We start from the raw sequence: 144,179 nt of genomic DNA on the forward strand, positions 1-144,179 counted from the left end.
TTTTGTATACGGTATTGCATCATGTATTTTAATTCTTCAGTGTAAATATACCATATTATATAAAATAAAATAAATCTTTTTCACTTATGTTTCTCTCTAACACTGAGCTGTAATCTGATTAATGTTACACTTTACCATTTGGCTCACCTTATTAAGCATGAAATAACACATAACAACTAAGTAGTAAGTATATTCTCTGACCAACACTTATACAAAATGAGGTATTGTCATTGAATGGGGCCTCTAGGTTTTAGACAGCTGATAGAAACCTGAAAATTATTTTGAAAATGGAAAAGGTTTTTTTGAAGTGAAAATGTTGAATTAAGAGGGTAAATTGTTTAGGAAAAAGCTTGAAGGTGAACAAAGATTCATCTACATTGGAAAATGACACAAGAATGAGATCAATATAACAAAAAGAAAAAAGAAGAGGCTTTGAATTGTTCAGAATTAGCTTGGAAGACTGGGTGACTCACTAGATATGCAGTAGATTAAGATTGAAAATGATGAACGTTTTGAGCCACAGTGACTTTAAGCATTATAATAATACCAATAGAACAAATTATTTAGTCAATATTTATTTGTTGCAGTACCCATTTAAATGCTACTCAAATCTATCCCACTGGTGGCAGAGCATTACTTGCTACTAGCCCCGATGTTCTGGGGTTCCAAATAAAATACACACACACACACACACACACACACACACACACACACACACACACAGCATAAACTGATAAATCTCTCCTGACACGCTGATACTGCCAATAGCCTGCATATTGCCTCGTGAAATTATGACAACTGACAAACAAGAATAGTTTTTTGGCTCATTCCCAGCCAGATTTTTCTGTACCCTGCAGCTAAAACATCAGGTGTCTTCAGTGATAATGTTTTACCATCTAACTCTGGCAAGCAACCATCAGAAGTGGCAACAGCTTTATTGTTTGCAGACCTCAGAAACATCCCTTGCAAACAACTCTTAAAGAGGTAGCCTACCCTCGATACAGGAAGTTTTATTCAAAATCTTCATGGCCCCTTTAATCATCCATGTGTAATGCCGTTGTTCAAATTTTTTAATTTCTATTTTACTGTCCTTCCAGATTTTCAAAATGTGGAATACATTCAAGGATTATCATTCTGTAATGGAATTTTTACATGAAATGAACAATATCCCTGTAGGTACACTATTTTTCTCTGCTCTAAGCAAGCACCAGTTGATCTTGTAAAGGTAAAGGCACAATTAAAAAGAAATAGCTAAGTTTAAAAAATATCTCAAAGAATTTCTCTCATCCGTAGTGTGGTTTTTTTTTTCAATGTCAGATCAAATATTTTTGTTGGACAACATATCAGTATATTTCACCCCTGTAGGGACAATCTCTTATACACTGTGTAAAAGCAACACCTGTCAATAAAAAGTTGAAAAGTTGATAATCTATAGGAAAGGCAGGAAGTAGAAGGTGGGATGTGTGCATGTGTGAGAGAGAGAGAGAAAAAGAGAGAGAGAGAGAGAGAGAGAGAGAGAGAGAGAGAGAGAGAGAGAGAGAAAGAGCAGCGGAGGAGTTGCTAGGGCCACAGATCAGGACTAGGAAGGATAGGCATATGACAGAACTTAGAATAGAATAAGTGGCTAATAAGTTATAAGCTAGTTGGTAACAAGCCCAGCTATAAGGCCTAGGCATTCATAATAAATAATATATCTTAGTGTTGCTGTGTTATTATTCAGAGGCTGGTGGTCCCAAAGAAAGTCTCATAACATGCCCTGCCCCCCCCAATTTTACTACTTACATTCAATATTCAACAAAGAAACAAATAAATAAGATCTAAATGTTAAGACCTTGTACGTAAGATTCTATCTGCAATTACTTCTTATTTTACTATGCATGTAAATATATATAGATCACAGATAAATAGTTCAATGAGTTATGATGTGTCATCAAGGCTTTGGACATTGCCACATTTCAGAATATTTTTCGGTGACTCTTTCCAACCACTACTCATAGTCATACAGAACTACCATTTTAATTTTTATACTTGAAGTACTCTTATAATTTATATTACTATAATAATAAAGTGAGTGCCTTTTGTGTTCATTAAATTATTTTATTGTAGGTGATTTTGAAGATGTTCTTAAATGTTATTGTATATGACACTGCTATGGCTTTTAAATTTATTGAATATTTATTGTGCAAATATATAGGTATCATACAATTTATATGAACACCTTTTAATAGGCATTTATTAATGCCTATTAATCATTTCTGACTTATTTTAGTATAATAATTAATTCATTTGTAAATATATATATTTATACCATTTTATATGCTCTCTTTAAGTAGCTTAAGTTGTATGAGTAATTTAAAAATGGGGGAGGGAATGAACCAATTATATTATTATAAATTCTTACCAACAGTGAATGAGTGCTCCAGATGGCTTATGCTGATTTCAATATGTTCATTCTTTTTAAATGCATCCTATCCAATTGGCATGAGATGATACCATTTCCTGTTATACATAATTGGTATTATTTTATCTAGTGAGTCCTGTATTATGCTTTCTAGGTCTTCAGGTTCTAAAACATTATTTCCTTGTCCTTGAGAAGTGCCACCAATGTCAATTATCAGTTTTCAATCATCTTTAGAGTGTGTGCTAATAACCAGGGAAAGATGCAGAGCAAGTGCAAGGTTGTTTGCAGCACTACAATGAAAAACTCTGAAAAATATCCTCATTCCTTAGGTAAAACAGTATAATGAAAGCCCACTAAATCTGTAGGATACGATAGACATGATTGAACCAAACCTCTAACAGAAAATCACCCCATCAAGAATGTTGTTGATCACCAATTCAGCATAAGCATGGCTGGAAGAAATGTCTCCAGATCCCTTGTAATTATGGCTGAAGTAATCTTCTTCAGTTTAATAGTATATTTCCACAAGATGGAAATTCCTTTATTACAATGAAGGGAATAAAATATGATTGATTCTCAGTTGATTTACCTCATTATATTCATACAAACTAAAAAGTTTCCATGGTTGTACTTTGCCTCTTCTTAGTAGAGATAGCGCTGAGGGACAGAAGTAAGAATAAATTCCCAATAGCTAAGCTACAGGTGGCAAATTGGATTATCCATTTTAGGTAGAAAAGGATTGAGAGTACCTTCATAGGTAAAAGTGACTGCTCTGGCTTTCTGGTCAAGGGCATAGAAAGGTAATTATTTAAGACTCAGACACAAGTTATTACGGAGCAGTGGTATATCAACCCACTGACAAGACAATGAATATGCACTATAACAATGTTTATTATGAAGCATCTGTCACAGAAAATGCATCAGGCAACAAAGTACACACAACTGACATAGAACATCTCTGTCACCAGCTTCTGCAAAGAAAGAATGGGCAGATGAGCAGTACTGGGGACATAATGTAGGCCAGAACGTAATAGGTATTGGTGATAGAAGCAAAGTCTCTACTTAACATAACTGATATGTATATCAATATAGTTAAAAGTCTATCTCTGAGTAAATTAGACCAAATCTAAGCAATTAGTTCAGATCTGTCACAGGAGGAATCTAATCAGCTCTTTACAGAAAAGTTAACTATGTGTATGTACCTTTTTCTTAAAAGATACAGAAAATCATTTTGGATTTTGATAATAATTTGCCTTTTTGCCTAAAATATGATGATATCCTCAAAAGTAATTATCTATGCAAATGATGTAGCTATGTATTCTCTTGAAAGGTGGCATCAGTGCAATGCATCAAAGTCCAATTCAAAGTGAACATCAGAAATTAATCACTCCTGTGCCCCAACCTCTCTTGGTCCCTGGCTTCTGGTTATCCTCAATGGAGAAACTGATACCTGGTTACACAAAGACTCAATAAAGTTTCAGTCATGATTAACACTGAATTTTGAGCTCTTCTTGGGTAGGACTTCGTAGGTATAAAGAAAAGTCAGTATCTTAGCAAAGCTGATTGAACATGATCTTTCAGTAGAAGTAAAGCTGCCACTCCACATTGAAAGAAGAAAATGATATATTAAGTCCTTAACTGGTCCAGTGATTTGTGTTGGTGACAAAGAAAGAACAAATGCTATGGGCACAGTCTAAGCAAAACATCATCAGTGGCATCTCAAATCCCTTAAGGATACAGCAAAGCCACTTAAATCAGATTAATATCTAGCCACAGGGAAGGAGATTGAACATGTAGCATACAGAGAAAGGATGACAGATATGTCGTTGAAAACAGCTGAAGCTCTGGGTGCAGTGGTATGTGTCTGTTTATATTTTAAGTATATTTTCCCCAGGATAAGTAGCTGTTGCGGCCCGCTCTGCCCCAAACTCGGGGGCCAAAATGTCGGAGACTGCTCTGTCAGTGTTGGAACCTGCACTGTCAAAAGCCTTGTTAGAGCCCTCACTGCCCCAAGCTGCTCCAGTCAGTGGGTCAGGGTTCAGCAAGAGGTTTTCATTGGTACCAGCTTCTTATTGACATAAAAGTGAGATTAATATTGTTATTCTCATAGCCATTGTGCCTGTAGAACACATTTAGGAATACAAGGCTTAGACCCAGTCCTTCTTTAACCTTTTTTAACTGACTTGAGATGGTTAGCCTGTGAGTTAAGGGCCTATAGCAAATTCATAGCTTTGAGTTTATTGTTAGGGTGTTTTCTATATTTTCTTTAGAAATAGCTGAGAGGAGTTAACAGTCCAGATTACTTTACATGAATAGTTGGTTTTCAAAACATCAGAAGTCCACAGAATTGACGTTACAAACATTTCTGTATTAATGTTCATTTTGATTAGAGACCTATCTGCTCCTGACAGCTTCCTGTCTTGGATTCAAAGAAGAAATTGAGCATCTTTGGAGTCACTCCAGTTGTGGTGAGATAGCCACTAGGCAAGAATTGCCTCTTTCCATCTACAGACAAATTACTGTCCAGAAAAGGACACACTTGCAGAATAGTCAACTGATTATATCTGCCAAGACAGAGTAATCAGCCCTTAACAATTCTGCATCACTAGGTCTGTCAGATGATCCTGGGCCAAAAGGCTGAAGATCGGATGGTCCAATGTTTTATGGTATAGGGACTGTCCAGGTGTTCAGCACTCTCTATAAATTGGTGAAGTTTTAGAAGCTATGCTTTGTGCTTCCCATAATTTCAGTTAACTCAGTCATTCTGGATTCCTGATGGGGTTGAAAACTTTTAGTCTCATAGCCAATCCTGGCTATTTTCTTTGTGAGAAAAGATTTGAGAGGATGGTTTTCAGCTAACATTCATTCTAAAGCCAAGAAAAAAGCCAGGTTCAGAACTAAGTGTTTTAGTCAGGAGAGATGACAGAGGTTCTGGTTAGTCAACAAAATGACAGACTGGGTATTAGGTCTATCTTGTACCTTACTGACACAAATTGGTATAGTTATGCTCTAATTTATTTTGAGAGAAAAGTTTTATTTTAACAGGAAGGGTGATATGTAGGAGGAGCTAAGGCGGGAGGAGTATGGAGAGGAAGAGGAGGAGTAAGAAGAAGAGGAGGAGAAGGAGGGGAGGAGCTAGGTGATGAGAGAGAGAAAGAGAGAGAGGTGGGGGAACATGGAGGCGGATGTTCACTTGTCTCTGCTAGTCAAAGACAGTTTGTATATCTAGGTTAGGTATTGGGTTACACTTCTGATTGATATTGAGCATTACCAAACTTATAAAGCCTTTGATTAATATTAAAAAATTGTATGAAAGCAAAAAGCAGAAGGGGGCATGGAATAGAGGTTTTCTAGGAAGGGGAAATGGGGAAAGGGGATGGCATCTGAAATGTAAATAAAATATCCAATAAAAAATCCAAATAAAATAAAATATGAACACACATTTGTTTTTTAGGCTGTAGCCGTATGTATTCAATTTTAGATTTAGATGTTCAGTGTTTATTGCTTACACCTTTCTGGGTAGATAACTTTAATTTAGATGTAAGATATTCAGTCTTTCACTTTTAAGTATGATGGTAAACTTACACATAAGATTTATTTATCTGAGTGTTGTGGTTTGTAGGGTTGTGGGTGTAGCATCTGCTCCACCATAGGGCTCAGATGATTGGGAAGGCAGGATGCAGGCAGTTGACTGAGCTTGCCCACCACTCTGTCTTGAGACTGTGATCACATACTCATGTTGAGGCCCTTGAGTCATTGGTCTTACTTAACTAATGGCCACAAATTTATGGGGGCTGCGGCTAGTGACAGGGGCCTGGTTCTAGGGAACAGGCAAAGCTCCTAATATCCTTTTAGGATCTCTGGGGCTTTTAGCCTTAGCTCAACCAGGGACCACACTACCTTTCATGGTCACACAGCTGTTCATCCTTATACACTAGCTTACACTCAAGAAGTTAAAGCAGATGGATCATGGAATTCAAGACCAAACTGTGCTAAGTAAGTATTTAAAAAAATCCAACAGAATGATTTATGGATATTTCTTAAATATTATTTATCCTTCTATGCCTAGGTTGTTGATAGCTCACAGTAGGAAAGAATATTGATTTATTACAAAGTAACTTTTATAAATAATCACTTGCTTTTTCTAAAGTTTCTAACAACATGATAAATATCTATTTTAATGTATTCAAATATGTTTTCTGATTGATGAGCTTTTCAAAAGAAAGAATAATATACAATGGCTTGTTTTTACTATAAAGACTTGTGAGTATCTAGAATTATTGTAAGAACTGACCTAGGTAGCAGTGATTAAGAACACTTTCAGATTATTCTCTCTGATGATTCACAAGTACTCTCCTCGTACAGGTAACAACTTCTGCTCTGTCAATTACCCACTCATATTTTAACTCTCTCACCAATGTATCAGAAACATTTATTCAATTTTAGATACAATAATAATTATTATTTATGTTACAAACTTTTAAGGGTCAGTATGAGAAGTTTTACGTTTTCATCTCTATTTGAATGGTTTTATAATTTTTAAATATTTATGTAATGGACAATATACATCTAAAAGAAGAAAATGTAGACCTCTTTGTTCTAGGCAGAAAGACATAGCCACACACAAAACAGGAGATTCCAAGAAAAAGACAAAGTGTGAAAATGAAGTAATTGCTTTTCTGCACCTTAGATACAGTAATGAACATCAAGAACAGATCAGATATGAAGAAGGCAGGAGACTGTCATAACAATCAAGCAAGCAAAACCAACAACAAAATACAAACACATACTCACAGCTGTACTCATACGCACATACACTCACATACCTGCACACACACCTGTCAAATCTAACTGAGATGAGAGCATTAGTTGGTGGAGATGCAGGAAAACACTCTTTGTTTAGATAATCATTCACCAAAATTGTCTATGCCTTTGTGCATTGAATCCCTAGAGTAACCCTTTTCTGTCATGAGCATATCTTGGCATATACATTCTAAACTTAAAGATAACCATTAGCTATCATTTTTCATGACTACTGTGTTTTAATTTGTAAATTAAAATTTTATTTGTAATTAGGAGCTATGTGTCATGAAACACATACGGAGGTCAGAGGACAACTTGTGGAAGTTGCTTCTCTCCTTCTACTATGTGGGTTCTGGTGGCTCAACTTGGGTCATCAGTCTTGATAGTAGGGACTTTTACCTGCTGAGGTCTTCAGCTTTACTGAGCAGTATTCATTAATTTAAACGTTAACTCCAGTGATGACAACCTGCAACAGTGAGAGAACAACAGTGTCCCTCTATTCTAAGTGGTGCTACGAGGAGTTCTCAGTTTGTCTAGGCATTGCTCACAACAGTGTTGCAGCAAATCCCAGAACATAGTCACATGTAGATTTGCCCATGAGCAGAGTCTGAGAAATAATCTTAAATTCTTCACAGAGGAGATGAACACTTCTGATGTCAAGTCTCTTGGAATGGGCAGTTTTTATGCCAGGGGATATTTTCTGAAAAAATACTGATTCCGGGGAACCCATTGCAACATGATTTTTTTCTCAGTTTTCAATAAAACCTGTATCTATATCTGTGGGTCCCCTCTTCCAGAGGGCGTCCCCATGATCTCTGGCCCAGCCTGGTGCGGGAATCCGGGCCAAGGGGACAGAGTGCAAGCAGGGAGGGGAGATCACTTTCCTCTTGCTGCTGCCTCTGCTCGTGACTCCACTGAAGAAGCCGGCTAGCTGGCAAGGAGGCAGCTTGGTGTTCCAGGCAGGTTCAGGGAGAACAGAACTCTTCCCAAGTGTTACAGCTCTTTCGACAGAAACTCTCTGACACCGGGATCATTCTCGCATACCTTTACTTTTCCTGAATACAGTTTCTCTTACATATAGTTTCAGGGCAAGGGGTTAGGGTCTGTCAGCAGATAACGCCTATGGGGTTGATCTGAGAGCTTGGAGATACCTCATCTACATGTGAGAGAGCCTGAGCCTTTCTTCCTTGTGACTGGTGGACATAGATAGACCTCTCTGTGGGAGGGGCTGTGGAGGGCTGAAACTAAATGAAAAGAATCAAGACCCAGGAGCAGAGCTGAACACCTGCCATCCAATAAGGGTCCGCGGTTTGAGGCCTAAGCTCGACCAGGTACCCAGCTGCTTCTCACAGCCAACCGCCCTACATACACATATATCTAGTAGTATTGTCATGCTAGCTAAATCGATAGCTTTAATAGACTCATTCTAGAAGTAGAAAACTATATTCGTTCTTTTTTTTTTTAAAAAAACATAAAATAGATTAAAGGGTCAAGAATAGTTCCAAGACAAATATATTTGACTTTGTATCAGGTAGATCTGATATAACTAAAATTATACAACACATTATCATTTTCATATTTCACAATAGCACCTTAAATAAAATAATCTACTAGAAGTCATTTGGGATTGGGAAGAGTAATTAGTTTCAGTTTCTCTGCAGGGGATTTGAAATAAAGTGACAATAAGATTGCTAGATATGATGAGGCAGGGACATATTAACTAATAAAATAGACATCTCTATTCTGTGCCGTTTCAGTGTGATACAGAGAGGATGGAGCTCTTGAGGTGAGAACATTGGTCACAAATCAATAAAACCAATTATTTTTTGCTGTTAGCTTAAGCAATAGTGAGACTTTCACATCACATAATTGGGTTTTTCAGTTAAAACATAGTCAAATTTGAGGTGAAATTTTGAGATAGTTTAAGCTAATAGTATTTTTGCATCATAATGAGATATTTATTATTCACTGGAGTTTGTAAAACATAAAATATTTCCCAGGTGTTCTTACTTTATCCATAATAGCCATAATAAAAGCATCATAAAAAAGAGACAAATAAGTGTTATTTTGAAAGGAATTAAAAAAAATCCCTTCATTTAGTAGTACCTGTGGTGTTATGTTTTGCTACCATTAGTGATCCATAGTACTGTGCATAGAATTATGAATTATTCTATTGTACATGGTCCTTGTTTTACTATAATGGAAAATTTAAGGCAACAACAGGTTTTTTTTTTTTTCAGAGTGAATGGAAGGATTTGTTTTGCTTTCCATTTTTGGTATTCTGCTACTAAAATCTGTTTCGAAGAAAACTTTTACCTAACCCAAAGTTTCTTGTGTGTGGCTATTATTTACATCATTGAATATGAGAAGCCTTTATCAGCATCTTGATAGTTAAAAGGCAATAGAAATGTAAGATTGCTTCTTTGGATTTGTGGAGAGAAAGTAAATTTCAGAAATGACTTTATTCTCCAAATAGAAGTATCTTCTCTAAACTCACAGGTTTACCAAATTTAGTCACCAGAAACATTCACTTATCTTAATAAACAGAAAAGTGAAGTGACAGCTAGTTTTGTTTCCCAGGAAGGATAAGTTCTGTCTAACAAAATTAATGGCATTTACCTCACCATCTAGGTCAGAGTTTTGAAATGTTCAAGAGATGACATGTGTTCCAAAGTGATGTTCTCTCTCTCTATCTTTCTCTCTCTGTGTGTGTATACACATGTGTGTATGCACATGCACATGTACTGTGGCATGTATGTAGAGGTTGAAGGACAACTTGATATCCTCAACTTCTACCTTCAACTTCTTGTTTGAGACAATCTCATGACTTATTTTCCAAGATAGCTTCCCCCATCCCAGCTTTCAGGCATTCTCTTCTCTGTCTCTCATTTCTGCATAGGTATGCTTGAATTACAGATAAACCTTACTATGTTTGGCTGGTTTTGGTTTCTGGGAATTCTAACTCAAATCCTCATGCTTGCCTGGCAAGTACTTTACCATAAATCCACACTCACACCCTGATTAGCTTTTAGCTTTTTTTTTTTTTTTTCTAAGAGAAATTGAGCTGTATGTTATAGAATCAGAAAAAATAGTTCTACAGGGGAATATAACTTGTTTAGTATTTGTGTGTGGGGGGGGGGGGGGAGAAGAGGACAATGTGTATTTGAAGGGCATTTTAGGAGTGTTAATTATAGCCTGAGAAATACCTATAAGACTGATATCATCATAAGCTATCTGGATTCTTGGATGAAATGTCTAAAACATTCCCTCACTTTTGAATGTAGGGCTTGTAGTATTGGTTAGAAAATTTTAATTCTTGTGTAGAACTCTTGAATATGTTTGGGAGTTGGAGACATATAAGAGATAAAGAGGAAAAATTTAAAAAGTAAAAAAGGATCAAATAAGATACTATAGGCTCATCATACTTGAAAGTGATCCTCTGGGCAACATCCAAAAGAAAATTGTCTTCCAGAGTATCAGTGGAGAGTTGATACTGTAATCAATATTAAAAATACTTTTTAAGTTGTCAATCCTCCAGTACTTCATTTCTAAATAGAATATTATTTGTACATTTATTATTTAATATTTTGTGATGCTCTGGTTGCTATGAACCTCCTGTATAGCCAAAGATGGTTTTGTATTTATAATATACGCACACCCCAAGGACAGGAACATGACCCAGTTCAGTTCACACGATTCTGGTCATGGAGCCTATGATGCCATTAATGCCAGTGAAACACTTTTCCAACTAAGATATTTGCTTTCCTAGCTTCTCAAAGTACACTTTTCTTTTCTCTTTTTAAAATTGGATATTTTATTTATTTACATTTCAGATGCCATCTCCTTTTCCAATTTCCCCTCCCTAGAAAAGCCTATTCCATCGCCCGTCCTCCTTTCCTCCTTTCTGCTTTTATACCATTTTAATTACATGAAAGTATTAAGGTCAGTTCTAGTTGAAGAACCCGCAAATAGTCAAGGAACAAGCAAGACAATAAACATAAATAGTCAAAGAACAAGCAAAGCAATAAACAAAGTTCCATGAACACTCCTGCAATCACTGTTTCTAAGGGTTTATCAGGATGACCAAAATATCTGAGCCTACTTCCCTGTCCTAGCCCAAAGTCATTTTTATGTCTAAAGCCCACTTCTTTGTTATAGCCTAAAATTTAGATTCCTGCCTGAAATTATTCTTTGTTCTAGCCAAATGTCAGCTTCCTGCCTGAAGCCGACTTCCTTGTTTTTGGCCAATATTATATTACTGTCAAGCAGCCCATTTCCTTTTCCTTGGCCAATGTCAGATTCTTGCCAAGCAACCCAAAGAGTTCTCTGTGTCTCCCCATTTTTTTATTTCAATACAAGACTGAACCTGTCTATTCCGGGCCTCTTCCGTGTCCCCTTTGCCCACGAAAGGGACACATGAGGCATTGTTCGGGTGGTTACTACAGCGAGGCTTTATTCTTGTATCAGCAGAAGCTGAAAGACCCCAAGCCCGGGAAAGGCACTGCTATATGTACCCTAGAGTGGCGTGTTCACTACTGATTGGCTGTTCACTCATTACCCATATTACGCCCCAGGATGGGCAGTAACTTTGGCGCGCTTTTGCCTTTTGCACCTGCGCAGTTAGTTGCTTACTTGTGGGAGGACAGGATGCCCACGCCATCTTGTAATGGAGAATGCTGTCACGCTCACCACGGCTCCTAACATCTCCCCTTTTCAATTTTATTAAGATGGAACAGCCTTTTGCCTATCAAGCGTGGCACCAACTCAGTGAGGGAAAGCAGAGGCCTGATCCCCTGTGCAAAATGAGATATTGTAATGGGTTTCTTCTCTTGTCATTGTGCAATGAGTAATATTTCCCATACCCATCTCGATGCCTTTTGGCGGAGAAAGGGAGCCTCTGCCCTGGGGCGCCACCAGGAGAGGAGGTTTTTGGCATCAAACCTTTGTGCAATCAGGCATACTTTCGGGAAATCTATCCACACTCCTGGAACATTCCCTGTCGAGTACCCACTCACAAACACCTCTAAATATTCAGGTACCACAGTTATTCAGGCAAGGGCTGGCTAGACTTAGACCTCTCATCGACCCAGTGCAATGGGCTGAACCCTTGGGGTGCATCGACTGAGGGTCTCAGTCATCAGATACTTTCTTAGCATAGATAGCCAAATTTCAGGGGAAGATCCTTGCTCCAGGCTACGACTGCTTGGGTGATAGCGGCCTTGTCACGTTTTGTTGGGCTCTGAGCTTGCAGACCAACCATAACATGAACACCAATCCACAACATAGGGCTGCACCAAACAGGCCTATCCCCACCCTTTAAGAAAGAAAGAAAAGGCAGAGGTAAGCCAAGAAGTAAAATCGCCAAGGGTAACAGGGTCCACTCTTGTTCCATCAAGGCTCAAGATCCAGATCTGCAATTGCTGCTGCATCTGGTTCAGCTCCCTAGTCCAATTCCCTTGTAAATAAGCAGAAAGATTATGGCTTTTAATAAATGTATCATTCATAAATCTCAGAGGTGTAATACCTACCTGTGGGGTTGCTGACACACAGCTCATTTGAACCACATCTGTGAGTTGTTCTACATGGGCTTGGAGCAAATCAACTCTCTGACTGACCAACAGAATGTCTGATGCCAAGTGTGCATCCACTTTCTGTAGAGTGGTCAAAGCCTCAGAAGTCTTTCCTGAAATTTGATTAACAACAGTAGCTGCTGTAACTTGATTAGCCAAGGCTATACCGACTGTCACAGCTGCAGCTGCAGCTGCAGAGATTGTAATAGCAGTAATAATGGCTGCAGTTATGCCAAAGTCTCTTTTATGTCTTATTAATGATGTAATAGGGAAAGTTTCAGGATAGGCTTCTACTGGAATGGGCACAAAGGTAGGCACGTGCACAATCAAGGCTAGGTCCAGTGATCCATTCCAACGTTGTGCTAAAAGGCATGTAACATTCTTACAATCCAAGATATCAGAATTATTTTAAAAGTTGGATAACATAAAGAAAAATGGGGAGTCCACACACACCGACACCGGTTGTGCAGATGCATTCCTAAACACCTTATTAATTTTTAATGTTATTCAAATGGCTAGAGATATTAGATCGTGTAGCTGAAACATTTTGTACTTCATGAAATATACCATTCAACAAGGCAAAGGCAGATACACTGGCACTAGCTCCAGACTCATTACTCGACACCCAATGATAAAAGGGCCAAATATTTTCTATGCCAGTGCTCTTACCTGTATTATTCATTATAGCCAAATTGAGAGGAGGGGATAAATTAAATCCTCTGGCAATTTGTTTCTTGGGTTTAATCTTAGACTGGCAAGGTGAAAACACCACTGGAAAGGACAAATCTGGATAGTACCACGGTATCATCTGTTGCGAAGTGGCATTATTGGTATGCCAATTGGACCTCTTAATTATAGTAACATTACTTCTAATCATAGTGGTGGTAATGTTTATAGGTGCTGATGAATTCAGACCGATAATTCCCGATCCTTCCATCTGTCCTGAACTAATCTGATTCAAGACAGCCCCTAGCACTCTTGTCTCTACCTTACTGTAAGTCACAGGATCCACCCAATTAGCAAGAGTAGCTTTCTTAAGAACCATACAAGGTGTATGCAGTTTACTTGTCTATTACCCTTGCTTGCTGACACAAAACAATGTGTAAAGTTTAATGGAAAACTTGTATCATTATATAACTCAGGCTGCTGGTAGGTGGGCCGAGAGCACGGGGCATCCATGTAACACTCAGTAGCTGTAAACAACGGCAGCACTGCATAATTTGAATGTACTGGCATGGGAACAGGCCAAGATCTAACTATGGCCCATAGTGGTATACTTATCCCCAAATCGAACATCAGCATCAGGAGAATCAGAGCCGTTATCTTGCAATCTAGCTTCATTCTTCATGATCTACACCAGCCTCGTGGGGACCGAAATTGGATTGTCTTCACCCTGTGGAAAAACACAGACATCTCCCCTCCCCGGCCATGGCTGGGGTCTATCGCATCCCTGACCTTGGAGAAGGACAGCAGCCATCTCTAAATTTGCTGCCGCAAGTCCTGCATTAGTGAGGGAACCACCCAAGCCTCGACAGATTCCTAACCATTCTTGAAATCCCTTGGCTCTCTGAGGAGCAATGGCTGCACGGCATTCAGCTGTGGCATTTTCAAAGTTCATCTGTTCAATTAATGGCATTGCTTGCTCTGGTTCCCCAAAGATTCTGCCAGCTGCCTCAGTCATGCGGGCCACAAAGTTAGAGAAGGCCTCACTGGTCCCCTGAGTTATTTTGGACAAATAAAGATTACTCCCTTCCTGCCTGGGGAGAGACTTCCAGGCCTTAACAGCAGCTGTCACTATTTGTGCGTAGACCTGCCAGGGATGAGTGGCCTGGTCGCTCACGTGCATGCCAACTCCAGCCAGCATGTCAAAAGTTCACAATTGTTGACCCTCAATGCCTGCATCAGCTCTGGCCCGTGCCTGCAACCGCTTATTCCAGAGCGCTTTCCACTCCAAATATTGGCCCATATTGGCAAGCACCGCCTTCACTGCATCCCGCCAGTCTCCTGGCGTCACAGTAGCTGCACTTAACCTTTCCACTTGGGATACAGTAAAATTAGCTCCAATTCCATATGCACGTACTGCCTCAGCTAATTCTTTGACCTGCCTATACTCTACTGGGGCATGAACACATGCTCCTTCTGCCACTTCAAAGACCGGAAATGCAAGCTGTAGCTGTCTCCGATCTCCTGGGCTGAGAAATGAATTAGAGGCACTGCCCGGGGCATAGGCTGGAGGCAAGGGCGGGGCCGAGGGGTTCAAGGTCTTTCTTAGTCTTATCTCAGAATGGTTATTTTTTGCATAGGTGGCTGCTTCCTCCTCTAGGCTTCCTTCTTCAGAGCTGCTAAGGTCTATGGAGGCAGGCTTCTCCATAGGGGGGTCCCTCGACCTCTACTCTCTCTTCACCAGCTGGTGAAGGGTCCTTAACCTTAACAGGCCCTGCAGTGGCCCCTATTACTTTTGAGTACTCTTTTCTTTGACCAGGCTCCTTGCCCTGCCTCTGTTGCCCAGGCTTTTTTGCCTGCTTCTCCTTTCCAGGCTCCTTAGCCTGATCTTTTTCCCCAGGATCCTTGGCCTGATGCCGGCTAACATGCTCTGTTTCTGATACACTGGAGTGGACCTCTCCTGAAACCTCTTGACTTGCCCTAATAGCTGTGCTGTGAGCTGGATCCCCACAACACAAATAAGCTAAAAGCAAAAGCAACACAAACAAGAGGCCAATTAGTGCAGCAGCGGCAATGGGTGAGAATCCGCTCGCAATGAAGGCTTCCACCACAAACATATCTCTCAGAGATGTACCTTGATCCTGTAGTCTTTTAACCCGCCCCGAATCTCGGGGGGTCTCCTGCGGCGCTTTGAAGATCCCTGGTTTCGGCACCAGATATTCCGGGCCTCTTCCGTGTCCCCTTTGCCCGCGAAAGAGACATGTGAGGCAGTGTTCGGGTGGTTACTACAGCGAGGCTTTATTCTTGTATCAGCAGAAGCTGAAAGACCTCAAGCCCGGGAAAGGCACTGCTATATGTACCCTAGAGTGGCATGTTCACTTCTGATTGGCTGTTCACTCATTACCCATATTACGCCCCGGGATGGGCAGTGACTTTGGCGCGCTTTTGCCTTTTGCACCTGTGCAGTTAGTTGTTTACTTGTGGGAGGACAGGATGCCCGAGCCATCTTGTAATGGAGAATGTTGTCACGCTCACCGAGGCTCCTAACACCTGTCTTAGGTCATTCTGCCAAGAATGCTTTCCTTACCCATCCTGGAATATGCATTATCAAAAACAATGCATTTCTGTCTTAGGTTGGTAAGGCTCTGTGCAGAATCTTACCCATCCTTGGCTTGCCAGCCTGTTAATAGCTTTGTCTGGGGGTCTATTTTTAGGTTTAAATCATGTACTTTGGCTGCCAGTATGTTGATGTAGTTAAAGACAAGCTTTAATATGATGGGCAGGAATAAAGGTAGTCCTAGGACAAAAAGGGCTAGAATGATCAAGCTAAATATGCTATTCTTGAAGCTTGACTAAAATAGAAATACTCACCTCAGGCCATGGGTACTTTTCGAAGCAGTATCTGCCATATCAATGCTCAGCAGAGCAGCATTCTTTAAATTCAAAAGGTCTCTATGCAAAGTTGAAACATCCAGAGAGGTGTGAGAATTATGCCAAATACATTGCAAGTGTTTTTAAGCTTTTTCCTAACTATAATAACTATCATTGCAAATTTTAGAAGTAACACAAATCCAGTGGTATTTGGCATGGCACTTAAGATGGCTTCTTACTCTTAAACTCTGAACCTCCTTCCAATAATCTGAATAGGATAAAGAACATTAATCCATTGTTCCAAATGCCTATCTAAATCCTCCTGTATATGCAACACATTAGTAACATTTTTGGCTAAATAATTAACAAAAGTAGCTGTCATAACGTCTTGTGTCAAAGCAATTGCAGAAACAGTGGTGCTAGCAATGAATGTAATTAAAGCTGTTTTACCACCACTAATCAAGCCTACTACCCTCTTGCTTCTGCTTAAAGCCTAACTCACTTCTTCCAGTACTTGCAAACTTTTTTCAGAAGAACAAGATTCTGTCATACTCAAGGCAATAAAATAAAAGCTAGTTGATAGACCTCCTTAACTGACATGCCGGATTTCAACACACTAACACAATCAGAAAATGTACAATCAATGCAACTTACATTAAATACTGTAGAAGAAACAAAAGTAATTTTAACTTGACAATTAAAAGAGCCTTAACACATGTACTAACACTTGTTTGAAATCCAGATCCTGCTCCAAATATACCTCTTGCTAACATAACATCATAGAGAACTGCAGCTAACTTCCAAATATGCCTCTAAAAATATCCAAATGAAGACTGTTATTTCCAGTATTGGATTGATTTCTACACAAGCACATGATTGAGTCTGAATAACTGGCCACATTTAAGAAAAGTACAAGAGTCATTATAACTTCTCCTTTTGATTCTCTGTTCCTTGAGGTCTAAAAACTTGAAGCAAGGCAGCTTGTCCTATTAGGGGTATAGGTAAGCAAATGTGGGGTGTGATCATATGCCCAATACAGATTCCCAGTCACCATTGTCAGGACACTCAGCAAGCTCACAGGTCAGCATCATTCTTTGTCCTGGCATATCTCTCCCATATGACACTATGCTCCTTCAGCATCCTGCAGAAAAAAAGCACAAACATGCCCTCTTCCCCATATTAAATAACTGATCTGGATCATGCCATATGCCAGTAAATGGATACTTCCCTTTCACCTATACATAAGTATGCCTAGTTGTAGAGTGCCATAGACACTCATCAGAAAGTTTCTTGGCATTCAAATTTTTTTTCAAAGAAATTAAAATAAAAAGAACATGATTTAAATAAGTCTGTGGTGTAGGGGGATATACCTCCCCTTTTTTATTTTATGAAATATTGTTTTAAAGTTCCATGGGCCCCTTCCACAGTCCCTTGTCATTGACAATTATAAAGAATCCCAGTAATATGGCTAATATTAAATTGCTGCCAAAAAAGTTTCAAATGCTTGACTTCGATAGCCATTTTCATAATCTGTATTTGTTTTTGGTTTTGCTATTTTGTTTTTTAAATTATTGAATCCTTTATTTATCTACATTTCAGCTGTTATCCCCATTGCCTCCTACCCCTAAAAACTGCTTATTCCATTCTCCTTCCTCCTATTTCTATGATGGTGTTTCCCCAACCATCCACTAACTCCCACCTTCACACCCTCGAATTCCCCCTCACTGGGGCATCCAGCCTTCACAGGACCAAGGACCTCCTCTCCCACTGATGCCTGACAAGGCCATCCTCCACTACATATACAGCATGAGCCATGGGTCTCTCCATGTGTGTTCCCAGGCTAGCTTTTTAGACCCTGGGAGCGCAGGTTGGTTGGTATTGTTGCTCTGCCCATGGGCCTGTAAGCTCCTTCACCTCCTTCAGTCTTCAATCTGACTACTCTATTGGGGACTAGTCTGTTCAATGGTTAGCTACTAGCATCAGCCTCTATATATGTTAGGCTCTGGCAGAGCCTCTGAGGAGACAGGAATATCAGGCTTCTGTCAGCATGCACTTCCTGACATCTCATAACAGTGTTTGCATTCCTTGATTGCACCTGGGATGGATCACCAGGTGGGAAAGTCTCTGGAGGGTCCTTCCTCCAGTCTCTGCTCCATTATCTGCATACTTGCTCCTGTGAGTAAGTTACTCCCTTCTAAGAAGGACATAAGTGCTCACATTTTGGTCTTTCTTCTTTATGGGCTTCATGTGGTCTGTGAGTTATATCTTGGGTATTGTGATGTCTAGGCTAATATCCACTTATCAATGAATATATACCATGTGTGTTCTTTTGTGATTGGGTTACCTCACTTAGAATGACATATTCTAGTTCCATCCATTTGCCTAAGAATTTCATGAATTCATTGTTTTAAATAGCTGAGTAGTACTCCCTTGTATAAACGTAACATATTTTCTGTAACCATTCCTTTGTTGAAGGACACTTGGGTTCTTTCCAGCTCCTGGTTATTATAAATAAGCCTGCTATGAACATAGTGGAGCATGTGTCACTGTTATATCTTGCAGCATCTTTGGGGTATATGCCCAGGAGTGGTATAGCTCGGTCCTCAGGTAATACTATGTCTAATTTTCTGAGGACCCGCCAGACTGATTTCCAGAGTAGTCATAACAGCTTACAATAACACCAACAATGGAGGAGTATTCCTCTTTCTCCATTTCTTTGCCAGCATCTGTTGTCACCTGAGTTTTTAATCTTAGCCATTCTGACTGGTATGAGGTGGAATCTCAGGGTTGTTTTGATTTGCATTTCTCTGGTGAGAATAGGTGTTGAAATTTTCTTTATGTGCTTCTCAACCATTCAATATTCCTCAGTTGACAATTCTTTGTTAAGCTTTGTATCCCATTTTTTAATAGGGTTATTTGATTGTCTGGAGTCTAATTTCTTGAGTTCTTTGTAAATATTGGATATTAGCCCTCTATCAGATGTAGGATTGGTAAAGATCTTTTCCCAATATGTTGGTTGTCATTTTGTTCTATTGACAGTGTTCTTTGCCTTACAGAAGCTTTGTAATTTTATGAGGTCCTATTTGTCAAATTCTTGATCTTAGAGCCATTGTTGTTCTCTTCAGGGACTTTTCCCCTGTGCCCAAGTATTTGAGGCTCCCACCCCACCCCATCTCTTCTATTTTATGTGGAGGTCCTTTATCTACTTGGACTTGAGCTTTGTACAAGGAAATAAGAATGGATCAATTTACATTTTCTACATGCTGACCTCTAAATTAATCAGCACCATTTGTTGAAAATGCTTTTTTTTCCCACCGAATGGTTTTAGCTCCTTTGTTAAAGCTCAAGTGATCATAGGTGTGTGGGTTAATTTCTGGGTCTTCAGTTCTATTCCATTGATCTTCTTGCCTATCTCTATACCAATACCATGGGTTTTTTTTTTTTTTTGTTTGTTTGTTTGTTTGTTTTCACTATTGCTCTGTAGTACAGCTTGAGGTCAGGGATGACGATTCCTCCAGAAGTTCTTTTATTGTTGAAAATATTTTTTGCTCTCCTGGGTTTTTTATTATTCCAAATGAATTTGCATATTGCTCTTTCTATCTCTATGAAGAATTGAGTTAGAATTTTGATGGAGATTGCATTAAATCTGTAAGTTGCTCTCAGAAAGATGGCCATTTTTACTGTATTAATCCTGCCAATCCATGAGCATGGGAGATCTTTCAGTCTTCTGAGATCTTTTTTGATTTCTTTCTTCAGAGACTTGAAGGTATTGTCAAACAGATCTTTTACTTGCTTGGTTAGATACACACTAAGGTATTTTATATTATTTGTGACTATTGTGAAGGGTGTCATTTCCCTAATTTCTTCCTCAGCCTGTTTATCCTTTCGAGGAAGGCTACTGATTTCTTTGAGGTAATTTAATATCCAGCCACTTTGCTGAAGTTGTTTATCAGGTTTAGGAGTTCTCTGATGGAAGTTTTAGGGTCATTTAAGTATACTTTCATATCATCTGCAAATAGGAATATTTTGACTTCTTCCTTTCAAATTTGTATCCTTTTGACCTTCTTTTTGTTGTCAAATTGCTTTGTCTAGGACTTCTAGTACTATGTTGAATAAGTAGGGAGAGAGTTTGCAGCCTTGTGTAGTCCCTGATTTTAATGGGATTGCTTCAGGTTTCCATTTAGCTTGAAGCTGGCTACTGGTTTGTTGTATATTGCTTTTACTATGTTTAGGTATGTGCTTTGAATTCCTGATCTTTCTAAGACTTTTACTATGAAGGGATGTTGAATTTTGTCAAATGCTTTCTCAGCATCTAGTGAGATGATCATATGGTATTTTCTTTGAATTTGTTTATATAGTAGATTGCATTTCTGTATATTGAACTGTCCCTACATTCCTGGGATAAAGTCTACTTGATAATGGTGGATGATTGTGATGATGTGTTCTTGGATTTGGTTTGTGAGGATTTTATTGAGTATTTTTGCATCAATCTTCATAATGGAGATTGGTCTGAAGTCCTCTTTCATTGTTGGGTCTTTCTGTTGTTTAGGTATAAGTGTAATTGTGGCTTCATTGAACGAATTGGGTAGTGTTTCTTCTGTGTCTATTTTGTGGAATAGTTTATAGAGAATTGTATTAGGTCTTCTTGGAAGGTCTGATAGAATTCTGCACTAAATGCATCTGGTCCTGTGTTATTTTTAATGGGGAGACTTTTAATGACTGCTGCTATTTTTTTAGGGGTTATAGGACTATTTAGATGGTTAATCTGATCCTGATTTAAATTTGCAACCTGGTATCTGTCTAGGAAATTCTTCATTTCATCCAGATTTTTCCAGTTTTGTTGAGTACAGGCTTTTGTAGTAGGAGGTGATGATTTTTTTTAATTTCCCCAGTTTCTGTTGTTATATCTCCCTTTTCAATTCTGATTTTATTAATTTGGATATTGTCTCTGTGCCCTTTGGTTAGTCTGGCTAAGGGTTTATCTATCTTTTTGATTTTCTCAAAGAACCAGCTTCTGGTTTTGTTGATTGTTTATATAGTACATTTTGTTTCTACTTGGTTGAGTTTAGTCCCAATTTTGATTATTTCCTGTAGTCTACTCCTCTTGGGTGCATTTCCTTTTATTGTTCTAGAGCTTTCAAGTGCACTGTCATGCTGCTAGTTTATGCTCGCTCCTGTTTCTTTTTGTAGGCACTTAGAACTATGTGTTTTCCTCTTAGCACTGCTTTTATTGTGTCCCACAAGTTATGGTATGATGTGTCTTCATTGTCATTAAATCCAAAAAAAAAAAAAAACCTTTAATTTCTTTCTTTATTTCTTCCCTGACCAAGCTACCACTGAGTAAAGTGTTGTTCAGTTTCCATGTGTATTTGGGTTTTCCATTAATTTTATTATTATTGAAGACCAACCTTATTCTGTGGTGATATAATAGAATGCATGGGATTATTTCAGTTTTCTTGTATCTGTTGAGGTCTGTTTTGTGACAAATTATATGGGCTGGAATGGCATACCTTCTAGGGACAGGCAACTTAAAAACAGCATTCAGTAATGCACGTGTGCCCAGTAGGCATTAGGAAATTTACGCAAGAGCCAAGAAAAGAGATTTGACCAAAATAAATAAATAAATAAAATAAAAAAAATCTGAAATCATTTTTATATTCTGCCCTCTGACAACACATGATTATTTATCTGTTTTAGAACTCTCAGACTGAAAAAGGATGCATCACAGAGTCATAGTAATAAAAGCAGCATGGTAGCAGCATTGAAAATTTAATTACCTGGGAGGGTGGGGAAGCTCTCTCTCATAGAAACAGAGGGAGGGAGGGAATGAAGGTTTGTGGAGGGGAAACTGGGAAGGGGAATAACACTTGAAATGTAAATAAATAAAATAACCAATAAAAATTGAAAAAAATTACCAAAAGATAATTTGTAAATGTTTATACACACACACACACAGAGAGAGAGAGAGAGAGAGAGAGAGAGAGAGAGAGAGAGAGAGAGAAAGAGAGAGAGAGAGAGAAAGAGAGAGAGAGAAAGAAAGACAGAGACAGAGACAGACAAAGAGAGACAGAGAGAGAACTCATTAATCACACAATTTTGTAAAGTTTAATTTTGCTTACACTAAAACATGTTTTTTATTCTGGCCCCCTTATATTTTCACGTAGCATCTGAAGCTGCACAATACTTTTGCTGGAACTTTTACTGCAGCTACATTGCTGCTTTAGAGTAATTGAAGAAATTTAATATTTTAATTGTACGTGATTCATTTGATTTTCCTGTTGAAATTCTCCATTATTTTGGATCCTGTTTAATTTTCAGCCGTGTTTTCTAGTTTTCTTTGTCTGAATCATAACTATATTTGTCTAAATCTATCTATGAGTACTGAGTGCTTTAAATGCAACTATTAATGAATTTGATTTCTAGTATTTTTGATTCCTAATAATTCTTTGTTAACATATGGAAAGGTCAAAATTGTAGCTGATATTTCACTCTCTGACTTTCATAAATTTACCTGTTAGTTGTAGTGTATATCTCTTACTGTCTTCTAAAATAACCATAGACCATGGGAATAAAGGTGGCTGTGCTTTTTACCATAAAAAAATAAAAATAAAAATTATATAGGATTAAAGGGTTTTAAACTGAAAGTCATCAAAAATATGTGTTTTTTTTTTTTATAATGGATCTCTTTTCCTCCATTTTTATTTAGATGCAATCACTTAGCTGTTACTCTAAATACAAATCCCCTCATATTCAGAATATTGCTGCATCTTAATACATTTTGTATTAATACAGAAACATCCCACTTGAAAGTGTGGAAATCCATTTTACTTTTCTCTTTTGTGTGGCCTCTGCCCGTACTTTTAAAATTATAGGATTGCTGCTATGGTTACAAGATGATGGGTGGGATGGGAGTGTATTACTCTGCAGTTGTCTGTGATCCATCTAAATGAATAACATATTGACTTAACTGATATTCCAGCAACCTGAGGTAGTCAAAGCAATTTCCTCAGGATACTGAACCCTACAGATATTACTCTGCTAGATAACTCAAATTATCAAGTATCTCAAAGGTCAAATCCAGAACCTCTCTGCTATCTCACAAGTGTTATTGTGAAAGAGTTCAATAAAACATTTAAACATTTGCTTTGCTTTCATTCTTTAATTTTCGCTTCATATAAGCATATTATATTTGTGGACATCCTAACCATAAGTTATGCACATAGAGCATTGACAACCAAATCCCTGAAATTAGTGAATTATCTGTGGTGGAATGTGAAGCGATTCCCTGTGGAGCAAATCAATTATCATCTGTCTGTAGCTTGAGTTTAAATCGGTTTATTTGTTTAAGACTCCAGGTTGGGAAAGATGGGCTCATTAAGACAATTACAAAATGAATGGAGGCAGTAGATTCTATTAAGAAAGAAATGCCTGCAATCTCACTCTGTATTAATGAAAATATTTTCACTTTGACAACTCAGTTCAAGCAGAAAATGATTATTTTTTAGACAAAAGAAATAAATGTTAGTGTACATACACATCTGTTTTGAATAATTCCCTGTAGTATGCTTTGTGGCTTTATAATAACAGGCTTTGTCATCCAACACACTTCTTTTCTCAGCTCTTTCAATGTGAGGAGACAAATAAATACAACTTTGACCAGTATTACTGAAGCTTACAAGAACATCAAATGTGTACAATTTTCTTTCTCTCCACAACCATCTTTCTGTCAGAAACTATGACTGCATAGTTTTGACTATAAATTCTAAAATATTCATATGTCAACGTGATGTAATGCAGATGTTATGTTTATTGTCAGCTGTTGGGAAGGGGGGCTGTTGCCACTAACTGCAGTGAAAATTGGAGAGACATTTGGAAAGATTCCAGTGGAATGAGGAATATGTTGCTGCAAATCTGCTTCGAGGCTTTAGCCAAGTCTTGTATTAGAAAACCTTTTTGCTTCGGGATCATGTTTTCTTTGGAGGTAAGAAACAAAGCAACTTTTTTTCCAAATGAAGAGAATGGAACATTTTACTCTCATATGTTGCCTTATCTAAAACTCCTCCAAACTCCCATTGAGAACTAACAAATTACATACTTAAGCTGTTCATGGAATCTCACTGAACAGCAGACTTCCGCTGTGCTGGGAAATCTCCAGCTGACTGTTGTTCAAGGAAGTCCTAAAGGCAAAAACAATTGGACTCTTGAGACTCTATCAAGGAAGAAAAACAAGGACAACATCCTTGAGCAGAAAACATATTTAATTGTGTACAGCATGTATTGTGGATGGAGGCCCTTGTTTTGGTTGTTGGTGACTGCTCAGTGGTTATGGGAGAAAGTTCTGCTTCATTTATCTGGTCATTGAAACTTTGTTCCACAATTTAACCCATGAAACCTTGAAACAAAGTTAAATAAATTCTCTGTGTATCAATGTGTATATTTTTAAATGTTTTCTTTTATTGAAAATAGATTAGTTTCTCACATAATATAGTCTGATTATGGTTTCCTCTTGTTCTACCTCTCCTCTCACCCTCCTTTCCAGTCCTATTTCCTTTCTGTTTCTCATTAGAAGAAAACATGCTTTTTAAGAGATAACCACAACACATAACAAAGTAAAATATAAGATAAAGCAAAATGCATCACATTGAAGTTGAGCAAGACAAATAAAGCCCACTTGCTGGCACACATAGAAATCCCATAATTACACTAAGATGGAAATCATAATGTATTCACATAGGACCTAGTGCAGACTGGTGCAAGTCTTGTGCATACTGCTTGGTTCTCTGTGAGTTCCTATGAGCTTTGTATTTGTTGATGTAGAGGATCTTGTTCTCTTGGTGTCCCACACCCCCTCTGGTTCTTACACTACTTCCACTTCCTCTTCCTTGGGGTTCCCTGAGCTCTGAGGGGAGGGATTTCATTGAGATATCAAATTTAGGGTTGAGTGTTTCAAGGTCTCTCTTTCTGCATAATACACTGGCTGTGGGTTTCTGTATTTGTATTTATCTTCTGCAAGAGAAAGCATCTCTGATGATAGCTAAGCAAGGCACAGATCATATTTGTATTCTGGGATCTGAAATTCCTCACTCTGGATGTTTGTTTGCTTTCATGTCATCCTCTTTTTTTAATTTTATTTATTTTTAATTTTTTTTAACAGCTGAGTGATAGGATAGGGCATCTTTTGGGTTTATACTCAAGAGTGTAGACAGTATTGAGGTAGATCAATTCTTATCTTCTTAAGGAACTGCCATACTGATTTACATAGTACTGTACAAGTTTGTATTCCAACCAGCAATAGATGAGTGTTCCCCTTGCTCTACAGTCTCTTGAGCACTGTCTGTCACTTGTTTTATTGCTTTTACCCATTGTGATGGTTGTAGGTTGACAATTTTAAGATGTAAAATGCTAATATTAACTTGATAAGTTTTCACGGGTACAGATAACAGTATCAACACTGGTGGAATACAGTGGGTGTCATATGAACATGACTTTATTGATAACAAACCTCAATGCTACTGAACATCTGTTAGGTTCTTGCAAATTAGGGGAGAATGGAAGAAAAAAATATTGTTGTAGATTTTAAACCAAAATTGAGCAAAAAAATATAGCCCCTCCTGGTACAGCTAGTATAATATTAGACTGATAAATTAATTGAGATATATTTAATATTCACTTAATATTTTGACATTCTAAAATATAAATATTAAGTATCACTCATAAAATATATTAGGCAGAGGAAGTCTACTATTTGCTTATAGCAGACTTATTATTAGAATCACAAAGGTTTTGGTTACAGACAGTGAAATATACCATATGTGTATGACAGGAAATGACTTGAGTATGAATTGCAGCCTAATTACCTAAAGTTATTGTGTGGTCTCATTGACCATATGGTCTTGGTCAAGTTGACTGTGTATATAGCATTTCAGTTAAGATAGATGTCAAGTGCACGGTAGTAATAAATATGGTAGTAAATAATTAAAGCATGCTGATTTATGTGCTTTTATTTTTTATTTCCTTTTGCTTTTATCAGAAAATATGTATTCACCATTTAAATTATTGTTAATATGGAAGTTTATTTGTGGGGCTTGGAAATCATAATATCAGCATTTTTTTTTTTTTTTTTACTATAAAAATACTTGGAAGAGACCAATTATGAAGACAGTTCATGTAGCACATATTTTGTGAGGTTGTAAATCCAAATGTCATGGTGTAACATCACAATGACCTATTGTGATGGCTTCACCTGTTAATATAATATAGAATCACTTAGGAAGAGAATCCCAGTAATAAATGTCTATATTGGGTTGTTCTATGAGCAACATAATCTTTGAATGATTATCTTAAGATAATTGATATAGAAAGAACTAGTTCAATTTTGTAAAAGCATTCCATAGGGCAAGAGTAGTCACCTAAATGACAATGAGGAAATTGAGCTAAAGACAAACAAGGATCAAGAAAACATCTGTGCCTTTGTGACTGTGGGTGTGATGTGAGTAGCCGCTTCCAAACATTGTGGTTATCACATCTTCACAATGTAACTTAGAATTGCAAACTAAAGAAATATTTTTCTCCTCTAAGTTGCATTTAATCATAATATCTTATCCAACAGAAATGAAATAAGAATGCCCAGACTCCATTCAAGGAATAATAACAATGGTGACAGTTTGTGCATATATCTTGAACCAGACTTAATGACAGCTGTGACACTCCTTTTTGAAAATTATATACTCACTGAAGCTATGAAAGATAACTACTTTCTGAGTGTTAGCCCCCAATCATCTTGAGGTGGCTACTCTTGGTTGTCAACTTGACTACTTCTGGAACTTAAACCAAAAGTGAAGAACATACCTGTTAGGGATTTTACTTAATTTGAAATAGGAAGATTTATTTCTCCCTTTTTTAAGAAAAAAAATATTTTTTATGTGCATTGGTGTTTGCCTGTGTGTATGTCTGGATGAATATGTCAGATCTTGGAGTTAGAGACAGTTTTGAACTAGTATGTAGGTACTGGAAATTGAACCCTGGTCCTGTGAAAGAGCATTTAGTGCTCTTAATCACCAAGCAATCAACTCAGCCCTAGAAGACCAACTTCTAATCTGGATCTGTGAGTTAGGAAGATATGGCTTTAATCCAGATTTGTCAAACTGGGAAAAGGCATGCCATTAATCAGGATCTTGAAGAAGGAAGAGGCACCTTTAAGCTAGAGCACACTGTCTTCTGGAAGGCTATATAAAGACATGTAAGCAGGAAGCGTTTGCTTTTTGCCAGTTTGCTGTCCCTGCAAGCTGAATATTCACTCTCTCTAGAACCTACTTGGTTAGAATTCCAGCATATAATGAAAACCAATGGAGACATCCAGCCTCATGGGCTGAGCAAGACTGGATTCTTCAATTTTTCATTCACAGCCAGCCATTGTTGAACTAGCTGAACTGCAGCCTGTATATCATTATAATAAATTATACTTTTAAATATAGAGGTTCATTTTATAAATTCTGTTACTCTAGAGAACCCTGACTAACACAGACCCAAAGAATCTGCATGAGCCCTCCTTCTTAAAAATATCATCACCTCCCTATATAATATTTGAATTTTTTACCAAACAAAATTATTATTGATATTGGGAATATATCTCTTTAAAATGTCACATTTGACAGAGCAGTAATAAATGGGACTCGGTGAAACTGAAAATCTTTTACAAAGCAAAGTGCACCATCAGTAGGACACAGCAGCAACCTACAAAATGGAAAAAGATTTTCACCAACTCCATATCTGCCAGAGGGCTAATACCCAATATATATTGAAGTCAAGAAACTAGACATCAACAAACCAAATAATCCAATTAAAGATGGGGTACAATCTAAACAGAATTCTCAACAGAGGAATCCCATATGGATAAGAAACACTTAAATAAGGGTGGATGGGGGCACAACCTTAGAGAAACAGGAGGAGGGGAATTGGGTGGAGGTTTCTTGGGGGGGGAGGGGGAAGGTGATAACATCTTAAATGTAAATAAAATATCCAATAATAAAAAAGAAGTGTTTACAATCCATAGCCATCAGAAAAATGCAAATCAAAATGACTAAGAGATTCCATTTTACACCTGTCAGATAGCTAAGATAAAAACCACAAGTGACAGCTCACACTGGCATACTTGTGGAGCAAGAGAAACATTTCTCTATTGTTGATGGGAGTGAAAACTTGTACAGCCAGTTTGGAAAACTATATGACAGTTTCTCAGAAAATTGGGAACTCATATACCTCAAGACCCAACTATACCTCTCCTGGGCGTATACTCAAAAAATGTTCCATCCTAGCACAAGGATGCTTGCTCAACTATATCCACAGCAGCTTTATTTTAAATATACAAAAATTGAGGAAAAAAAAAAACCTTAGAAGTTTCATAAGTAAAGAATGGATAAAGCAAATGTAGCACGTTTATGCAGTGGAGAATTACTCAGCTGTTAAAAACACAATAACCTTCTGAAATTTGCAGGCAAGTAGACCAAGCTAGAAGAAATCATCTTGAGTGGGGTAACCCATACCCAGAAAGACAAAAATGGTATATACTCACTTATATGTGCATGTTAGCTGTAAAGAGAAGGACAAACATGCTATAATCCAGAGATACATAGAGGCTAAGTAACAAGGAGGGCTCAATGGGAGACACATGGATTTCTCTGGGAAGGGGAAAATGTAATAGATTTGGGGGGTGGATGAATTGGGAACAGGAGGGAACATGTGTGGAGGGATGATAGGAGATAATATTGGGGAAAACAACTAGAATTGAGTGGGGGCATTTGGGCATGAGATAGAAACGTAGTGCAATGGTAACCTCTCAGCTAAGACTCCTACTAATGGGTGGTATGGAGCCCGAACAACCCATCTTCTGTAACCAGGCAAGGCTTCCAATGGTGGTATTGAGACACCAACACAGCCACAAAACCTTAGATGTGCTGGGATAAAGGTTGCACAGAACTTGTGGTAGTGACCAAAAAAATTACTGGTCCAACTTGCGATCCATAGAATCAACTAACTAGAGTTCATGTGGGCCCACAGAGACTGAATCAAGGAGCCTCTAGGCATCTGATGTAGGTCTTCTGCACAAATGTTTGTATAGCTTGGTGTTCTTGTGGAATATCTAATAGTGGAAATGGGGGATTTCTCTGAGTATTTTGCCTACTTTTGGGACTGTTTTTTTTTTTTTTTTTTTTCTTCTACTGGGTTGCATTACCTGACCTTAAAATGAGGGAGATGTACCTAGTCTTATTGCAACTTGATATACCATGTTTGGTTGCTATTCTTGGGACCCCTACCCTTTTCTGAGTGAAATTGAGGAGGAGTGGATCTGGGGGGCGGGGGAGAAAGGCATGGGAGATGGAGACTATGGGAGGGAGGAGAATCTGAGATTGTGAGGTAATATATGAGAGAATAAAAATAAAGACTCCTATCGCCACAGACATTGCAGGTATGGCTGTTGTGTCATGTGTGCATCAGTAGTAACACAGAGAAGAGAGACTATGTCTACACTCAGTCTCCTGACCTATGAACATCTCAACAATTAGTATTCTACTTAAGGAAAAAATCAAGTCTGAGATGACCATCAGTCTGATGCTGGGGGCAGGGACAGGTAGATAGACTGAGAGGACCGCTAGTCTACTGCTGCACAGACCCAGATTGGCTCCCAGGGTTGACCCAGACATGGAGCTAGCCAGAAACCAGTCTGATGCCACAAAGGTCTGGGGAAGACCTGCCTATGCTTGAGATGACTCCTGCTGATGCAATAATGCATTAGCAGAGCATAGTACTCCTGAGACAACCCCTGAGATGACACCAGAACTCAGAGACCCCTGGGCACCACCAAGAGTTATTATAGAAATTACTTAATCCAGACGCTGAGTTTTTACCCTGCCTTTGACCATTTAGTTCCCAGATAAAAGACATATACATCCTTTATATCAAGTTCTGGGCAGATATCTATTCTATCTGCTATTAGAATCTACTTTTCTATTAATAACTCTTACTTTCTTTTTATCCCAGTTGGACAAGTCTCAGGGCCACATTTTCATGACTCACCTAACCAATGGCAGCTTCTCCTTCCTCTTCTACCTTCTCCAGTTCATGGTTCCCCTGTGACCCCAAGCCCAGGAAACCTAAACTCCACCTATGTCTCTTCTGCCCAACTACTGGCAATTGGCATGTTTATTTACTAATCAGAAATAATTTGGGAAAAAATCTACATTCAGATTCTCTAAGACAACCAGGTCTTGGGGGTCCAATATTAGCATTAAAATATAAGCAGCATCAGACCAACCCATTACATTTCTCACATTTTATCTAATTAAAAAGACTCTTTTTTCTTATAATAACAAACAATACATATCTTAAACAATTATGAAAGCTATTAAGTTTGGATTACATTTAAATTCCAGTCTATTTGTAATTGTAACTTGGATAATGAACTTGTAGGGTCGTGAAAGGGGTCTTGGTTTTTGGTAGAAGCACTGGCTGGAAGTAGCCCGGAGACCCTGCAAGGGACAGGCATCCAGAATCCAGGCTCCTAACATGTGGCGTGGAACTCCATTAACTTGCACTGTTCAGTCAAGTATGGCAAGGCTCCTAACAGCCCCTCCATAGGTAGAGGGCTTGACTACAGGCCTCGGCCTCAAGAGATTTACATACTAATGAGATACCTGAAGGACAGAGGGCATAGCCAATTAAGCATTCTTGCCCAGACCCCATCCCCCATTTCTCCCTCCATAATTACCTCAGGTCTGCCCTGAGTTTCACGGAGGCTGCACATTCAGATTCAACCATCATCCATCATGCCAATAAAGCCATTTTGGAAATGTACAGATTTTCTCAGGTTATTGGGGCCTGGAGTATTGGAGCCATAGTAGAGGACATCCCTGCGTTCCAGCCACAGTGACCTGCAGAACCTTACCATCTATTCTATCTTAATGTGTTTTCAATTCTCTACCTAAATCATCTTTGATTCTAACTTGTTTTAACATCTTTTTAAAAATTGGATATTTTATTTATTTACATTTCAGATGACATCTCCTTTCCCCATTTCCCCTCCCTAAAAAACCTCTATCCCATACCCCCTCTTCCTTTTTGCTTTTATACAATTTTAATTTCATGCAAGTATTAAGGTCACTTCTAAGTTGAGGAACTACCAATACATAGATGCAAATAGTTAAGGAACAAGCAAGACAATAAACACAAATAGTCAAAGAAAAAGCAAGGCAATAAACAAAATTTCGTGAACACTCCCGTGATCACTGTTTCTAAAGGCTAATCAGAATGACTAAAATATCTGAGCCAACCTCCATGTTAAACCTAGAACATGTTCTTAAATCCTAAACAACAACTTAAGTTTCACTGTGAGACTATAATTATCTAATCTTCAACCTCCTTAGAGATTTGAGAAGGAATAAGTATTTGAGAATGCAGAAAGTCCAGGAACACAGCTTCCAAAATGTAAACGATTGGCAAAGACAGCTGACCGCCTGAACAGTCTTCAACATTCCTTATAACGTTGGAGCATCTATCTTCAGCTTTCTGACCCAGAACATCTGACAGATCTTATGTGAAGCAGAATTAGGAAGGACTAGCTTACCCTGTACTGGCAGAGCTTAACCATCAACTATCCTGCATCCATTTGTCTTTTTTGGACATCATTTTGTCTGCAGATAAAGTTAGGGCATTTCTTGCCTAGGGCTAGCTTGCCACAATAGAAGCAAGTGTATATGGAGATATTGATGCTCATCATCTTCTTTGAAGTGAAATGAGGATATTGTCAGGAGCAGACATGTCTTATAATCAAAAGATTTTTAAAATAATGTAATGATTTTAAATGGCACATTCTGTGGATCGCTGACACTCGGAACAAGCAAACATTGCCTGTCTCCAGCTACCTATTATCTGTATAACCTAGAATGTATATTTTTGTGATAATCCAAACTAGTATCCAACATAACTACCAGTTTGACGAATTGACAAATTGCATTATGTAATCATCCTAAACAGTTTGTAATAGCAGCCATTAAAAAACCTGTGACTGGGGCTGGAGAGATGGCTTAGCGGTTAAGAGCACTGACTGCTCTTCCAGAGGTCCTGAGTTCAATTCCCAGCAACCACATGGTGGCTCACAACCATCTGTAATGGGATCTGAGGACAGCGACAGTGTACTCAAATATATAAAATAAATAAATCTTAAAAAAAAAAAAAAGCCGGGCAGTGGTGGTGCACACCTTTAATCCCAGCACTTTGGAGGCAGAGGCAGGCGGATTTCTGAGTTTGAGGCCAGCCTGGTCTACAGAGTGAGTTCCAGGACAGCCAGGACTACACAGAGAAACCCTGTCTCGAAAAACAACAAAAAAAAAAAACAAAACAAAACAAAAAAAAAAACAAACAAACAAACAAAAAAAACCCCAAAAAACTGTGAAAACTGTGAACTACACCCAGGATTCCAAATGAGCTGCATAGATACAATGACTATTTTAGAGTAACAAAATTAATTTTAAAATTTGTATCAATATATGAAGAGCTGTATCAATAAAACCTTAAATCTGAATCAATATAAAAATTCTGTACCAATGTAAGAAAATATAACATTAATTCTGAATCAAAAACATAAAGAACTCTACCAATGTAAGATTATGGCTTTAAAGTGTCTTTATTTATGAGTAGATTTAATAGTAGATGGCCTATTTGTCTAATTTCTATAATATTATTATATCTGCCTTTTTCTTCTCAACCCCTTGACTTTACCTAAGAAAGAAAAAAAGAATAGAGAAGAGGGAGGAGAAATCTTTGAGTATAAGCCCTCTATTTAGTTTCCTCCCTGTCCAAAACTATAATTACTTGTAAATTATCCCTTAAAATGACAACATAGCTATAATTTATAAAATGACTAAAACCATCCATCCCAACTTCAGGGACTGGGATGATGATTTTCTTATAATTGCTTCCTGTTAAATTGGGCCAAAGTATTTCTGTTTGAGTCTAAAGGGAAATTTGAAAAAATGGTTAAGTCAAAATAAAGTTAGCTGGCATTATTAGTTGCCAAGTCTTTATATGTTGAGAAAGTTCAGGGCTTAACTGAAGTACTGATTGGTATAGTCTGAACTACTACGGGACAAACTGAGCAAAGTCATTGATGATTAGTGGTTTTTCCTGAAGCTGTTCTGGATGGGAGTCTCTGGGAACAGCATCAGTTGAGGCAGGATCAGGACCTAGAACAGCTGGTCACTTCAGCATCCCCAAGGGTAAATCTTGTCAGGGCTGCCTTCTTGGTGTTTCATTCTGTAATATATAAACCTTATAACCAAGATTTAGTTCTGTTAATATATTTGTACAAAATGTGCAAGATGCACAGATTATTTCAGGATGAAATTTTGTTCCTTGTTCGAGCAGGTAAAGGACAACTGTCTTCTCTATGAGTTAGTTTGGTCAACAGCCAAATTAGAATAAATCATCACTCATGCCATATGCAAGGATGGCATGGTGAATTTTGAGAATCCTGTAGCCAACAAAATTTATAGGCCATGTATATCTGATTATTTGGATGGAGACATTTTTATGTCTCAGCAAATTTTACTGCTATTCCCGTGTAGAGGGATCAGCAAATCATGTTACCCATCCTGTCTGGTCTTCTTGACTTTTTTTTCATTCTGTCTGCAGTCAAGATTTTGGGAAAGGGGAGGGTCTTCCTCTATAAAATCTTATTCTTACTACTTTGAAAGGAGTCCAAAGCCCGTTCTTTCCTGTTAACACAAATACAGAGCCCCTCTCCCAAAATATCATGTCACTGGTCCAGAAAACCTAAAGAGTATCGAAAGTATAGACTGAGTGATTTTATCAGCCTGTTTTATTTAGGACTGCTCTACCTTGACCTCTCAAATAGAGGATTTGTAATATCATTATAACCACTGAACTTATAACCACCTTTATTTTCATAATTAAAACAATTAAAGTTTTAAAACAATTATTGTTATTTATTGCGATAAGGTTTCTCAGTGTAGCCCAAGCTAGCCTGGATTTGTCTGTAGATTAGGTTGCTTCAGACTCATAAGAAGCCTAACTATCCTTGCCTTTGTCTCCTAAGCAAAGAGCTCAAAGGCCTGAATTTTTTAATTTATCCATGTCTCCTTAAAAACATTTAAACAATTTCCACTTATTTCTCTCTTCTATGGAAATTAATATCTCTGTGAATAAATATACTTACTTCCCCTTTCTCTTCATATAAATTAAATTAATATTCTTTTCTACATTTATTTTTATTTAAATTTCATTTTATTTACTGTATAACCCTATTCTCGGGCCATCACATATGGGTCATGTACGAGGCTAAGCAGTCCTAATATTCCTGTGGAGCCCACCTTGGAAGAAATCAGTTGCTTAAGGTAGTGCTGACATTTTAATTTACTGTATTGTCTATAATTTTTTGATTGCAGGAGGCATGCAGCTTGCTTTCTGCTCTCTCAGGGCAGCAGGACTTTACCTGCCTCACTGCACAGCAGGAGCTTTTAGCGTTCACTCAATTAAGCTGCATCTCCAGAGTCAGCATAGAATAGCATCTGAGAAGTCTGCAGGCTGAAGTTTGAGCCTGCTTCTTGGTGTGTTGTTTGGACTGATCTGGAAGGCCCAGATGTGTCTCAGCTTATGCTATGAGCCCTAGAATAAGGCATAACAAATTAGCACATATTTTGCCCTAGTTCTGAGCCCTCCATGGCTTGGGGAAAAACAGCATAGCTAAGAAACCAATTCTCCCTGCCTCCTAATCTTAAAGGGACAGCATGTGTTTTTCATTCAGGAATCTGAAATTAGTATTTTTAAGTGAGGTTTTTGTTAAATGTTGAGACTCCAGTATATTGTAGAAATCATTTAATCCCGACCGGAAATTTGTTGCCTGCCTTTGACCATTTAGTTCTTATATAAAAACACACATACCCTTTATATGTACAATAAGCCTTAATCGGCACAAGTACTGGACAGATATCTACCCTCTATGTTATTAGAATCTACTTTCCTATCAATAACTCTGAGTTATTATTTACTATATGTAAGTAGTACATCTTCATCTGGGCTTCCCTTAAATCTAACTGGCCAGCCCACAGGGCCACATTTTCATAACTCACCTAACCCATGGTGGCCTCTTTTTCCTCTTCTACCTTTTTCCCCTCATGGTTCTCCTCAGTCCCTGGGAAAACTAAATCCACCTGTCTCTTCTGCCCAGCTATTAGCTATTGGCATCTTTATTTCAATCAGAAATAACTTGGGGGCAAAGTCTACATGCAGATTCTCTGGGACAACCAGATCTTCTTTGAGGAGCAATATTAGCATTAGAACACAAGCATCATCAAGCCAACCCACTATATTATGAAGACAGGCAAAACTTGATATTCAAGGGTAGTGAGGAAGAGCCTTATGTGAGTAGCTAATGATGGTACCTGGGATTGTGATAGGGGGCCCTGCCCTGTGCTTCCACTGGGGTACATTATGTGAAATTCACAAAGAACAATGAAAAGTTAAAACAATAAAATTAAAAATAATAAAAAATAAGACTCACTTTCATGTGAGTGTATAAATATGACTCCATATTGTTCATTATATATTTCTTGAGGTTAATGTTTTAATCAATTTCTTCATGCAATTTAAACTGTTGTATAATATTTTATAATGTTGTCTTTCTCTGACATTTAAGTCAAGTCCCAGTACTCAAATAAAAAGAAAGATATAATGTTTGGTTTTTAAGATAAATGTTCAATATTAAACAAAAACATTGGAAACACAAATTTAAAGATTATGTAGTATTTTACAAATATCAGATTGTCAAGAATTGAGACTTCTACTTACACTCAATGTGGCTGAAAATATGGAGGAACAACAGTTCACATTTACTGGCAGTTGAAGTACATACCTTAGAGCAAATGTATACAATATGAGGGCTATCTATAAATCTGAAGATACCTGTTGCCTACATGTATCCTACAATGTCGTCTACATGATGCCTACAATGTAACTATCATTTTTCTAGATATATTACAATTCCTCTATATCCTTAGGAATTTGTACTTGAGTAATTCTCAACTGACTCGGTGTTTTAGATATATGTTGGGCATTGGTATTTGTCAAAGATGATGACACTTGAATGTAGTGTGAAGAAACATGGAAGCTAAATTCCAAGAAGGTCCCTGAAACTCCAGACAGAAAATATCTGTTCTGCCTTCCAGTTTATTTTCATTCAAGTGTCCTTTCAGATGATGACTTGGGTACATTTCAAATGATTACTTTCAATAATCCATTGTTTTGCATAATTTAGATAAGGTGAATCTTCTTCTGTTTGGAAATTGTTCATGCTGTTGTTTACTATAGTGAAGGCTTCACAAACAAAGCAGCTCAGGGGATTAGCATCATCCATCTTCCTGTATCACAGCATACTTATAAAGCATGTACAATTTACATTCACCTTCCCCTACCAGTGTATATTTACCACACAGGCACTTCTTGTCTACAACATCATGCTGCTTTCACAGGTGACTCACTGTATAGTAGTCACTGTCTCTCTGCTTCACTACAACTCCAAGTCAAGTTGTGCCTGAGTGTTTAGACATTAAAATACATGCTGTTTATCTAAACTAATTTTACTTTTATTTATCTTTTATATAGCTTTTTATTATTTCACTCACATGTGTATGGGTTAATTAAATTATCTGTGGGTAATACCAAGGGAGTAAATGGTGTCAGAAAACACAGTTGCTAGAAAAGAGTATTGCATTATTGACTTGAGAACTGGTCAGACAACAGTTTTGCACATATGCACAAAGAATCACAATCATGAATATTTATTTTAGTGAGAACAAAACTTTACAATAGTATAAGATATATTAGCATCCAAATACACGATATTTTTTGTCTTTTCCACTAAAAAAACATGGACTTATTGAAAAGAATGATTCTATATATGTCAATATACATAACAAAATAACATGTACTGAAGAACTGCTTTTAATAATGTTACAGTGTGTAATATTTTCCACAAAGTGCTCTATCCATACAGCTTTATCAAATTGTTTGTAGAATCAGATGGAATATTGTATAATAGTGTGCAATAAAGCAAACATTATGCAATACTGTTTTCTTCTTTTGAGGATGTTGCAGGGTGTGTCTTGGAAAAGACTATGCAGTAAGTCTAAATATTGGAAATATTTTATTTCTCTGAGAATTAATTGTGTTGAAATGTAATATAAAGGCTTTAACTTCATTATGAAAGAAATAAGTGAATTTGTTCTTATAGTGACAAAGAATTCTAAAGTATGGGTAGTGCATCAACATAGTGCCCTACATTTTACCAGTGTTTGGTTCTCACCATGGTTCTTCACACAGATCCCTGTACGGCTGGGATGGTTATATGAGACCTGCACTTTTTTCATGACAGCATGAAGAATAATACAAGAATTAATTTTTGGATTTGAGTATATAGTAGCTCTGTTCACATTCTGTCTTCTTCAGGAGTGTACAAAGTAAGGTTAAGACTGTTATGATGGAATAAAAAGCAGGTCATTTAGAGTGGCTGATGGACCTGGTCAGGGTGACAGCAAATTCAGTCAGCTGTACGTGTCTGACGTACATCTTTGTCTCATTGCCTTTGTCTCACTGCCTTTGGTTATTCTCATATTAAATGTATTTCTTCTTTATTTACAGTATTTTTGCTAGGTCTTGTGAGATAGGTTGTGACACTAACCCTGGCTTGCCTGTCTAGCCTGTTTGGATGGCTGGAAACTCATAGCAATCATAATGCTTCCGCTTTACAAATGTGAGAATTTACCTTTCAAAGCATATATGCATACACATGCGTGTGCATACGTGCATGCACACACCCACACACCCACACCCGTACACCTACACATGGGTGTCGGGATCCTAATTAGAAGATGAATCTATGATGCTTTAAGAAGACTATGTGCTATTGAATTTCAACACATTCAATTACATTGTGCAATACTTGTACAATATTGTGCCTCTTAACATTTCATCATGTATGGAGAGAGGCCCATGATGCCCCATTCCTGCCCAGAAGGAGTATTGGTAGTTAGTGGCTCTTGAGGGGTGTGGTTGTCTTCAGCATCTTTATCAGTGCATGAACTGACAAGTTGCTCTTGCTCCCTCCCACCCATGCTTATGCAAAAAAGAAAGTAGGAGGGGGAAGTGTTGAGAAGAAAGCATTCAGTGAGGGAGGATGGGTGATTGGAGAACGGAGATCTGTAAAAGTGGCTAAAATTCCGTATGTAAATGTATGAAAGTGTAAAAAATAAAATATAAAATCTAGAATAAATTGGTTTTTTTTAAGAGCATTTTAAATAGTTTATGTTTGGTCTATTTTTTCTCTCCTTCTGCCCCTCTCTCCCTTCTTCCTCTCTATCTTTGGGACTCCCTGACTGGGCTTAAATATCCTGCCTCCTCTGCCTTCTCCTGCCCAGGCATAGACTGATCATCTCTTTTTTTAACAGATCAGAGATGATATAAAGCAAGTTTTACATAACATTGAGATTGAAGATGCTTGACCATGCCAACATCTAGACTGCAAACAGATGTCTGGACATAAAAGTCAGCATCCACAGGACCAACCCTCAACAATTCATTTTCATTACCTATGTGTTTTATAACTGTAGATATTAACTTTGAGGAGAGCTGGATTATTCAAAACAAAGTGTTCAATATACAAGAACAGATGAATTTACATTGAAGAAGATACATCATAAGTGATGTCGTCTTTTAACATATATTTCACAGGGAGAAGATAAACCTCTGGCATTTGTGATAGACTGAAATTATAGCCATGCAGAATTTTACAGGCACCTGAAATATCCTATAGAATGAATAGCAACATCATGGATATGTTTTTGCACCTCTTTCTTGAATATATTGTGAACATTAACTTCATTTGATAGTTTGGTAGAATATAAAATATACAGTTACTTTCATTACTATTTATTTATCAGGGCCCCAAGGTTTATTAGGACCTTAGCACAACTGACTCTATAATGAGCATGCAATCCTAGAAGTCATTTGGTCTGTTAAGATGAAGAGTGTGGAGTATTGACTTTTGGAGACTACGATGAAGTACATATAGGATGGAAGAGTAAGAGAGGAAGGGTAGCAATAACATTAAAGAGTTATTCACCTTACATACATATCTGCACATACATATCTGTACTTACACAACAGCAGGGCCAAATGTCAAGCTGCAGCTCAAACAGGGGTAAAGGAATTACAATAAAAAGTAAGGTAGGCAGTGACCATTCTGTTCCCAAGCCCCCATGCTAGTTTGAAGCATGGAGATAAAGATGGCATGCTGACTGTTTTGTAAGTGGGAGCCAGTTGACATGGCTTTGTCTCAGAAACTTGCTGTCTCAATCAGGGCTTCTATTTCTATACAAACACCATGACCAAGAAGCAAGTTGGGGAGGAAAGGGATTATTCAGCTTACACCTCCACATTGCTGTTTATCACCAAAGGAAGTCAGGACTGGAACTCAAGCAGGTCAGGAAGCAGGAGCTGATGAGGAGGCCATGGAGGGATGTTTCTTACTGGCTTGCTTCCCCTGTTCCGCGCCCCTTCCGAGTCCCCTCACCCACAAGAGAGACACAGGAGGCAGTGTTCGGGTAGTTACTACAGCGAGGCTTTATTCTTGTATCAGCTGAAGCGGAAGACCCTAAGCCCGGAAAAGGCACTGCTTATATGCACCCTAGAGTGGCGTGTTCACTTCTGATTGGCTGTTCACTCATCACCCCATATTACGCCCCGGGATGGGCAGTGACTTGGTGAGTGTTCGCCTCTTGCACCTGCGCAGTTTAGTTGTTTACTTGTGGGAGCACCGGATGCCAGCGCCATCTTGTAATGGCGAATGTTGTCACCGCTCGCCACAACTCCCTACATCTCCCCCTTTCTATTTTATTAAGATGGAACAGCCTTTTGCCTATCAAGCGCGGCACCAACTCAGTGAGGGAAAGCAGAGGCCTGATCCCCTGTGCAAAATGAGATATTGTAATGGGTTTCTTCTCTTGTCGTCGTGCAATGAGTAATATGTCCCATACCCATCTTGATGCCTTTTGTCAGGGAAAGGGAGCCTCCACCCTGGGGTGCCACCAGGGGAGGAGGTTTCTTGGCATCAAACCTTTGTGCAATCAGGCATACTTTCAGGAAATCTATCCATACTCGTGGAACATTCCCTGTCGAGTACCCACTCGCAAACACCTCTAAATATTCAGGTACCATAGTTATTCAGGCAAGGGCTGGCTAGACTTAGACCTCTCATTGACCCAGTGCAATGGGCTGAACCCTTGGGGTGCATCGACTGAGGATCTCAGTTATCAGTTACTTTCTTAGCATAGATAGCCAAATTTCAGGGGAAGATCCTTGTTCCAAGGCTACGAGTGCTTGGGCAATATCGACCTTGTCACATTTTTGTTGGGCTCTGAGCTTGCAGACCAACCATAACATGAACACTAATCCACAACATAGGGCTGCACCAAACAGACCTATCCCCACCCTTTCCGTAAAGAAAGAAAAGGCAGAAGAAATTCAAGAAGAAAGTCCTTTAACGATGGAGGGATCCAGGCGGGTGGAGTTGACAAGAATAATTTCTCTGCGAAGTTGTTCAAGATTACCAAAATTTTCAGACCAATTTCCTGAAAGATATAAGAAAAAATTACGTGAGGGATTGGCTGCTTTTGTAAACTTTTCGTATTGAATGTTGGTAATACACAAAGCTCCAAATTTCTTTTCACAGCCAATTTATGTCAACTGAAATAAGATATCCAGTCTTTCCTCAACCAAATCTAATCTCTGATTGAGTATTATAATACCTCCTTTCAATTCTGCTGTGGAGGAAGAGTGGGTAGCCATTGCCTGGCTAACTCTTTCTGCCGAATATTGACAAATTCAGTGGTTTGTACTTGGTGAAACATGGCAATAGCTCCAACGGTAGCACTGTCTGCTCCGAGCATAATAGCTGTGACAATGGCTGCCGTTATATCAAAATCTCTCTTCTGTCGAAATAAAGTCAAGGTCCCAGACGTCTGAACAGGGATAGGGATCCATTGTGGTATTCTGGCTATTAGGGCCTGCTTATAGACAAGAGCAGACCAGCACTCGGACATAAAGCAAGTTACATTGGTACAAGTATTAAAGGAGTGGTTGGATAAGATGAAAAGAAATGGAGGCTAGACACAAACTGGAGTGAGGCATTAATTCACTCAGTATAGTTAAAGGTATAGGAGAAGTTCTGTTTAGCAGAAGCGGCGCCTTTTAAGAAGGCAAGGGCATAGGTTTTGGAAAAGCAGATAGGATAGCCCATCTAAATTCACTATATATACTAGGAACCCAAGCTTAGAGAATCCATGTAGCGATCAAAAGCATTCGTAGGGGAACCCGCTGAGGAATCATCGTCCACAACTGTGAGGCATCATGTCAGGCGTTCCGGCAACCAAAATGGGTTGTCTTCTTCCTGTGGAAAAACACAAACCGCTCCCCTGGATCTTATTAAAATAGGTTCTGGGCCTTTCCATTGACCAGTCAAAACATCTTTCCATTTTATCATTTCTTTTGGCCTAGTTGGTTCCAGGCAATGGCGATCAGCCGCCATGTTGCCCTGAGTGTCCAAATTCAAAAAATTAAGAGTAAAAAGTGCCAGAGAGACAATAACCCATAGCACCGTGGCAGAGCTTCCTCAACTTCTCCTTTTTGTTTTATCAAATAAGTTTTAAGGGTACGATGAGCATGCTCAATGATGCCCTGTCCCTGAGGGTTGTAAGGAAGACCTGTCAGGTGTGTCACCTCCATTTGGCGACAAAATTGTCCAAACTTTTGAGAAGTGTAGGCTGGTTCATTGTCAGTTTTAAGGATTTTAGGCTTTCCCCAGGCACTCCAAGCCTTGAGACAATGTTGAATAACATGGGCCGCCTTTTCTCCGGTCAATGGAGAGGCGAACATAACTCCAGAACAGGTATCAATGGAGACATGCAAATATTGCAATTTGCCAAAAGATGGAATCTTTTGCCAGATCTGTAATGGCCTAATTCCACAAGGGTTAATTCCGGTACGGGGAACAGGTAGGAATTGACAGCAGTTTTGGCATTGAGTCATGATATCTCTAGCCTCCTTTCTAGTGATGTTAAATCGACATCGTAGTGTCTCAGCTGTCACATGAAACCTTTTATGAAAGGGTTTAGCCAAATCCAATTTTGGCGAAAGGGCAATTACAATCAACTTTGTGGCTCGATCTGCCAGGTCATTTCCACGGGACATATGTCCCGGTAAGCCTGAGTGAGCCCTAATATGAGTTATAAAGACAGGGAATCTTCGCTTAGCCAGGGTAAGCTGAATCTTTTGAAAAACTTCTACAAGTCTGCTAGATGTCTTAATTAACCCAGCAACTTCTAATGCTTTTACTGCATTAACCACATAGAAGGAATCTGAAACAATATTTAAGGGACCTGGAAAGATTTCCAGAACCTCTGACACCACTAGGCATTCCACAATTTAAGGTGAGGTTTCATGGTATTGTTTGGATGTAACCTTATCACTAACCACATAGGCACCCACTCCTGTTTTTGACCCGTCCGTATAAACTACCATTCCATCTTGGAGTGGCTCCTGAGACACAATATGTGGAAATATGATAGCTTGAGTTAAGGCAAATTGTAAGATGGGATGCTTAGGATAATGATTATCTATTTGACCATTAAAGGAAGTAACCAGCACTGCCCAAACATCAGAGATCACCATTAATATTTGGACTTGATGGGCAGTATAAGGCACTATCAAAACCTTAGGCTCCCTTCCAAAATGGGTTTTCCACAATTCTGACCTTTAAGGAGGACTGCAGCCATTTCTAAGTTTGCTGCTGCAAGTCCGGCATTAGTAAGGGGACCTCCCAAGCCACGACAGGATCTCAACCAGTCTTGTAACCCTCTGTTCCTATGAGCAGCAATGACTGTGCGGCATTCCGCTGTAGGATTTTCAAAGACCATTTGTTCTGTCAATGGCATCATCTGTTCCGGGTCACCAAAAATCCTACCCGCTGCCTCGGTCATTTGGGCCACAAAATCAGAAAAAGTCTCATTAGATGTCTGAATTATCTTGGACAAATAAAGGTTACTGCCTTCCTTCCTAGGGAGAGACTTCCATGCCTTTATTGCAGCTGATGCTATCTGTGCGTAGACCTGCCAGGGATGAGCGGTCTGGTCGTTTGAGTGTACGCCAACTCCAGCCAGCATGTCAAAAGTCCATAATTGTTGACCCTCAATGCTTGCATTAGCTCTGGCTTGTGCTTGTAACTGTTCATGCCAGAGCGCTTTCCATTCCAAATATTGGCCCATATTGGTAAGTACCACCTTCACTGTGTCCTGCCAGTCTCCTGGCATCATAGCAGCTGCACTTAATCTCTCCACTTGGGATACGGTAAAATTAGCCCCAATTCCATATGCACTTACTGCCTCAGCTAATTCTTTGACCTGCCTATACTCTACTGGGGCATGAACACAAGATCCCTCTGCCCCTTCAAAGACTGGAAATGCCAGCTGTAGCTGTCTCCGATCTCCTGGGCTGAGAAATGAATTAGAGATGCTGTCCTGGGTGTAGGCCAGAGGCAAGGGTGGGGCCGAGGGACTCAAGGTCTTTCTTAGTCTTATCTAAGGACGGTTATTTTTTGGTCCATATCTGTTTTGTTCATAGGTGGTTGCCTCTTCCTCTAGGCTTTCTTCCTCTCCTTGCGTTAGATCTTCTTCAGAGCTGCTTAGGTCTATGGCGGCAAGCTCCTTAATGGGGTCAAGGGGGGGTCCTTTTGACCTCCACCCTCTTTTCACCAGCCAGTGAAGGATCCTTATTCTTAACAGGCCCTGCAGTGGCCTCTGTTTCTTTTGAGTACTCTCCCTTTTTACCAGACTCCTGGGTCTGCTTCTTTTGTCCAGGCCTTCTTGCCTGCTTCCCTTTCCCAGGCTCCTTGGCCTTATCTTTTTCCCCAGGCTCCTTGGCCTGATGCTGGCTAACACACTCTGTTTCTGATACACTGGAGTGGACCTCTTCTAAAACCTCTTGACTTGCATTAATAGCTATGCTGCAAGCTGGATCTTCACAACACAAATAAGCTAAAAGCGAAAGCAACACAAGCAAGAGGCCAACTAGTGCAGCGGCGGCAATGGGTGAAAATCTGCTCGCAACCAAGGCTTCCACCCCAAACATACCTCTCAGAGACGTACTTCGATCCTGTAGTCTTTTAACCCGCCCCGAGTCTCGGGGGTCTCCGAGGTGCCTTGAAGTTCCCAGGTTTCGGCACCAGATGTTCCGCGCCCCTTCCGAGTCCCTTCGCCTGCAAGAGAGACATGGCAGGCAGTGTTCGGGTAGTTACTACAGCGAGGCTTTATTCTTGTATCAGCTGAAGCGGAAGACCCCAAGCCCGGAAAAGGCACTGCTTATATGCACCCTAGAGTGGCGTGTTCACTTCTGATTGGCTGTTCACTCATCACCCCATATTACGCCCTGGGATGGGCAGTGACTTGGCGAACTTTCACCTCTTGCACCTGCGCAGTTTAGTTGTTTACTTGTGGGAGCACCGGATGCCAGCGCCATCTTGTAATGGCGAATGTTGTCACCGCTCGCTTTGGCTCCCTACATTCCCCTGCATTGCTCAGCTTGCTTTCTTATAGAAACCAGATCTACTAGCCCAGGAATGGCACCACCCACAGTGGGCTCTCTCCCCTTGATCACTAATTGAGAAAATGCCTTACAGCTGGATCTCATAAAGGCATTTCCTCAAGAAAGGCTCCTTTCTCTGTGGTAATTCCAGCTTGTGCCTAGTTGACACACAAAACCAGCAAGTACACTTGCTGACCAGGATTGGTGGGAGTCCTCAATATACTTCTCTCCATTCAATTGATTTCTCTTGATCTGTGAGTAAAGAACTATAGTTGGAGGAACATGACTGTGTCTACTTCTAAAAAAATTATCTAGAAAATATCAGCAACCAATGTGTCAGGAGTATTGGTAGACAGAGGTTTTTCAGTCCTTCCTTTTTTTGGTTTTGTATTTTGCACAATTTTTTAGAAAAAAAATATTTTTCATTATTATTTTTTACTTATTCACTTTATATCCTGCTCACTGTCCCCATCCCAGTAACTGACTCCCACAGTCCTTCCCTCACCTCCTCCTCTTCTCATCTGAGCAGGTGGAGCCCTTTGGGCATTGCACCATCCTTAGAATTCAAGTTTTCAATAGGCTAGGTACTTCCTTTCTCATTGAGGACAGACAAGGTAGCCCAAGTAGAAGAAAATATCCTATATACAGGCAACAACTTTTGGGATAGCCCTGCTCCAGTTGTTTTGGATCCACATGAAGACCAAGCTGCATATCTGCTACATGTGTGTGATGAGGCATAAGTCCAGCCTGTATATGTTCTTTGGTTGGTGGTTTAGACTCTAAAAACCTCTAGTGTCCAGGTTAGTTGATTTTGTTGGTCTTCCTGTGGAGTCTTATCCCCCTTCAGGGTTGCAAGTCTTCTTCCTCTTCTCCATAAGAGTCCCCAAGTTCCATCCACTGTTTGGCAATGGGTGCCTGTATCTGTCTGAGTCAGCTGCTGGGTGGAGCCTCTCAGAGGACAACTTGCTCCTGTCTGCAAGCATGGCAGAGTATCATTAATAATGTTAGGGATTGGTGCTTGCCCATGGGATGGGTCTCAATTTGGGCTCATTATTGTTGCCCATTCCCTCAGTCTCTGCTCCATTCCCTGTATCTGCATTTCTTGTAGACAAGATAAATTTTGGGTTGAAAGTATTGTGGGTGGGTTGGTGTTTCCATTGATCCACTGTGGTTCCTGCCTGGCTACAGGAGGTGACGTCTTCAGGTTCCATATTCCCAATGTAGTAAGTCACAGCTAAGGTCACTGCCATTGATTCTTTGGCATCTCCCTTAACCCAGGTCTGTCTTGTCCTGGAGATTGCTTCCACCTCCTCAACCTTGTAAGTTTCAGATTCCCTTTCATTTTGATGGCCGTCTAGCTGTCTCTCCTGTTTTTTCCCCACAGGATCCTGAATCTCCCATTCCCTTCACCATTCCCTGTCCCTCCCAGATCACTCCCTCCTTCTGCCTCTGATAACTGTTTTTATTCCCTGTTCTAAGTGATATTCAAGCTCTTATTTGGGCCTCCCTTCATGTTTATCTTCTTTTCGTCTGTGGTATCATGGTACCTGCATTTTATGGATAATATCCACTTATAAGTTAGTACATACCATACATGCCTTATGGGGATGAGGTTACCTCACTCAGGATGATATTCTCAAGTTCCATCCATTTGCCTGTGAAATTCATAATGTTTTTGTTTTTAGTAGCTGAACAGTATTCCATTGTGTAGATGTGCCATGTTTTCTTTATCTATTCTTCAGTTGAGGGGCAGATAGATTGTTTCCAGTTTCTGGCTATTATGAATAAAGCTGCTATGAACATAGTTGGGCAGGAGTCCTTGTAGAATGGTGAAGCAGGATATATGCCCAGGTGATACTACTGGGAGTAATAGCTGGGTCTCGAGGTAGAACAGTTTCTAGTTTTCTGTGAAACTGCCAAATTGATTTCCAAAGTAGTTGTGCACGTTTACACTCCAACCAGCAATGAAAAAGTGTTTGCTTTGCTCCACATCCTCGCCAGCAGATGGAATCTCTTGAATGTTTGATCTCAGCCATTCTGATGGGTGTAAGTTGGAACCTCAGAGATGTTTTGGTTTCCATTTTGCTGATGACAAGGACTTTGAATATTTCTTTAAGTGCTTCTCTGACATTCAAGATTTCTGTGTGGAGAATTCTCTGTTTAGTTCTGTACCCCATTTTTTAAATTGACACTTTTCTTTTTTTTTTTAAAGAGAAATTAATTAGAGGAAAACAGAGCGCCATGTAAATTTCTCAGGTTATCAAGAAATTACAAAGTGAAAGATAAAGGAAGAGCTGAAGAAGTTTGAAAGTTTGTGTGTATGAAATCAAATCAGGGCATGGTAGGTGTACATTAGAGGATGGTGTTGGGTTCCCTGTTTTCCCTGCTGCTTATTTGGTAATCTCTTCATAATTATTCATTGACTCCCCAAGATGTGATTCTCAGGAAATGAAGAAGGCACCCAGTTAAAAATATTAATATAGGTCAAAAAGGGGCTTTGAGAAAAATTACAAAATAATTTACTCTCATATGGAGCTTGTTTTAATTAATTTGAGTCATAAAATACCATTAGTTTCTTTTTTGACCTCATTGTTCATTTCTTCTTATTGGTAATCATGTTTGTCACTTATGAAATTCAAATAATTCTTTCTTTCAAATTCTTTTTAATCAGATATTTATTTACATTTCAGATGTAACCCCCTTCCCCATACCCCCTAAAGCCCCCTATCCCATCTCCCCTCCTCCTGCTTCTATAAGGGTGTGCTCCTCCACCCACTCCCACCTCCCAGCCCTTGAATTTTTTCACACTGGGGCATCCAGCCTTCACTGGACCAAGGACCTCCTCTCCCACCTATGCCCAACAAGACCATCCTCCCTTACATATACAGCTGGAGCCATAGGTTCCTCCCAATGTGTTCCAAGGCTGGTGGTTTAGACCCTGGGGGCTCTGATTGGTTGGTATTGTTGCTCTCCTCATGGGGCTGCAAGTCTTTCAAATTCTTTAAAAGAATTTTTTGCAGAGTTAGAAAAGGGAACTGAGGGTAAGGTTTTCCTGTGTCATTGGTTGTAAAGCTGGAAAGAGAATAGAGTAATAAATCTATAGCAACCTCACTAAGTTGACATTGAAATGCAAATATCTGTTCTCTCTCTGTGTCTCTTTGTCTCTCTACCTGTCTGTCTCTGTCTCTGTCTCTCTGTATCTCTTTTTGTCTTTGTCTCTCTTTGTCTTTTTGCCTCAGTCTTGTTTTCTTTCTCCTTTTCTCTCTCTCTCACCCATATACACATAGAAATACAGACACACAGACACACACAGACACAGACAGACAGACAGACAGACAGACACACACACACACACACACACACACACACACACATTTGAATTCAATGCCTCCTGCACCCTAAGTATTTCTCTGTCACTGAATTAATTTCTAGCTTCAAAATTATTTCCTCCTACTCCTTTTCTCTCTTTCTCCTCATCTTTCTTCTCCTCTTCCTTCTAATTTTCTAGTTTTACAATATAGAAGATGATGTTAGACATTAGACTCTAGACAGACAAATACCAATTGTTTTGTTAATAAGTGAGAACACTGATTTATCAGATAAACAGCTAAACCTTTTGGGGAGACTTGATTGTGTTCTAGCTAACAGAGGCTGAGGTTTTGATCATCATCTCAACTCTTCTTGTTTTTCCAATTTGTTCAATCTAATTTCTAGAAAAAAAATACTGATTTCTGTTTTTTAAGAAAAAAGTATTAGTAACACACACACATACACTCACATTGTAATGACAATTAAATTAAAAATGTCCTGAATTTGAAATAAAGAGGGGTAAATGAGAGGGTTTGGAGGGAGAAGAGGGAAAGGATAAATGTTGTAGTTATATAATAATCTCAAAAAATAAAATATCAACAATCTTTTATCTATATAATTTCTTTTGTTTATTTAAACCTTACTTTAAAATACAGCTTTGTTTGGTGAGTTATGATTTTCATGTAATAGTTTTCTATGACTTGCTTTCGTAAATTCTATGAACATCTACTGCCTGATGATAAATTGCATAGCCAGTTCACTTTAATGTCTCATGTCAGTGATTTAATATTTAACTCAGGAAATGTCTGTTGTAAACCAAAGACCCACTATAAGGCCAGCAGAAGAACTTGGTTTTGTAAGACTTTAGGGTGAATTTCAAAATCAGTTCCTAGTTGCCCATAGACTCTGCTTAACAGTCCACAGGCTTCCAAACAACACATGATGTCATATTTCATCTGTCTCACCTCACTTTAGTCATCTGGTTGCTATAATAATTTTCATTGTTGCAGTTCATTTAGAACAACAGAGTCTTAACTGAATCAGTATGGAGGAGTATGGACAGAACCAGATGCTGATGAAACTGTCTCTACATCCTGAGACGGCACCCCTACATTGGTAATGAGCTGACCTTCAAAACCAGATTGTATGTATTCCCAGCTTGTTTTCTCCTTAAGAAACTGGTACTGATGTTGCTATCACTCAGAAGAGCTCATTTCTTTATACAGTATATCAGTTTTCTCCCTTAAAACATGCTGTTATATAATAATGTATTACTGTCTGTCTCGGAATCTTTACTTGCTTTGGCATCTTTGGCTATTTGGCAAACTTTTTGTACATGCTTCTACTCACACACCAAATGCTTTTTGGAAACAAAAGCAAGAAATAACAACTTTGAGTGCTGTGTGTCTTCTGGGACCAAGGCTGAATTCTGATGATAGCACTAGTCAAATTTTTACCCACAATATGTTAATGTACACCTCTGACTATAAGTAATTACAAAATAGATTTTTAGTTAAATTTACTTTTTCTGAAACTAAGTTCTTTAAAATGTTTAAGTTGTGAAGGTTAACAATAGTGTCCCGGAACTAGAAGCCTTGTCCAATAGTCTGGGAATCTGAATACTGGCCCAGTTGCTGACAGACAATCTTTTCTGCCTAGTTGTCTTAAAGCATGTGTTTTGAAATTAATATTGTTACTCTTTGTAGAAGTTAGTGACTAAAATTTACTGTGCAGTTAAAAATCTCCTCAAAAGGAAAAAGACATAATTCCTTCACTATGATGAAGCTGCTGTCTGCTGTTTAGGCCACCAATGGTCTCATATGGAGTTATGAAGTTCTAGAAAAAGCTCAAGCAGAGTTCAATTATCCAAACTGGATTAGAGCTCCACCTAAGTGGAAATTGAAGTGCCTATAAATCAGTAAAACATTGAAGAAAATAAGTGGGAACCCCAATAGGATGGTGGATGAAAAGCAAATTAAGTGATAATAAAGATTCTATAGTATTTAGTATTCTGACTTTTAGATGGTGATAAAACTGGGGGGTGGGGAGCAAGGAAAAGAAGGGAATGAGAGAGGAAAGAGAAAGGATAAAGGCAGACAAAACTCAAATTCAGTAATACCACTTACTTTAGTAAATTATAAACCCGGCAGAATTTAGAGTAAGTCTTTCTTATGATTTTCTGTTATGTTTTTCATTCTATTTACTTGTGGTAGATGTGATATTCTGAACTCCAAAGTCTGTGCTCCAGAATCTGTGCCTCCTTCCTTTGTGCTCACGTTGAAATGATTTCATAAAATTTTAGATAATATTATACAGCTCTGAAATATACAATGGCCAACTCTTTCCCCTGTGTTTTCTCTACTGCAGTCTAATTCATTTTCCATTTCACTCAAGACATGAAACTTTACATAGTACTCTTCTCTAGTACTTCAAGAACTTTCAAATAGCTCCCCTTTTTCCAAAATTCAAAATCCACAATACATTCTTCATTGTTAAAGTAACTACACAGATGCTTAAAATGATAAGCTTCACATATTTTTGATTAAGTTTTATTTTGGGAACAGTTTTAGGGTAACAGTATATTGAGTACATGTATGCCCTGTCTACACACATGTATTGCCTCTCCCATTACCAATGTGCCCCAACATAATTATTTATTTTTTATTGTTTCACTATTTTTGCTGTGAAAAATGCTCTGACAAAACCTAAAAGATAAAGGTTTTATTTTACTTAAATCTCTCTGAGAAAATCCACCCTTGATGGGAGTCAAGCCAAAAACTCAAGCAACTAGTTACATTACATCTGTAGTCAAGAGTAGAGAGAGAAAGAATTCCTGGATTCTGTTCAGATGTTCTCAGCTAATTGTCTCCTTTCTTACACTTTCTTACACTTCAGCAGCCTTCATTTAAGGATGCTGTTGTCTATAATCATCTGGCTCTTCCAGAACGAATTAACAGTCCAAACAGTTCCCCATAGCTATGTATACAGGCCAACCTGGTCTATGTAATTACTCATTAATACTCTCTTTCTAGGTGATTTTAGATTGTGTTAAGGTGACAATCAAAACTATTCAGTTTATCTGCATATCACTGAGCCTATATCAACACATCACTCAAATGTCATAGTTTGATTTAATGTTTACTAAGTTACATAGTCAGATTGAGTGCTGACAAATGCACAATGACATTAGTTCTTATCAAGTACTCATACAGAAAAATTTTACTAACAAAGAGTCTTCGTTCCTCTTAATTTTCCATATAATCTGAGACTGACAGTTTTTATCAGTTTCATAGTCACCATATTTTTATTTATCCAGATCATGGCATCATGAATCATTGATGTCTTTTACTTGGTAATAAATTTTAATGTCCCTCCTTGTGTATTCACAGGTTGACATCTTAATTATATTTATGCAGGATAAAATATTTTCTAAGTACATCACATGGTATTTAGCGACTCATGTAAGAATGGTTTAATTTCTTCTAAGTGTTTTTAAATTATTAACTAAAACTTAGCAGCATAAAAATGTTTTATGTAAATGTAATGTTTCATCTTTTTTAGAGAAATAAAAAAGTAATTTCTTGAAGGAATGGTAAGAGAATAATTAAACTACTTTAAAAATTGTCTAAGCTATTGCATTCCTATCTCTAATAAGTGGGAGTTTCTGTTACTGCTCATCTTTGCAAACAGTATAATATATCTGATGTAGCAAATGTAGATTTTTGTCAATTTTAATCTGTATATAGTAACATTTTTCAGTTTGTTTCATTTTATATTTGTTTTCTTCAGAACATGTTTTTTTCTGTGAAGTCATGAAATTGCTCTATAGACTAGGCTGGCCTCAAAATCAAAGATATACCTTTCTCTGCCTCCTGAAGGTTGGGATTAAAGGCATGTAGCACCACTTTCTGACAATATCTGATAGTTTTAAACTCATAAATTTCTAATGACATATAATGTTGAACATCTTTTCTTCTGTCTTTTTTCATAATAGGAATTAGGAATTTCAGTGGTTTATATAAGACAAGTTTATGTTCAACACAAGTTTAGATGAAAATTAATATCAGTTTGAACAAAAAGTATTTGGTTACAAAAAGTGGTATTTGGTTGTGATTGCAGTTGAAAATATCCATAGAAAAAGGAGAATAATATAAAAGTGCTGAAATAATTGCAACATATTTTCTTCTGATAATCATAGAATATTTATGCTCACAGGGTCTACAAATACATTAATATATTTGACATTTTCTCCATGGAACAGCTGAAAACTATAAAACCTAAATTTTCTCTCTCCTCCCTTAAGGAAATAAAGTAAGAATGAGTATTTAGGAATTATAGTTTTAGATTTCTAATAGGTATGTGAAGTCTTCACACTTGGATCCATTTTCACATTTTCAAACATAAAACTGAATTGTTTATAAATGAAGAAAATTGTGTAGCGACATCAGAAATTGTCCTTGTGAACCTTTGACATCACACCAATACTAATACACTAACTTAAACTAGAGTTCCAGCAATTTCTGCTTAACATAACAATCTTTTTTATTTCCTTCAATGTAACCTCTAGTTAGCACACTTACTGAAATTTGGTGCAGATTATAACCAAACTAGTCTTTGTTCATGCTAATATATTAACTGAAACTATCAGTTGATGTGTAAAGTTAATGAATCTCAAAAATTATATATCTTCTACAATATAAAATATAACATGCTATATTTTCTTCATTATTTTAAGCACCCTAGTTCTCATAACGATGCAAAAATTTGAATTTCTTGAAAGAACCAGATAAAATATTGAGTTTTACTAATCATTATTATAATATGCAAAAAAACCTGAGTTTGTGGACTAACAGAAACATACTGAATTTAGAGTGGAGGCTGGAAGTCCAAAATCAATATGTCAACATCCTATGCTCTTTCACAGGGAAGGTTCTTTCTCGAGTCTTCTTTACGCATGATGGTTTATTGAAATAATTTATATTCTGTGGTTTGCTTTATCCCTTCATCTTCAGTGGTCACCTTCTCCTTTGGATTTTATTCACTTGTTCTTTCCTCTATATGTGCCTGACTCTGTGTTCAAAATTTTCCTGTTTATAAGGCCGTATGACTAAATACCTGAAGTAAGGTCTGGCCTAATAGTCTTATTTTACAATGATAAGGAAAGAACACTTTTAAATAAAAACATTTCTGAAGTTTCAGAGCTCAGCACTTCTTTGTGAACAGACACAATTAAACCCACCATATGAGGACCCTTTGGCTAAATTTAAATTTTAGTCTGATTTTTTTCTTTTATTGCATTTATGGTGCATGTTTGTATGTGTAATGCATGATGTGTGTGCATATGTGTGCATTTTTGTGTATAAATACAGCCACATGTGGAGGTCAGAGCTTCAGGTATTGCTCTTCTTTTCCACCATATTTGAGGCAGGGCTTTTGTTTTTGTTTTTCCGCTGCATTTATCTGACTCGCTGACCCATGACTCCACAGGGTTCTGTTTCTACCTCCCATATCACAATAGGAGTGCTAGGCTAACGGACGCTTGTTACCACAGCAGACCTTGCTTTACAAGGGTTTTAGAAATTTTAACTTAGGTCCTTGTTCTTGCACAGCAGATATTTTTCCACAAAGTTACCTCTTTAGCCCCCTAAATTTGTTGTTTTGATGTTTGTTATTCAAAAGATATTATGTAGCTCATGCTGGCTTCTAATATTCTGTGAAACTGTGTAGTAGAAATGGTATGGCTACCTCTATGTAAACACTGGGGGATTCTCACAGCCTTAAAAGCATTTCTTACAGGAGAACCTAATTGATGACTGCCTGAGAGACCCAGGATTGCAGTTACAGACAATGCCAGCCAATTGGAAACTGTTGTTTAGAAGAGATGCTTTCTTAGGGCCAGTGAGGTACAGGTGGAGGGTACTAAAGGAGCTTGCAGCAGCATTCAGATGAGCTTGCTGCAGCATTTCTCCTGGAGTCTGTGTCATTGACTCTGCACCACCTTACCTCCAACCCCAAGGGCACGAGGGTCAGGCAGTGAGCAGTCCAGGACACAGGCAGCAAAGCTGGGGCTGACTTTGAAAATCTCTGGTCAAGAAAGATCAATAGATGATATCTAGATATCAAGAGAGAAGGAGAGAGAGAGAGAGAGAGAGAGAGAGAGAGAGAGAGAGAGAGAGAGAGAGAGAGAGAGAGAATGAGAATGTTTATTCATTTCTGTATTCCAGTTCTAGGCATTCTAGATCATTTACTAGCATTATGTTTTACAAATTTCTCTGAACTGCGCATTCTATAAACACAGTTAAGAAATGATCTGCATAAGTTTCTAAATTAGCCTGGAGTCCATTTGTCCATATCAGTCTTCAATCTAAAAGTAACTCTGTAAAATAAATAAAATAAATAAAATAAAAATAAAGCAAAATAAAGCAAAATAAAATAAAGCAAATAAATAAAGCAAAACAGAAATAAAGCAAAACAGAACGAATCATATGATAAAGTAATATTAAAGATTTTATGCCATAAACACACTGAATAAACATTTGTAGGAGAACATTTATACAATAAAAGACATAGCAGATCTCATTTGAATATAATTCACATTAAAGAGATTAAAAAGTCATTTTAGTTAGAAGGAAAATTATATATTTTAATAATTAGTTTTCTTTTCAGCAAGCTTTATTGTTTTACAACTACCCAATAAATTCATTTAAAATACCGTGAGATACATTTGAAAATTCTTTAAAGCTGTGTATTTTCAGTGAACTGTTTTGATTTTGTTGCTAATGATATTTGACTATTATATCTCTCCAAAATGTATCCGAAGAACCCATCTATTGGTGTCTCCAACTGAGCACAAGATATGCTAACATAGTTATTAGTGTTTCTCATTTAAATCCATTAAGAAAGGGAAGACAGTATTAAAGATGTTACCAATTTGCAAAATAACCTAATTTATATGCATTTTCTACTCTATTTCTCAACTATCACTATGTTGGTAAAGCAAGCATTAACATCAATTGTAACAATTGTCTCAACATTTACTGAAACTTGAAAGTCTAAAGACACCAGTGGTTCAACTACTTTATATGCATAAAAGAGGAAATATTAGCAGCTTCTTATAAAATGTTGCAAAAAAAAGAGATGCATTTGTGTGCACAAGTACCATCATATTCTCAGGTTTGTTTTCTTAATTCACCACTAAAAGGCATTTAGCTCAAAAGACTTTCTATTGTGCTATATTTATTTTCTTTAAACTCACTCCACTCTTTTTGTAGTTTATATTATATATTCTCCACTGTCAGTTATATTATATATTCTTTATTCGTATATTTGTGTAGCTATTTAAAATTTTGTGTATTCATGACATTTTTAAAGATTCTTCATTTACAAAGTGCATGTAGATAAACAAGGTTTATAACACAAGGTTATAAAAAGCAATATGTTGTAGGTTTGTTGGTTTGTAAAAGTATGGATTCTGGGAAATAAAGTAACCCCTGTGACAGGCATTGATTTATCTGTGCTATTGTGACTTTACACTTCTGACTGAAATCCCCTACCACAAAGCAATATGTAGTTTCTAGAATCCAGAATTTTTAAACTCTTGTTGCAAATTGAGGTTGCATTTCTGATTGCACCCTTAAAATGTTGTGTTGAATGACCTCGGAAAAATTGCTTATGTCCTGTGTTCTTATGTGTTTCTAGGAAAACAATATTTGTTATTGAAACTAGATTATTTTTACAATAGCCTGTGTATAGTTGAATGCACTTGACATTCCATCTCGCTATTTATGATCCTGGTTCAATTTAGACTATGTGTAGAATTTTCTCTGCTTTTCAGATGAAGATGTATTATTATGTTTATGTGATATCCTGATGAGATACAGGCAGCTTCATTCTGTATTTTAGTTTACTAGATGATTCTGTCCTCTTCCAAAGTACATATAAAATGTGACGGGTAAATATAAAGGATACCAGTGAACATTTGAATGAAGGGGCATATAAGGATAGGTCTAGAAGGGTCGTAAGTGCAGAAGCTTCTGTCCACATGGAATTGGAGTGTGCTACCTTCCCACCACACAAACATTGACCCATAATATCTGAGTTCATGCCTCATGTTTCCAGCCACTTACTTCTTTAATTCTTATGTTACCTCATATGTTTTAACATTTATTCTCTTTTATTTGTTTGCTTTCTTGTTTAGAGACAGGATCTCTCTACGTAACCCTGGATGTCCTGAAACTAACTCTGTAGACCAGGTAGTTCTCAGCCTTACAGATGTCCACATGTTTCTGCCTGAGAATATAAGTGCCTTTTCATACTATTAGATATTAGTAGATATTCAAGTTAATCATAACACATCACATAATCATCACATGGAGCTGAAAACAACCATCTGCTGGGGCTAACAACATTGAATACTTTAATCTTAAATTTACAACAAAGCAAAGTCATAATTTATAGTTTTATCTAATTCAGTTAATTGTCTAATTTCTTGGTTATCTGTGTTTGATTTGTCCTATTAACGTTATAAGACAATGTTGGTGTAGATATAATAACAGAAAATAATAGTGGCTCAAGATCATACAAAGAAAGTGTGATGAAACTTTTCAAAGTGATGGAATTATTTTGTGTCCCAACAATGGTTATATGACTACTTACAGATCTCAAACTTCACCAGCTTAGGAGTTGATATGAATTGATTTTATTTACACAGTTGTAATGCAATAGAACTGTTGAGAGTGTCAGTACTCTCAGTGGCAGCAAAGTGGTAAGAGGAGTGGACTTACCAGATACATATGCCTCTTTTAGTATTTCAGACCGGGTCCAACAGGGTCAGCCAGTAAAACAGTGAGCAGCCTGCACTGTCAGACTTGGTTAGCATTTTAAACATAATCTATTTATGAAATTTCATAAAATAAAAAATTCTGGAACAAATGGTTATCTATGGCTCTAAAAGAATTAGAGTCTACTTTTTATAAAGAGTTTTATTAGAATGACAAAAAGGATAGAGTATTCTATAGAATCAATCAGTTGTCTGTAGTGTTTACAATGACTGAATGAGGTAACCTGCAACAGTTTATGTTTCATCCTAAAATATGTGGGAGACATTTTGTTCTATGACATCCCTTTTTTATTTTATAATTTATAACTTAATAATGTTCAAATTATATCACTTTGGGCTGATAATATGCCACATATATAAAAAGGATTATTTCTATAAGAAAAGACTATATGTTTAATAACATTGAATATTTTGTAAACAGACTAAAAATAGTAAATAAGTATATGTAGCTTTATAAGTAAACATTTTTCCAACCTCTTGCTTCTGTATATTTTCCCTCATGCATTCTATTGTAGTATCAGAATTCTTAATTTTGAATCATGTACATGAGAAAGAATTGGATGAGAAATGTTGGAATGTCAAGATTTGAATTTCTTCATCACTGAAAGTCATACAATAGGCTTTTTTTCATCAGAAAACTACTATTGGTATTCATGAGTTAAATTGCTATACATTAAAAGAAATGATAAGGTCTCAACAGTTGTTTTGAGGGCAAAACAGCTTGAGACAGATGAAGAATTAGAATAGAAATGGAAAATATGGCAGCCACAGCATGTGGATGTTGGCTGACATTCTGGTTTGTAATTGGATGTGCATAACTGTATGGAGACTGAATGTGGTGTAACGATAGACCTTATGTGAGTGAGGCTATGAAGTGTTTGGTTTTATTTTATTCTATTTTATTTTGCTTCAGGACTAGGTTATGTTTACTACCATTTACCAATTTCTACATACAGATAAAAGATGCTCGGATACAGTTATTCACTTACTTATTGGTCCTGATGTATTTTTTATAATCCACCTAAATTCTCTTAAAAGTAGCCAAAATATAGTATGTAACTTATTTGTAGTATTAGGCTAATTAACTAATATAGGTAGATATGATCAAATCAGGGGCAGATAGAAGGCTTGTTTGAAAAGGTAGGGGATAATCGTTGTCTTCATGCCAATCCTGGTCATGTAGATTAGAACAATGCAAAGTACAGATACCAAGATAGAATATCTAATATCTTACAGTTTACTATTTCAAATTTTAATCTAAACACAGAACAGACAATTAAGAAGATAAGAGTTTGGGAAGAAAATGAGATGCATGTGAAAGTTTACTATACTTGGGGCTAAGAAAGAGCTAACACATAAAAGATACATATTGCAAAATTACTTGATTCAAGATAAACATAAAATTTCTATTATCAAGGTAACTTAATATTAATGAAAGGAAAGACGCATTGATGGAATATCAGAGGGGAGAGTGGAGCAACCACTAACATAAGGTCAAAGTTAATGTATTTACTAGATAAATTAAGTGAAAGAAGACACTTGCTGTTTTCAATAAATAATAGGCAATCAATTAGATAACATATATCAAATAGAATTTCAGCTCTTATCTTGAACAATGAAGAGTAACATTTACTTAGCAAGCGATATTTTTAAATCAAAACAAAACATGTTTCCAAATGGAAAAAAGAAAGATTATTTGGAGGATATCCAAAGTTAATTTTTTCAGTTTTCAAAATGTAGCATTTGTTTCAAAATATAAACTATGAATAATATATACAAGAAATATACCTATATATCACTCTTTATATGTTTATATAGAGAAATATATACCAATTTCATTGCAAAGGTAAGATGATTAAAACTGATAAATGGTAACAGTGCTTTATTGAAGAAAACGAGACTGGAAATAAGTGATGAATGTCAGAAGTCATTAAGAAATGCAAACTAAAGCTACATATAGATACCATCAAACACTTAATAAAATGAGTCAAGTAAATCAAAAGTGACATTAACAATTTCTAGCAAGGATGAGAAGTGACTGCTTCCATTATTACTGTAATTAAAATACAAAATCTTATGTCCACCTTGGAAAGTAATTTGGTCAGTCCTTATAAATTTAGACATATATCCACATACTTTCTAGGAATCTTATTTCTAGGTACTTAGCTAAGAACCATGATGACAACCCATGTTACCACAAAACATGTGTCACACTATTAGAGTTGCTTTAATGATAATCTCCCAACCTCAAATATCCCTAAACCACTGAGTTGAAAGCAAATACGAATAAACATACAATGTCATACTATTTAGAAACAGGAATGAATGTGCTAGAGATACATGCAAAGCACAAGGTAAATCTCAATGATGCTAACTTAATGGAGTGGGACATTGAGACAGTGCATCTGTTATTCAGTCTATTTGAATTCTGGAGAATTGTAACAATAAGCCAAAATTTAATTAGCAGTGCTGTAGACTGAGTTGCTCTAGTCAAATTGACAATGCTGCTCCTTTAATGATATTAGAGGAGTATTCTGTCCCTGACTCTGCCAGTGATTATACAATTGTGGGGTTTTACTAAAGCTACAAGACTGAGAATTTTGTTTTAGAGTATTTCCATTAAACTACACCAGTGTAATTCTGAGAGCTTATAAAACTTAAACTGGGACAAAAATACTATAGTTTCACTAATTCATCGCACATATTTCTGGAATATATGTGTATTGTTTATCCTTATGAGCAAGTATATCCTAAAGTTATGATGAATGTATTTCTCCTTTATTATATTCTTTTATAAGCTCAAATATATGTATCTATTGGTTTGTCTGTCTCTTTCTCAATCAATATGAAGTTTTGTGGTCAATTAAACTTTATGTTATCGAGTCAATTCACAGTCATGTAACACTATATAATTAGAATAACTTGGATTGTGAATACTTTTTGCCTACCTAAAGTCACAATATCAAACTTGGTTTTCACTAAAATTAATTTTTCATATAGGTGGAATCAGCAGTTTGAATTCTGATCTGTAAAATCAACATAGTGTAAGGGAAAGGTTCTAGCTATGATAATGATGCGGCCTTCATTCCAAACTGTCTATCACCTTAATGTTTGTGTTGCCATGGGTAGGTTACATCTTATCTCCCAATCTCTAATTCTATTCTCAAGAGGAAGTTAGTGATGCTGTTGCCAGTTCTTCTTATTGCCTTAGAACACATCACAGTGAATGAAATAGATCACTGAACAAAATTCTCATCAAAGTATCTCAAAGTTAAATTTTAACTTTAACTTTAAAATGTCTACAGTTAATTTTTATTCTCTCTGTTGTTCTGAATCCTATTTTACTTATGTAAGTGAGTTTGCCTATAAATACTTTACCTGCAGAATATATCTTATGTTCATGTTTTGCTGTTCTTTGACAAATTTCTCCATCTGTGTAACTCACTGTAGGATTATGGTATGGGTCATCTCTATACTTTTAGAACATCCCATGTTATCTCTTCCAGACTATTACCATGTACATTTTATGCAGGCTGTCCTTGCTGAAAGTGTATTGTTTGGGACTATAATTTAAATGTCTATAACCACTCTCTTAGTTTTATTTGGTCTGAGATGTTATACTACAGGTGGAACTATATATTCTATGCTATTTTGTCTCTTCTTTTACATGACAATCATTTTGCCATCCATGCGGAGTAATATTCTATAGAATGGGTCTACAATGGATCATTTTGCCCCATTCTGTAGCATTCTGAATCTTGTTTATAAATCACACATTATATGAATATGAGTATAAGAAAACACCAGTTTCTTATGGTTGTTTCTTCAATTGCTTTTCCCATAGTAATTGTAAGACTTGCAGTTATGTTTTATCCACTCAGCTTTTGATGTTGGTGCTATAGCAGTGTGTGTCAGGAGCTCCTCTTGGTAGTACACTTTTTCAGTGCTGTAATATGTCACACATATTGTATGTTTATCAGCAAGGCTGTTTCTGGAAGATCTATTCAATAGTCTCATCCATTTTAATTTGCTATTTTACTGTAAAACAGATAAATATTCTTTATCTAGCATGTGGATTGAAAAAAACAAAAACTCCTTTACCCAAACCTATGCTTGTCAATTTATTTTCTAGATGATATATTTAGATGATATATTCATATTTCAATTTATTTGAAATCCAATTGTTAATTATCTCACTATTTGTGCCTTTATTGACGCATGCCTTCATTTAAGACAAAATAAAATGAAGTGGTAAATAGACAAAAATGCTTACTAGTGGCCCTGTATGGTTTTCTGTGCTTGTTTGTTTGTTTGGCTTTCGACATATAGACAAAAAGAGATCTATTTAGAAAAAAAGTAACCTCAACTACAAAAGTATTGTCATCAGATTATAAGGAAGTGTATATGGTGAACTTTCTTTACTAAGAATTGACATGAGGGCTCACAAAGATTGAAACACTAACCAAGGGCTGGACAGAGACCCCGTTCCCCTTCTGGACTTTCTTGTCTGGCCTCAGTGGGAGAGGATCCACCCAGCCTTGCAGAGGCTTGATGTGCCAGTGTCCAGGGATACCCAAAGGGCTCCTACACTATCTCAGAAGAGACAGGGAGGGACTGTGTGAGGAGGGGACAGGGAGGAGATGGGGGTAGCGATTGGGATGTAAAGTGAATGAATAACCAAATTAATGGAGAAAAGGGTATTGATATGATAAAAATATCTGGATGGTCTACAGTTATATTTTAGTGTTCTCTGTTGTTCTGCATCTTATTGTACATGTGTATGTCCTGAGTAAATATATAAATATTTTACCTGTAGCCTAGACAACTGCATGTGGCACAGCCCGGGGTTATATAAAAAAAAAGCAGCCGGAGCCAGCCAGAGGGAGCAAACCAGGAAGCAATGTTTCTCCAGGGTTTCCATACTAGTGCTTTCCTTCAGGTTCTTGCATTGAGTTCCTTCCTGATTCCACCTTCCACAGTTATTTATTTATTTTTTTGGTTTGTTTGTTTGCTTGCTTTCATTTTCTGTCATACATCACATCCTGACTGAAGTTTTCACTCCCTCAAGTGACAGTGTGTGACTAAAAGCTGTACATTATGAAAAATATAAAGAACCTTTTTCTATTTAAGTTGCTTTTCTCGAGGAAGATTTTTTTTTTTTGGAGGGGGAAAGGGTACCTGCAACAGGAAACCTAAGTACAACACAGCAAAATATACTATAATTCGAGTCTTTCACAAAACAAGGAAAAAGTCACACCCATGTTTATTTAAGGTATGCACTGAGATGACAAATTTAATCTATGTACATAGATCATAATGTAAATACAACTACATGCCACAACACATTGCTTAAGCATCAGAAATTAAACATTAAGGGACAACTCAAAAGACAGAACCAGGGGAACAGTAACTAGAATAGACAAAAATGATTTTATTCTGCTCAAATTAAAAAGGAGTTACTTAAAATTAAGATTATAGTATAAAAAGAGGAAAAATAACCCCAAAATATTAATCAGATCAGAATTGAAGTGTATTTTATTACTGTTTTCTGATCTCAAAGATTTATTTATCACTGTCTTAATATTAGAATGATATTTAAAAACTTAATAAATTCCTTACTTTTCTATTCAATGAATGTAAGAATTTCATCATTTGAGGATTGTTTTTTGACTAGGTAGCATGAGTATGAGTTGCTTCAGAGGAAGAATGAGATCTGAATAGTCCTATTTCTTTTTGTATCTGAAAAGTGTAATTAAATGGGTTATACTAAAAGAAAAGGGATTAGAGGGAGGAAAATGTAGTGAGAGAATGGGGCACTGGGAATATAGGACAGACTCATTTTTTTATGAGTTTATTATTAAAACTCAAAATGTTACTTAAGAACTATATCTGTTGAAAAAATACTGTTTAAATCATAATAGAATTACAGCCTTTCTTTCCTTCACTTTCCTCTTGCTAAGCACACCTACACTCCCCTTATTTCAAATTTATGGTTATTTTCTTTTATGTTAATAGCAGGTACTAAGTAAACATTTGGGAAGGCCAAGCAATTAAAAGGCTGTAAAAATCGAAGTGATTTGGGGACAAAGGGGATTTGAGAAATTCTGTGTTTCTTGTTTTTATAACTGTCACTTGGCTCTTTAGCACTCTCATAGTTTATAAAAATTTATTTCAGAGTAGGATGATTAAATTACCTCTGAAGTGATATTTTTATTACTTTAAAGAATGTGTGAATTGCATCTAAAAACTTCTGCATTTTCCTGAGTAATATTCATCTATTTTATTCTGCTAATAAGTGTCATTTAAGAGATAGGTACTGTGATACATCATTATTAGTTATATGGCTCTGTCCATAACATATTTATGGGAAACACACTTAAATGTCAACAGTACATTTTTTTTTCAGCTTAAAATTACTATGGAGAAGGAGAAACTACTAGTTGGTAATCATCTTGGTACAGAGCAAGTGGAGTAACACACAGAGATGTAAACACTGTTGCACTGGAGTTCATAGAACTCCTTTATTGAATATTAAGCAAAAAGCAGAGAAAAGCTACAGTCAAATCTGTCCTGCAGTTAGCCACTGAGAGGGATTATAATGAATATGGGAAGCTAATGTGTCTGACATGCACTGTCCCTAGTTGAATGTTTCTGTCCCTTTATTATCTTTGTCTGTTTTACTATCTTTTTCTGTGTGTAATTTCATGCTCAGAACTCCTTGCTCTTAACTTTAATAGTTGGTATAGTTTTAAGTCTTAAATGTGAGGTTATGTCTGTGAGTCTGAGATACTCAGGATCAATACTAGGCCTTTCACCTTATAAAACCTTCTCCAAATACTCTCGCACACATTTAGTTTTATTGTATGTCCTAGCGGTAAGGAAAGATCGTCCTGACTTGGGTGTTTCTGTGTATTGTTGGGTGGGGTGGGGTGGGGTGGGGTGGAGTAGAAATATAATGCAGAGTAGTGTCAGGAATAAAAAACAAAAGAGGTTTTTATCAATATAACTAGGAGTGAGTCAGCTGCCTGTGTGCCTGCATTCTCAAAGCTGGGATTTCATTCTCTTATGAAGTCTAAATTACTCAAATGTCACCCATTTCATGATTTCCTTTCTGGTAATGATCTTTAGGTCTCTTAGAGTTGAGCATGATTCCTGTTTACACATGTTAGCACCTTTTAACGGATGGCTGTTTAAAAGGTCTAGTCTACAGAACAAGGGGTGTTGCTTCATTTCAGTTGTCTACCCTAGGGGTAAGTGATTATTTCAAAAACACATCATTTGAGAAGACAATAGATCAAAACAAAACAAAGCAAAACAAACAAACAAACGAAAAACCCTTTCTAGTTGTACATAGCAGAGTATCGGTGTATGTACCCTCCCTAATCTAATTTCTTTGGAGAATATTTGCAGAGCCAGGCATTGGCTGCAGATCAGGGACATCTACCAGAAAGGCTCTGTTCTGGGGAAGATAAGTTGGTGAAGCTTTTGATATCTGTACTGGCAGCTGTGGCAGTTGGAATTGGGTTAGGACTGAATGCAAAGCTTCCAACAATCTCCTGGACTTTAGCTCAGGGCTGAGGTAGGTAAGTATTGGCATAGAAACAAAAAAATTAAACTGTACAGTTGACAGTATTTAGAAGTGCATGTCATGGAAGAGAGAAGGGCAATCAATATACTGTTGAAGAGAAAAGAACATTTAATAAACTTATTTTGTTTATTTAGTTAGTTAAAGAACATGGGGAAATAGATGAACACATCCTATAAGATGAAAACAGTTATAGACATAAGACCAATTACACTCAAAATGTATCCCTTTGATGCCAATGGTAGGTTTTCCAGTAGAATCATAGAAGATAGAAGCTTGTGGCTTTAATATAGCAAAGGAAAAGTTTTGCTGACTAATGTTACTCAACTTTCCCTACAGAGAAAGGAACAAATGTCTATTTATCCCAGAGAGGGTATTAACAGCAAGCCAATAATTACAACTATGCCTTGTTTAATGAATGAATGACTGTATTTATTGGTGAGGACTTACTTACAGTAGGACGGATGAAGGATTACTTACAGGATGAAGTGTGTATGCATACCACAGGCAGATGTCACCCTAGCATGGTTAATGACTCATGGGGATGATATCACTGGAGTCCCCTACAACTCAGAGAAAGCTCCTCCATAAAATTTTCTCCCTAGCAATTATTTATTGTTCCTATAACTGTCAGGAGAATTGTCAGGAGAACTTTTTTCTAACTTTCTGCATCTCATGAGTTTGTGTCTGTACTTCAGGAAGAAATATTTCGATTTGAAAAAAAATAACACTTGGATTTCTATTACCAACAAAACTATACCCAAATAAATCAAACGCAATCTAAGTGGTTGCAAAACAGAAACTTAGAACATTTTTCATTGATAGAGATAGATCAGTTCATAATGAATCACAAAGGTGGGAACAAGTAAATTTAGGAATATAGAGATTGAAAATATGTAGTTTTGCTTAAGAAGTACATAAATGTGGTTACAGGATGTTTTGCGGGCTATCCAGAAGGAATTGAAAGGAAAAGTTGGGGTTTGACTAAGATGTTCTCTATACATGTGTGAAACTGACAAAGAACAAATCAAATATATTTTTAAAAGTTAAAATAAGAAAAATAATATTGATAGTTAACAAAGGAAGAGTAGTTATTTGTCTAGTTTTTTTATTTAAAATTTACATTTAATTATTATAAATAATTGTTTCTCTACCTAACTATATGAGGTTTTAAATACACAATTTTGTAACCATTACCATAAATATTTATAGAGAAATGTTTCAGCTCTATGCTCTACAAAGCTGACAGGTCATTGGTTTTCAAGATTCAGTATTTTCTTAGTATAAGATCTACACATATTTTTTTCCTAATCAATAGCTTCTTATCAGACAAATGCACTTATTTTATAAAGTTATGTGTAAGTTTTTTATGGTAAAATGTATGAACTAAAGGGGATGGTTAATTCTATGTGTCCACTTTACTGAAATATGAGATGCTTAGAGATTTAATTAAGAATTATTCTGGTGTATATCTGTGGAGGTGTTCCTGAATGAGATAAGCAATTGAATCACTACATTGAATTAAGTGGACTTCCTGCCTCCATAAGTGGGCACCACTCAGTCTATTGAAGGGCAGAAAAATAGCACAGAAAAAGGAAGGGAGAACTCACTGTTTGGATGCAAAAGCTGGCACAGTGTTCTCTTGACATGGGGCTTGGTTTACATAATTGTCACTCCTGGGTCTCAGACCTTAGGGCTTGGAATGGACCTATCTGTACCACCTGCTGTCTTGGGCTTCCAGGTTCCAGTTGGCAGATCATAAATCTACTCCATAAATAATCATGCAAGATGATACCTTACACACACACACACACACAAAGAGAGAGAGAGAGAGAGAGAGAGAGAGAGAGAGAGAGAGAGAGAGAGAGAGAGAACAAATGCTGGTATTGGTATGGGAAAAGGGAGAAATGATTCATCCCTGATGAGAATGCGAAAATTGTAGATTCATGTTCGAAATCCGTGTAGAGGCTTCTTGAAAGATGAAAATAGATTTATCACATATTCTAGCTATACCACTCTTGGAGATATACATGAGTTTAGTTCACACTACACACACAATATACCTACTCATATATATGTATTACAGATTTGTTCACAATAGCCAGAATATGGGAACAGCCTAGAGGTCTATCAACTGAAGATGATAATAAAATGTGGTATATTCAACAAATGATATATTACTGTTATTGTGAAAAAAGAAATTATAAAATCCATACATAAAAAGATAGAATTGGAAACAACCATTTTGAGCCAGGTACTGGCTTTAAACCAGTTTAAACACAGAAGGAAAAATATTACATATTTTTTTTCCTTTGTACATGTTGCCTTTGAACTTTCAGATACATGTTTCATTTGGAATATCCTTAGAGATCAGGGAATTAGAAACTATCATGGAAAATGGTATTTAAACATAGTGTTTAAATTTTTCAAATAGCTAATTAAAATGACAAAAGGAAACTTACAAAAGCAAACGGAAAACTAACAACAAAAAAATCCTGTAACCTGTGTTCCACTTATAATCTAATACAAATAATAAAACGTGATTTTGAAAAACAGAACATTTGGAAATATTTCACTGTCATAAGTGAGTATTATTATAAAGCAATAGAATCTAAGACAGTGAGAGCTGGAGGAAGCTAATAGATTGCTCAATGATGTTTGGGACCACTCATGTACATATGTTGTATTTGAACAACAGTTTTAAGAGAATTAAACATGGGAGGAAATTCTTTGTCATTACATGGTACTGAAATAGTTGCATGAGGTATTTGAATATGAACTACATCTCCAACCTCATACCAAAGAGAAAATTAGAATCATCACCATTCAACTTAAATAAATACAAAGTAAAACATCAAATTTTGAAGAAAAATAACCTCTACCCATGGTATAAGCAAAGATTTGGACAAGATACAAAAGAAGTAATACATAATAAAAACATATCATTTTCTTAATCAAAATTAAAAATGACTTTCAAGAATATCATTAACATTAAAAAAAGCAAGATTTCACTTAAATAAAACATAAATGGTACACATTTTTTTCAATGTACATAAATAACTTTTATAAATCAATATAGATACAACCCAATTAAAACAAAATTGAGTAGATATTTCATGTTAAGATTAAAAATCAGGCAATATGTAAGTTGCTGATGTTACATTAGCAATTTTTTAAAACTGTATTAAAGGAACAATGGGATTGTAGTGTACACTTCTGTGGGAAAAAATCTTGCAGGGAGAGTCCAGTGGCGGGGTCCCACGGCCGTCTGGCAGCGGGGTCCTGGGTGGGCTTCCCACACCACCGGCAGAGGGTCCCACATTCACACAGCCACCACGGGTGGGTCTGCGGCTGCCTCAGGAAGGTTTAGGCCCAAAGGCTGGGAATCTGGCGGCAAGACCAGGAGACAAGTGGAGTCCAGTTTTCCATGGCTTTTATTGTTCATGGCATGGCAAATGGGTGTAGATGGTTTGCGTTCCCCCCCCCCCCCAAAGCCAGGCTCCTCTGGCTTTAATAGGGAGGGGATAGAGGGGAGGGGATAACTTAATTAGTTACGCCCCTTCCCCCCCCACCCCCCCTGCCGCCTTTAGATAACTCATTGATATTTAAATCTCTGGAGGTGGAGACCTCTACCTGTGTCCTACATGATTGATGGTGCAGGTTAAATGGAGTTACCTCGTCCAAGGCCTGACACACTTCTGCAATGAATAATATTTATAGCATTGAAAAGACTCAATGTTGGCTCACTTACAGCACAGCTGGAGTTATAATACACTCCTGGCAGTACTTGAATACTGTATGAGACTTTATAAAAGTGCTCACTAGATTCCAGTTATCTAAGCTTCTAACTTTACACTCAGAACATAATGTGAATGAAAACCATAAGACAGGGATTTTCATTTCATCATTCATGACAGCCTCAATCTGGAGTCAACTGAATATAATCAATAATTAGGTGACTATGCTGTGCTATTTATTATAATATTCCACATAATTCAAATATTTAGAATGGCCAAATTCATAGAGACAGAAAGTGACTGAGTGGTTCCTTAAAGCAGAGGGGAGAGTTCAAGGGGATTGATTGCCAAAGGTCTGGCATTTCCTTTTGCATTGATAGAAGATTGTTCTCTCTCTCTCTCTCTCTCTCTCTCTCTCTCTCTCTCTCTCTCTCTCTCTCTTAAATATTAGCAGGTAGGAATATACCAAAACCATTTTACCATTTTAATTAGATGGGAACAGGAGTTATCAGGCAGGATGGGGTGGGGTAAAGGAGGGAGTGTGGGGAGAGACAACTAGAATCTGGGTACATTTAGGGGATGATTTGGAAACCTAGCATAGTGGAAACTCTTTGGAATCTATGTGGGTGGACCTAGCAGGGACTCAAATAATGGGAGAATATGGAACCTGAACTGACTGTCTTCTATAGCCAGGCAAGATATCCAGTTGTGGGACTGGGATACCGACTTAGCCATAAAACCTTCGACTTATGATTCATCCAGTCTGTAAGATGTGCTGGGGTAATGGCACAGAACTTTTGGAAATGGCTAACTTGAGGCCCACCTGGAGCCCAGCACTGTTTGAATAGTCAGGAACCAGAGCCTGGATAGCCCAGAAACCTAGGCTAAAACAAAATATGACTGGTAAAGAAAAGAAGTCATTGAAAGGATTCCTAATGATATTCTACTATACTCAGATCAGTGGCTAGCCCAGTTGTCATCAGAGAGGCATCATCTATCAACTGTTGGGAGCAGATGAACAAATCCAAGAGATCCACAGCCATACATTTTGTGGAGCTTGAGGAATCCCGTGAAAGATGAGGAGGAATTAGTGCAGGATGCAGAAAAGTCAAGAGAGCAGGAGAACATGGCTCACAGAATCAACTAAGTAGTGGTCATAGGGGATCACAGAGACTGATGTGACAATCACATAGCCTGCGTGGTCTGTGAAAGATCGTTTGCATGTATGTTATGGCTGTGTAGCTTGTTCTTCTTGTGAGATTTTTAAAGAATGAGGTCAGGGATGTCTCTGGCTCTTTTGCCCATTCTTAGGACTCTTTTGCTCCTATTCAGTGGCCTTGCCCAGCTTTGATATGAAGATTTGTGTTTAGTAGTACTGTAATAAGTTATGCCATGTTCAGTTGATATGGGGGAGGCTTGTTTTGTTCTGAAGGGAAACATAGGAGAGATGGGGATGAACTTGGAGTAGTGGATAGAAAGAAGACTGAAGTCAGTTATATAATGTGTGATAGAAGAATACATTTTATAAAGAAAGTTAAAATTGGTGAGTTTTCAGTGAAAAATCATATGCTTTCATCAAATCTCTCCCCTCATGGTTCAGGGAATTCAACCAAAGAGGAGGCAGAAGAGGGGATAAAGGACATCAATGAAACAAGGCCCTCTAAACAGTGGGACCACACACATATAAACTCATAGACTCTGGCAACATGCACTCGGTCTACATGAGACTGGGACAAATGAGATCCTAGCACTGAGAAGGACAGCAGCCACAAGCTTCCATCCCTACCCCAGAAGTTATCTCCAATTTGAAACAATTTTTTAAAAAGTCAGTTTTCTGCAAAAAAGTCTTACTAGGTATACAAAATACTCTTAAGGGAAGGAGTTCAAGAACAGCAATAGATAGCCGACACAAAAGGAACTAAAAGGAACATTTGGAGATTTTTTTTTTATTAATTTGTCAGTGGTTTTTATTTTTTCCTTTAAACCTTATAGATCATTTGCATATATATTATGGTATCTTTCTGTGTTTTATGGTGTGTGTGTAATTTTTCTTTGATTCATTTTTTTCTGGAAGCTTGCTTTGTCCTTTTATAGTTTGTTTGATTTTTAAAATCATATTTTATTCTATTATTATCTTAGATATCGGTTTGTTTTCTGGGGGGAAGAGAGAGAGAGGGGGAGAGAGAGAGAGAGAGAGAGAGAGAGAGAGAGAGAGAGAGAGAGAGAGAAGTGGATATAGATTTTGATGTTAGAAGAAATAGAAAATATCTGGGGACCTGAATCCCAGTGACTGGAGCAGATGTCCAGCTGATCTGCTGCTCCCCTGTGGAAACTGCGTCCAGAGGCATCCTAGAGAGGCCATGGCCAGCAGAGCTGCAGGTAGGAGCACCTGCACACCACCCTACGTCCCAGAGGCACAACTGGCAGTAGGGAGCCCCCAGAGCACACCTGGCATCCTGCCCTTGCGGAATACCACTCCCCTTCCTCCCCTTGCCTGGATCCCAGTGACTGGAGCAGACACCCAGCTGATCTGCTCCCCTGTGCAAACCACATCCAGAGGCATCCCAGAGCAGCCACTGCCCTCAGAGCTGCAGACATCCTAGAGAGGCCACTGCCTTCAGAGCAGCAGAAACTACGTCCAGAGACATCCTAGAGAGGCCACTGACCTCAGAGCAGGGAACACCATATCCTGAGGCATCCTAGAGGAACGACTACACTCAGAGCATCAAATACCTAGCTGTTCTACTACCGTGGAGACACCATATCCTGAGACATCCTAGAAGAGCCACTGTACCCAGAACAGCTGGAGCTCAGGATCACAGAGACATCCAGACCCCAAGGAGTTCTGACACAACCAAGATAACTGAAAAGGCAGGCTCCAGTCAGATCCAGTGAGTGCAGGTAGCACTAGAGCTAACCAAATGGCGAAAGGCAAGCATAAGAATGTAAACAACAGAAACCAAAGTTACTTGGCATCACCAGAACCCAGTTCTCCCACCATAGCAAGTCCTGAACATCACATCACACTGGAAAAGCAGGATTCAGAATTAAAGTTACTTCTCATAATGATGATAGAGGACTTTAAAAAGGACATAAACAACACTCTTCCCCCCACCCATCTTCTAATATCTCAACACCCATAATCAGCTTGAAGAAGTTAATGAAGAGTCGGTGTTCCTATTCCCTGGGCTTGGGGACTGAGGTGGTTAATATTGGGCTGTCTTTCTAGGGAAAAGTAGTGGTTTTGTTGAAACAGGGAGGGTTAGCTAGGATTTATTGCATAGCCATAACCTACTGATAGAAATATGTATAATTGTTATTAAGAGGAAGTTATAATTTCTTAAATGATACAAAATTTACTTTGATTTCAAATTTAAGGTTTTCATTGGTACGAGCTTCTTATTAATATAAAAGTGAGATGAATAGTGTTACTCTCATAGGCATTGTGGCTGTATAACATTTAGGAATACCCAGTCCTTTAACTTTTTATTTGAGATGGTTAGACTGTGAGTTAAGAGCCTATAGCAAATTCATGGCTTTGAGTTTATTGTTAGGGTGTTTTCTATATTTTCTTTAGAAATAGCTGAGAGGAGTTAACAGACAACAGTCCAGATTGCCTTACATGGATAGTTGGTTTTCATAATGTCAGAAATCCACAGAATTGATATTAGAAACATTTCTGTATTAATGTTCATTTTGATTAGAAACCTGTCTGCTCCTGACAGCTTCCTGCCTTGGAGTCTAAGAAGAAACTGAGCATCTCTGGAGTTATTCCAATTGTGTTGAGTCAGCCACTAGGCAAGAATTGCCTCTTTCCATCTACAGAAAAATTACTGTCCAGAAAAGAACACACTTGCAGAATAGTCGACTGATTATATCTGCCAAGACAGAGTAATCAGACCTTAATAATTCTGCATCACTATGTCTGTCAGATGATTCTGGGCCAGAAGGCTGAAGATTGGATGCTCCAACAGTTTGTAGTATAGGGATTGTCCAGGTGTTCAGCGGTCTCTATAAATTGGCTAAGTTTTAGAAACTATGCTTTGTGCTTCCCATAATTTCAGTTAACTCAGTCATTCTGGATTTCTGACGGGGTTGAAAACTTATAGTCTCATAGCCAATTCTTGCTATTTACTTTGAGAGAAAAGATTTGAGAGGATGGTTTTCAGCTGACATTCATTCTAAAGCCAAGAAAAAAACCAGGTTCAGAACTAAGTTTTTTAGTTAGGAGCGATGACAGAAGTTCTGGTTAGTCAACAAAATGACAGACTGGGTATTATTAGGTCTATCTTGCACCTAATTGGTATAGTTATGCTTTAACTTTAGTTTGAGAGAAAAGTTTTATTTTAACAGGAAGGGTGATATGTAGGAAGAGCTAAGATGGGAGGAGTACAGAGAGGAAGAGAAGGAGTAAGGAGAGGAGAATCAGAGAAGGAGGATAAGGAGAGGAGGAGCTAGGTGATGAGAGAGAAAGAGAGAGTGGAGCCAGACATGGAGGCAGATGTTCACATGTCTCCGCCAGTCAAAGATAGTTGATATATTTACATTGGGTATTGGGTTACACTTCTGATTGATATTGAGCATTGCCAAACTTATAAAGCCTTTGGTTAACATTAAGAAATTGTATAAAAGCAAAAAGGAGAAGGGGGCATGGGATAGGGGTTTTCTAGGGAGGGGAAATGGGGAAAGGGGATGGCATCTGAAATGTAAATAAAATATCCAATAAAAAAAGATAAAAAAAAAAAGAGAGAAAATATCTGGGTGGAATTAAGAAGGGAAAGCCATAATAAAATATATTTTATGAAATTAATCTACTTTTAATAAAAGAAAAAAGTGAATTTTATGGAATGTGAACTTAATAAATCCACATTGTACCAATATTATAAAATGTATTATTGTGCAACAATTAAAGAGAATGAACTGTTGGCTTCACTTACCATGAAATGTACTTTTTAGCAATGTTATACTTACAGAAGAGCCTAGAAAAACACATATTCTTTTATCCCATTTATATTAACTCAGGTGGAGAAAAGCTTATGGACAGTGGAAAAGAAATCATGATTGACAAGAACTTTAGAAGAATAAAAAGCTATTGTAAAGGTGGCAAAGGAGAAAGAGTCATTCAGTGGATCTGAAGACATGCTCTACGTTTTAATTGGTGATCTTATCTGTACACATATGGGAAACATCTGTGAGGCACAGAATATGAATTACTATACTTCATTTACTTATTGTTTGATATCTCAATAAAGCATAGTTTGTTATGAAAAATCATAGTGAATCGTATGAAGGATGTCATTTTTGTAAATGCTCCATGGGTTATAGAAGGATGACTCACCTAACTTTATTGTCAGCTTTGTGCTTTTGTGCTTGTCAATAATGGTTTTAACACACACACACACACACACACACACACACACACACACGCATACACACACACACACAAATATTATATGCCTGGCTTACCTTGTTACAATCCTATGTCACCATACCAGAGAAAAAGCTTCCAGGAAGCAGCTTAAACAACCTCTAGGTTCATATGGTGCAGCAGCTCACGTCCTTTCTATGATTGTTTGTAACCTTTCCAAAAGAGAAAAGGTGACAACATTTGAGGATTGAGTGTATAATAAACTATGCTTTGAACATTATAAATGAAAATTCTTCTACAGAGTACAATTGGATGAAAAGACCTGAAAATATGAGTCTGCAGCATCACATTAAAAATATATGCAGTAATCAGCAATGGGTGGAATTTTTCACAAATAAACTCAAATGGCAATGCCTGTGGACACATCTTTCAACTGGAAAATGTAGAGACCTGTTTGTGTGGTTCGCTTTGCCAGATTCCAATTTCTCTCAGCGGAGAAAACCCTTTTATGAATTAATAAAAGCTTTCCACTCTGAAAATAGTGGGGTATACAGCTTAATGGCTGGAGTGTGTTGCCAGGATTTTGTAATTTAGACCGTGTGCTGTGGCTAGGACAGGACTCCAATTCACTGAACTTTGCACTAAACTTTAATGTCAAATGTCAGCTTCCTGCTGCGCAGTCCTCCAGATGGACATGAACCAGCTCACTCTTACAGTAGCTGTCATTTATAGTCCACTCTGGAAACTAAAATTGTAAGTCAGTGTGATGGTATTATCAGACACTTCTCATCTTCCAAACATGATAACATTTTTTTACAGATAAAATCTTGTTAAACCCTATCATCCATCTTCAACATTAGAAAAAAAGTAGTGGAGAGATTAACATTTTTGAGAGTCTCTTTCTTGACTCTATCTTTGCTGTTGCAGCAGCGGCGTCTGCTGGTTAGTAGCCAACATGCACTCTTTGTCCATGCCCAGGAACTACACACCTTCAAGGTGACCAGCCAGGAGACAGTCACCCAGATCAAAGCTCATGTGGCCTCACTGGAAGACATTGCCCCCGAAGATCAAGTCGTGCTTCTGGCAGGCTCGACGCTGGAGGATGAGGCCACCCTAGGCCAGTGTGGTGTAGAGGTCCTGACAGCTCTGGAAGTAGCTGGCCTCATACTGGGAGGTAAAGTTCATGGTTCCCTGGCTTGTGCTGGAAAAGTGAGGGGTCAGACTCCCAAGGTGGCAGGAAAAGAAGAAGAAGACAGTCAGGGCCAAGAAGTGAATGCAGTACAACCGATGCTTTGTCAATGTTGTGCCCACCTTTGTCAAGAAGAAGGGCCCCAATGCTAATTCTTAAGTCCTGTTGTGACCCTGCCACGTAATAAAGCCACTTTGCCCAGGTTAAAAAAAGGGGGGGGGTGGGGGGAAGCCATATAACCACTGTTTTGGTCCTGATTTAAAGCCTTTTCAAAATAATTTGTTTCCTTCCCCTGAAAAATATCACTGCTTGTCATACTTTTTCATGTTTACTCATGAGAAATGAATGCATTTCAATTTACAATTTACAATGATTAGTGGTGAACTAATACAGATTGGTGCTGAAGTCAAGCTACCAACAGTAGATTCTTCTCATGATACATTCTAGGAAATAGCCTCTTTAATGTTCTCAGTGGAATCAGTGAATCATTAGAAGGGATAGCATGACTAGCAGATGTATCATTATTCTTCAGGGAAGAATAATTTAGAATAAGGTGATGATAGGATTGTGTGTGTTTATATTTAACTACATGGTTTGATGAAGTTAATTTTTGCTTTTCATGATATCTTATTATTCGAACAACTTTGAAAGAAAACAAAACCTAAATAATAAAATAATCAAACTAATATATATGGAGAGAAGGGAGACTCATAAGGGAAACTAATGATTGGGTCCTACTTTGTAAAATACAGAAACTCTGTGTGTGTGTGTCTGTGTGTGTGTGTGTGTGTGTGTGTGTGTGTGTGTGTGTGTGCATTGTCCTGTGGCTTTTACAAGGATCACTGAAGGCTGTATATTAGAAAGAGGATTTGGTTGTATAACATTGTCCCCAAGTTCCCAGGTCACAGATCTATTCTAACAAATGCACAATGTGAAGCATCACTTGAAACTGGAGTGATCAGAGGTCACTAGGCTCCTAAGTCCACAAATAACACCTATACTAGCAGAGCTTTAACTAACTTAATCCACACAGCCTTCTTAGTAAGCCATTTATCACCAAGTTTTAATGGGTCGAGAATTTATTCATTTTGCTGCTGGTATCTATTCTCCTGGCTTCTCTCTGAGGTTTATTGAGCCTCCTGGCCAAGACTGCTGTGATCCGAGGGTGACTAGAAGTGGTACTTCAATTTCCACGGTGATTCTGTTACCTGACCTGGCAATCTTCCTACCGTTGGTCAGAGGCCTAAATTTTTCACCACACAGAAGCCCCGCCTGGCTGGTGAAGTGCCATCATTGCCTGGCAGGTGACTTCTTCCAAAATGTATAACCCTTTCCCAATTTCATTTTGAAAAACAACAAAAATCAAAACAATTCCCACCATCACCAAAAAACCCCTGAAAATAAAAAAATGAACCTGTTGATATTATGTTGCTGAGTCATGGACTGGAGAGGTTGAAAGAATGGACGTAACATTTGGACACAAAATATGGACACCAAGATTCATGAAGTTGCATAGCGGAAGCTGTAAGGTGTAGATGTCACAGCCAGGTCTCAGCTTAACAGTAGTACTTTAAGGTCTGAGCTGGCCATGATTGGCTTGAGAAGCCATCTAGAGACAGCTAAAGGATAAGTCCATGAGGGAAAGGGGAACACGTGTCAAATAACATTAGCAAGAGTGTAGAGACTCAAAAGAGAAAGAGGAAAAAAATAAACAGTAACAAGAATAGGCTTCCAAACTGTTATTGTAATTCAAGTTCTAAAACCTCAAGAGGCACCTAAAGGTACACGATGCTGTGACAACCAAAGCAATCAACTATTACAAGATGTATTTTCTCCAGGTGAAACTATATTAGTCTAGCAGTCTGACAAAAATTAACACATATTTAAGATAAAAAGTTCAACATATATTTTAGTTCCAGTTACAGCTATACTATGTCAGTTTTTTTTAAGTCACAAAATCAGAAGAAGAACTTAATAAACATTAAACAGAATTTTTTTTTTCAGAACAGATAATTTCACATTTTTTTCAATAACAAGATCGCTTAAGCTAGGTACTTTATGCAGGAAAGGTTTATTTTGCACGTGCTTTTGGAGGTGTGAATCCAATCCTGTGTGGCACTTGGAAGAGAGCCTTCTTGACTGTGACACAATGTGCTGGATCAGAAAGGGAAATAACCACAGGCAGAAGGGACCAAGTACTTGGAATGGCTTTGTCTCAAAGCAAGCCACAGCTGAACCTAAGATTATCATGACTATGTCACATTAGGGCTACAAGTAAGACCCTTACCTCAGCACTGCTGTATTGAGGACTGAGCTCTCAGCACATGGATACCTGGAGGACAAATTGTACCCAAATTATAGCAGATATCATCTGAAGTATCTTCTTTTTATTTCAAATGCAGCAAAATATTAAAACTGCCTACAGCATGAAAGCGAGCACGAACTGAAGAACATGCACTGTGTACCAATCCATGGACTACACTAGATCTCATGGCGGTTCTTTTCTCTGTTAAATCACAATTACACATAACCAAATGTTAGGTTTGATCTATTGCCATTTATGGTGATACTAAACTCTGTATCCCAAGATCTAGTTGTCTCTAAACAAGTGAATTCTCTCATATATGCCAGCTTTTGTTGTGTAAACCTTAGTTTAAAACTACCCATTAATAAAGATGCTTATTGCCTAGAGCTGGGCAGCCATCAGCCTCTGTGCTAGTGTGTCTGCTTCACTATCAGTAACAAAGATAGCACTTGCCACGTTCCATCTGGACCACATCTACCCCAGCAGACTGGCCTTTAGGACCATGCACTCACAATCCAATTTGCAGGGGTGTTGGGCCTTGGAAGAGGTAACTCCATTTAACCTGTCACTTTCAGTCACGTAGCACACAGGTAGAGGGCGTGATTAACAAGTATTCACCTCCAGAGATTAGAATATTAATGAGTTATCTAAATGCCGGGGGTGTAACTAATTAAGTTATCCCCTCCCCTTTTCCCCCTCCCTATAAAAAGTCATGGGAGCCTGGCATTTGGGGGGAAGCGCATACCATCTATACCCATTCACCACACCATGAACAATAAAAGCGTTGGAAAACTCCACGTGTAGTCTGGGCCTGCCACCCCCAGGTTCCCAGCCTTTGGAGCCTAGAACCGCAGCTGAATGTGGGACCCTCCAACAGCAGTGCGGGAAGCCCAACGAGACCCCTCTGTCGGGCCGTCGACTCTCGCCCCTTCCCCCCGCCCCCCCCCCCCCCCGTGAGTTTTTTTTCCCCACACAGGGGTAGACAAGTCTTTGGTTCCTAGGATTGTGATCCGAGGAAAGATCAGGAAGAGAGGGAAAAGAGAAAAGAGAAAGGCACCATGGAGGAGGTGGATCTTGAGTGCATGTCCATGAGGGTCAGGTTGCTGGAGTAGGAATGGCCCAGGTTGAACACTGCAAGTGCTATTTCAGGGAAGTAGGCAAATTAGCATAGAAAGGTGATACCTGCCTAGCTCTAGTGCTGTCTAAGGCTTATTATACATATGAAGGTTTTGTGAGCGGGGATGGGATAGGGGGTTCCTGGGCGTGGGTGGGGTACATGGTAAGGGGATAACATCTGAAATGTAAATAAAATATCCAATAAGAAAGAGAAAAGAAGAGGTTTTGTGTCTTTTATTTGGGAACTAAATGGTCTAAGGTGGGAAGAAACCGTCAAATTCTATTTACGGCAACCACAAACCTCTCAAGGAAAGGCACTTTAAAGAGACTCTGTAATAACAGGGTTCAATCGCCATGTGGAATAGCACCTATGGAGGGAAGGCTAGAAGAGAACACGGGATATCTTAGAACTGGTGTTGCAGAGAGGTGTGAGCTTTCATGAGAGTGCCGAGTTCCCTGCAGAAGCAGCAAGTGCTCTTAACCTCTGAACCATCATTCCAATAATGTAATTTCTCCACAATTTAATCAACCTTATTGGGTTTTTGTATTTTGAATAATAAATATTCTAGTTTATGTAAAAATAAAAAAAGAATAAGGCTCAAATACATGCTTGCTTGAACAAATTCATGTGTAAATTTCTTGTGTAAAATTCTGCCTAATATATTTTATTTCTAATATCTGTTTATAGTCTCCCAAGGAAATTGTTAAAGGGGGATATCAAAGCATTCATTAAAGTTGCAATAATAATTTTGAGTGCTTATGTAATTTCTTAATCTAATCTTAAAATATTGTTCAAGGCCTATTTTTTACATGTTTCATTTTACAATACTACAGAATATCCTTCTTGTGGGACAGGTGCATTTGTATAGATATTTACTTTCTTAAAAAAGATGATAAGCTCTTTGTTCATGGTTTTCAAGGTGGTCCTGATTGGATTATGCCCATCAGGATAGGTTACTCTGACTCATATTAAAAAATCTAGTCACATATTTCTCTGAAGTTACAAAGACTGTGTGACACCTATATTTGGAACCCAGCAGCTGGCTTAGTGTGTAGCAATTTTGCTGTTATAGAACAGTGTGAGTTTTCCATAATGAAAAAGATTACATCTTACAAAAAGTTTTCTGAGTATATGCACATTATTTGTCTGTCTGTCTGTCTGTCTGTCTATTGCCTATCCATCTATCAATCTGTTCATCATATCTATCATCTATCTATCTATCATCTATCTAATCTATTATCTATCTATCTTTATATATCATTTATTATATATATCATATAATATATATATAATATATATAATGATATGTATCACTATATATCATTTAAATATCATTTATTGCATATCACCTATCTACCTCTCTATCATGCATCTATAATGATATAACATCTATGTAACATCTATATATTATTTGTGAGTCTTTTTCTTATCTAGCATTCATCTGTGTAGCATTTATTCATCTATGAAACATGAAGCTATAATTTCTCTATTAACCAATCTTTAATAAATTTGTATGTATATCCACCTATCAATCTATGTATTATATATATTTATCTACACAAAACATTTATAGTCACATACATTATATCAGTTTTAATTGTAAGTGAATGTTGGAAGACAGTAATGGCAGAGATATGAAAGAGGATATCAAGGGGTAAGGCAGATATGAACTAGTACCTTCACGCTATGAGTGCTTAGGGCTTTTGAAGTATACATTACTCTTATTTTCACATTAGTCATTTGACTCAAAGGTTCTCACATAATAATATGAGAAAAAAATGCAAACACAGTCATGAAGCCTCTGCAGAGTAAAAGTGTGCATCAAGTTACACAAAGTTTACTTTGTAGATTAGTTATGAGTCATTGTTTGTAATGTGCCCTGCAAATATGAGGAATAGAATATGTATTTTTTATTTGCTTAATGTTCACACCTTTTAAATGTCCAAAAATAACTAAAAATGGTGAAAAAAGGATATAAAATATCCAGTATTTAATGTGATTTCTCTTGTTAGCAGGTTTAAATGTACACTGAGAAATACATAGAATGGTTCAGAAAATTATAGTCTTCAAATTAATGAGGAAAAGAAAACCAGAAATGCAGACTCCCAGGTGCCGAAATTGTATACAAAGGCGCTTGTAGCCATAGCAGAACATTCCTTTGCAATACTTAGAGCTACATGAGAATATTAATAGAGCAATATATCTAAAGTATTATTTCTTCATATTCAATATCATGATAGATATAATACTCAAAGATATATATATATATATATATATATATATATATATATATATATATATATATACAGAGAGAGAGAGAGTAGCATTGATAGTTGGTTTTTATTTTCCATTAGGAGTGTACATCTGTGAGGGTTGACGGCATTTTGGACAGACATTTTCTTTGGTAACTACTCTATATATTTATTACTATTGTTACTATTGTTAGGATTCACTTCGTATTTTAAGTTGATTTTATGTTTCCTATTTTCTTCTTCAAGACAGTATACTCTGAGCTTATTTATAATCCTTATATCTACTGTTTATAGACCAATAAATTAGAAAGTCAAATGTAATGGATAATCAGTATGATGGCTTCTAAAATTTCCATTTTATTGTCTTAGTCAGTTGTGATGTATATCAGTCATCTACATTATATATATATATATAATATATATATTATATATATATAATATAATATAATATAATATAATATATATAATTATATATTATATTAAATTATATTATATAATTAAATATATATAATATAATATATATATAATATATATAATATAAATAATATAATATAATATAATATATATAATATATATTATATATTATATAATATATATGTATATATATATATATAGTTCTTAATATTGATTATTTTATAGTAATTAAAATATTTCCATATACTTGTGCTACTTTCGAACTGCATTTTACAGGATATATATAGATCACTTCATCAAATTGAAAACCCAGACATCTTTATCACCCATCTTATATTTGGGTGGGTGGGGTCAGAGTTACTCACTGAGATGTTGGCTTTATAGATTCTGGTTGATATATATATATATATATATATATATATATATATATATATATTATATATATTACCTGTATATTTGAGATTAGAAGTCTACATCAACTTTGCTTCTAAATCAGATCTGTTAGCAGTTGTGAACCTTTTTTTTTCCTAGTAGAAATTGGTTCAAAGAAGAATAGATACAAATTTTTATCATAGAAGTAAGAATTCCTTTGCATAAAAACTTAATGATGTAAAAAGGTTTTAAAGTGGTCCAGTTTACTTATTTATTTGTTTTCTATTTTTTTCTTTTCTCTTGGAAGCATGTTCTTTCTGTGTAGCCCAGGCTCTCCTCCTACCTATGATTCTTCAACTTCAGCCTCCTAAGAGATGTACTATAGGATTATACCATACCTGTCTCATGATGGTAGTTTAAAGAATAATTTAAATTTATGTTTTAATGTTAGGTCATTATCCTTTTTACTTAATTGCTTTTAAAAGTCCTTATGCACTGAATGCTGATGGAGAATCTCTGAGATTGCCTGGATGTAATATTTGCTATACAAGCACAAACAAGCTGGTACATTAGCACATCCATTATTTGATCCTAGCACTGTAGAAATAGAGATAGTTGGATTGCCAAGGTTTCCAAGTCATCTAATCAACCAGAATCTATAAAGCCAACATCTCAGTGAGTAACTCTGACCCCACCCACCCAAATATAAGATGGGTGATAAAGATGTCTGGGTTTTCAATTTGATGAAGTGATCTATATATATCCTGTAAAATGCAGTTCGAAAGTAGCACAAGTATATGGAAATATTTTAATTACTATAAAATAATCAATATTAAGAACTAATGGACAGTGACTTGTAATTAATGTAATAAGCATGACAAATGTAATGGGTGTAAAACAATCATCCATACTAAGGACTTACTTACTTTGATGTGTCAGTCAATCATTTGTACAAGGTATTTCCTTGGGTATATATGTCCAGTGAAGTGAACTATCTACTCTCTTAGTTACCAATATATGTATATAGACAAAAGACTGAAGTGTTTTGTATTTTTGAGATGGAGCCTCACTATGGGTTTGGTAGCAAACTCATGGCAATTTCCTATCACAGCCTCTCAAGAATTGCAATTGCATATGTGAACCAGCCGAACCACTTGGCCTTTTTTGTCCTTTTACTTAATAGTGTGTTATATTATACAACTGAGAATAACAAAGGGTTAGCTATCTATGTTTTCCTCAGCCATACCTGCTACATTCTGATGCACTTCCTTGGTTGACAAATTGCACTTACTCTATATGTGGGACTGTGATAGGATGACTTGGGTTTTGGTAGAAGCGCTGGCTGGAAATAGCCTGGAGACCCAACAGGTGTCCATTGCCTGTGAGGGACCGGCATCTATTCCACTGAGCTCCCAGAATCCAGGCTCCTGACACAGGGAGAAGATCTCCATTAACCTGCACCATTCAGTCACGTAGGGCAATGCAGCCCCTCCCAAAGAGCACAGGTAGGGGGTGTGACTACAGGCCTCAACCCTAGAGAGAGTTGCATATTAATGAGTTACCTAAAGGCCAGAGGGCATAGCCAATTACATATTTCTTTTCCCAGATGCCCAGACCCTCCTTCCTTCTCCCTCCCTATTTAAGTGAGGGCTGCCCTGGCTTAAGTGGGGGTGCAACCAGATTCAACTACCATCTGCCATGTCAATAAAGCCGTTTTGAAAGCATGGACTTCCTTATGTCATTTGGTTGTGGAAAGCTTCTCTGTGTTTATGCCATGGGGGCCCGAATCTTCAAACAAGCAGCCTTTCAACCAAGTGAGTATAACAAGCTAGCACTTCCTGCAGACTGTACCGCCAGAACTCTCTCTCTCTCCCTCATCTCTCTCAGCACTTGGGCTGGTCATGTGCCCTTGTGCTTCTCACCACCATTCTGCTGCAGCCCCCAGCAGTGTCTGGAAGCCCTAGAACTATGGCCAGTTGGTCCCCAGATGCCCCCTGGCCCGGGGATCCCCACCCGAGAGCCCTGTGCATCCTGCAGAACCTCAGACTGAGTGAGAAACTCTCCACACCCAGGGGCACCGCAAAAAGCAGCACCTGCCTGTGCTGTACGTGTAACCAACTCATTCAAACTTCCTGCGTACAACCCAACAATACATTAGAGATCCGTGCTCCTGTGCTAGTGCACAGTGGGCAAGCCATCATTTTTTTCCCCACACTCTACACAAGCTACATGATACACAAAATAGAGGATTTCTCAGTGAGCCTGTTCAGAGGCAGTTTCTGAAGTGGAAATGTACTCTGCTGTTTTTAAGGCTAAGACTACTTGAGTTACCCAATGTGATTATAGAAATCAGACATCTTGAACTTAACCAAACTTCTAAGGGCTCCTTCCAAGGATATACACGAATTTTAAATGAAGCTTTTGTTGTTGTGGTGGTGGTGGTGGTAGAGGTGGTATTTTTGTCAGAGATGAAAAACTGTGGTATATCATTTCTTACAAATATTATTCACTGCAAGGCTTTAGGCACAATTGCTTTCTGAATAGCAGAAGGATAGATGCACTGTGGCTAGATGAAAGTTAGTCAAGGACTCTAGCACCAAGTTCAGGCTTCAGCACTGAGTTTACCAGAGATGGCTATTGCTTAGTTGTTGAAGTTTGGTCTCTTGCAATAGATTATAATGCTAAATTCTGTTCCTGGAGGTTTAGGCCTATGAGTGAATTCTCATTAGAGGTAGGTGGTGTTTGAGTTACCTGGTGTAGAAAATCAAGAACGAGAGAGAGAGAGAGAGACAGAGAGAGAGAGAGAGAGAGAGAGAGAGAGAGAGAGAGAGAGAGAAGAGACCAGGAGGAGCAGGAGGAACAAAAGGAGAGGAGAAAGCTGCCATGAATGAAGATGGATCATGATATGGTCCATAGATACAGCAAGTATCTGGGGGTAGTTAGGCCAACTGGCAGTTAGAAGAGTAGATTAGGGGTTTGCCCCAGTAATTGTTAAAGTCAAATTAAATAACAATAGTCTGAGTCTCATTTGTTTGTTTGGTAGTCTGGGATAAGTTTAAATTGGTTGTACTATACTTAGTTTATTATTTTTTATTATTTTAATTATTAATTGTCAAGTTGGCACAAGAGGAAGCATTAACCAAAGGATTGGTCCAGCAAACGGTGAGTCAGATTTTTGAGATTTTTGTGATTAATGAAACTGGGCCAGTGATCTGCGGTTGGAGAAGAAAGCAGGCTGGGTGAACCAGGCAGAAAGACCTAGGAAGCAGAATTCCTCCATGGCTTTTGCTTCATTGTCTAATTCTGAGTTCCTGCCCTAACTACCATCAGTTGTAGGTAGGTTGTTACCTGGGATTTGTAAAATGGAAATTGCTCTCACAAGTTGCATTGGTCATAGTGTTATCACAGCCATAAGAAGTAATCTAGGGCAGTCTGATCTTAGAAACTTTAACTGCTCAGAGCTTCATAATTTTCCTCTACAAATGACATGTGTTTATATTAAACTCATTTTGATAATTATGACAAAGTAAATAGCCAAATTATTATGATACACTAGTCCACAGATGATGCCAAAGTGTTTATTTGTATTTCTTTCTGTCTCATCTGTTTACTCTAGCATTATAAAGAGAAGAGTCATGGTTGTCTTTTTTTTTTTCTGATTAGATGGGCTTAGAAAAAGTAATAGAACATTATGTTCTGTGGGTAGGGAGGTGGGGTGGATTTGATTACCTGAGTTCAGTCTGGGCACCCTATCAGGTATCTTACAGCCACCTGTAACTTCATTTCCAGGGTGTTTGATGCCTCTGACCTCTGTGGACACCTGTACACACAGACATACTTGTGAAGACCCCCATACTCGGGAGACCCTTCCTCAAGACTCCGGAAATTGCGACCAACTACCCAAAGATCACAAGAAACCATACCTGGATGCAATCAGCAGAGGCTTTATTAGAGAAATTAGCCGGCAGTCAAAACTACAAGGTCTTTAGCTCCAAGAGCAAGGTTTTGGCCCCGAGTGGTGGGTTAAAGGGTCTTTTATAGCATGGGGTGGGGGAAGGAAGGCATTTTCGCGTGCTTACACATGAATGGTTGCATTTTCGCTCGCTTACACATGATTGGTTGTTTTACAAATTTTGAACATAGCACTGGGAAGACCAAGGGAGGGGTTACCAAGAACAGTGGAACATTTCAGAGGAATCTAGCCCAAATGATCTAGAGTCATGTGAAAATCACTCTACACACTCATTCTTCTCAAAAATGTGGTTTTTACCATGGCATTGTGCCCTATCCTGCCATTTCAGATTAACTATCTTCCGGCTATAGCCCCACCTAGGTGGCAGCATCTTTATCTGTAGTCAGGAATGCCTTCCTGCCTTGGGCCTCTCCCACCCATAGGTGGGCCTATTGTTTGAGGCTTGATTCACATTCACCTGGAATGTGTCCTGGGGTGGTAAAAATCTTACATTCAGTTCCTCGTTCTGGAACTTACATTCTTGCTCAGGTATAGGATAAAGGAAAAGCCTGTATATATAATTTTTCACTCTACACTTGGATACACATCAATATAAATAAATTCTTAAAAAGCAGTATTATGTAGTAAAGTCTGTGCTTTTTTGATAGATATGTATCTCCACTTTTCTTTTTATATTAAGAGATACTGCTTAGAATGGGGATATGAAAATCTCACATGCTCTGCCAAATATTATTCATCATTTAGTGAACAAAGGTGCACATTATTTAAAAAGAATCAACTTTCAATGAAATACATCTATTTTAATATATATTTAATAGATTTACTAATTTGCAGTGTCTTTATTATACATTGAATTTTATGATACTCAGTTGCCATATTTTTTACTCGTCATTTCTTTTCTGACTATATGACAGGGAACGATCTATTTTAGACAAAGAAGGAATGCAGAGTAGCTTTGATTTATGTGCTCCTTATTTCATACATTCTTTATGCCTGTGCCAAATAACTGTTTTCTAATGCAGACCCTCTAAAGAAATACATTAGAAAATTGATTCTCTTTAAGGAATGAGATATGAGACTTAAGATTTCATCACCTGGGCAGCACAATATTGCGGTTCTGGTAGCTTGGGTGTAAGAGAACTGTCCCTGCCCCTCACCAACTGCAGCCCTTGGGAGAACAGCCTGGATCTAGCCTGGGTAGTCCCAGAGAACTGGCCCTGATGGTGTGGATGCAAGAGGGTGTGTGGGACATAAAGCCATGCCTGGAAGCTTGATAAGGTACAGCAGGTCAAGACTCAGAGACTTGGTGGGGAAGCATCTGAGGCTGAGGTGACTCACAGCTCTCTGACAGACTCCTGACTTGGAACACATGCCATGTCTCTCACATAAAAGAAATGTGGCCACATTCACCTAGGCCTGAAACAAGAGTTCTCTATGCTAATGAGGTATCTAGAAGCCTGGAAGGCTTAGCCAAAAAGCTTCCCTTCCCAGACGTTCTTCCCTGCAAAAAGGTATTTAATTTCAGGCCCACCCTAGAAAGTGGGGTGTGGTTTTATGAATCTACTTTCCACCATGACAGTAAACTGTTTAGAACCATGATCTGTCTCTTTTCACCAAGATCCTTTGTGGGTATCCATGAAAAAGGCTTTCACGTATAGAGCTGCAGCCTAACCACCACCAAACTTGCAGCCAAGCCAAAGACAATCATCCCTGCCAGGACAAGCCCCAACTCCCCTCCCCACCCCCACCCTGGCCCCAGGCTAGAGGTTGTCTCTCAGACCATGGCCCAGGGGACCTCTGACTTTTCCTGAGTCTCTACTGAGCATTCCCACCCCTGGAGCTGTGCTTCAGGGCTTCCATAGAGCCCACTACTAATAGTGTGGGGATAAGTCAATCAAATTCTCTGCCTTCTCTGGATGCCATGCCCTGTGCCACAGGAAGAAGAGCTGGCCCTGCCTTTTGCATAGGGGAACAGGGACAGCTAACCATGGTGGCAAGGGCTCAGGAGAGCTGGCAGGTTGACCAACTCAGCTATCATTCAGTCTCAGATTGAGAGCTTTGAGTTGGCCCACTCCAACATCTACCCCATCTATGAACTTCTGGAGCACCAAGAAAGTCCTGCAGGTCCAAAGTTATAGGATCTTCATGATACAGGGTAACAACAGGATACCTGACAGGAGTCTCAGTGAAGATCCAGTGTAGCAGATAATGTAGAAGAAGCCGGAGACATGGAGCCAGACGAATAACTCATTGCAATGAACATTTGCAAATAAAGCTGTTTGGGTAAAAGTGTATACTGTGTGACACACCCTGACACATCACAGCTTTTACAGTGTGATTTTTAAAAATTATTTATTATTTATTTATTTATTCATTCATTCACATTACATTCCCATCACACCATACCCTCTTTCCTCTCCTTCCAGTCCCACCATTACCAAGTCATTCTCTTCATTATCCCCTCCCCTATTTTTTAGAGAGTGGGAAGCTCCCCTTAGCTGTGACTCTAGCCTGGGACATCTAATCTCAGTAGAATTAAGCACATCCTTTCCCACTGAGACCCAACCAGGCAGCCCAGTTAAGGAAAGGGGATCCAAAGGCAGGCACCAGAGAGTTTCTGCTCCAACTGGTAGGGACTCAAATGAAAAACAAGCTGTATATCTGCTACAAATGTGTAAGGGATTTGATCCAGCACTGTGAAGCTCTTCGGTTGGTGGATCAGTCTCTATGAGCCCCCATGGACCTAGGTTAGCTGACACTGTAAGTCTTCTTGTGGTGTCCTTAACTCTTAAGACTTGCTTACTTCTGTCCCCCACCCCCTCACTCTTTCACAAGACTCCCTGGCTCTGCCTGGTGCTTGGCTTTAGGTCTCTGTATCTATTTCCATCCGCTGTTGAACGAAGCCTCTCAGTTATGCTAGCTTCTTGTCTGCAAGCATAAGACAGTATCATTAACAGTGTCAAGGTTTCACTCTCTCACATAGGGTGTGTCTCAATTTGGGAGAGTTTCTGGTTGGCCATTCCTCAATCTTTGTTCCATCTTTATTGCCGTGCCATCTGTAGGTGGAACAAATTTGGGGTTTTAGTTTTGTGGGTGGGTTGATGTCCCCCTCCTTCCACTGGAGGTCATGTATTGATACAGGCATAAACTCCCCAGAGTCTCCCCAGTCCCAGTCTACAGCTAGTTCCACACATACCCCCGACAGATTTCTGTTCATGCTCCCAACCCTTTCCCACTCACCTCTCCCCACGTTTGAACCCCATCATACTTCCTTTTTCACCCTTTCTCCCACGGAATTCCCTCTCTCCATCCATCTCTGATAACTATTTTGTTTCCCCTTCTGAGTTAGATTCAAGCATCTTCCCCTAAGACCTCCTTGTTATCCAGTTTCTTTGGGTTTTTGGATTGTAGCATGGTTATCCTGCACTTTATGGCTAATGGCCACTTATAAGTGAATATATACCATATGTGTCTTTCTGGGTCTGGGTTACTGCACAGGATGATATTCTCTAGTTCTATCATGGTTTTGTTTTTCATAGTTGAAGAGTATTCCATAGTGTGGATGTATGAAATTTTTTCTTTCTTTCTTTCTTTCTTTCTTTCTTTCTTTCTTTCTTTCTTTCTTCCTTCCTTCCTTCCTTCCTTCCTTCCTTCCTTCCTTCTTTCTTTCTTTCTTTCTTTCTTTCTTTCTTTCTTTCTTCCTTCCTTCCTTCCTTCCTTCCTTCCTTCCTTTCTTCCTTTCTTTCTTTTTCTTTCTTTCTTTCTTTCTTTCTTTCTTTCTTTCTTTCTTTCTTTCTTTCTTTCTTTCTCTTTCTTTCTTTCTTTCTTTCTTTCTTTCTTTCTTTCTTTCTTTCTTTCTTCCTTCCTCCCTCCCTTCCTTTCTTTCTTTTAAAATAATTTTATTAAATTCCAGCTGTTGCCCCTGTCAAAATCCCTGTTTCCATAGTTCCTCAGCCCATTACCTCCTTGCCTTCAAGAGGAGAGGGTGCTCCCCCTCCCCCTGCCACTGCACCCCCACTTCCCTGTAGACTCAAGTCTCTCTAAGATTAGAAACATCTCCCACTGAGGCCAGAAAAGGCAGTCCTCTGCTATATATGTGCCAGGGGGCCTGAACCAGCCCTTATATGCTGCCTGGTTGTAGCTCAGTCTCTGGGAACTCCCAGGGGTCCTGGCTAGTTGAGATTGCTGGTCTTCCTTTCAGCTTCCTCAATCCTTCCCCTAACTCAACCATAGAGGTCCCTAACTTCAGTCCATTGGTTGGGTGTAAGTATCTGTGTCTGTCTTAGTCAGCTGCTCATTGTCCCTCTCAGAGTACATCCATGCCAGGCTCTTGTCTGTAAGCAACAATAATAGTGTCCATCTTTAGTGCCCCCAACACACCCTATGAGATGGGTCTCAAGTTTGGCCAGTCACTGGAACTCCTTTCCTTCAGACTCTTCTCCATTTTTGTCCCTGTAGTTCTTTTAGACAGGAAAATTTCTGGGTCAAAAATTTTGACTATGGGTTGGTAACCTTGTCCCTCTACTTGAGGCCCTGTCTATCTATGAGAGGTGGACTCTTCAAGTTCCCTCTCCACACTCTTGTGCATTTTGGCTAAGGCCACCCACATTGAGTGCTGTGAGTCTTTCCTTTCCCAGGTATTTCAGACTTTCTAGAGGGTCTGCCCACTTCCCACCCCGAGAGACTTCATATATCCATTCATTCTCCTGGCCCTTTGGGCTTCTCTCCTATTCTACCTTTCCCTACCTCACTCCCCTCTCCCACCCAGGTCACTCTCTTCTTCTGCCTTCTGTGATTATTTTCTTCCCCATTCTTAGTGAGATTGAAGCATCCTCACATGGGCCTACTTTCTTGTTAAACTTATTACGGTCTGTGGGTTGTATCCTGTGTATTCTGTACTTTTTGGCTAATACCATGCATGTCATTTTGGTTATGGGTTACTCAGGATGATATTTTCTAGTTCCATTCATTTGCCTGCAAAATTCATGATGTCTTCATTTTTGATAGCTGAATAATATTCTGTTGTGTAAATGAACCACATTTTCTGTATCTATTAATTGGTTGAGGGATATCTGTTTTTGTCTACCCTCTGGCTATTATAAATAAGCTGCTATGAACATAGTGAAGCATGTGTCCTTGTGGTAAGGTAGATCATTTTTGGATATATTTCTAGGGGTGGTATAGCTGGGTCATTAGGTAGAACTATGTCTAATTTTTTTTTTTATGGAACCACCGCATTGTACCAGCTTACAATCTCACCAGCAATAGAAGAGTGTTCCTCTTTTTCCACATTCTTGCATGTGCTATCACTTGAGTTTTTGATCTTTGCCATTTTGATTAGTGTAAGGTAGAATCTAAAGGTTGTGATTTGCATTTTTCTGATGACTAAAGACTTTCAAAATTTCTTTAAGTGCTTCTCAGCCATTTGAGAATCCTCTGTTGTGAATTCTCTGTTTAGCTCTGTACCCCATTCTTTATATATTTTAGATATTGCCCTGGCCCATGGGGTCCTCAACAGGGTAAGGGGTCCTAAGTGGGAAGGGGAGAGAATGAAAGGGACAGCAGATGCAAAGAAGAAAACCAAGTCAAGTTTTCTGATCCAGGTCTGTTGAGCTGTATTTTCTACGGCAATTTAAACAGGCAGGATAATGTGTTTGGAGGAATTTGACAGAAGCTGGGCATTCTGCCTCAGCAGATTTCTTGCAGCCCCGATGTTTTTGTCTGGCTCAGGGTGCAGCAACTGCTTTCTTTTGGGCACAATGATCATTGGCCACCTGCTTTCTCAGGAGTCAATAGCTGAGGAAAAACAAAACCTAAAACTATTCTATCAAAATGGAGTAAGGTTGGCTTCCGGCAAGATATTAGCCCTCTAACAGATAGATGTAGGGTTAGTGAAGATATTTTCCCAATCTGTTGGTTGCCAATTTGTCTTATTGATTGTGTCTTTTGCCTTACAGAGGCTTTTCAGTTTCATGAAAAAGTCCCTTTTATCTATTGTTGATTTTAGAGCCTGAACCATCAGTGTTCTGTTCAAGAAATTTCCCCCATTTCAATGACTTTGAGGCTCTTTCCCACTTTCTCTTCTATTAGATTTAGTTTACATGGTTTTATGTTGAGGTCCTTCACTTGGACTTGAGCTTTGTGCAAGGTGACAAATATGGTTGTATTTTCATTCTTCTACTGCTAGTTAGACCAGCACTATTTATTGATGATGCTTTCTAGTTTTCACAGTATGTTCTTGTTTCTTTGTCAAAGATCAAGTGTCCATAGGTGTATGGGTTTATTTCTGGGTCTTTGATTCTACTGCTTTGATCAACCTGTCTGTCTCTGTACCAATATCTTGCAGTTTTTATCCCTATTGCTTTGTAATACAGATTGAGGTGAGTGATGGCGATTCTCCCAGAAGATCTTTTATTGCTAAGAATTGTTTTGGCTGTCCTGGAATTTTTGTTTTGTTTTCATATGAAGCTGAGTATTGCTTTTTTTCATGTCTGTGAAGAATTGTGTTGATTTTTTGATGGGGATTACATTGAATCTGTAGATTGCTTTTAGTAAGATGGCCATTTTCACTATATTAATTTTACTAGTTCACAAGCATGGGAGACCTTTCCATCTTCTGAAGTGTTCTTTGATTTTATTCTTCAGGGATTTGAAGTTCTTGTCATACAAATCTTTCACTTGCTTGTAAAAGTTACACCAAGATATTTTATATTATTTGTGGCTGCTGGGAGCCAAACTCAGTAAATTACTGAAATTACTGAAATTACCGTCCTAGGAAGTCTAGTCAGTACAAGGTTAAGAAAGGACATTCACAGGTCTCAGGTCCCAGGAACTTAAAGATCGTCTGGCATTTCCTTGGAGCTGGTTATGACAATGGGATGGTCTAGGGCAATAAGGACATGACAGTGGACTGGTCTTAGACAATATGGATTCCATAGTAGGATAGCCCTAACCAATGTCCCTCACCCAAACTTCCCGGTTTGCTGTGTCTTTATAACCTGACCCTAAAATTAAAGTTTCAGAGCTTGATCAAAACCCCAGACTTGCTCTCATCCTTTGTGTCTCTTGTCCTTTCATTCTTTCGTCCCCTTCCCTAAGGTCTTCTTGAATCCCCGCAGGCCGGAGCATGTGGCTATTGTGAATAATGTTTCCCTAATTTCTTTTTCAAGCTGTTTATCATTGGTATAAAGGAAGGTTACTATGGATTTGTTTTAGTTAGTTTTATATCCCACCACTTTGTTGAAATTATTTATCAGCTATAGGAGTTCTATGGTGAAATTTTGGGGGTTGCTTATATATACTATTATTTCATCCACATATAGTGATACTTTGACTTCTTCCTTTCCAATTTGTATCTCTTGATCTTCTTTTGCTGTTTAATTGCTCTAGTTAGAACTTCAAGTACTATATTGAATAGGGAGAGAGTGAGCCTATTCTTGTCCCTGATCTTAGGGGGATTGCTTCTAGTTTCTCTCCATTTAATTTGATGTTGGCTGTTGGTTTCCTATATATTGCTTTTATTATTTTTAGGTAAGTGCTATTAATTCATGATCTCTCCAAGACTGTAACATGAAGGTGTGTAGTATTTTGCCGAAGGCTTTTCAGCACCTAATGTGATGATCGTGTGACTTTTTTCTTGAGTTTATTTTTATAGTTGATTACATTGATGGATTTTTGTTATTGAACCATCCCTGTATCCCTGCAATGAAGCTTACTTGATCTTACCACATTTTGTTCATCCATTCTTCAATTGATGTACATCTATGCTGTTTCCAGCTTGTGGTTATTGGAAATAAAGCTACTAAGAACATATTTAAGCAAGTGTCCCTGTGATATAGTGGGGCATCTTTTGGGTATATGCCTAAGAGTGATATAGCTGGGTCCTAAGGGCAGATCTATTAACATTTTTCCTAAGAAAATGCCAAAATGATTTTAAAATAGGTTGTACAAGTTTGCAATGCTACCAGCAATGGGGAAATATTCTCCTTGCACCACATTCTAAACAACATGTGTTGTCACTTGTGTTTTTGGTATTATCCATTCTGTTTGGTGTAAAAATGGAATCTCAGAGCTCTTTGACTTGCATTTCCCTGACGACTAAAGATTTTGAACATTTCTTTAAGTGTGTGTTGACCATTAGTGTTTCCTTTGTTAAGAATTCTCTGTTTTTCAATTTGGTTATTTGATTTGTTGGTGCTTAATTTCTTGAGTTCTTTATATATTTTGGATATTAGTCCTCTATTGGATGTAGGGTTGATGAAGATCCTTTGCCATTCTGTAGGCTGTCATTCCATTCTGTCTTACTGATGATGTCAAAGGCTTTTTCAGTAGCTAAAGAGATGATACTTAGTTTTGTTCAGTTTGTTTATATGAGTATTATCATGATTGATTTTCATGTACTGAGCTATTATTGCATTCCTGGGATGAAGCCAACTTGATCATGGTAGATGATGTTTTTGATATGTTCTTAGAATTGGTTTTTACTAAACTCATTTTATTGAGTATTTTTATATCAATAGCCATAAGTGATATTGGTTTAACATTTTCTTTGTTGAGTATATGTGTGGTTTAGTTATCAGGATGACTAGGCCTCATAGAATGAATGAGGCAATGTTCCTTCTGCTTGTATTTTGTAGAATAGTTTAAGGAGTGTTGGTATTAGCTTTTCTTTGTAGGTTTAGTAGAGTTCTACAATAAAACCATCTGGCCCTGAACATTTTTGTTGTTGTTGCTGTGGTTGTTGTTTTTGTTGTTATTTGGAAGACTTTTAATGAAGGTTTCTATTTCCTTAGGGGTGGAAGTATTAAATAATTTATCTGATCTGTATTTAACATTGGTAAGTAGTATTTATCTAGAAAATTATCCATTTTATTTATATTTTTCAATTCTGTGGAGTACAGGTTTTTGGAGTAAGATGTAATGATATTTTGGACTTCTCCAGTATCTGTTGTCTTATCTCCCTTTCCATTTCTGGTTTTGTTAATTTGGTTTTTGTTTCTTTGACTTTTTCTTTTAGTTAGTTTGGCTAAGGGATTTTCTATCTTGTTCATTTTCTCAAAAAACTAACTCTTGGTTTCATTGATTCTTTGTATTATCCTCTTTGTTTCTAATTTATTGATTCCAGCTCTGATTGTTTCCTGCATTCTATTTTTATTGTGTCTCTTTGTTGTTCTTTTTTGGTACATATTTTACATGATGTACTTTTAAATTTCTAGTATAAAGACTCTGCAATTTCTTTATGAAGGCATTTAGTACTATGAACTTTCTTTTTATCACTGCTTTCATTGTGTTCCATAAGTTTGGGTATATTGTGCCTTCATTTGCATTGAATTCTAGAAAGTCTTTACTTTCTGTCTTTGTTTCCTGTCCCAGTGATGATTGAATATAGAGTTGTTCCATTTCCTTGAGTTTATAGGATTTCTGCTGTTGTTGAAGTCCAGCATTAATCTATGGCGGTGAAGACCTCCAAAGTAGGGAGACCCTCACTCAAGTCTCGGGAAGTCGCGGATACCCACAAACTCTCACAAGACACTGTACCTGGATGCAATCAGCAAAGTTTATTGGGGAGAGTTGGCCGGCCAAGGGCAAACCATGAGCTCTCGCAGGAGCAAAGTTTGACCCAGAGTGGCTGGCTAAGGGATCTTTTAAAGAGGAAAACCATAAACCAGGGGAGTGAGGGGTTGTCAAGGATACATAACATAAAAATAGCGGAACATTCCAGAGGAACCCACCCTGAACGCTTAGGATCATGTGAAAATTACTGTATACACTCATTTTTCTCAAAAATGTAGTTTTACCATGTCACTGTGCCCTACCCTGTCATTTATCAACAATTTATTAACTATTTCACACTTGCTCTGGCCACAGCCCAGTCATTGTGTTTCACCACCTAAGTGACTTACATTCTTTACTTTCCTTTTCTGTATGGTCAGTTCCCAAAACTGGCCTGGCTTGTTTCAGGGAAAATTTTCCATGTCCCTATAAGAACTTTAAAAAAAGAATATATATATATATATATATATATATATATATATATATATATATATATATATTCTATAAAATTATTTTTATAATTTTTCACTCTACAGTGGTATGATAAAGAACAAGGAGTTATTTCAGTTTTTTTTTTTTTATTTTTTATTTGTTGGAGCTTGCTCTGTGATTAATTAGATGGTCAATTTTCGAGAAGGTTCTCTGAGGTGCTGAGAAGAAGGTATATTCTTTTGTTTGCATGAAATGTTGTGTAGACATGTTAGGTCCATTTGATTCATAACATTTGTTAGTTTCATTATTTCCCTGTTTAATTTCTGCCTCAATAACCTGTCTATTGGTAAGACTGGGGTGTTGAAGTCTCCCAGTAATTTGTATGGGACTCAGTGTGCAATTTATGCTTTAGTAATGTTTTATGTATGAATGTGATTGTCCTTCTTCTTAGGGTAGGATGTACATTCAAAATTCAGATGCCCTCTTGGTGGCTTTTTTCTTTGATGAGTATAAAATTTCCATCCTCATAACTTTTGAGGAATTACTTTTGAAAGTCTGTATTTAGAATGGCAACTTTAACTTACTTCTTAGGTCAGTTTTCTTGGAAAACTTTTTTCCATCCCTTTACTTTGTGATAATTACTATCTTTGCTGCTAAAGTGTGTTTCTTGCATGCAGCACTACGATGGATTCTGTTTTCACATTCATCCTATTAATCTGTGTCTCTTTATTGAAGAATTGAGTCCATTGATGTTTATATTAATGAATAATTATTGTTATTAATGAATAATGAATAATTCCTGTTATTTTGATGTTGCTTGTGGTAGCGTGTGTGTGTGTGTGTGTGTGTGTGTGTGTGTATACTTTCCTTATTTTGTTTATGCTGGTCTGGAATTACTTATTACCTACACTTTTTGAGTGTAGTTAACCTTCTTGGGTTGAAAATTTTCTTCTGGTATTCTCTATAGAGACTGATTTGTGGATAGACATTGTTCAAATTTGGTTTTGTTTTCAAATATCTTATTTTCTTCATCTATAGTGATTGAAAGTTTTGATAGGTATAGTAGTCTAAGCTGGTACGTGTGGTTTCATAGAAGCCACAAAGCATCTGCTCAGGCTCTTTTAGAGTTTCCCTGAGAAGTCAGGTGTAATTCTGATAGGTCTGCCGTTTTATACTATTTGGCCTTTTCCCCTTGCAGCTTTTAATATTCTTTCTTTGTTCTGTTTTATTATGTGGTGGGAGGATTTTATTTTCTGATCCAGTCTAATTTCTGTTCTGTAAGTTTCTTTTATGGTTATAAAAATCTGTCTTTTAATTGTATTTTCTTGTATTTCCTTAAGGGATTATTCATTTTTTCCTTTAAAGGCCTCCACCCATTTTATTGTATTTTCCTGTATTTCTTTGAGGAATTTCTTAATTTCCTCTTTAAAAATCTATATAATCTTTTAATGATTGAATTTCAGGTAATTTTCTTGTATTTCAATTATGTTAAGATATCCAGGCCTTACTGTAGTAGGATAGCTGTGCTTTGAAGGTATTGCTCTTACTTTTGTTGATTGTTATGCTGGTTGTCCCTGGATATTCCTGGTGTTGCAGGTATCAGAAGGGTGGGCCTGCCTTGGATATTCCTGGGTATAACAGGCCTCTAGTGAGCTATCTTGCACTGGACAATGGAACTCAGAGGGCACTGCACATCTCAGAGAAGCTGAGTATGCCCCAGGAGACAGAGTAAGCAGGTGATTTAGGGGTAGAATAAAGGTTTAACCTGGATGCTCCTGGTGTTGCAAGTAGCTGCTTGTATTCTCATGCTAATTGCAGTGTCTCACACCTAAGAACTAGGGACCCTGCTTCTGGTTGGTTCTGATTGGTAAATAAAGATGCTGACAGACAATAGTTAGGTAGGGCATACAAAGGCAGGACTTTTAAGATTCCTGGGGAATGAACCTCAGACCTCAGGAGAAAAGGGGTAGAAAGAAATTTCCTTGACAGGAGCAGAGGAGAGAAACCATACCTGAGAAGGGCAACGCAGAGAGACAGTCAACATGTAAGATCTAGGAAAAAGCAGGCCCCAGGAGGGCTGCCCAACCAGGTCCAGGGTAGCAAAGATGGAATAGATTTTTTAACAAGTAATAACTTAGAAATATCAGAGGGTAGGTAGTTTAGCCACGTGGAGGTTAGGAAGTGGCTCCAGCCATTGAACTGTTAAAGCCATACAAAAATATAAAGACTGTGTGTGTGTGCGTGCGTGTGTGTGTGTGTGTGTGTGTGTGTGTGTGTGTGTGTGTCTTCCATTCTGTTATAAGAAGAAGTGGGGTTGGTAGTGAAGACCTGCATACTCGGGAGACTCTTCCTCAAGTCTCAGGAAATCATGACCACTCAAAGATCACAAGAAACCATACCTGGATGCAATCAGCAGAGGTTTATTAGGGAAGAAACCTGGCAGCCATCGGTCTCACTACACACTCGCTCAGGAGTGGAGTTCGACCCCAACATCTAGTCTGTGGAGGGTTTTAAAGGGAAAAACCACAAACCAGGGGAGTGGGAAGGAGGGTGAGGGGTTGTCAAGGATACAAAACATAAAAAATAGTGGAACAATTCAGAGGTACTCACCCTAAATGATTAGTGTTATGTGGAAATCACCCTGCATTCTTCTCAAAAATGTGGTTTTTACCATGTCATTGTGTCCTACCCTGCCATTTACCAACTACTTCAGATTAACTATCTTCACTTTTTCTGGCTATAGCCCCACCTAGGTGGCTTGCATCTTTTATTTGTGGTCAGGAATGCCTTCCTGCCTTGGGCCTTTTCCACCCATAGGCGGTCCTACTCCTGAGGCTTGATTCAGGGAATAATGTCCTCCACCCGGAATTTGCCCTGGGGAAGTGAAAGGCCTTAAATCTTATTTTCAGTTTCCCTTTTCCCCATTCCCCACCTCCAGAAACCCCTTAACCTATCCTCCCTCCTCCTATTTCTATGAGGGTGTACTCCCAACCACCATTCACTTCTAGCTCCCCTCCCTTGAATTTCCCCTCACTGGGACATCCATCCTTCAAGGAACCAAGGCCTTTCTCTCCCACTGATGCCCAATAAGTCTATCCTCCTCTACAAATACAGCTATAGACATGGGACCTTCCATGTGTGTTCCCTGCCTTGCTGTTTAGACCCAGGGAGCTCAGTTGGTTGAAATTGTCTCTCTCCCCATAAGGCCACAAGCCCCTTCAACTCCTTCAGTTTTCTTTCTAACTCCTTCACTGAGAATTCTGTGGTCAGTTTGATGGTTAGCTGTGAGCATCCTTCTCTGTATATGTCAGGCTCTGGCAGTGCCTCTCAGGAGACAGGTATATCAGGGTCCTATCAGCATGCACTTCTGGACATCCACAACAGTGTTTGAATATGGTGATTGCATCTGGAAGGGATCTCCAGGTGAGGCAGTCTCTGGATGGTCTCTCCTCCAGTTTCTGCCCCACACATTTTCTCATATTTGCTCCTGTGAGTATTTTGTTAATCCTTCTAAGAAGGACTGAAGCACTCACAGGTTGGTCTTTCTTTTTCTTGGGATTTAGGTGGTCTGTGAGTTATGTCTTGGGTATTGTGAGCATCTGGGCTAATATCTACTTATCAATGAGTGCATGTCATGTGTGTTCTTTTGTGATTGTGTTACTTTACCCAGGATAATATTTTCTAGTTCCATCCATTTGCTTAAGAAAAAAAAAAAGATTTTCATGAATTCACTTTTTTAAATAGGTGAGTAATACTCCATTGTGTAAATGTACCACATTTTCTGTATCCATTCCTCTGTTGAAGGACATCTGGGTTCTTTCCAGCTTCTGGCTATTATAAATAAGGCTGCTATGAACATAGTGGAACATGTGTTTTTGTTAAATGTTGGCGCATGTTTTGGGTATAGGCCTAGGAGTCGTATCGCTGGATCCACAGGTAACATTATGTCCAATTTTCTGAGGAACCACCAAATTGAATTTCAGAGTGATTGTACAAGCTTACAATTATACCAACAATGGAGGAGTGTTCCTCTTTCTCCATATTATCATCAGCATGCTGTCATCTGATATTTTAGTCTTAGCCATTCTGACTGGTGTGAAGTAAAGTCATAGGGTTGTTTTGATTTGTATTTCCCTGATAACTAAAGATATTGAACATTTTTTTAGGTGCTTCATGGTCATTTGAGTTTTCTCATTAGAGAATTCTTTGTTTAGCTCTGTACCCCATTTTTAATAGGGTTATTTGATTGTCTGGAGTCTAATTTCTTTAGTTCTTTGTAAATTTTGGATATTAGCCTTCTATCAGATGTAGGATTGGTAAAGATTTTTTCCCAATCTATGGGTAGCTGTTTTGTCCTATTGACAGTTTCTCTTACCTTACAAAAGTTTTGCAATTTTATAAAGTCTCATTTGTCATTTCTTGATTTTAGAGCTATCGGTGTCCTGTTCAGGAACTTTTCGCCCGTGCCTATGTGTTCTAGGCTCTTCCCCACTTTCTCTTCTATTAGTTTCAGTGTGTCCAGTTTTATATGGAGGTCTTTGATTGACTTGGACTTGATTTTTGTACAAGGAGATAAAAATTGATTGATTTGCATTTTCCTACATGCTGACCTCTAGTTCAACCAGCACCACTTTCGGAAAATGCTGTCTTTTCTACACTGTATGTTTTTAACTCCATTGTAAAAGATCAAGTGACTATAGGTATGTGGGTTCATTTCTGGGTTTTCTATTCTATTCCATTGATCTTCTTGCCTATCTCTGTACCAATATCATGCAGTTTTTATCAATACTGCTCTGTAGTACAGCTTGAGGTCAGGGATGGTGATTGCTCTGGTTAGGACTTTGAATACTATATTGAATAGATAGGGACAGAGTGGGCAGCCTTGTCTAGTCCATTTTGGTGTGTAGTCATCTGCCTGTGTTTTATTATGTGGAAAAAGTATGGCTCAGTTAAATGAAGGCCAAGGTTCTGTCACATAGTGACTAAAGCACTTTTTATTTATCTCTTACTTGTTTATAATTTTAATGTGCCAATTAGCTGCTACTTTGAGCTCAAATAATTCTCAAGAAAATACAAAGAAATTATAAATTATATTGATTGAATAAATAACAGCTTCTAGATCATAAAGTATCAAAGTAAATATAACTTTGAGAATTTGTGCATAGTGAAACTCGATTTAGAAATAATACAGCAAGTCATTTTTATTCCTACACAACTAACATCCTATATTTTTTTGTTTCATGGCTGATATTTTGATACTGAAGCTACTAATCTCTTCATCCAATTCCTACTATTTTATTGAAATAGAAGAAAATATAGAGTACTTTATCCCAGAAAAGAAAGACAATTTGGGGGTTTAAAAGATACCTTAGCTGGTACAAGCATGGGGCCCTGAGCTGGTTTCCCAGAACTCACCTAAAATAAAGCCTGTGTGTAGGAGAATAGGCATATAATAACAGCACTAGAAAGTTGAGGGTGGTAGATTCCTGGGACTAAGCACAAAGCTAGACTAGCCAAACTAATAGTCTCCAGATCTATAAACATGATCAGTGGCTTCTGATCAGTGACACCTCTGGCCTCCATATTCATAATCACACACACACACACACACACACACACTCACACATACACAGATGAAACATCAATGACAGAGACACAAAGAGACAAAGACACACAGGCAGACACAGAAAACCAAAAAGTAAATAAAGATAATGCATCTTATGTATTGATTGATTATAGATTAGATTACTATGTAATTACATCATTTTCATACCTGTAGATTGTCATTTCTTTATAGTTTTGACTCCCTTTTTGTTTTTTTTTCTCCTCTCCTTTTTCTTCCTGTTTGGAGAAATTCATATTTATTAACTGTTTAAAACTTTGACTACTTTTCTACTTTTAAATTTGTTGACTTAAATGACACACAAGTATTAGAAATGTAGGAAAAAAGTCACTTTAAAATTAATAAGCATTAGAAAAGGGAGGATTCCATATTTTCTCTAAAATGTTGCCAGGTTGAAGGAATTCTGGCCTGGATCAATGAGAACAAGATTGAGTGGATGAAAGCAACAGTGATATAGGATTGCTTCTGAGTTGGAGGTGCGCAAATGCCCCCTTGAAATATTAGCAGGTTGCTAAGAGCAACATACCCTCTTTCTTTTTCAAAAGAAAATACAAAAATCTCTGCTGAAATACAAAATACAAGTAAATATATAAGAAACTAGGTTACATGCTGAATAGAAGAGTTAAATAAACCTGAATTCTGAACCTTTAGCTTGACCTACAAACTAACTGGAAAATTACTAAAGAAGACAACATGGAATACATTGTATAGAAATTCATTCACTGTGTATCCATATACCCATTGAAAGGCTTGAATTTTAATATTTTTTCCATTCCAGATATATAAAGTATTGCCTGGACGATTTATCTTTTTGCCTATTTATTGCTGTTTAATCATTCTTTACACAAGTTTGTAGCAAAATAAGCTTTTATTTTTGGTGCAGTTTCTGTGTGTTGACTAGGCTTGGCAGGTAGTTGAAGATAAAATGCCTCTGACTTGATCTATAGACAAGTGAATGTTTAGTTGAATGAGTCATTCACCCACATGACACCACTGATGCTTTTGTGATATCTCAAAGTTGAGCTTGGGCTGCTGACAGCAAAACCTGCACTGGTCTGTCAAATGTCTTATAGTGTCTTTGCTGACTACTGAGATCTTAGATGGTATTTTATATCAGTAAATGTTGTTAGGAGGTGTAGTAGAAGGTGAAAAGCTTACAAGACAGATGTAGAAGGCACATGTAGCATCTTTCTTACTATAGGATTTTGGTTAAAACAATGTACACATTCATCTTACTCTCAGGTAAGGTGATATAGGCTCCATCTCCTGATTAAGATGTAGTAAATCAATTTTGGTCACTTGTAATCAGTCATAGACTATTAAATATTGTTTTACTTCTCACACATATAACAGACATCCATCTACTCAAGGCTACTAGAAATCACATCATTCCAGCCTTGAGGCCCAGGAGTTCCTTACTTTAAATTTGGGCATGGATTTATTTCTGAGGTGGTGTGCACAGACATGATCCTGGATTCATAATGAATTATCCTCAGTATGTTTAAGAAATAGTCCAATATTGTAGTTAAAGGTAAGGTCCCAGAAACTCATCTATATTGCCACCTTTCTATTATCTTTTCAGCCTGTGTGTCACTAGCAAAACACTAAAAAAATATTAGCTCTCTTACATAAAAGTTGCTGTTTTTAATTCCTGAGATGATTCTTATTTAGTCATGGGAATGTCATGGTAGAATATCTTTTATATTTTTGAAAAAACTCTTGTTGGGTTAAAAGACCAAGGAGACACACATTTAAAACACAAAGGAAAACAATAAAGCTTCTTAGAAATTTTCTGTTCCAATTATCATGGTTTAAATGAACGCAAGCTGGTATCAACCTGGTGTCTTGCACAGCAATGGGAGATACTGTGTACTATACTGGAAGAGAAAAGTATTGGTTCATTTTACCTAGTTCGGGAAGATATATTTACTGTCACAGTTATGGTACAAATGCTACAGGAGTAACCAACCAGTTTCTGCTTTGATTCTGTTGTTATTCTGCTAGATGGACATAGTATGAAACTAACTCCCAATGACTTATCAATATACTCATAGATCATTGCCACTTTAAATTCTCACCAGAGAAACTTCTTTTTTCAAAAGATGACAATTAACCCAGAGACATACAATTGGTCACTGAAGTGACAATAAAGATTGTGGGATGCTCTGCCCTAAATAAACTATCTGTATCACATTCCCTTCCTCCTAAGACTGTAAAGAGACCAACCAGCTATAAGAAATTGGAAGAGAACAATGGTGATGGTATAAAGGCTAGATTAGAAGTAGGAAATGGGGTTGGCTTGATAAAAAATATTGTATACATATATGAAATTCTCAACAAAGTATACAAATGCTAAAGATATAATTACTAAAACAAACAAACAGACTTTCTATATAGTCTTAGCTGAAGGTATTATAGCCTTATCTTGGATCTGACATTTACTCCAAACTACAATGTTTTGATAACTCTCTGGATTTGTTTTTTGCCTCATAAAGCTTATCAGTTCTTTGTTCCCAGAACTGATTCTTGGCATGACAATTGACTTCAAAGAGGTGACACAAGAAAGAACACAGTCTAAGCACTACCAGAGGAACAGTGGCCTTTGGAGAGCATTTTGAGCCATTTTTACACTCTGAGCAGCAACTCTGCCTAGGACATATTGGCCCAAGGTCATAGATGATTAAAAATGTTACAGTAACAACAGACATATTGATATTTTTATGCAGGCCTTCTCAAAGTAAACTGGTGATTAAATGATGTAAAATGTATTTCAAGTAGTTTAGATGATTCTAAATAAGAGAATTCAGTAAAATAAAGGCAAAACAAATTTTAAGTATGCTGGAAGTTTTTGAACAGTCCAAAATTTCCTGGAGCAGTAACTTCAAATGTCTTTTGGTTACATATTAAGATGACTTTGTAAACATGAAATGAAACTATATTTATTATAAAAAATGTAACCTATGACTTCCAATACAATCACCTCATGAGGTTAATTTAAGACCTCAAAAATTCTGCTTATCTGCCTATTTATTGATAATGAACATAAATGCTTTTTAAAAGTGACTTTATATATTATTTTCTAAAATCAATCATATGCTTTCTCCTTGATTCTATAACATGTGAAAATATACAAGCATTATAGCTTAATTTACAAAAGGTTATATTATTTTCTTAGGAAAAATTCAAATTAATTTTAATTGGCTGATATATGATGCTGGTATTTGGGGCCAATTATTAAAAACTGGTAACATAAACTTTGTCAACATGAAAAGTTGTCCTTGTTAAATACATTGTTAATTGTCAGGAACAGAACAGAACCAATTGCAAGGTAACTAATAAAGTACTTTTGTATGAAATGTAAACTCAATAATAAATGTGACACCAAAAACAACTAAGAATGGCCAAAAACATTTGCAGATGATAATATTAAACATCAGAGAATAATAGAAGAATTGCAAATTAAAATACAGAGATGCTTCTTACTATAAAAATATGTTAGCACAGAGAATAAAGAATTAAATGGCCAACACCAGTTCATAGCAAGAGTGTGGAGTATTAGATATTTGGTCATTGATATTAGGAAAATAAGGTGGTCCAGAGAGTTCCAAAAGTATGTATGAAACTTCTACAGGATAAAAACAGTTCTACTGAATGATCCAGAAATGGAACTAAGTTTTTGCTCAGTCAATTTAGAATCTTAAATCAAGACAAAGTACCTCATGTGAATATTTTTATCAGTCCTATTCATAACTCTCAAAAGCTAGAATCTGTAATGGTTTTCTTCGTGAAGTGACTGGATTTGATAATAGTCACCATGGAAACAGCATGTAAACTATGCATGATACAAAGAGTAAGATGTGAAATTAGAAAAAAACAGAGGCACCTACAGTGGGGTTTTGTTTTGTTTTAGTTTGTTTGTTTTGATTTGGGGGGTTGTTTTTTGTTTGTTTGTTTGTTTGTTTTGCCTTAAAGAGACAAAGTGGAAACATACTATATGCCATCAGGTGTATAAAAAATTACTGAAGGCAAAACTACCAAATACTATCAACCACAGTATTCGGGCTTTGGATTAGGGAAGGGCATCAAAGGCCAAGCTTATTTTAGGAAAAGAGATGATTCTGCAAGGTATTACAGTAGTGTGTAAATGCCTTCGACCATCTGCCTTAGCCTATAGTACTTTCACAGTGCAAGTGTAAATGTTAAGGTTCACAACATTTTAAAAACATGATTTACTAGGACAGAAGGCACCAGTAAGGAATTGAGATTGTTACAAGAAACTATAACTATATTACAAATAAATGAAACTACCCCATAGAGGGTGGTAGCAAGGTCGTGACCTGAGCAACATTTGAAATGAACAGTTTACAAGATAAAAAGGAAAAGAAATTGCACAAAACTCTATATTCACAACAATGAAGATTTTTTTTCTCTTGGGCTTCTAGGTTAATAGTGTGGATATTGCTGCATTTGTGTACTGGAATTGACCAGCATTTTTCTTTCAGGAGAAGAACTTTACACACGTTTCAATAATACAGCATCGTATAAAATATATGGCAAATGTTGCTTAAAAGTGTTGAGGTCATCAAAATAAGAAAAGAATGACAAATTGCTATAGCTGAGACAAGGCTGAGAATGAAAAGGAGCAAATGGAACTATGTCCTTGGTGGAATCACAGAGCCAGAAAGAGACAGATGGTAAAAACTATGGAAATCTGAGCAAATTATAACTGTGTAATGTGGCTTCATTAATTGTGAAAAGATGTAACAAGAGGATGTAAAAAGCTAAGAAGAAATTGACTGTGGCATGTTTTAAAATTCTCTTTACTATCTCTTCATTTTTCCCATTATTGCAAACTATTATAAAATAAAGTGTATTTAAACCATTCAATATAACAACAAAGCACATAAAAATCATAGTGACTACAGAAGGAGCACCTCGTGAAAGATATATTAGTGGCAAAGATACAAGTTGAAGGCAGTTCTGTTGCAGGTATAGTTTCTTGTTTTTTTTTTTTTCTTTTTTTTAAAAATAAATTTGTTTACTTTTGGCAGCTTTATCAGGTATAATATTTTTAAATATATGTATATGAACGTATAGTACTGAATGGTTGTATCTTGCTTATGAAGACAATGTATCAGCTGAAGATGGAATATACTCCATCTGGGCCATTTGCTTCTCAAGAGCATGGTTCTCTGCCGTTGACCAGCATCATTCGAAATAAAAATCATGTTTGTTTCAAATAAAAATATCCTATTGTTTATTGTAATCCTAAGCCACAGGGAGCCAGAGTTTGAGAATTTTAAAGAACTTAAGTTTGGCTACTTTCCACAGACATATGAGGAAGATTAAGGGTAACAAAGGAATTTTGAGAGTGGGAGAAATAGTCTTCCCCAGAGACTCGTACACCAATTGATCATCCAATACTAAATGTCAGCTCTGAAAACATACATGTTTTATTATATAGATTAAGCAATATATATATATATATATATATATATATATATATATATATATATATGTGTGTGTGTGTGTGTGTGTGTGTGTGTGTGTGTGTTAATTAGGGTTTTATTGCTGTGAAACACTATGACCTAGTGAACTCTTAAATATAAACATTTAATTTGAGCTGGCTTGTAGTTTAAGAGGTTTAGTTTATTATCATCATGGTGTGAAGCATGGCAAAAAGCAGGCAGACATAGTGCTGGAGAAGGAGCTGAGAGTCCTACATCTTGATCTGAAAGCAGCCAGGAGAAGACTGGTTCCATGCCGGACAGAGCTTAAACATAGAACCTCAAAGCTCATCCTCACAATGACACATTTCCTCCAACAAGGCCACCCTTATTCTAACAAGGACACATCTAATAGTTTCACTTCCTGTCAGCCAAGTAAACACATGAGTCTATGGGGCCAAACCTATTCAAACCCCTATAGTATATAATAACAATTAATGAAAAGATGCTATGGATTTGAAAGACAGCAAAATAGAATATATGGGATTTGGAAGCAAGAAAGAGAAGAGGAAAATGATGTAATTATATTACACTCTCAAAAAATAAAATCACACAATCAGATACTTGTGGAAATTTCAAAATTGAATGACTGAACACATTGTATTTTCTTTCACTATACATTCAAAGGGCACAAAAGATTTATGTGTTCTTTCAATATCTTTAATTAGCTAAAATTGTACCAAGAACTATAGTGGTTATAAAGCAAATTACCATGCTAAACATTGATCAGCACATTGACAAATGAAAAGAAGGTAAAATGGCTTCCCTGGGTTAAGTGGACTCCAGTGACATATTAAATATACCTCTGCAGGTGTGACCCTTTCAGAGTAGATGAAAGTACAATCATGCTCATGCATAAGGGATGTCAATAGCTGTCATCAGATTGATTTGTAAAAGTACTTCTTAATCTCTTGTAATTTAGGACAAATACAAGTACTTTCAGAGATGAAGTAGAATTTGCTGGAGATTGTTTAATATTTTATTGCTTTTAATACTTTCTTCCCATCAGGATTAGCATTGATTTAATTCTTTAAAAGAATGATCGTAATCATGGTAGAACTCTGTAATTTTTTTCTGAAGTTTTATGTGAGTTGCAATAAATTAATCATAATCTTTCCAGCTCATAATTGATTTTTATGCTTATTTACAAGCATCTTGTCAAAAAATTATTCAATAGTTTCAATACATACATTTGATAGCTACTTGACATTTACTGTTTCAAGCAGAAAAGCCCAGGCAAGAATCCCATTTTTAAGCAGGCACGAATATTATGAAGATTTATGTTCACTATTTTAGAACCTATTAAGGGATATAAGAAACTTTCGATTGGTAACTGGCAAAGCAATGAATGCCAATTCTAAATTACATAAACATAATAAGAATAAAAGTTATTTTCTATTACAAAGTACAATAAATTTACTGTTTTCAGTATACTAAAATATACTGACTTAAAGAAGACAAATAAATAGATAAATAAATAAATATAGCTTTACACTGAACCAAATTGCAGGTGCACCCAGTGGAGAAAGCCATGCATGCTTCTATCTCGCCCATTAATATTTGTATTGGATATACTATGACTGAATTGTGAGTCAAGGTGCTTTGGAAAATGTGGGAGATGTCGACTCATATGTCAGCCAGCTCATAGTTTTATTTACCGTGTTCAAGTTTAGGTATTAATCAATATATCTTATATTACATAGAAGAGAAAAATGAGAAAGAGCATAAAACTAACCATGTAAACAGAAATTAAATTCTATTTGGTGGCCAATTGCCTTGGAAATAAAAGTAAACTCTAAGATAAAGTAACAAATTCACACTGTTGTTATCAGACAATTGAGGGATTCCACAGAGAGTCACCTGTGTTCCCGAGGGAGTTGGGTCCTTTTTGTGTTCTTACTTTTAATAATAAATTAATTTAAGAATGTACTCCAAAGGAATCTTGTGAACAATTCTATTAGAGTTAAAACATTCTCCAGTGCCACAAATTATAAATTTCTACATATTTTAGAAGCTACAGAAATAGAAAAATTCATGTCATTTGCAGTATTCTAGCATAAAGGTGGAGGCCATGTACAGGGAAAACAAGCACCTACAAAGTAGGAAGAACTGTCCAAGACTAGGAAAACAAATAGAAGAAAAATCACACTCAGACTCTGGCCAATATCAAAAAGAAAAAAAACAAGAATCACGTCTTTTGAATCATGAATCAGTAGGACCAACAGAGCTGATAAAATCTCATGATGGTTCTGAAGATACTTATAAACAATAAGCCCCTTAGCTAGGTGAGTGATAGGTCCAACTGAATTAACTTTTACATGGTTTTGTTAGCTCGGAATGTTAGGTCTCCCTGAGGTCAGGAAAATAGCTATCCTTAATGGACCTCTGTAGAACCTTGATCAAGGCTACTATATTACTATTGGATGCCACTGCTGATAGTATAAACATAATATTCTATTGTCTAAACTAAAATCAATTAAAGAATACAGTTTAAAAAGTTCTTAATAATGAAACCAAGAGCTAAAATAAACAAAAATATTTTTTCCATATGCTGGGGGAAAGCTATACCTATTTCTATCAAACAGATAATATTCTTTAAAGTTAGTGTATTATATTTCTAACTTTTCTCCTATCATTTTATAAGAATATTGATACTCTTCTTTTATCATCTGTCTTATAAAATTCCTGTTTGTATAACATCGTAAACAGGATGAGCAATTTGGTATAAACTTTTCAACTTTTTAGCTTTCCTCATTAGATTATAAACATTTTAAAGATGATTATACTTGACAGGCGTCTCTAGAGACCATCAAAATACAAAACCACAAGCTCCCAACACTTGCTTGTTGAATAACACTAACTATTGCTGAGGAATAGCCACCTCTTATTTTCTTTAATTTATGTCTCAAATTTCTTTAGCCTACTTAATTTATTCATATCAGTCATAAGATAGCTCACTGTCACCTTAAGACTTACCTATCTATTATTAGATACACTTTTCCAAAATCATTTTAACTAAACACTGGGAATGTATTAAAATAAATATATTTATAAGCTATCCTGTAAATTGTTGCTTCTTGGTTACTTAAAACCATAATGTCATAATGAAACCTAATTGTTTTCCAAGGAAGATTACAAATTTTTATATAAACATGTTCATATTTCTCAAATAAGAAGAACTCTGGGATTTATGTAACTTAATTTGCCTAATCTTGAATACTTTAAATTATGCATCTTACGTTTAATTGCTATCTGAAAGTTAGAGGAAGTATAATATCATGCAACCAGATAGTAGAGAAATTAATTCTAAATTCCCTTGAAAAAATTCATGAGCAGATTCCAGCTTGCACACTTAAACAACCCATAAACACAAAGCTTTATTGACTTTTGTAAAATCATTCTCTTTTACAATTTACATTACAGAGAAATGATACAGAATAATTTCTAGGGCATTTTACAGTGGTCTTTTTGTTTGTTTGTTTTGTTTCCTTGTCATTTTCTTACTGCATTCCTACAGTAAATGTTTCAAACAAACACATATACTTAGGTTCCTACAGACAAAGTGACATTTGCTTTTCTAATGAAACCTCAACTCATTTGCCTATTATGAGGAGTATAGACATTGAATAGCTTATGTATATACTAAGAGCAAGAGAAATTATAAGTTAGATGCTCACTCTTGTGAGAATTTGTTTCACTGGACAATGTATGCTATCTGCATTTGTTTTTCTATACAATTTCCTCTCTATAAACTGCCTACTCATCACATCTAATTGCTCATTACTGTTTTGGTTCCAAATCTCTACTTACTCCTCAGATTTGGGCTCAAACATTTGTAATTCATATGCTAAGCCTAAGATCTATATTGAGTTCATTATACATTTTATGGTGTGTTGGGCCTCAATATTCTTATCCACAGGGAGCTTGCCTCTGCCTGTCAGGCTCTGATTACTTTTGCTCATCCACATTGACTAGTATTGACTGTATTCAGAACATAGCTTTCCTTTAACACTTTTTACACATTTACCTATATTTGTTGACTATTATCTTTCCCTCTGCTTTAGTGTGTTGACACAACATGTAGCACAGTTTTGCTCATCTCTGCTATATCCTGAAAACTACAGACATTTTACACTCTAGTGTTTTAGTAGCATGCAGAAAACAATGGTTTCTTTCATGACAGATTTATTCATAATGGAAACATCCTGCTAGGATTGATCACAAAAACAAACAAACAAACAAACAAACAAATCAAAACACCAAAACCCAGAAAACAACAAAAAAGCCCAGCTAGTCAAATAATAACTCTATTAAATTATAGGTTTTAATAAAAGGCATTTAGGAAAAATAAAATAATTAGTGTGATTCTTCTTAAGGTATAATTTATTTATTTATTTTTATGTATATTCATGTTTTTCCTGTGTAGTCTGTGTGAGCGTGTCAGATGCCCTGGAACTGGAATTACAGACAGTAATGAGCTTCCATGTGTGTTCTGGGAATCAAACTCAGGTTCTTTGGAAGAGCAGCTTATGCTATTAACTGCTGAGTCATCTCTTCAGTCCCAATGTATTTTATTTTTAACTTTACACACACACACAATCTCAATCTCTATCTCAATTTCTATTGTTGCTTCTCTATCAGACCAGCAGACAGGAACGACGCAACTCAGAGTTCTTCTCAACGCAGTTTATTCAGGATCCTTTACCATCCTCTCTCTCTGGAAACCCCTCTTTCCTCTTTCTCTGGAAGCCCCTCTCTTCCAGGCCCTTAATGGCTGTCTTTTTATACCCCTGCCTGTCCCAGTCAGCACCTGCCACGTGGGCATGCCTCATTGGTGTACCTCAAACAGCCCGATTCTGCGTGGCAGCAAGTCTGCGTAGTAGTTCTGCAATCGTGGCTCTTTTTGGGAAAGGCAGGCGGTGCGCAAACCGCCAAGAAGCGGTGCTTGAGACTTTGCAGGTGCCATTATAGCTGGTTGCACTGTCGCACCCGCTCCTCACAATTCGCCCTTATTTATTAATTTTGGCAGAGAGAGAGTGTCTGTCTTAGGTTTCCCTTTTAAGCAATGCTCTAGCATCAGCACAAGGAATGCCAACGTGAGATGATAGGGTTTTAGAATTTACATGAAACTGGCTATGAAAGTGTCTTGCTAACTCCAGGGAATCATAGAGCACAAAATTTGCAACATTAAAACAGGTCTTTGAAGCTTTATCAATAATATCATTTCCTTCAGTCAATGGACCAGGTAAACCAGTATGGGCACGAATATGTTGAATAAAAAAGAGTTGTTCCTTATTCCAAATAAGAAATTGCAACTGGGTAAGTAGCTCTTCTATGGTGGACTTTAGGTTTATTTTACCTACAATTTCCAATCATTTAATAGCATTTACTACATATTGACTATCAGATATCAAATTAAAGGAACAAGAAAATCATTCAAAAACCTTTATCACAATCTGTAATTCTATAACTTGAAGGGACGCTGGAGGAAATTGGATGGTTGCAGGCAACAATCCTGCAACCAAAAACGCTCCACATCCTGTCTTAGAACCATCTGTAAAATAGTAGGGCAATTTAACAAAGGCTTTCTATGGGTGATTCGTGGAAAGATCACAGGATGAGCATTAATCATTTGTGATATAGGGTCCTTTGGAAAATGATTACCCATTGTCCCATTAAAAGTACATCTCAAAATTGCCCAATCATCCACAGTGGCCATCAATACTTCAAGTTAAGTGGCTGTATATGGTACAATTAGGCTTGTAGGTTGAATGCCAAAGTGTTGAACACTCTGACATGTTGAATTCCCAGCATGGCTAATTGGGCTACTGCAGTTGGATAATGAGTGAGTGTCTGAGCAGGAGAAATTTTCGGATGCACCCAAAGTAAAGGGGTCCCTTGCCATAATACTCCTGTAGGCTGACATTCAGTTGTCAATATGCATAATGTAATATCCTGGGATTCATCTCTACACCTCAAGGCTGCATCTTGTATGCCCTTTTCCACTAATGTTAATGCTGCTCTAGCTTCATTAGTTAAATGTCTAGGGGAGTTGAGGTCTGAATCACCTGGTAAAATATCATATAATGGCTGTAATTGTTTATTAGATAATGAGAGATAGGGTCTAAGCCATTGTATATCTCCCAACAATCTTTGAAAATCATTCAAGGTACGCAAATTATCTGTGCGAATCTGGATTTTTTGAGGAATTACTTGTCCTAAAGATATTTTTGTTCCTAAATAATTAACCACAGAGCCCTTTTGTACCTTCTCAGAAGCTATCACTAACTGTTTCTTTCTTAAACTTAACACAACAGCTCTATAGGCTTCATCAAGCATCTGCGCGGTAGGGGCAGCAACAAGGATATCATCCATATAATGATAACATTTGATTTTCAAAAAATTCTGTCTGACTTCTTTCAAGGCGGTATCAACATACAGTAGACACATAGTGGGACTGTTGGCCATGCCTTGTGGCAATACAACCCATTAATATCACTGATCTGGCTCTGCATGATTCATGGAAAGGACTGTAAAACCAAACCTAGCCGTATCCTTTTGATGCAATGGGATTGAAAAGAAACAATCTTTAACATCTAAAACTATGATAGGCCAATTTTTGGGCAATGTGGACGGTAAAGGCAGACCTCGTACCAGTCCCATTAAAATCATTTGTTTATTAATTTCTCTTAAATCATGTAGAAGCCTCCATTTCCCAGATTTTTTCTTTATCACAAAAATGGGTGTATTCCAAGGTGATGTAGATGGCTGCAGATGGCCTAACAATAATTGTTCTTTTACCAGCTCTTGTACAGCTTGTAATTTTTCTGAGGGAAGTGGCCACTGAGGAACCCATATGGGCTCCTCAGACTTCCATGATATGGGAAGAACTTCCTCAGTGGCCCCTAGGACTAATTCCTGTATTGCTTGTCTTAATAATGTCAATTTGATACTATTAATAATGAACACATGACCTGAATGAACTTTCACTCTCTTGCTAGATGCAATGTTTGTCTTAAAAGTTAAGAAATCTAGTATTAGAAGCAAAAGGGCCTTTTATTTTTAATGCAACTAAAAAAGAAATCCCTTAAATGTTAGGAGCCGCGGTGAGCATGACAGCATTCGCCATTACAAGATGGCGTGGGCATCCTGTGCTCCCACAAGTAAACAACTAACTGCACAGGTGCAAAAGGCAAAAGTGCGCCAAGCCACTGCCCATCCCGGGGGTAATATGGGGTGATGAGTGAACAGCCAATCAGAAGTGAACACACCACTCTAGGGTACATATAGCAGTGCCTTTCCCGGGCTTGGGGTCTTCCGCTTCTGCTGATACAAGAATAAAGCCTCGTTGTAGTAACTACCCGAACACTGCAGAGACACCCCCCCCCCCGAGACTTGGGGCCAGTTAAAAAACTACAGGATCGAGGTACGTCTCTGAGAGGTATGTTTGGGGTGGAAGCCTTGGTTGCGAGCAGATTTTCACTCATTGCCGCCACTGCACTAGTTGGCCTCTTGCTTGCGTTGCTCTCGCTTTTAGCTTATTTGTGTTGTGAGGATCCACCTTGCAGCACACCTATTAATGCAAGTCAAGAGGTTTTAGAAGAGGTCCATCCCAGGGTATCAGAAACAGAGCGTGTTAGCCGGCATCAGGTCAAGAAGCCTGGGGAAAAAGATGAGGCCAAGGAGCCTGGAAAAGAGAAGCAGGCAAAAACGCCTGGGCAACAGAGACAGGCCAAGGAGCCTGGTCAAAGAAAAGAGTACTCAAAAGGAACAGGGGGCACTGCAGGGCCTGTTAAGGTTAAGGACCCTTCACCGGCTGGTGAAGAGAGAGTGGAGGTCAAAAGGACCCCCCTATACCCCATTAAGGAGCTTGCCACCATAGACCTTAGCAGCTCCGAAGAAGAAAGCCTACAGGAGGAGGCATCCGCCTATGCAAAAAATAACCGCTCTGAGATAAGACTAAGAAAGACCTTGAGTCCCTCGGCCCTGCCCTTGACTCAATCCTATGCCCCAGACAGCGTCTCTAATTCATTTCTCAGCCCAGGAGATAGGAGACAGCTACAGCTGGTATTTCCGGTCTTTGACGGGGCAGAAGGCGCCCGTGTTCATGCCCCAGTAGAGTATAGGCAGGTCAAGGAATTAGCTGAGGCAGTACATGAATATGGAATTGGGGCTAATTTTACTGTATCCCAAGTACAGAGGTTAAGTGCAGCTGCTATGATGCCAGGAGACTGGCAGGACACAGTGAAGGTGGTACTTACCAATATGGGCCAATATTTGGAATGGAAAGCGCTCTGGCATGAGCAGTTACAAGCACAAGCCAGAGCTAATGCAAGCATTGAGGGTCAACAATTATGGACTTTTGACATGCTGGCTGGAGTTGGCATACACGCGAATGACCAGACCACTCATCCCTGGCAGGTCTATGCACAGATAGCATCAGCTGCAATAAAGGCATGGAAGTCTCTCCCTAGGAAGGAAGGCAGTAATCTTTATTTGTCCAAAATAACTCAGGGGACCAGTGAATCTTTTTCTGACTTTGTGGTCCGCATGACTGAGGCAGCTGGTAGAATCTTTGGGGAACCAGAGCAAGCAATGCCATTAATTGAACAGATGATCTTTGAAAATGCCACAGCTGAATGCCGTGCAGCCATTGCTTCTCAGAGAGCCAAGGTGCTACAAGACTGATTGAGATCCTGTCGCGGCTTGGGAGGTCCCCTTACTAATGCTGGACTTGCAGCAGCAAACTTAGAAATGGCTGCAGTCCTCCTTAAAGGTCAGAATCATGGAAAACCCATTTTGGAAGGGAGCCTAAGGTTTTGATAGTGCCTTATACTGCCCATCAAGTCCAAATATTAACAGCGACCTTTGATGTTTGGGCAGTGCTGGTTACTTCCTTCAATGGTCAAATAGATAATCATTATCCTAAGCATCCCATCTTACAATTTGCCTTAACTCAAGCTATCATATTTCCACATATTGTGTCTCAGGAGCTACTCCCAGATGGAATGGTAGTTTATATGGACGGGTCAAAAAACAGGAGTGGGTGCTTGTGTGGTTAATAATAAGGTTACATCCAAACAATACCATGAAACCTCACCTCAAATTGTGGAATGCCTAGTGGTGTCAGAGGTTCTGGAAATCTTTCAGGTCCCTTAAATATTGTTTCAGATTTTTTCTATGTGGTTAATGCAGTGAAAGCATTAAATGTTGTTGGGTTAATTAAGACATCTAGCAGACTTGTAGAAGTTTTTGAAAAGATTCAGCTTACCCTGGCTAAGTGAAGATTCCCTGTATTTATAACTCATATTAGGGCTCACTCAGGCTTACCGGGACCTATGTCTCATGGAAATGACCTGGCAGATCGAGCCACAAAGTTGATTGCAATTGCCCTTTCGCCAAAATTGGATTTGGCTAAAGCCTTTCATAAAAGGTTTCATGTGACAGCTGAGACGCTACAATGCCGATTTAACATCACAAGAAAAGAGGCTAGAGATATCATGACTCAATGCCAAAACTGCTGTCAATTCCTACCTGTTCCCCATACCGGAATTAACCCTTGCGGAATTAGGCCATTACAGATCTGGCAAATGGATGTCACTCACATCCCATCTTTTGGCAAATTACAATATTTGCATGTCTCCATTGATACCTGTTCTGGAGTTATGTTCGCCTCTCCATTGACCAGAGAAAAGGCGGCCCATGTTATTCAACATTGTCTCGAGGCTTGGAGTGCCTGGGGAAAGCCTAAAATCCTTAAAACTGACAATGGACCAGCCTACACTTCTCAAAAGTTTGGACAATTTTGTTGCCAAATGGAGGTGACACACCTGAAGGGTCTTCCTTACAACCCTCAGGGACAGGGCATCATTGAGCGTGCTCATTGTACCCTTAAAACTTATTTGATAAAACAAAAAGGAGAAGTTGAGGAAGCTCTGCCCATGGTGCCACGGGTTGTTGTCTCTCTGGCACTTTTTACTCTTAATTTTTTGAATTTGGACAGTCAGGGCAACATGGCGGCTGATCGCCATTGCCTGGAACCAACTAGGCCAAAAGAAATGATAAAATGGAAAGATGTTTTGACTGGTCAATGGAAAGGCCCGGATCCTATTTTAATAAGATCCAGGGGAGCAGTTTGTGTTTTTCCACAGGAAGAAGACAACCCATTTTGGCTGCCAGAGCGACTGACTCGTGGTTCCGAATGATTCATCTGTAGACGCTCTCAGTTCTCATTTGGACTCTCCTAAATTGGGTTCCTAGTATATATAGTAAATTTAGATCGCTATCCTATCTGCTTTTCCAAAACCTATGCCCTTGCCTTCTTAATAGGCGCTGCTTCTGCTAAACAGAACTTCTCCTATACCCTTTACTGTAATGCCTCACTCCAGTTTGTGTGTATCCTCCATTTCTTTTCATCTTATCCAACCACTCCTTTAATACTTGTACCAATGTAACTTGCTTTATGTCCCAGTGCTGGTCTGCTCTTGTCTATAAACAGGCCCTAATAGCCAGTATACCACTATGGATCCCTATCCCCGTTCAGACGTCTGGGACCTTGACTTTATTTCGACAGAAGAGAGATTTTGATATAACGGCAGCCATTATCACTGCTATTACCATCTCTGCAGCTGCAGCTGTGACAGCCGGCATAGCCTTGGCTAATCAAGTCACAGCAGGTACTGTTGTTAATCAAATTTCAGAAAAGACTTCTGAGGCTTTGACCACTCTACAGAAAGTGGATGCACACTTGGCATCAGACATTCTGTTGGTCAATCAGAGAGTTGATTTGCTCCAAGCCTATGTAGAAAAACTCACAGATGTGGTTCAAATGAGCTGCATGTCAGCAACCCCACATTTATGTATTACACCTCTGAGATTTATGAATGATACTTTTATTCAAAGCCATAATCTTTCTGCTTATTTACAAGGGAATTGGACTAGGGAGCTGGACCAGATGCAGCAGCGATTGTATATCCGGATTTTGAGCCTTAATGGAACACAAGTGGACCCTGTTGCCCTTGGCGATTTTACTTCTTGAATTTCTTCTGCCTTTTCTTTCTTTAAGGAAAGGGTGGGGAGAGGCCTGTTTGGTGCAGCCCTATGTTGTGGATTAGTGTTCATGTTATGGTTGGTCTGCAAGCTCAGAGCCCAACAAAAATGTGACAAGGTTGCTATCTCCCAAGCACTCGTAGCCTTGAGCAAGGACCTTCCCCTGAAATTTGGCTATCTAGGCTAAGAAAGTAACTGATGACTGAGACCCTCAGTCAATGTACCCCAAGGGTTCAGCCCATTGCACTGGGTTGATGAGAGGTCTAAGTCTAGCCAGCCCTTGCCTGAATAACTGTGGTACCTGAATATTTAGAGGTGTTTGTGAGTGGGTACTCGACAGGGAATGTTCCACGAGTGTGGATAGATTTCCCGAAAGTATGCCTGATTGCACAAAGGTTTGATGCCAAAACTTCCTCTCCACGCATGGACGGCTGCCGGGTGCTCCAGAGTGGAGGCTCCCTTTCCCCGACAAAAAGGCATTGAGATGGGTATGGGAAGTATTACTCATTGCACAATGACAAGAGAAGAAACTCATTACAATATCTCATTTTGCACAGGGGATCAGGCCTCTGCTTTCCCTCACTGAGTTGGTGCCGTGCTTGATAGGCAAAAGGCTGTTCCATCTTAATAAAATTGAAAGGGGGAGATGGAAGGGGCGTGGAATATCACTTCTGGAAACTACCTCACGTGTCTCTTTCGCGGGCAAAGGGGACTCAGAAGGGGCGTGGAATACTTAAATACTGTGTGTTCTTCTTATTCAAGGGCTAGGGTAGCCTTTCATTCCTGTGTCAAAATTCTCTCTCTCTCTCTCTCTCTCTCTCTCTCTCTCTCTCTCTCTCTCTCTCTTTCTCTCTCTTTCCCACCCCCCACACACATACACAGAGCTGCCAAACACAAATAAGAATATATCAAAGTTTCCATACAGTAACATTTTACTATATGAATACTGAAAATAAAGAGGGAAAAAGAAATTATCACTCTATCACTACTTTTTCTTCTGGATATTAAAGTCTTTATACTCCAGTAAATTTTTAAGCCAATTTAAAAACACCCAAACTTTTCCTGACCTCGTTCCTTCAATAGATACTAATAGAGGGGCAAAAAAAGAAACAAAGATGGTTTCATACTCCTGGAAAAACTTCTGTGGTTGGTATAAAGTGCCTTTTACTTCCGTGACTAGTACCTCTCATTCCTCGGCCATCTTAAGGTCCTTTTCCAAAACCGAAACCTTATCCATGGCCTGTAAAAACTTTTCCTTTTGCTTTTAACTCATCCCCAAACCAGGAACGTATACTTTTGCTTTCAACTCGTCCCAAAACCGTGAACTTATACTTTCACTTTCAACTCGTTCCAAAACCAGGAACTTAAACTTTCACTTTCAACTCATCCCAAAACTGGGAACTTACACATTCACTTTCAACTCGTCCCAAAACAGGGAACTTATATTGTCTCCTATCTGAGAACTTAACTTGTCCCACTTACCTGGGAACTTACCAGCTAGCTGCCCTGACTGCATTGAGTTCTGAACTCCCCGTATGGGCCACCATTTGTCACTTCTCTATCCAACCAGCAGACAGGAACAATGCAACTCAGAGTTCTTCTCAACGCAGTTTATTCAGGATCCTTTACCATCCTCTCTCTTTGTAAGCCCCTCTCTTCCAGCCCCTTAATGGCCATCCTTTTACACCCCTGCCTGTCCCAATCAGCACCTGCCACGTGGGCATGCCTCATTGGTGTACCTCAAACAGCCCAGTTCTGTGTGGCAGTGGGCAGTGAGTCTGCACAGTAGCTCTGCGATGGTGGCTCTGTTAGGGAAAGGCGTGTGGCATGCAAACCGCCAAGAAACGACACTCAAGATTTTGCAGGTGCCATTATAGCTCGCTGCACCGTTGCACCCACTCCTCACACTCTATCTCTATCTCAATCTCTATATATATCACATATATGTATACACTAACAAGTAGCATTACTTTTTTTCCAATTATAAATTACATTCTATTAGATAGCATACCATTGGACATTAAACATGCTTTTACATATACTCTTATATTACCATATATATTTTTTTATGATGTAGTTAATAGTAACAAAGTTAACTAACATTTTATACAGTAAATAAATAGCATTTGGGGAAATTTGGTGAGCATCTATCCAACTTATAGTTTATATGTTAATGCTTGAGGTTTTGTTGAGACTCTAGTGATATTAATCTTTTAGTCTGGGGAAATCCCAAGTATTCAAAGAAGCAATATATTCTGTATAGTCGAACTTTTAAAAGTTTAGAAAAATATTTAAGCAGTTATAATTTCAGACATAATTGATGAAATAGTTTAAATGGAACTAATAGATCTTTGCATTTTTAATTGCTTTCTATAAGAATAGGCTCAATATTTTAAGAAAAGACACTCATCATGTAACAAAAATACCGAGATAAATCACTCATTCCATGTTCCTTGTCACCAGTGCCATCTGCAGCTGTCACATTTTACCAGGATGTCAACTCATTTCCCAGCTTTCACCTTCACAGATTTTTTGACGTGAGTCATATTTATATAAAGGAAAAGTATCATAATTCCATGTAAGTATAAAAACACTTTTAAATAGACAGTATCAATTTTTATAAACCTTTATAATTTCTATACTGCTTGTTGCTAATTAAAGGGACTTAAACACCTCCAGTGTGAGAAATGCATGATCTCTAATATTTTTTTTTCAGAAGGATTGAATCCAAATTGGGTGAAACTGCTAAACAAAGCTTGTGATTGGCCACTAAACCTGCTCTTTTTGTGCCTCTCCTTCAGCCTCATTTCTCTGCACTTTGGTTGGCTGGCCTTCTGTTGTTCATCTTTTTTGTAGGATTTTATAGATAGGACCATCTATAAAAAATTCGGTTTTGTCCAGATGATAGATCTCAAAAAGTTCCATATCATTTAGTGAAAACCTCAGCGAGTTCTTATATGTATATTGACAAACTCATTCTGAAATGTATATAAATGAGGTAAACAAAACAATACAGAAAAGATATCATATGCTATTAGTAATCTAGTTTTGTTTATGACCTTACATCAGATTGTGTAGAATTTTTTTATTTTTATCTTTTATGTAATATACTTTTAAAATTGTGATTCATGCATAATGACAGTTTCATAGACTGAATTAGGAAGCATTCTTGGTAGCTCTGTCTTCAGGAAGAGAGAGCAGAAAAATCTTCCTTAAATGAGTGATAAAAAGATCAATACAAAATAAACAAAAAAAGAGAGAAAAATAACACAAAGGATATTCAATAAAGCTCTGGAAATTCTATTATTTTGAATTTAGCTAAATTGATTATATAAAATACACATGGGATGTAAAATCTTTGTATCAGTTGTTGGTCTGGATAGTCTAATGGACTCTCAAACAATGTAAGCTATCTCTCCTGCCTTTGGTTGTGTCTCAGACCATAAGGAAAATTGTTATTGCTCAAGGCACCACAGAAAGAGCTTGGGAGATTTAAATGATATCTAACCTGAAAGCTTCCTTTCTGTAACGTAGCTTTCATAGTATCAGAAAATACTCTATAAGTTGCTACAAGAGGGAGTCAAAAATAAATATTTCCAGATGTGATGCCTATGAACTATAACAATGACAAACCTTGCAAGATATCTCTAAAGGTACAATAATGGCCCCCATATCTTGGTGGCAACCAACAACTGTCAAAATGAACTCAAGGCACTAATACTAGGAGGGAAATTATATCTGTTGGTAGAAACCCAGCTTATCTGGGGCTAGTGAGGTCACAGATTTTAGAAGAGAACATACTACCGCCACTTTCTTAGACCACATATTCCCAAGAGCATTATAAAACTTTTCCTTATACCTAAATATAGTGTAGCTATCACTCCATCACCAAAGAAGTTTCTCTTTACAGCAAATGAGAAAACCACAATTGGATATGATAAGGTTATCAAAGGATTATAAGGACCTTAGCTTCAATAGATACACCTACAATACAATTCCTGCACCTAAGGCCCAAAGGACATCTCAGAAAATGTAGTAGAAAGAATGTAAGGGCCAGTGGACCAGAGAATCTTCTGTGTTATGTGTGTCCTAGAAATGATAGGAAAGCTACCCCTATAGTCCTCAGTAGATAGGCTAAAACAGCAGGGAGAAGTCCCAACCTTAGACAATGAACAACAGGCTACTACTGAAAAGCAGAGAATTAGCCACTCCAAAAGATAAGCCTGAAATGAGCTATCCAGTATAAAATGGCCAGTCCTGAAATAATATGTGTGTGAGGGGGCATGGAAGAAGTTGGAAACAGGAAAGAAATGGGGGAGAAATGAAATTATACTTTTAAAAAATTAATAACAACATTTACAAAAATGATTAGTAAATCCCTACAGGCCAGGTGCAGCTTTGGAAAAAAATACTAATTTAATTTATCTTATAGACATAAGCCTAATCAGATTGCCTGTTTCCAAATATAAGTACTACCAAATTGTTTCTTAAATAAGATTAGTCTATTTCATTGTGATTATAATATTTATAAGCATCAATTTATAGCATATGATATTTTTCAAATTTTTATTATAATGTGCAGAGCATCTGTAACAATATTAATTTGTATTCTTCCTCCCTCCCTCCATCCATCCCTCCCCCACTCTGTCTCTCTTTAGCTGGTATACAGGCAAACCATGTCAACTTCACACAAGCTAGAGTTGTCTGAAAAGAGGGAACCTCAACTGAGAAAATGCCTACATAAGATCTAGCTGTAAGACATTTTCTTAATTAGTGATTTTGGGGGATGGGCCAGCCCATTGTGGGTGGACCTCATCTCTGGGTTTGTGATCCTTTTCCATAAGAAAGCAGCCTAAGCAATCCATGGGGAGCAAGACAGTAAGCAGTACTCCTCCATCAGCTCTGCATCAGCTTCCTCCTCTATGTTCCTGTCATATTTGAGTTCCTGTCTTGACTTCCTTCAATGATGAACAACAGTATGGAATATAAGCCCAATGAATCATTTCCTACACAACTTGCTTTTTGGTCATGGTGTTCAGTGCCTTAGTCATCTGACAGGAGGCTTATTGATTTTATGAATTTAAAAAGGTCTCAGATGAATTAACATTCTGAGTTATTCCTTTTAAAAATTGCATTGATTTTTGTATTACTCACTATGATGTTACATGGCACGTTACAGTGCTTTGCTCAATGCTGTGCTGCATATATAAGAGCCTATTATAAAAACTCATTATACTAATCTTGCTCTAAGTTTTTGCTATGATCACATAAGAAAAGTATTCAGATTTTCACTTCTCAAAAATTTATCCTCAATATTACAATTTAAACTGAAGTCTGATATATTTCTTTTTTCTACCTCTTGTTTTTTTAATTATTTTCTTCCATTAGGTTGTGTAATACTGAACAGTATTGAGATAAACACAAATGTTAAAAGAAAAACTTCATTTCCAATTAAGCAAAAGAGAACAAATTTGAGGATATTAAAACAGTTACATAAACTAATGGGAATATCTTGGAGAAAGAAAGTTATGAGGATACTGATCAATACAGAAAGGCCAGATATGGTTTTCAACTGTAGATAATTGAATCTAGATTCCAAGTCGTTTATGAATCTTTTTAAACACAGATGCTTTCTTGGTTATATTTCAAGTGGATGGTTGTATTTTAAGTGTATTGTTGGAAAGTTACAGGGAAGTTGTTAATTCATCAAACTGGCAAAAGGGTGGAGATGATTTATATCTTAAATTAGAAAGATATATATATATATATGTATATATATATGCATGTATATATATATATATATAGTATAATTTTAGTTTTCTAAAATGAATGTTGTAATAAAACACAGATCAGGGTTTTACAGTTAAAAACAAAGCTGCCTAAAATCTAGTCAATATGAGAACTGTCTGATCATCTTAGAGTAAACCTCTAGGAATGGTCTTCCTAAATTGTATCTACTAGAGATCATGCATATATTTTATGCCCATTTATAATGACTTTAAACTAAATTAAACTAAACTAAATTATATTTTTACTTAGAGTTTGCCACATATATGTGCATTTTATGTTGCTCTATTATTCAGAGACACCCTTCTCACCTTATTTTGGAGATCTTGCATTTGTTTAAATTTATCAAGGGAGAGATAGTTTAGAAATCCTTCCAAGATATAAGAAAACTATCTAATTTAAAATATATGCAATGTAATAGGATGGGTAGCATCTGCCCTAAGTACTTTGGCCAGTCTGCATCCCTTACTCTACATTTAGCTGCATTGGGGGATAAAGGCTTTAAGGTTGTCTGAGAATAAAACAAGTTCACCAGGATGGCCTTTAATGCAATGTGATTATCTTTCTTAAAAGAAGAAAACATTCCGATACAGATATGAGCAGAGAGAAAATCATGTAAGCCACATGATTAAGACAGAAAAAACTACATATCAGAAACACATGCTCAGAAAAGATCAATGCTCTTGGACTTGTCATTTGATGTTTTTGCCTTTAGAATTGTGAAAAAATAGATTTATGATTTTTCTAATGGTATTCTTTTATGTAATAAATTAGAAGTTTTTGAAGTGGAACTTGCCTATATAAACATGAAATATCTGTTAACCAGTGACAAGATTCTTCTCAAACTGGAAATAAAATAATTTAAACTCAACTCTAATAAAATAAAACTTTAAATAAAAATTACAGAATTTCTAGGAAAAATGATTATAAAAAGTCTTTAGTCATCATTTACTGGAAACAAACTAAAAGTCATGCAATTTTGAAATCAAAATATCACTCAAGAAAGCACAAAACCTTACAGTTAAAGCCAGGAAGTAGAATAATGAAAGAGGACTTATATATATCCAAGTAATTAAAAAAATGAACCAACATATAATCTTATGACTAACAACCCAAAGGAAAGAAAACTAGTGGAAAATACACACTCTGAATAAGTATCAAAATGACAGTTAACTATCAAAATAGAAAAACTGATTTTAGCCACAATGAACTATACTGAACTACTATTCTCGCAACACAAATTTGACGTCTATAGGAATTGGGTAATTTTCAAAGAGAAACATTATTTACACATTTGGCTCCAGAAAAGAATATCAAATAGCTTCAGTTTTACCAAGAAATAGATAACAGGCTCTCCTGAATAAATATGGGGCCAAGATGATGATCACCAAACCAGAAAATTCCAGTGACACCTATGTTCTCCAATAAACATGGGGAAGGGAGAAAAACTTCCAAATCCCTTTAAGAGAATATGGCACTCCATCCATTTCCATTTTCTCCCTTCCATGATACATTCATTCTTTTTTTATTGGATATTTTATTTACATTTTAGATGTGATCCCCTTTCCCCAGTTCCCTCCCAGGAACCCCTATAATATCCCCCATCCTCCTGCTTCTATGAGGATGTGCCCCCACCCACCCACTGACTCCCACCTCTGTACCCACAATTTCCCTCACACAGGGGCATCCAGCCTTCACCAGACCAAGGATCTCCTCTCCCACCTATGCTGGACATTGCCATTCTTCCCTTCATATACAGCTGGGGCGATGGGTCCCTCCCTATGTACTCCCAGGCTGGTGGTTTAAAGACTGGGAGCTCTGGCTGGTTTGTATTGTTGCTCTCCAAATGGGGCCACAAACCCTTTCAACTCCATCAGTCTTCTCTCTAACTCCTCCATTGGGAACCCTTGATCAGTTCAATGGTTAGTTGTGAGCATCCACCTCTGTATATGTCAGGCTCTGGCAAACCTCTGAGGAGACAGCTATATCAGGTTCCTGTCAGCATGCACTTCCTGGCATCCTCATCAGCATCTACCGTTGGTGACTGCACATGGTATGGATACCCAGGTGGGACAGACTCCAGATGAGTCCTCCTTCAGTTTCTGTCCCATGCTTTGTCTCCATATTTGTTCCCATGAGTATTTTGTTACTCCTTCTAAGAAGGACCAAAGCACCTACACTTTGGTCTTCCATCTTCATGAGCTTCATGTGGTCTGAGTTTTATCTTTTTGCAAGCTTTTAGGCTAATATCCGATTATCAGTGAGTGCATACCATATGTGTTCTTTTGTGATTGGGTTACCTCACTCGGGATGATATTTTCTAGTTCCATCCATTTGCTGAAGAATTTTTTGAATTCATTGTTTTTAATAGCTGAGTGATATTCCATTGTGTAAATGTGCCACATTTTTTGTATCCATTCCTCTGTTGAAGGACATCTGGGTTCTTTCCAGCTTCTGGCTATTATAAATAAGGCTGCTATGATACATTCACTCTTACCTTTCTGTGACAATTTAGATCAAGGTACAGTTTGGTAAAGAAATATAGATACCCATCCCTCACTGTAATTTAAGTTTGCCATCTGTATTAGTTTCTTCTCTCTGCTATGACAAAGAACCACACACTGTTTCAACTAGGTAATAGAAGAAATATACTGTGTCTCCCAGCCCTAGAGACCAAAGGCCCAAAATCAAGTAATACATGAAAAAGGTTTCTTCTGAGAGCTGTGATGGAAAAATCTATTCTTGGCTTTTCTCTTTGGAAACAGATCTCCAATCTTATTTTCTTCACATTAGTTTTCCATAAATATTGATCTCAATGTTCACATTTTCTCTGTATTATAAGGAGATATAATGCCTGTTAGTGCCCCCCCCAGACCTTTTTTGAAACTGATTACCACTGTAGAAGTTTTGTCTTCAATTAAACTCACCTCTGTGAGGGTTAGGAATACAGCATGATATGTGGGAGGGTCATGATTTGACATCCTAGCAGCATCTACCCCAGGCCCTGCTCTCTTCTTTTCTCCATCAAACAGGGACTGACTTAAAGAGTGAACTCTTATAAATTGGCCACAGACTTGTGTGTTAGGTATTTGCCTCTGAACATGACATATGGTCATTGGTACTCCTAGTCTTTATAGAAGGCAGACTATCAGATAAATTCCATAGTTATGCCACTCGTCAATTAGAGAATCAAGTCCATAAATTTACACAAGAACACATACACTTTCTGTCATGAGATGCCAGTAAGAAACTGGGATGTGATACTGACAAGTACAATAATATACAATTCCTTTGAGATACTGTGGAGGAGACATTGATTAGAAGAAATGAATATTGGGAGCTTGAAAGATAGATTATTTAATAAAGTACTTGTAGCATAAGCCAGAGGACCCGAGTTTATTCCTCAGCATCTACTTCAAAGCCAATCAAGTAGTGAGTCCCTAGACTAGAAATATCGGTGATGCAGGGGTATGAAGTAGTGTTAGTCTAAAATATTAAAGCCTCATGTTCAGCGAGTGAACTTGTCTCAATATCTAAAGTGAAGAGTGATTTAGGAGGATATTTTAGGTCAATATCTGTCTTCTACACAAATGTGCACATGTACACACACATAAAAGAAACTGAGTGCTAGTTTCTTATTGATGCTGTAATGATCACAAATTTAGTGAACTTTAATAATATAAAAGTTATATTGTAGACCTTGATATTATACTTGAGAATCACTAGAGAGTATGTAGAAATATATCAATGTAATTTTTATTCACCTGATGCAATTGTTCTCTTGGAGGCTTACTGCTGAGTAGGCTCACCATTTCTAGCTCTTTCTGAACTCTGGCTGGTTGCTTCAGCACAGGTGTTCTGGCTAGAACTCCTCTCCAAGCTTACTGATTCAATTTGGCTTCTCTCAGCTTTGCACTGATTTGCTCTGCTTCGTCACTCTAGCAATTTGTTCTAATCTTCTGGTTCTTTCTCATTCTCTGGTTCATTTTGTTCACCTCGAACTTTTCTCTAAACATATCCCAGTAAATAGCCTGGACTCTCTGTTTCTGTCTTTTGTCTCTGCCTCTGCCTGCCTGTTTGTCTGTCTGTGTCTCTCTGTCTCTCTGTCTCTCTGTCTCTCTGTCTCTCTGTCTCTCTGTCTCTCTGTCTCTCTGTCTCTCTCTCTCTCTCTCTCTCTCTGTTGCTCATGTGTGTTGCTTTCTTCTGTTGTCTCCCCCTCATGTGATGGTCTCAAGAGAGTTGTGAGTATCCTTTCTCTGATTGATTCTGTCAAATATTTTTCCAATTTATTACTCTGTCTGCCCCTCAACTAGACATCACTTTCAAAGCACACATCATGTGTGCTTCTCTCCATAAACTAGGCTTATCTACATTGTTAGATATTAACAGTATGACTAAGGATGTGTCTGTATTCCATGCAGATCATACTGTAATTCAGGGCATGTCTGCATTCTGTCAGGACGATATAGATCTAGAAAGCCTTAGAATGTAATGCCTTGCCAGAGCAGCCATGTGGCTGGATTAAAATTTCTCTATAGAAATATCTGTGTTGATTCTTTTAAATATTTTGTTGAGATTACCCTCAAAGTTCCAGAGATGCATAAAGGGCTTAATTCTGTTGATATAAAAGAACAGCTTAGGGAGGGACCCATGGCTCCAGCTGTATATGTAGGGGAGGATGGCTTTGTCGGGCATAGGTGGGAGAGGAGATCTGTGGTCCCATGAAGGATGGATACCAAGTGTGGGGGAATTCAAGGGTGGGGATGTAGGAGTGGGAGGGGTAGATAGGGGTACATCCTCATAGAAGCAGGATGATGGGGGATGGGATAGGGGATTCTTGGACAGGGGAAAATGGGGTAAGGGGATAACATCTGAAATATAAATAAAATATTCAATTTAAAAAAGGAAAAAAAGAAAAAAAAAGAACAGCTCTCATCTATGCCAATGTTATTAAGAATTACCAGCAGGGTGATCCATTGCTTTCTCATTATGTATTCTTGGTCAGTATCAACAGCTAAGATAAAAAAAAATGACAGTATATGTTGGTGTTAATGTGCAGAAAGGGTAATTCTATTCACTACTTGTGGGAGGAAAAAGGTGTCATTGTGGAAGATCTAAAAACAATTGTCACATTTCTACCACACAATCAGTTATACTACTTCAGTCATATTTCCAAAGAATTTCTGTATCTCTTGCTACAGGTATACTTACTCTTCTATGTTTATTGCTGTTTTAGTCAAAAGAACCAGGAACACGCAGACATTTTCAATGTCTGTCAACTGATGAATGGTTAAAGAAAATGGAGTACGTTTATACAATGGAATGGTAGTGACCTTTTAAGAAATACAAAATTTACTTTAGGTTTTGATACTGGGTTTCCTTATGCAGACCATGTTTGTCCCAAATGGATGACTCTCCTGCCTCATCATCCTGAGTACCTTCATTAAAAATGTACTTTCACTTCACACTATTTGATGAAAGTCTTAATCAAACAATTGAGAAAATTGAAATAATAAGCTTTCATCCTCTACTAGAAATAATCAATGTGACTGGTGGAGTGATATGTTTAGTTTATGTGAACATTTTACTTACACAAAGAAAGTGCTGTAAAAGTTGAGCCAGATGATGGAAAGACACAGCCCAAAATTGAAGGAAAAACCTCTCTAGCCTTGTGATAACCATTCCTTATTGTTTACACTGAGCAATAGCATCTTAGTTCAAAGTAAAGGTAATTATTTTGCCTTGTTTTGATGATAATCTCATGCCTATTACTATAGCTAGGATTAAATGAGAACCTTATTCATACCTTATGAGTTAGACAAAGTTGAGTCACAAACATAACAATAATCTTAATATTATAATATGTATATTTATATATGCAATTTATATATACAAATACATATATGTGTGTATATGTGTGTGTTTATGCAAGTATATGTAATTGTAGAATTTTTTGACAAATTTATTTATTATTGATTATTTAAGAAAACCTTATTTATTTATATTATATTTTATGAATATGGATGTTTTGCCTGAGTGTGTATATATGACAGAAGATTCCAGAAGAAAGCTTTGAGTCTCCTGAGAGTTATAGACTATTGTTAGGTACCATGTAAGTGCCTGAATTTGAATTCAAGGACTCTGGTAAGGCATCTTTCCAGCCCCAAATATGGAATTTTGTCAACTCCCAATATTCATGAGTCTGAAATCTTGTCTTCCTTCTATTATGATTCCACACTGATTATCTATATATGATGTTACAGTTTCCCATCACAGCAAGCATCTCATGTCAATCAAATCCCAGACCCCTGTGAGAACATATTTTTGGCTTTCTGGAATGGCTTGCTCTAACCACCATCACTGCATTTACCCTTAGTTTTTCCAGGCTTAAGGCTTGCCACTAAGGGTCTTTTGTGAACTGATCAACACTATCCATGATAACTTTCTAATGAGGATGAAGTCTCTCTGGACTCCCAGTTGTATGATTGTCACACTTGCAGGTTTCCAGTTCTCATTTTCCAAAGGCTTACTCTTTTTTGTTCTTATTTGTTAACCAGCAAAGCCCTGGGGTCCTATTACTGGTCTTCATTTTCAAAGCAGCCAGCCTTTCCCATTCACTGTCATTTCTTTTCAAATAACTGTTTATTCTTTGATCTTCGGGGAATTCTCTTACTTTTTCTGAGTTCAGTAATGCATGAAAAGTCCCAATGTAAGTAAGTCTTTTCAGAAAGTATATCTTAAAATATTGAATTCAGTCTAATACTTTCCCTAACATTTTATAATAATAGCAACATGTTTTTGAAAGGAATTTTTATGTATAAAGTTTTTGATTTAAGTTCAATTTAAATTTAAAATAACATCCAGTAATGAGTATTATTTTGTATATCATACTTATTGTTATTAAAAAAGTGTCCCAAGGAAGTGTTATTTGAATGTATGTTACCTTATAAGTTATGAAAATAGCTAGGGCATTGGAGTGGTATGGAAAGTTTCATAATTATTGAATTTTTTTCTTAATTTCAGGTTTTCTAATATAAATAGGAGTTGAAAGAAATTAGAGATGGCTCTGTGGCTCAGGAACTGCTGCAAAATGATAAGAATATACACTCAGATATGCAGAACCCAGATTAAAGTCACCATATCTGTAATACCACTGCGGAAACAGGTAGCTCTCAGCTGATCGGTGTCCAGTCAAACACAAGATGCAAAGGTCTGTGTTAAGTAAAAGACAAAAAAAGGAACAATAATATGAATGGGAATTTGATCTTTTCACCCATGCATGCACATGTGATAGCACCCAATAGAATTTCAACTTAACAATGACATTCCATAAGAACTCTGAATTTTAACTAATACTTTTGCATTCAGAACTCTATAGTTTGCTGAATTCGTACGGAAAACTATTACACAAAGAGGACTTAAGGTCAAATTTTCATTCCTTATATACTTCTCCCTAAGTTTTTATGCCTCCATTTATGGCTCTTTATTGAAACTCCAAACTTTCTAGAATAACACATCTATCTGAAAAGAAGAAAGCATGGAAGATGGCTTTAAGTTTTTCTTCTTTTTATAACCCACATTTCTTCCTATACTATTTATACCCTCATTTGTCTACATATTATTTCTCTGTATATTATTCAGTGAAACCAGCCAATAGAGATTGATTTCCCCAAATGTTAGTCTGCCAAAATAAAAGATGTAAACACAATGGAAGAGCTAATAATCAAATAAAGCACTAATAGGTTCAGAATTTTATGGAACCAATGTGGTTTTATAATAATTACAGGTTCTAAACAAATAATGTTTTCTGCATAGGAGAGTGCCCTTGCACCCATGAGCTCATCACAGGTGTGGTTACCTATGCAAGACCTCTATAAGATCAATCTGTTGAAAATTCAGCATGGATGGGGAGGAGGCTCATGAGACCCCATCCACATCAGTGAAGTTATTGAGGATTGATAGTTTCTGGGAAAGAGAGAATCACTTTCCTTTGGAGTTGTGTCTACAGGCAAGGTATGAATAGTTCTAAGACATGTTCCCCTACCCATACATATGGACAGCACTAAATGGCCTTTAATTAGTGGATCCAATTGCAGTCCAATTGCAGTGGATTCTGTGAGAAGAAGTAGAAGTGCATGACACTGGGATAAGAACATCTGGAGGGTCTGAGGGAAAACAGAGGGTGTGCATAGTGTATATCATCAAAATTTAATATATCTAGGTAAACAATAAAAATACACACACACACATGAAATGTTTTATTTTCTTAATTATAACTTGCATGTCACTTTTTCCTTCTATACTTTAAATTTAACAAATACATAAACCCACAATCATTGTATGTATTTATGGAGATTTTTTTAAATTTTTCATCATAGGGTCTGCAAGCAAATCAATCTCCAAAATATGCTATTATTTTTGGAATCAAGTTTAGTAGAAAAAAGAAAGATATGTGTACTCATAACAAGCTGTGTTATGAAGAATTCAGCATCTCCTTTTCTGTCGTATGGTTACTATACAATGCTTTTACCTCCACTGGTAAGCAGAGCAGTTTGAATGAAAACATAACTTAGAGAATCAATGTACAAGTTCACTTGGTTTTACTCTAAATTACATCTAAACACCAGTAACAGTGTACCAAGAATCACATGTAGCCAACCCCCGCTTACAAAGATAGGAGGCTTCAGAAAAATATGGTCAGTAGGAAAAATACTTGTTAGTAGTTATGTTTTGCAAAAGTCATATCTTTTTGTATTATTCTTTCCCAGTCTTTCAAAACTGAGCAAGCTGGATAGTCATCCTTACCATACTGTCAAGACTGGCATTAGATTTTTGGGTCTAGATTAATGAAAGAAATTTACTATTTGTTTCTAGCTAATTTCAAAAAAAGGTTGCTTCTCCTGAATAATTATCACCTGAAGACATTTCTAGAAAAAGAAGTTTTAGAAATGTTTGTCACATAGAAAATTAAATTATGCATTTTCAATCTTATACCATGTAAGTAAGAAGTTCTATTTTTATATTTAAGTTTTAATTTCATGGGTGAATCTTGATTTACAAACATGTCCCTGTGAAGCTCAAGAAGCTATTTATAGCAGTAGATAGCAAGTAATAGGAAAGTTCACAAAAGGTATTTGTCATTTAGCCCCAGCAAAGTCTCTTTATAGGCTTCAGAATAATTCTTTTATACTTTCTCCCTCCATAAGCTTACCTATTTTGTGTTTATATATGATCAAATTTATTTTTCAAGCTCTCAAAATAGAGCCATTCACAGGGAGTGCTAAATATTTCTTTCACTTAGCCTTGACAAGTTATTAATATTTTCCCATGAGGCAATCCCTGGGGACTAAAAATCACATCTAAGAATCACTTTCTTGCTCATCTTCAACTGGTGGAATATATTCCAAATATGATTCTTAAATATCTCAAGAGGTGAGTTGGATGCACTTTATTATTTTAAAATAGGCAGCGATATTTTAAATTTTATTTAATGCATTCTGAAAATGTTTATCATTTGACATGTTATAAAAAAGCTGTCAGCGCCTTGCTTTTTTACTGTGAATCTTCCAAGATTTACTAAGAGATATATATTTAAGATAAAACTTGATTCTATTGTCTAAGGATGTCTAATAATTTTTCTAAGTAAGTTGATAAAAACAGGTCAATTTTATAAAATATTTATAAAAATTATCTTTGTCAGAGAGATGTGTCTAATGAGCAAAAGGTTTGTTGAAGCATTTTGGTCTTTACACACTGTGTCAGGGAATTATTTATTGTTTCCTACTGAACAAAGGAAAAGAACTGCACACTCTTCCCAGCGACATGGAAGGTCATTAAAGTTTTAACACTTTTATCTGCCTCTCAACAACTGCTGAAAATAGAAACACAAATTTCCTCTTTTTCCACCTCAAATGAGGTGAGGTACTCATGTGATTTATAGAGGTGTGCTTTTAGCATTCTTAGTGTGCCACTTGACAAAGGTAAGATAGTCACAAATCATCCCAGAGTTCAGAAATGTGTGGAGTTCTCAAGTTGACCTTTCTTCTCAAGTTCTTCTTTTTTTTTTCCTTTCCATTCATAGATTCTATCACATGAAATACTTCTCCCCTCAGGATTATCAGTTTGAATCACCTTCACCAGTGCCATTTGCATGTCTTCTTCATCAACCATTTCAGAATCAAGGTTTAAGCCTCCAATCCATATAGCAGGAAAAGGAGCAGTGATTATCAACTAACTTTTAGAAAGGACCAAACTGAATAGAAACTTGAACAGAGGTTTTTGGAAGATGATCAGAGAGACATACACATTTACTACAAATTAAAGTGTTTTGAGGAAGGACTGCATTCATGAAAAGAATAACTCTGTTAGGAGTTTTATTTTGGCTAGTCTAAGCAGGGTAGCCCTCTGTGAATGCTCTTGTCTTCATCCACTAGTTTGCTTCTCCTTTTCTGGAAGTTCTGAATTCAAGTTCCCTCACAAGTCTGTGGTTTTCCCTCCTGCTGTTCCTCTTTATTCTATGTTACAGAAATAGCATTTTCTTCAACATAAGAACTATGTCATATTCTATCTAACAACACAGTTTGTGCATATTGGATCAGTGATTTTCCTGACTATTTTATAAAGTAGATATTTTTATTTTCATTTGTGAACCAGGAAACCACAGAAAAAGTAAAGATACTTTCCAACAACCTAGAGCTAAGAAAGTATTGAACAGCAATTTGAAAAGAGACATTATGTAAATAGTTTCTACAGTGCAAAAATATACTGTGTGCTTTTCTTTGCTTGTTTGTTTTCTTTCACTGAAAAATATATTTGTATGCTTATTTATTGATGCATCTAAATTGCCAATGTTTCTGAAATTATTATGCACTTTCTTAATGCTTAATATTATGTTAAATAAGGCACTAGGCTATTAAACAATTGCCAGATTCCTCCTGTCAGGAAGGAAGATGTAATTCACACCAAGTCACCTCAGAATTAAGGACATAGGTATAGCAACTGTCAAAAAGCTATGCAGTAGAATACAGAATGCTCCAACAGGTTATAGCATGAGATGCAATTTAGATGTTGAGTCTTTAAAAATTTACACGAAGAGCTAAGTTGATGTTTTAAGAACAGGATATCCAGATAAACTGGGACAATAGAGTTTATTCAGACTAGAGATCTAAATATGATAAAATATAGGCATTAATACATGGTCATAATCAAGGGATTAAATTTTTAATATAACACAAATGATAGTAGAAGGATACTAGTACTTGTAGTAGAGGACCTCAGAGTTTATATTAATATGTTTTGATTTTAGTTTTTCTTGCCTTGCCTGTATGTACAGGATTGATTCATATTCTAACCTCAGTTTCTCTTATTTCTTTCCTGCCTGCCATTTCACCCCATCCACATAACTCCTCTATTACTCTTCAGAAAAGGGAAGACTTTCTATTGCTATCAACCAGCTATGGCATGTCAAGTTTTCATAAGATTAGGTACCGCCTCACCTATTAAGGCTAAACAAGTAAAAGGCAACTCAGTAAAGGGAAAGTGTCTGAAATGTAGGCATCTGAGTCAGAAACAGGCCCCTCTGCCATGATAGGAGTCCTACAACAAAATACAACTGTAACTTGAGTGCAAAGCTACATCATACCCTTGCAGGCTCCCTGATTGGTGGTTCAGTTTCTGGGAACATCTGGGAGCCATGACTAGTTGAATCTTTAGGTTTTCTCATGCAGTCCTTGACCCTCTGACTCCTAGAACCAATCTTCCCCACTTTTAGCAGGATTCCCCAAACTCTGGCAAATGTTTATCTGTGGGTCTCTGCATGTTTCCATCAGTTTCTAGGTAAAGCTTCTCCGGTGACAATTGTTGCTAGGCAACAATCAATGACTATAGCAAATATCATTAGGATTCATTTCACTGACTTGTTTGTCACAGTCATCATTTGCTATGTTCTAGGTCTGCCCTAGGTTATCCAGTCTCTGGGTCCTGGTTCTCCAGGCAGTGTCAGGTGTGGGCTCCTTCTCATGGCATGGGTCTCAAGATGGAGTTGTCATTTGTTGGCAATTCCCATATTTTCTGAGTCATCTTAACACCTGTCTATCTTGTAGGTAGGACAAATTTGGCCCAAAGGTTTTGTGGCTAGATTGGTGTACCAATCACACTGGAGGTCTTGCCTGGTTATAGGAGATGGCCACCTCCATTTCTAGGAGTCTTAGCTATGGTTGCCTTCATATTTTTGGGAGTTTTTATTGCATTGAATTTCTAGGTGATCCCAGAGATGACCCTGATTACAGTTGTCTCTTTCAGTTCTATGTCCCTCCGTGTTCCCCAAACATTGGCCCTCTGGTTCCCATACCCAGTATATTATCCAGAACTCTCTCCCCCAAAAACATGTGAAGTCACTCTCTGAGCTCTCCTTGTTAATTAGTTTCTCTGGATCTGTGGATTGTAGCATGGTATTCTTTACTTACAGCTATGTAAGTAAGTAGGATTCTTTACTAAGTACTATGCTTGTCTTTCTAGGTCTGGGTTACCTTACTTACGAGGTTTCTTTTCTGGTTCCATCTATTTGCCAACAAATTTTATGATGTCACTGACTTTAACAAGTGATTAATTCTCCACTGTATAGATGTGCCACATTTTCTTTATCTATTCTTTGGTTGAAGGACAGCTAGATTGTTTCCAGGTTTGGCCTATTACAAATAATGCTGCTTTGAGCTTAGTTACATCAATGTCCTTATAGTAGAATGGAGCATACTTTGAGTACATTCCTAGAAGTAGTCTTATTAATCACCTTTATTAATTATCTATCGTGGTGACTGCTTGATTTGTGTACTGTTCAAGGAGTTGTCTCCTGTTCTAGTGCATTCAAGGTTATTCCCTTCTTTCTCTTCAGTCTGGTTTAGTGTAGCTGGTTTTATTTTGAAGTCTTTGATCCACTTGGACTTATGTTTAGTGTATGGTGACAGACATTGATCTATTTTCACTTTTCTACATGCAGTCATCCAGATAGATCATCACCAATTGTTGAAGATGCTTTTTTTCTTTTTTTCCCCATTGTAATGTTCTGGCTTTTTTTTTTTTTTTTTTTTTTTTTTTTTGAAATATAAAGTGTCCATCAGTGTGTGGATTTACATCTGGTTCCTCAACTTGAGTCCATTGATTAATCAACTTGTTCATTTTTATGCCAACCACATGACATAAAAACTATTCATTACTGTTCTTCTGTAGTACAGCTTGAAATCAGGGATGGTGATTCCTCCAGAAGTTCTTTTATTGTAAAGGATTATTTTAGCTGTCCTGGGATTTTTACTTTTTCATATAAATTTGAGTGTTATTCTTTCAAGGTCTGTAAAAAAATGTGTTGAAATTTTGGTGGGATTTGGGTTAAGTCTGCAGACTGCTTTTGACAAGATGGACTATTTTTACTGTTAATCCTACTAATTCATGAACATGACAGACCTTTTGATCTTCTGATATTTTCTTTAATTTCTTTCTCCAGAGACTTGAAAGTTTTACCTTACAAATCTTTCAGTTGCTTGGTTAGAGTTACCCAAGATATTTTCTTATTTTATATTATTTGTGGCTATTGTGAAGGGTGTTGTTTCCCTGGTTTCTTTCTCCATCCATTTGCTGTTTGTATATAAAAATACTAATTTTTTAAGTTATTTTTTTAATCATCCACTTTCCTGAAGATATTTATAACTGTTGGAGTTCTCTGGTAGAATTTTTTTTTTTGAGTTGCTTATGTATACTATCATATCATATGATCTTCTTTGGGTATCTTATTGCTTTAGATAAAACTTTAAGTAATATACTGAATAGTTAAAAAGAGAATGGACAGCCTTTTTTTGTCCCTGATTAGTGGAATTGCTTAAAGTTTGTCAACATTTAATTTGATGTTGGATTTTGACTTGCTGCATTGCCTTATATTATGTTGAGCTATGTCTCTTGTTTCCTTGATATTAGTTTAAAGATTTATTTTATGTTGAATTATATGGTTGCATGTGGAGGCCTGAGGTTATGTGCTCATGAGTTCAGATACCCACAGAAGCCAGAGGTGTCTGATTTCTCAGAGCAAAAATTTGAAAGTTGTATGCAGCCTAACATGGGTGCTGGAATTTAAACTTTAGTCTCTTGGGAAATGATTTCCAGTTCTTATCTGTTGTACCATCTCTCTAGCACCAAAAAGCCTTTACTGTATTTAAAACATGGGAAACAATTATAACCAAAAATAATGGCTTAATATAACTCAGTGTTATGTTTTGTATTCCTGAATGTAGATCAAAGAGGAGGTTAAAATTAGCAAGGGAGAGTATAAAGAGTCAAATGGCAATATACACAATTACAATATACACAATATACACAATATATACAATATATACAATATACACAATATACACAATATACACAATACAAATGCATACTATGTTTTGCCTATGCATTAATTCTATGATAAATTCCAAATTGTAATTAGGAACTGGAAGAAATTAACCATAAATAATAAAATAAAGTAATGATTACATAATGTAAAGTAAGTGCTATCAAAATATAAACACAGAAAATCTGAAATATTTTATCTGAAAAACTAATTTAGAGGCTGGAAGTCAGGTAGCAGATATACAATAAAAACTACAGAAAAGAAGAGGTGATTCACATTCTTAGTGGGAAATAGAGTTGGTAAATTTCCATCCTCTACTTATAGAGTATGCTACTAATGAGATACTTATTTTTCCAATATTCTACTTAAAGTTTTTCGACCATAGTAGGCCATAAGGTCATTAAGGACACAAAAGGTAAAATTGTTCATGAAAAGTGCTACTGTCACTTGCAAGCTAGGTAATTGCAATGAGAATGTTTACATGTATATTCTTTTAAACACTGAAAATTCTTTTTTTTAGTTTTCATTACTTTGAGAATTCTAGTTGGTGAATTTAACCATATTTCTTTTCTCCTCAAACTCTTCCCAGATCTTCCCCTTCTCTAGCTAACCACCTTCGTGTTTTCTTTTGCTTTTTTTTTTGCATTCATCCAATTCAATTTGTACTGCCCACATTTCTTGGAGGTGTGGTCTTCCACTGGAGTATCAACATTCCAAGGATAGCAAACTGTAAAGAAATAGATAAATAAATAGATAGATACTGAGAATCTGACATAAATAGATAATGCAACTGCCTCTTCCTCACCCTGCAGCTATCAGTTGTTAATGGTTCCTCCTCTAGAGATGAAACATTGTGGCTCTGTTCTCTCTCCATGCTGGTATAGGGTCTGGCTTAAGCTTATAGCAGGTTTATGAATATTGTTAAATGTGCTGCTTCCCAGTTGTTTCTGGAGGACATTGTTTTTGTTTGTTTGCTTTGATTTTTGTATATATATATATGCTCTCTAGCTCTTATAGTCCTCTGCCTACTGTTTCACAATATTCCCTAAGCCTGGAAGTAGAGGTTATAGTACAGATATTTCCATTAAGGCAAAACTTTCTGCATTTTTTTTTGCTTCTTGACCCATTGTGTGTGTGTGTGTGTGTGTGTGTGTGTGTGTGTGTGTGTGTTAGTAACTGCAGACACTATACATTCTTTCTAAATACATTTTATCTCTCTGCTCAAGATCAAATGCAGGGCCTTGTGCATTGCAGATAAGTGCTTTACATCTAAGTTGCAGCTTAAGCCCCAGCACTATATATTTTCAGTACTATATATAAAACAATGAAAAACTAAGAAAGTATGACTATGTACTATAAGAGATGAAAATTATCATGTTGGAAAAGGATTATTATGTTTGAGCTCTGGCATTGATGTTAAAAGTATAGCTTCATTGTGAGAGAAATGCTGAGCTTCATTCTTTTGCAAGCTAATGAAAAGAATATACAAAAAGCTCCAGATGGCTCAATAGTACCAGTTGTTATGTTATGATGTATCAATGTCAAGGGATCAATGGGTAATGAAGTATTGATTTGCTTTAGTAAAACCATAGTTTTGTCATATGTGGATAAGTCAAGAGTGGGAAAAACATTGATGATTAACAAAATGTAGCCTTCCCAGAAAACAGCCAAGGTGCTTTCCCATCTCACCCTTCTTCCCTTCACCTCTAAGAGAGTGCTTTCTTATCCACCTATCTACTACCACCTCACCCTTCTAGCATCCCCCTTCTCTGGGCCATCAAGCCTCCACAAGACCAAGCGCATCCCCTCCCACTGAGGCCAGACTAGAACATTCCACAATAATATGAAAACTCACTACATTTGAGTCCCAAATAAAAATACTGTGCCAACTTGATGAAGAGATTAGACTTTGAAATTTATAATAAAACCTGTCTTTAGCTGTTGGAACGAACTGTTAGCACTTTTCAAAGAAGCAAAAATAAACACACCAGGAACAAGTTTCTAATTTAGGGCACATAAGAATCTCAGAGCTAAAAAATGTCTCACTAAAGATGGTTCAAACAATGTAAAAAATAAAAGCACTTAACAAAACATGCAAAATGACACATCACATGAGTCAACATACCATTACACAGTCTTCATGGGTGAATAATCAGGCCCTAGTCAGAGAGGTACTGAACTATGCAACTGGCTTTGTATGTCAGAATTAAAATTCAAAAGTCAACAGCACAGTTATTTTATTTTTTTAAATCTATATTTTTCATTATCCCATGGATCTCATCATGCCTTGGCATATCACATTGCAATAGGACTGGGCACATCTTTTATCAAGGCTAGACAAGGCTGTCCAGCTAGGGGAAAGAGATCTAAAAGCAGGCAACAGAGTCAGAGACAGTCCCTGCTCCTGCTGTTAGAGGTCCCACCTGAGAACTAAGCTACACATCTCTTCCTTATGTGTAAGGGGACTAGGTTTGTCACATGCATGCTCTCTTGTTGGTGGTTCAGTCATTGTGAGCCCCTATGTGCCCAGGTTAGTTGATTCTATAAGTTTTCCTGTGGTTACCTAGCTGGATCTTTCAATTTTTCCTCCTCATTTTTCACAACATTCCCCAAATTTTGCCTAATGTTTGACTGTGGGACTCTGGATCTGTTTCCATCATCTGTTGGATGAAGCCATTCAGATGACTGTTTGCTAGCCTCCTGCCACAAGTGTAGCATAGATATTTTATTTGTTTGGTTTTTATTTTAATTATTTTATTTATATACATTTCAAATGTTGTCCTTCTTCCTGGTCTCCCCTCCATGAACCCCCATCCCACCTGCCTCCCCTCCACCTCTAAGAAAGTGCTCTCTTACCCACCCATCCACTCCCACCTCACCCCTCTAGCATTCCCCTTCTCTGGGCTATCAAGTCTCCACAGGACCAAGTGCATCCCCTCCTGATGAGGCCAGACAAGGCAGTCCTCTGTTACATATGTAGTGGGGGCCAAGGACCAGCCCATGTATGTATCTTGGTTGACGGCTTAGTTCCTGGGAGCTCTGAGGGGTCTCGTTAGTTGATATTGTTTATCCTAAGGGGTTGTAATCTCCATCAGCTCCTTCAGTCCTTCCCCTAACTTTTCCATTGGGGTCCTCAGGCTCAGTCCAATGATTGGCTGTGAGTATCTGCATATGTAAGAAACAAACCCTGAACTAAAATCATGCAAATGCATACAATGAAAATATACTGATGACAAATTTCCTGGTAGGAAAACGTACATTGAAACACACACAAAAACCACAACTGCTTATGTTCAAGAGCATATGGGAAAGATGGAAACATGCACAGGAGAGAAGGAAGAGGACAATGACTCATCTCTAATAGCAGATACCAAAAAAGATTAGTGCAGATGGGCCTGAAGGAAATAATGAGAGTGCCTGAGAATTTTCAGAATGGAATTGATGAGTCTGTAGATTGAAGGAGGATGTAGAGGCCTGGGTAGAATAAGAAAGATGCCAAGAGCCTTTCATAGCTATTTTTGGACCAGAAGACAAAGAAGAAAACTGAAAAGGAGGAAGGGAACCAGCCCAAAACAAAACATACATTGGCAGCTGGTTTCTCATTTACAAATAAAATTCAGAAAAACTGGGTGTGGGAATCTTCAAAACATGGAGAAAGAAAACTGGGAAGCCAAGATATACTAATAAATTTATCATTTTTGACTGAGCCAGATTCACAATGTTTTATAGAATAAAATGGCTAAAAAACTTAGTACCTTTAGAGTGGAAAGTTTGAATTGGGATGTGGGGCTCATAACAATGAGAATTAGAGTAAAACAGTAGAAGGGAGGTTGAGAGGCGGAATTACCACAAGAGAACCTGAAGGATGCATAACTTCATATGGATAAGTAAAGAAGCTACCAACAAAAGTCTGCAAAATGCATATTTGATTTCAGTTTGCTGATGTCCTAGAAACATTGAAACTATGGAGGGAAGGATCAATGAGTTCAGACTTGAAAGAGAGGAAAAGGTCAACAGATGAAATGTAGGAGATTTTTAGTGAAACATCTCACCTAGTACTATGTTATTTATGGACATCAATGATAGACATATTATGGTATTTATAAGCTTGTCTCTATCTATGAGATAATTGAAACACTAATGCCTATTAAACACTGCCAAATGAAATACAAATGCCTATTGTAAAATTTTGCTAATCATGTTCTCATATTTGCTTATTAGGTATAACAGCTGTGCCAAATTATTACAAGATGTTAACAATAATAGAAACATTAGGATAATATCTTACTTAGGGTTCTTATTGTGGTGACAAAACACCATGACCAAAATCAAATTGGTGAGGAAAGGCTTTATTCAGATTATACTTCCACAGCACTGCTCATCATTGAAAGTAGTCAGAACTGGAACTCACATAGGACAGAATCCTGGACTCAGGACCTGATGCCGAGGCCATGGAGAAGTGCTGCTTTCTATGGCCTGCTCAGCCTGATTTCTTACGGAACCAAGGACCATACCATGCCAGGGATGGCACTACCCACAATAGGCTGTCCCATCCCTCATAGATAACTTATGAAGAAAATGCTTTATAGTCAAATTTTATTGAAGCACTTTCATAATTAAGGTTTACTCCTTTCAGATACGTTTAGCTTATGTGTCAAGTTGACATAAGATGAGCTATCACAGGTAATCAGCATGGGGAAGGGTTGAAATGATATATGAAAACAGTACCTTCTACTTGCTATCTTTTTTATTCAGAACGAAAAGGTGGGTGCTTTTACAAAGCCACCAAACATTTTCAAAAGCTGAAATATTTAAATATTTAAATTAGATTAAAAGAAAAAATGAAACTTTATGATAACATTATATTATTTTTTTAAGGTGAGATGTTTGACTGTTTCATTTTATACCAGTCTCAGTATGCAGCCCAGGCTAGCCTTGAGGTGAACTCTTAATCCTTTTGACTCAACCACCTGATTACTAGACTTAAGAGGGCACAGAATCACACTGTTCAAGTTTTTATGATGCTTTTAAGGTCAGAAACAAATATTATAATAGTGTATTTGAATATGAGAATAATGAATAAGTATGTATTTACAATAAATATATGGGAAGAAAACATAATGAAAACCAATAGGTAATTGTGCTTATTTTTTTTTCCGGCTGCTGTGATAAAATTCTCTAAGAAAAAGCAACTTAAAAAAATAGCAACTTTAAAGACATTAGTATTTAGATTATGGATCAAAAATTGCTAAGCAAAAAATTGTTAAATTATTAATGATATATATACATCTTTGTAAAGTTTTTATCATGTTAATTTTTTTGAGTCAGGGTCTTAATGTTTAGCCTAGGCTGGTCTAAATTTGCTACATATTTTACAATCTTTCTGCCTCACATTTCCCAGTATTAGAATTCTAAATGTGAGCTACTATGTCCAGTTGAAGATATGTTTTTAAAAGATGCATTTCTATTTATTTTAATGAAATATTGTTTCATCAAATTACTTAAATCAATTGATAAGCAAATGTCAAAGCACACTGTATTCCTGAAGAATTCTTATCAAAGTTTTAAAGGCTTATTTTCAAAAACTAGCATATTGAATTTATGTAAGTATGATTAAAATCCTTATTATTGATTGCTTATAATCTTCATTCTTATGGAAAAAGTGAAGATTGATAATTTTGTAGGAGTTTTCACCTCAAACTCCTACAAAAAAGTTCATTGTGATGGACATTTGTCCTCTCTGCTGTTAAAAAATCATATATATATATATATATATATATATATATATATATATATTCAGAATTTCAAAATTTATTATTTGAGAATACAGTCATTGAAAAGGCTAAATAAACATGTAAAGGTAATTAAACATTTACTAATGCTATATCTCAACATGCTAGGAAAGCATACTCTCTACTCTTCTTAAAAATTGTACAAAATAGACAACAGCGATTTCAAACATTGATCATACACTATTAAGTGATAAAAATAAAACAATTTATATTAACATTTACCTATGATTAGTAGATATTGTTTTCATAATGTAAGATATAAACATGTTCTGATAAAACCAACAAACCCACATTTTAAGAACATACTTTCTATGGGACAAATGAATATTTTCAATAAGGCATACTTGCCAATGGCAGAAATGCAAAAATGTTTATTTTCAAATATCTTTTAAAAAGGAGTTTTACTGAACAAATACCTCTACAAGCATCTATCTACTTACTCATCCACTCATCTAATTATTGATTTTATCCATTTGTTTAACAAGTGTTTGTTCAAAGTCTGTCAGGTGCGTGGGCAATGGTGGCGTATAAGAGTCACAGGGCTGAGAGAATCACATTAGTCACATTTCATTTACTTTCAAAAGACAGAAAAGT

General features: G+C 37.3%; 1 non-coding gene and 1 pseudogene across 1 annotated transcript; both read left to right on the forward strand.

The window, feature by feature from the left end:
* The first annotated feature begins 14,666 nt into the window (after positions 1-14,666).
* Positions 14,667-75,241, forward strand: LOC143439935 (ubiquitin-like FUBI-ribosomal protein eS30 fusion protein pseudogene; annotated as a pseudogene).
* LOC143440210 (small nucleolar RNA SNORA17) lies at positions 29,752-29,882 on the forward strand. Its single transcript, XR_013108050.1, has one exon. It is a non-coding gene; the product is annotated as a small nucleolar RNA SNORA17 (small nucleolar RNA).
* Positions 75,242-144,179: the final 68,938 nt, after the last annotated feature.

The sequence above is a fragment of the Arvicanthis niloticus genome, chromosome 28 (genome assembly GCF_011762505.2).
Source record: "Arvicanthis niloticus isolate mArvNil1 chromosome 28, mArvNil1.pat.X, whole genome shotgun sequence".
Lineage (NCBI taxonomy): Eukaryota > Metazoa > Chordata > Mammalia > Rodentia > Muridae > Arvicanthis > Arvicanthis niloticus.